General features: G+C 59.2%; 4 protein-coding genes across 18 annotated transcripts; all 4 read left to right on the top strand.

Moving 5' to 3' along the window:
* The first annotated feature begins 3,118 nt into the window (after positions 1–3,118).
* On the top strand, positions 3,119–22,302 carry GNA15 (G protein subunit alpha 15). Its single transcript, XM_059159422.1, has 7 exons — positions 3,119–3,671; positions 9,775–9,959; positions 14,091–14,245; positions 14,839–14,967; positions 17,247–17,376; positions 18,443–18,596; positions 21,407–22,302. Exons 1-7 carry the CDS (start codon positions 3,527–3,529, stop codon positions 21,631–21,633), a joined length of 1,125 nt encoding a protein of 374 aa, XP_059015405.1. The 5' UTR covers positions 3,119–3,526; the 3' UTR covers positions 21,634–22,302.
* Positions 22,303–30,324: 8,022 nt separating this feature from the next.
* On the top strand, positions 30,325–34,038 carry S1PR4 (sphingosine-1-phosphate receptor 4). Its single transcript, XM_059159426.1, has one exon. It carries the CDS (start codon positions 31,009–31,011, stop codon positions 32,164–32,166), a length of 1,158 nt encoding a protein of 385 aa, XP_059015409.1. The 5' UTR covers positions 30,325–31,008; the 3' UTR covers positions 32,167–34,038.
* A 2,477-nt stretch (positions 34,039–36,515) lies between these two features.
* On the top strand, positions 36,516–53,123 carry NCLN (nicalin). 2 transcript variants are annotated; one of them, XM_059159425.1, is made up of 15 exons: positions 36,516–36,794; positions 40,930–41,120; positions 41,906–42,050; positions 42,797–42,891; positions 45,413–45,493; positions 47,249–47,352; positions 47,711–47,799; positions 47,885–48,024; positions 48,175–48,353; positions 49,655–49,742; positions 49,825–49,863; positions 49,944–50,104; positions 51,120–51,173; positions 51,259–51,337; positions 51,514–53,123. In XM_059159425.1, exons 1-15 carry the CDS (start codon positions 36,611–36,613, stop codon positions 51,571–51,573), a joined length of 1,689 nt encoding a protein of 562 aa, XP_059015408.1. In that variant the 5' UTR covers positions 36,516–36,610; the 3' UTR covers positions 51,574–53,123. The 2 variants fall into 2 exon arrangements, with proteins under 2 accessions (XP_059015408.1, XP_059015406.1); XM_059159423.1 differs by having other exon boundaries at positions 36,517–36,794; positions 49,941–50,104.
* Positions 53,124–63,508: 10,385 nt separating this feature from the next.
* On the top strand, positions 63,509–111,677 carry CELF5 (CUGBP Elav-like family member 5). 14 transcript variants are annotated; one of them, XR_009350546.1, is made up of 13 exons: positions 90,596–90,922; positions 93,535–93,586; positions 95,502–95,630; positions 97,986–98,065; positions 99,800–99,946; positions 100,574–100,715; positions 100,811–100,957; positions 102,428–102,490; positions 103,068–103,151; positions 105,998–106,141; positions 108,312–108,479; positions 109,213–109,254; positions 109,761–111,677. XR_009350546.1 is itself a non-coding variant. In XM_059159436.1 (12 exons), exons 1-12 carry the CDS (start codon positions 63,553–63,555, stop codon positions 108,437–108,439), a joined length of 1,455 nt encoding a protein of 484 aa, XP_059015419.1. In that variant the 5' UTR covers positions 63,510–63,552; the 3' UTR covers positions 108,440–111,677. The 14 variants fall into 14 exon arrangements, 12 of the variants coding, with proteins under 12 accessions (XP_059015422.1, XP_059015419.1, XP_059015418.1 ...); XM_059159436.1 differs by lacking the exon at positions 90,596–90,922 and adding exons at positions 63,510–63,811; positions 83,291–83,373 and having other exon boundaries at positions 93,535–93,583; positions 108,312–111,677; XM_059159435.1 differs by lacking the exon at positions 90,596–90,922 and adding exons at positions 63,511–63,811; positions 83,291–83,373 and having other exon boundaries at positions 108,312–111,677.
* The last annotated feature ends 26,142 nt before the right edge of the window (positions 111,678–137,819 follow it).

Consider the following 137,819-nt stretch of genomic DNA (forward strand, 5'->3'; position numbering starts at 1 on the left):
GACTGCCTTCAGCTTAGGTCAGGATTCCAGGGTCCTGGGGTCCAGTCCCGCCCTGGGCTCCTGCACTGGGAACCTGCTTTTCCCTCTCCTCCCTGCTCAGGCTCTCCCTCTCCCTCTCTCTCAAATAAATAAAATATTAAAAATCAATTAATCAATTAATTGATTAAATTCATGTGTAAAATGGTAAAACTCCCAGAAGAAAAGAACAGAGAACATCTTCATGGCCTTGGGTTTGGGGAAGAGTTCTCAGAAAAAACACCAAAAGCATGATCCACAGAGTTTAAAAAATGGGTACCTTGAACAGCATAGACATTGAAAATTTTGCTCCACTAAAGACAGGGTTAAGGGGATGAAAAGCCCCCGCCCCCGCAGACCGGGAGGAAATATTTGCCGACGGCCTACCCAATAAAGGACTTGTATCCAGACCCTACAAAAACTCTCCAGACACAGTCGTAAGACAACAACGCACAAAAGAATCAGTACATGACACGACTAGATCCTTCCCCGAGGAGGATGCACGGATGGGGCCTGCACACCGTTAACTGGTCGGGTAGATGAACTCCCCAAGGAGACGCCGTCGCGCATGTCTTAGAAGCGCGAGAATGAAACATGCGCGCCCCACCGCGTGTCGAAGAGGACGCCGAGCAACCAGGGGTGTCCTCCTTCCCGGCGGGCCACGCGCAGTGGTGCGGCGGCTTTGGGAAGCCCTGAGCGGTGCGGGGCAGACCCTGGACCCCCAAATCCCACCTCGAGGGATTTATCCTGGAGAAAGGAGCACAGTGTTGGTCGTAGCCGTCTTCATCATTCCGCACGGGAGACATTGCGCCGTCTTCTGCGCGTAAACCTCGCTGGGGGGTGCCCCACGCCCCGCTTGCAGGAGCGAGGGGTCCTAGGCACTTGGAATCTCAAACGCTAAGGGAGAGAAACCAACCTGAAGAGCTACCTAAGACTAGGCTTGCCTGGATACGACAGCCTGAAAAATATTTTAAACATCATGGCCACGAAGATCAGTGGTTTCTGGGGGCTGGGGCCCAGGGTGAGGGTCCCGCGACCCAGGAGGGGGTACCCGGAGGGAGATTTTCAGGGGCTGGAACCACATTCTGGCCACTGTGCAGGTGATAATTCCCATACTCTGACCTTAGTCGATACTCCTAGGACGGCACACCCAAGAAAGTGAAGACGGTGCCACGTCGATTTTAGAAATGAAGGACAAGAGAAATCTTATTACCAAAAAGTCTTCCTTGGCCACAGAGCGCCGTGGGGGCCGTTGGGCAGAAGGAAGGAACATCCGGGCACCCTCCCTGAGCTGATGACAGCCTTCACCTTCTCCTGGGTGCCAATCACGTGGCTGTCGGTTTCCCAACAGTTTATTAGATGGTACATTCATGTTTTATGCATTGTGAGTGTCTGCGTGCGTCTTAAAAACATGTACACAATTCCCGAATGAACCAGAAAGTGACAGACACCCTGAACGGCGGCCTGCGTGGGGGGAAGGAAGCAGCTCGCCTGTGTTAAGGGACCGGAAGGGAGATTCTTTTCAAGCTGGAGAGAGTCACAGAGACCAGAGACCAGAGACCACAGAGACCCTGGCCGGCAGAGGGGCTGGGGGGGTTGGAGGAGTTGGGTCGTTTCCTCTGAAGCCCCTAGGAGCCACGGAGGATGGTAAGCCAAGGCCCCACAGCCTGGTCCTGTTGTGACATGTGGGGGACTGGTGTCCCTTTGGGAAACACTCAGTGGGGGGCCAGGGGGCCCTCCGTGTCCTGCACCTGGCATTTGCCTCCGCTCCTGCTCCCAGGTCCGTGACTCAGCCCGGCCTCCCAGTTTTGCCAAGCTGGTTCTTTCTGTTCCGTGGCCCTCCCAGCGCTGCCTGGCTCAGACTTATTTCTGCTTTTCTTCATCTGCCACAAGACTGGGAAATCAGTTGCTCAGGCCTCCTGCCTCAGGGAGCACCTCTCCTCACAGCCATCCGGTTGTGGGCGGGAGGGCGGGTGAGCAGGGCAGCGCCTAGCACCCCGGTGACCCATTGGGGGCCCCTATCGAACTTCCCATCTGCCATTCGTTATGAATCAACAGCAGAGAAAACCGCATGATCTCGCCGGCCGGGCGGGGGGGGAAGGGCTGTCGGCGGCTGCTGTGTGATCCAGGCGCTTGGCTCACCCTCTCTGAGCCTTGCTGCCGCCATCTGAGAGGTGTCCAGAGGCTCCCGATATCTCCGGGGGCAGGGGTTTTCACGAACTTTCTAGAGCTTTCTAGAACTTCTCGAAGGGGATTCTGCACCCAAAGATTTCTGGGATTGGAGACAACCCAAGACCTCCCCTTTTGCTGTGAGTGTCCGTCCAGGAAGCAGCTGTGCACTCCCCCTCCACCTGTGTCACTGTCCTGCTTCTAGTGGCCCCGTGACCTTGTTGGGAGAATCCCTGCATGGCTTAGACTCCCAAGGCCCCCCTGTGCCCAGGCTGCCTGTCCAGCTCCTTCTCCTAGTGCCGCGGGTCATCCGGTCAAGGTGACCTTCCTTGACCCCCTATTTAACGCCCCCAGCCCCAGCACCCCAACATCCCCTACCCCCCGCCTGCTCTGCTTTATTTCTTGTTCAGAGACTAGCACCGTCCGACAGGCTAGAATATGTCTGAGAACTGGGTTGGGTTTCGTCTGGGTCTCTATCTAGAATGTTAGGCGGGGAGGCCGCAGATTTTGTCCTTTTGTTCCCTGTCGTGCATACAAGGTGCATACAACGGTGCCTGGCACACAGTCGGTGCTCACTAAATGTCCTCAGGAAGAAGGAAGGGCCCCTCCCCAGGGCTGCTTGGTCAGCGTCTAGAGCCTGGGGCCTCACCAGCTCCCAGGCCCGGGTGTCCTTCCGCCGCTGCCGCGGGGGCTGCCCCCGCAGGTCACTTCCTGACCCCGGGCCCCAGTTCACTTATCCGCACACGGCGGGTAACGGGAGCCCCCGCACATGGGAGCCCCCAGCCTTGACCGCTTTTCAGAAAAGATCGTTATTGGCGTTCTGATGATCTCTCCTAATTGGCTCGGAGGAGGGGAAGAAGGGGTGGGCCTGGGGCCAGCCTGGAGGCGGTGTCAGAGGCCCGGGAGGATGGAGTCCACGCCTCCTCCAGAATGAGGAAGGAGGACCCAGCGGGCGCTGCGGGAGGCAGACTGCGGTCCCGGTCCCGTCCGTCCCTCGCAGGCAGCCCGCCCTCCCCGGGGGCACCCACCCTCAACCAGTTTGGCAGGGCCGGGCAGGCAGTTCTGGAGATGGGCGGGGAGCCCTGAGCCTCCACACCTTCCCGGGCTCCACCTCCTGCCCCCACCCGCCTGTGCCCGGCACTCAGGCCTCGCCGCTCAGGGCGCCCGGTGCCCAAGGCCGGGACGTCAGGGGTCTCTAGGGGTGACCCCCCCCCCAGAAGAGTGCGGGCCCCCCCCACCCCCCACGGGCCACTGCCAAGAGCCCTCTCCAGGGCCGGCTGGGCGGGGCGCCCTCCCCCGGGGGCCGGGGCCATGCGGCCTCGTGCCCGCTGAGACCCCCGCCATGGCCCGCTCGCTGACCTGGCGCTGCTGCCCGTGGTGCCTGACGGAGGATGAGAAGGCGGCCGCCCGCATCGACCAGGAGATCAACAGGATCCTCCTGGAGCAGAAGAAACGGGACCGTGGGGAGCTGAAGCTCTTGCTGCTGGGTGAGCAGGGCGGGGCCCGGGACCGGGACTCGGATCGGGACTGGGACGGGAACACGGTGCCGACCAGACCGCCCCCCACCAGGCCGGGAGCGTCTGGGAGCCCGTTTCGGGGCGAGGAGACAGAGGCACAGAGACATCCGGGTCCGGCCACCTCGAGGGGCAGGTGCTGCAGTGGAGGTGGCCCCCGGGGCAGCAGGCCCAGCCCGCCCGACCGGCTCCGGCTGCGGCGGCCTCGGGGGTGGGGGTGGGGGGAGCCATGAGCTCCGCGCTGCAGCCCGCCCAGGCCCTCCCGGCTGCGGCTCCACAGGCCCTCCCGCCCTCTCCCCGGCCGCGGGCCTGCCCCACGGAGGGCTTGACCATCTGCGGAGTGCCCTGGGCCCAGCATTGCCAGGGGCTGTGACTGACGGACGGATGGACGGATGGACGGATGGACTCATTCATTCGTTCATTCGTTCATTCAAGAGACAGTGAGTGACTCTTGGGGCACAGCAGCCACGGGCAGGGGCAAGGTCCCAGCCGCCGTGGACCTCATCTCTTGCCACGAGGGAGACCGAGGTTGGCCCAGACACCAACAAACAGAGAAAATAATTTCCGGCAGCAAGAAGAGTGAGGAGGAGGAGAAATCAGGGTAGAAGGGAGGAGCGACCGGGCTGGCGGGTTGGAAGGGAGGCCCGGGAGAGCTCGAGGTCTCGTCCAGCTCACGGGTCCACCCCCACAGGCCTGACCCTGCGCGGGACATCCTGAGCCCTAGCAGGGACGGGAGGGGGGTGGGCTGGGCAGGTGTGGGGTGTCCCGGAGTCAGGGGGGCTGGCCGGCCGGCCCTGGGCCAGGAGGCTGGCCATCTGTGCCGGGGCCTCGCTCTGGCCTGGCTCAGTGGGCGGGGCCCGGAGCGGTGGAGCCATGGGACCCCGGGACGGCACCTGCACAGGCCCTTCTCAGTCTAGGCTTATACGTAGTTCTGGTAAGAGACAATTTAGTTTTCCTAGGCAGCTGGCCGTCCAGGTCCAGCCTCCGGCCCCGTGGCCTCGCGGACCCCGGCTCCTGCCTCTCCCTCCTGTAACCCGCAGGCGGCCACTGGGGTTCTTTGCTTTTCTTCATGGACTATTTTGTTTTCCTTCAACGTTGGTAAAATCGCCAATGAGGCTGTCTGAGCCTGGAAGCTTTTAATTAGGAATTTAATTGCTTTAATAGCTGTCTCGGATTTCTTCAGCCCGGGTAGGCTGTTCCAGTAATGGTAGGTGTCGTACGTGATGTGTGATTGATTACCTTTTAATAATAATATGATTAGGGCTAGCTAGGCTATTTCTTCTCCAGTGAGTTTTGGTTGTCGGTGCCTTTCAAAGCCCTTGCCCGTTTCTTCGAAGCTGTCGAGGTTACGGGCGTCCAGTCGTCCACCAAACCCGTCATGATCCCTTCCAGGCCGCGAGCCTTCGGGGCGGTGCCCTCTCTTGGGTCCTGTCTGCCTGCTTCCCTCCGTCCGTCAGGCTCGGGCTTATCGGCGTCGGTGAGCTTGTCCTTGCACACCTGAAGTTCACATACCCGAACCGGAGGGCCTTTGCACGTGCTGTTCTTCTAGAAGCAGAACACCTCTGCACGGCTGGTGCACTCACTCCAGGCAGCATGGCCCATGTGTCGCCTCCTCCGGGAAGTCTTCCCGGACTCACCCGCTACAAAGGCCCCCCACCCTACTCTTTCCTCCACTCGATCCACGTGATCTTTCTTCCCAGCCCTCGCTCACTGACCCTCTCTTAGACTGGTTCACTGTTTTCCATGGTCTGTCTCGCCAGGGACACAGCAAACAGCACGAAGGTAGGACCGTGTCTCTCTCGTTCCTTCCCCGGCCCCCAGCTTCCGGCCCAGGAGCACGGTGACCCCGACAGAGAGCGGATGCCCAGAGCAAACTTTATAAATGAATAAGGGGATGGGTGAGTCCTGTGTCAGGGCGATGTTCCCCGGAGCTGTGCCAGACCTGGGGAGGAGAGGTCCCCGGCCCCACACAGCTCAGACCGCTGCCCAGCCAGCCCCACTCAGGAAGCCCCTTCTGCTGGACTCAGGTGGGGGAGGGGAGGTTGTCCGCGTCCCATACGCGATTGGTGACCCAAAACAGGAATTGAATCCAAAAGTTCTTTTTTCCTGGAGGTGGTTGATCTTTTTGAGGAAGCAGGCTGAGGGGCCAGGAGCCTGTCCCTGACAGGGAGCCATTGGCGTGTTGGGGAGTGAGGCACATCAGAGCGAACGAAGCCATCGGAGGAGCTGGCTCTGTCCGCAGCGCCGGAGGTAGATAGGATGGGGAAACTGAGGCTCAGAGAGGTGACGCGGTGAGCCCAAGGTCACGCAGCCTGGATCAGAACCTAGAATTCTGGGTCCAAAGCCCATGCACTCGACCTCCCTGCGAACGTGCCCCCTGGAGAGAAAAGCCCTGATTCCTCAGTGACGGATGGGGAAACTGAGGCCCAGGGAGGTGACAGGATCGGTCTGGGATTGGCAGCCAGCCCCAGCCCGAGTTGGACATGGACGCTGAGCCGCCGGCCCTCCAGCTGCCCAGACCTGACTCCCCGAGCCCCCGAGGCCCCGTTTCCTGGAGCTGCCGCCCCCTAGGGAAGGAGCCGCACGGGTGTCTCGTGATGACCAGGGTTGGCACAGCTCTTCCCGGTGTCTGCGAGGTTCCACTTCCTCATCCGTCCCCAGAAGGAAGCAGCCACTTCCCTTCTGGCCTGCCAGGTGGGCAGAGCTGTCCCTGCGCCCCCCCACCCCCCGCCCCACCAGGGGCTTTCCCGAAGCCGCCCGGGAGCCTGGGGCTGAGCAGTCCCCGCACCCTTCGTGGCTTCAGGACGGTCCTGGGCTGCAAAGAGAGGTTTCCACCCGCTGGAGTTTTCCGCCTGTGACCCATTCATGAGTCACAGGGTCTGGGGTGCCGGTGGCGACCAGGATTTTTTTTTTTTCCCTTTAACAAACCAGAGGAGAAGAGAGAAACATCAAGTTAGCTGTTGCTTTGTGAGGCCTGGGATTGCTCTCCGCACTCCTGGGGGAGACCGAGACCCCCCAAGCCGGATGACATCACCTGATACTCGGACGAGGTCGTCTGATTCTCGGATGACATCATCTAGATGATGTCGTCTGATACTCGGGTGACACCTCACCTGGCTGGCGGGCCGCATCCCGTTTTGTTGGTTTAAGAGCTGTGAGGGCTTGAGTCTGCTGCTGGCTGTGTGGCCCTAGGAAAATCACCTCCCCTCTCTGACCCTTGGGCGTCTTCTGTAGATGGCAAGCCAGTGAGGTCGAGAGAGGACTGACCGAGGACGGGCACAGGTGGCTTTGGCCCCGGCCCGGGTGGACGCTCGCCGTGATTATCGTGATGGGAACTTCCCGGTGTCTCACTTAAAACCCAGGGGCTCTGGGCTCAGATGGAGTGAGGTTTGCGTCCCAGCTCGGCCACCATCGGCTGCATGGCTCACAGCAGGCCCGTGAGCCCACCTGGGACTCAGTTTCCCCACACGAACAGTGAGCCAAGAGCCGTCCTCCGGTCAGGGGAGGCTCTGGTGCGGCGGTGCGTGCTGGGCTCAGGGCTGCGCTACTCGCACGCTGCCCCGCAGGATCACTGGCTGAGCTGGACGCCTCCCTTCGTAGAACCCAAGACTCCCCGTGATCTCAGACCCGTGTGGCTCCGCGCTGCACAGTTTCAGCCCGTGGACCCGTGGCGTGGGCTGTTCGGGTGCTCGGGGCGGGGTGGGGGGAATGCCTTATTTTGGAATAATTTTACAGGTACAGGAAAATGGCAAAGGTAGGGCAGAGAGTTTCTGTCGACTCCTAAACAGCTTCCCCTCGCGCTCGCATAGTGGAGAGGGCAGCACGCTTGTCACGGCCGAGAACGTCACTGGTTTTCCGACGGGGCCATTTTCCTGCTCCGCCGCCGCCTCCAGCACCTCACGCTGCACGGAAGCTTCCCAGCCCCTTCGCTTTGCAATTTGAGACACGTTCAAACCTCGCGGAAAAGGGGCGCCCGATTCTTCTGCATATGTTGGCCTTTTACCGTATGGCCTCGGTCCCCCCCTCTCTGTGCACACACTCTTGTGTGTATAGTCGTCCTTTAGATGATGCGTTATTATATCTACAATTTGTTTTATTATGTGTTCGCGTTTTTAATAATACGTACTCATGTCTCCCCCGGAACTGCTTGCAAGTAAGTTGCAGGCCTGACGGCTTTTTACCCCTAAATACTTGACGGGCTTGGGTCCCCCCGCCAAGCAGGGAGGACCAGGAGCAGGTGACGGCGGAGGCAGGCACCAGCCCGGCCCGCACACCTGACTCACAGCGCGGCTCTCCCCTTTCCCTGCTGGTGTCCCTCGGGGCAAGAGAAAAGCTGGTCTTTCTCTTGGACCTCGAATCCCGTGGACTTAACAGATACCGGTTTCTCCCGGCCCACCCTTGTTGCCCTCAGATATGTGGGGGTACAGAGCTTCTGGGGGGCTGATGCAAGGCAAAACCTCCCCCACACACACACCTCTCTCTGCTCCCTCTGCTCCGTTTCCTCTTTCTGGGCTCCAACCAGACCACCCCTTCCTTTTCTGCTGCTTCCTGTTCCTCCTTCCAGTCCGCCATCCTGTCCCTGGAAGGACCCACCGCCAGGGTCCCCCAGGAGCTGGGCAGGGCAGGAAGGTGTTGGCGGGACCTCCTGGTACCACGTGCCCTGCCTGGCTGTCACACTCACTGCACAAAAGAGGAAACAGAGGCACACTGGGAGCGAGGGTCCAGAGCTCGGACAGCGGCGGGGTTGAGCCTTGGGTGTCTGACTTTCCCAGCCCAGGCTGTCGGAGATCCTAGTGACGCTGTCGCAAGCCCAGGGCCGGCTTCCTGGGTGTGGGACCAGGGTGGGCCCACAGCGCTCTGGGCTCAGAAGGGCCTCATCTCGCACTTGGCCTGTGAGTCGTGCAGTCGGCCCTGCAAGGACCCTCTGATCCCTGAGCAAGGTCTTGTTGAGTCTGTCCTCCGAGGAGCTCTCAGAGGTGCCCTTCTCTCCACCTGGGTCCAGCCTGCCCTTGCCCGCCACAGTCTGTCCCTGCTACCTGGGTCAGGTGTTCCACACCCCACCACCCTCCAGGGCTCCCACCTCCTGGGGTCAAAGTCCCAAGTCCTCTCCTGGTCCCCAGGCCCTGCACCACCAGTCCCCTGCCCTCCCTGCCCTCCCCCTCTCCCTCTTTCTCCCTCCCCCATTCTGCCCCAGCCAAATGGCCTCTTCTCTGTTCCTCCAAACTACCAGGCCTGATTCTGCCCCGGGGCCTTTGCACGGGCTGCGCCCTCTGCATGATGTGCCTTTTCCTCCACATTTTGGCACAAGAGCAAGCTTCCCAGACTTCAGATCTCAATTCTACAAATTACCTCCTCTGAGAGGCCTTCTCTGACATTCAGCTAGAGTCATCTAAACGCGATTTATTCTATTCTATTTCCTTCATTAAAGTTTCTGCCCCCAGAATTACAGCAAATAGTAATGATAGTGATTCCTACTGTAGTCAGGGCTACGACTGCTGCTAACAGTGAACCCTAGCTGACCTAGCTTGCACTGTCTAGGCATCATGTAAGCCAGGGCTCCACGAATTTTCGTGTACAAGCAGACAGTAAATATTCTCAGTCCCAGGGGCCGGACTTCCCACCTACCTGTATCGAGGACACAGCCATAGATTGTTTGTATGCACACAGGCACAACTGTGTGCCAATAAAACTTTATTTGTGGACACTGACCCACGAATTTCACATCATTTCTGTATGTGACAAAATAGACTTTTTCAAAAAATTTCCTTCCCATCATTTAAAAATTTAAAAACTATAACCGTAAAAAGCGTCCGAGGTTTCAAAGCCGGCCACGCAGAAACAGACGGCCCGCAGGATAGTTTGCTGCCCCTCCCCCCCCGCCGGGAGCCCCTCACAGTGAACTCCTTTCCTGGGAGCTGGCAGGCAGGGTCTGTCACAAACCCCGTCTTACAGCGGGGGAGCCTGAGGCCCGGAAGATGAAGGCCATGGCCCCAGGATTGGGGCCGTGAAGGCATGGGGGGGTGGGCGGGGAGGGCTGCGGGAGCCCCAGGGCTGAGCTGCCCGTCTGCCTCCCCAGGGCCCGGCGAGAGCGGGAAGAGCACGTTCATCAAGCAGATGCGGATCATCCACGGGGCGGGCTACTCGGAGGATGACCGCAAGGGCTTCCGGCCCCTCGTCTACCAGAACATCTTCGTCTCCATGCGGGCCATGATCGAGGCCATGGACCGGCTGCAGATCCCTTTCAGCAGGCCTGAGAGCAGCGTGAGCATCCTGGGGCCTCCCCTCCTGGGTTTCAAGCTGGCGGGGGTGGAGGGGGGGCTCTGGACCTCAGGATGGGACCACGTCCCTAGAGACTCCCAAACCCAGGCTGTATCCACTAGGACCCCCAGGGCAGGAGTGCACCCTCAGACCCCAAAGTCCAGGACCGTGTCCCCTCAGACTCCTCAGGTCAGGATTGTGTCCCCTCAGGCCCCCACAGGTCAGCACGTGGGGCATGGCCGAGTCCTTTGGGCCCCCAGATCATGTTAGGTTCATCCAGCACTTTCCTGGGGGTCTTCCGTGCATCCCAGGCGACTTGGCAGCGGCTCCCCTCTCCTGCCTCCCCCGTGGACCCCCGGCTCGGTCATCTCTGGCCCCCGCGACGGCCAGGGCGGGAGTCCTGAACCAGGCCCTATTTCACCAGGGGAATGTTGGACTGAGTCCTGCCTGTCCTGCTGCGGGAGGGCCGCTGCGCACGCACATGTCACATCCCTTTCTCGTTAAATTTTATTCAGTGACGCTCCCCACAAGCTCTGCCCTTGCAACCGATCTCCACGTGCAGCAGGCAGGGCTGGTGACGGCAGATCCCTGGGACATAGTCACTTTGCCTGACTACAACTTCGTGCCCCTTGGACGGCAGCTCCCCAAATCCCCCCTCCGCGGCCCTATTCTGCTCTCTGCATCCATGGGGGTCGCCTTTTCTAGACGCCTCATGTGAGTGGGGCCCTGCAATGTTTGTCCTTTTGTGACCAACTTATTTCCCTTAACGTGATGCCCCCACATTCATTCAACCAGTTACCTAACGCAGAATCCCCTTCTTTTGTAAGGCCATATAATATTCTGATGTGTGTGTGTGTGTGCGCGCGCATGCTCATGTGCATGTGAGTGTGTGTGCGTGTGCATGTGTGTGGGTGCGTGCACCACGTTTCCGTTATCCATTCACCTGCTGGTGGACACTTAGGTCGTTTCTACACCTTGGCTGCTGGGAATGGGGCTACAGGAAACACGGGGTGTGCTCATATCTTTCCAAGATCCTGATTTGAATTCTTTTGGTCAAACACTCGGAAGTGGAATTGCGGGATCCCAGGGTAGTTCTATTTTGATTTTTTGGAGGAACCTCCGTGCTGTTTTCCACAGCGGCTCCACCAGTCTGCATTTCCCCCAGTGGGGCACAAGGGCTCCAGCTTCTCCACATCCACACCGGCACCTGTCCTCTGTTTGCTTTTTATAATAGCCATCCCGACAGGTGTGACATGACCTCACCTTTCTCGAACCGAAAAGCTTCTGATTTTGAAGTTGAGCTGGTCCAAGGACTTCGGGAGACCAAATGGGGCTGGTAGCACCTTCCTCACAGGGCTGGTAAAAGAATGTGGTCTATTAAAAGAGATGAAAGCTCTCAAAATGTGCCTGGAATGTAGTAGGGCACAGTAAGCAGGAAACCCCTTCCAGCGGGGAGCTGTGGTCCCCATCTCCTAGATGCAAAACAGGAGGCTCAAGGAGGAGAGACACTTGGCTAAATTTTCACAGTCCACAAGTGGAAGACCAAAGATAAGCACCTGCTATCCACCCCACCACCTTTGGTTACACTGCTTTGCTTTACAGAATAATGTTTTTATTGAGATATAACACACGTGCCAGAGAAGCCCGATGGTGAGCTCAGTGAATCATCACAAACCAAGACATGTGTGTAACCACTGCCTGGGACGAGAAGGAGAAGCGAGGCCCCTTCCCAACATCACTACCCAACCCCCCTCCCAGGGCTAACCACTATCCCGTCTTCCATCAGCATCTCACCTATTTTTGAACTTCTCCTACATGGAGTTAGATGGAAGGTTCTGCCATGTCTGGCTTTTGGCACTGCACAGTGCAGTGCGTCTGTAATTCCTCCATCGTTGGTGGTATACTTGTGGTTTTTTCCTTTCCACCATATATATTTTAAGAAAACCTGTGCATTTCTGTTGGGTATCTGCATAGAAGTCGATGTGGATCAGAAAGTGGATTAGATCAGGAAGAGACACCAAACTGTCTCCAAGCAGGACTGTGTGAAGAGTTCTGCTTGTCCCAAATCCGAGCCAACACCTGATGCTGTCCCCTCGTTGTAGCCATTCTGGTGCGTTCTTGGTCATCTTTGATTGTGGTTCTGATTCACATTTCCCTGGTTAATAAGGCAGTTGCACACCATTTCATATGTGTGTTGGACATTTGGATATTCCATTTTTGTGAAGTACCTGTTCAAAACTTTTGCCCGTTTTTGTTTTTAGTTCTGCCGATTTTTTCTTTCTCTCTTTCTTTCTTTCTTTCTTTCTTTCTTTCAGTATCAGTTTTTTTCTTACTGATTTGTAGCATATTCTTTGTATGTTCTGGATATGAGAACTTTGTTATGTATTTTGCAAATATTTTCTCCCCATCCGTTCCTTGCATTTTCATGGTGTCTGGATGAATAGCTCTTAATTTGAATGAAGCGTGTCAGTCTTCTGGTTAATAATGTGTTGTTCGTGGGGGAGGGAGGTTGGAGCCAGGTTGAGATGTTTTTCCACTCCAAGGTCATGATAAAACTCTCTATTGCTATCTTTCAAGGGAGCTTTGTTGTTTCATATGTAGATTTACATTCCTGGAATTGATTTTTGAGTAGGGTGTGAGGCAGGGATTATGTTGCTTTTCTTTCACCCCCCCTTGCCTTGCTTCCCCTGGGACAGATATTCAATCATGCTAATACCTCTTATGCTTTCCCCACTGTACCACAGCCTCATCTTTGTGATGAATCAGGTGTTCAAATGTGCCTGGACCCACTAATGCTCACTGTTCTGTTCCATTGGTCATTTTATCTATCTTTGAGTGACTATCACTTCATGTTAATAATTGTAGCTTCCTAATATCTAGGTTTCGAGCGTGCTAGTGTAAATCCTGCCACTTTGTTCTTCTCCAGAATTGTGTGGGCTACTCCAGGCCCTTTTGCATTTCTACATAAAGTTTATAATTACCTTTTCAATTTTTACAAACACACACACACACCCCTTCATACCTTTCTGGGGTTTTAGCAGAACTGCATGGAATCTGTAGATTAATCTGTGGAGAACTAGAAGCTTAAAAAAATGTTGAGTCTTTCAATCCATGAACATGGCACAGCCCTCCGATTATTTAGCTCTCTTAAATTTTTCTTAGCCATGTTTTCTACATTTCAGTGTAGAGGGCTTTCACATCTGTTGTTAGATTTATTCCTCAGTATTTGATATCTTTCAGAACTAACTAACATGTAAATGAGATTTACATTTTTTAAAATTTCCACTGGTTCATGGTTAATATACAGCCACCCGTTTGATTTTTGTTTATTGATCTCACATTCAGGAACCTTGCTAAGTTAACTTGTTTATTCTGACAGCTCATCTCTAGGCTGTTTGGGATTTTCTACCTATAGTCATGTTACCTGTGAATAACCACAGCATAACATATTCCTTCCCAAACCTGACACCTTTCCTTTTTTTCCCCCTGTTGTATAGCACTGGCAATACAACAATATGGTGTTAATTAGAGATCGTGGAAGTGTTAGTTACATTCCCAGTCCGGAGGAACACACATTCACATGCACGTGCCCAGAAGCACAACCACACACATGCGGATTCATAGGCATCTACAAGCCCACATGCACACACACCCACGTGTGTGCACAAACCAGCGCACACACCCGCACATGCACAGGCCAACACAGGAAGTCTGAGAGGCACGGACGCCCTCCTGCTAGAAAGAAAGGAGGAGAGATGGAGTGGAGGTTGCTGGGAGGAAGAAGGGGAAACATGCAGGGCTGCTGGGCAGGCGGCTCAGGCTGCACGTGCCTCCATCTCCCCGAGAGACCTGGCCACAGGGCTTCATTGCACTACCTGGTCTGTAGTGGGGGGTCCCGTAGCAACTTGCCCCCTAGGCATCCAAGAACCAGAACTGATGTCCCCACTGTGTTGTCTGCTGTCTCTCTGCCCTCTGTCTGCGGACACACAGGTGCAGAGCGGAGCAGAGGGGTGGAGCAAGACTGCAGTGTGGGTGTGGGAGGGCTCCCTACCAGAGAGAGGCAGTGACTCGCAGGGATGTGTGTGGCTCTACCCTGCCAGGCTGTCCTGAAGTTCCCTGTGCTTCCCTCCCCAGCACTATGCCAGTGTGGTCATGAGCCAGGACCCCTACAAGGTGACCACTTTCGAGAAGCACTACGCCGTGGCCATACAGTGGCTGTGGAGGGACGCCGGCATCCGGGCCTGCTACGAGCGCCGCCGAGAGTTCCACCTGCTTGATTCAGCTGTGTAGTGAGTGTGGGGGCCTGCAGGCTGCAGGTGTGGGGTGCAGGGCACAGCTGAGATGCAGCCAGGGATGAGCTCCTCCCGGGGATCGCTCTTGGACAGTCAGGGTCCAGGCTGGTGGGCTCTGGCTGTGGGACATGCTGTGGGGTGGGCTGGCTATGGACAGTCTTCCTCCAGAGTGATGTCATTCAGGGGGACACTGACCAGCCGTGACATCATTCCTGGGGTGACACTGCTCATCATCACACAGTGACACTGTCCTGAGTACAATGTTGGGCATCTAGGGTGATTTGACAGTTGAGACTTTTCTTGGGACAGATTCACTGGGTGACAGCTCCCCGAAGGTGACTTCCCCCTCCCCCCGCCAAGTGAGACTGTTCTTGAGTTCATACTGTCCTTGAGATCATGCTGCTTTCCAGCTTGAGGGTAAAACTGCTTCTTCCCGATGCTCCTCCAGGTCAGGGTGATGCTCTGGGCCACCTGCAGAGCCAGAGATCCTGGCCCCTCCCTGAGCAGGGGCCTCACTGGGCTTTGGGTGGGGGGGTCTGAGAAACAAACTAAGGCTGCAAGACTGGGCCTCAGGGCTCCTCCCTCCACAGCTACCTGTCCCACCTGGAGCGCATCACTGAGGAGGGCTACATCCCCACAGCCCAGGACGTGCTCCGAAGCCGCATGCCTACCACTGGCATCAATGAGTACTGCTTCTCCGTGCAGAAGACCAACCTGCGGTGAGCTCACAGCCCAGAGCTGGGGAAAGTTTCCTATGGGAGGGCAGAGGAACTGGGGCCCTGAAGGATGAAGAGGAGTTTCCTGGTCCCAGTCCTCAAGGGCTTTCCAGGCTGAAGGGGGCAGAGCCAGATCTAGACACCCTCAGCCCCCTTACAGCCAGGTCTGAGGCTGGAAGACCCCAGAGTGGGGCAACCAGAGCTCTCGGAGGGCAGGTTTTCCTAAGGAGAGGACATTGGTATTAGGGCATTGAAGGATGAGTAGGAGATCATTAGGATAAATCTTGAAGGGCCGCTGGCTAGGGGGAGCAGCGACTTTGTGGTCAGTGACATTCCAGAGGGATTGATTCAGGGCTGGGGGAGCTCAGAGGGTGATCCTCTTGGGGGGTGAGAATGGAGGTCGGGAGACTCAGGAGGGGGCAGGACCATGATCCAAGCAGGAAGGGCTGGTAAGGGCAGGCGCAGCGGGCATGGGATGGTATTGAAGGGGTGGTGCAAAAATCGTTTTGCACGTGGAAGGGGCAGGACTAGATGAGGAGAAGAATCTGAAAATCAAGGTGATGGGGTCAACGTTGGGCCATGGTGGTGGCAGCAGCATGGAGGTGTTTGATTAGACCGTGAAGTCATTTGGGGCACCAGGGTCTGAGGAGTCTGGTGCATCTGGCACGTGGCTGGACACACACAGGCCTTAGCTGGAAGGTGGAGGTGTACGTAGCCAGTGCAACAGGGGCTTATCCAGGCAGAATGATGGCCAGTGTCAAAGACTAAGGCAAGGTGAGGAAGAGTACACTGAGAGAAGTGACTTCTGGGATTGATGACCTCGGCAAGCTCGGTGTCTGTGGGCTCTTGGCGGGGAGCTGTGGAGGGTGCAGAGCGAGGGCCGGACACAGGGGTTGTGTTCACTTCCCCCATGTTGACTCCCACGCTTCCCCGGATGGACCCCTCAAACATGCTCTTCTGGCCTTTTCATAGTCCTTACCAGGATGGTTCATCATTTTCCGTTTGCTGTCGGCTTCCTCCCCTGATGGAGAGCCGCACAAGGCCAGGGGAGGAGCTTGGTTCTCCTGCTTTGCTAGTGGTGATCAGCTCGAGATTAGAGTGGAAGTTGGTGAATGTGGGAGGATGAGTGGACGGATGGAATGAACGAGTGGACGGACGGGTGCGTGTCTGCGCGTGCAGGTGTGCCGAGGTGGGTGCCTGGGTGGAGGAATGGGCGGATGGGCGGATGCGTGCGTGCGTGGGTGCGCGGGTGATGGAAGGATGGATGGGTGCGCGGGTGATGGAGGATAGACGGTGGGTGGTTGGATAGACGCACGGACGGGTGGGGGGGTGAGCATGTGGGTGGAAGAATTGGTCAAAGTTTAGGAATGAAAATAGAGGTTGGGGAAGCTCACAGGAGAGCCCGCGCCGAGGTGCTGATTTTCAGGGGGGAAGCCTTGAGTGTGTTCTTAGGCCAAGGACAGAGCTAACCCGTGGAGTGAGGGCTCAGAGGAAGCTGAGACTGTGAGACGGGAGACTGGCAATGGCATCCCTCACACCTGTCAGTCCCCAGAGCCCTGCTCTCAGCCAGTGCACCCCCCGTTCTGCTCTGAGGTTTCAGGGAGTCCCAAGAGGGCCAAGAGGGTTTGGTTTGGACTCAGGGATCACGAGCCACAGGCACCAGCCCGGTTTTCCATACAAAGGGGCAAGTCCCTTCTTGCTCTGGGGCGTCTGGCATTTCCTGTTGGCTGCCTGGGTAACAGTCCCGTCCCGGGAAAATGACGCAAGCCTTGTTATCAGTGACCCACATTTCTTAGAGGAGAGAAGAGGAAGATGGGAGGGCTCAGGCTTTTGTTGCGGTGTGTGGAGGTGGAGTCTGGGCCCTTGCCCTGGGCCACACACAGACAGGGCGATGTTGGCCCCGACAGAACAGTGCACACACCGTCACAGATGGGGAAACTGAGTCCTGGACTATTCTGCAGTTGGTTCCAGGTCACCTGCCAGACCCCGGATGTGTCTGGCCTGCTGTCTTCTGCCACGGGGTGGAAATCAGGCATCCCAGAACAGAAGCTCAGCAAAGTCTCCCCTCCCATGCCTCAGTTTCTCCATGTGTAAATGACCCAAGAGTAACACCTGCCCCACGGGGCTGAAATGCACTCACACAGCAGAGGCATTGGCCCGGAGCCTGGCCCTGATTCCTGCTGTTATTAAATATGGATCTTGACACACCCCAGATGTGCCTGGGGTCCAGGGTGCCATGGCAGGGGGTCCTGATGAGGTCTGATGGGGGTGATCCTTGGCAGGATCGTGGACGTCGGGGGCCAGAAGTCAGAACGCAAGAAGTGGATCCACTGCTTCGAGAACGTGATCGCCCTCATCTACCTGGCCTCGCTGAGTGAATACGACCAGTGTCTGGAGGAGAACAACCAGGAGGTGAGGGCCACCGCGGGTGCAGGGTGCGCTGCCTCCTGCTGGCCCGGGATGTGGAGCTGAGCAAAACACCCCACCGCCACTCTTCTGTGGTCAGAACATTGAGTCTAAGACACAGATCCATAAACACCCTGGACTCACTCTCTCTCTCTCTCTCTCTCTCTCTCATCCCGAGACATGGCCCCAGGAAGCACAATGCAGCTGGCCTGGGAAAATGGGTCATGCCCCAGGGAGAGCGTCCTGCTTTTATTCAGAAAGGCTGGGCATTGCTCCTTTGTGAACCCTTCTCCTCATTAGGACCTGGCTCGCTTCAGACATTTGCGCTTTTAGGGGTTGGTTAAAGTTTCACACACCCAGTCTGGGGAATCCAAGGGTCGATGCTAAAATTTTAACTGTCAGACCAAATGCAACAGAATAAATTTGAGGTCATTCTGCCACAGAGCTTGGTTGAATGCAGCACACACCACCCCCACCCCTGCCATGTCCTGGTTTGCTGTGGCTGCCGTGACAAAGTGTGACAGCCTGAGGGCTGGAGCCACAGAGAGACATCTCCTCTCCCAGGGCTGGAGGCCACAAACCCCAGATGGGCATGTCAGCTGATTCTTCCGAGCCCATGAGGGAGACTCTGTCCCCAGCTCTCCCTACTTCTGGGGGTTGCTGGCTGTCCTTGGTGTCCCTTGGCCTGGAGATACGACACCCCATCTCTGCCTCTGTGGTCACATGGTCTTAGCCCCATGTATCTCTGTCCAAATGTCCCCTCTTTATAAGGACCTCTGCCATGGGAGGTGACAATCTACTGTGACTTGTTCTCAACTAATTACATCTTAGAAAACCCCTATTTCCAAATAAGGTTCCATTCTGAAGTTCTAGAGGGAAATGAACTTGGTGGGGACACTAGTCAAGCCAGTAGAGGCACACAAAAGCATGGGCACAGCCCCTCTGACCCACGCAGGAGCTGGGGAGCCCCAAGTTCTTGGACGTTAGGCTGACAGCCCCACCTCCACATGGGGGGGGGTCGGTGGTCCAAGCTGGCCACTGGAGTAATGACTTACCTGTTCCCCCGACCCAGAACCGAATGAAGGAGAGCCTGGCCCTGTTCGGCACCATCCTGGAACTGCCCTGGTTCAAAAGCACATCTGTCATCCTCTTCCTCAACAAAACTGACATCCTCGAGGAGAAGATCCCCACCTCCCACCTGGCCACCTACTTCCCCAGTTTCCGGGGTGAGTGGTTCTAGAACTTTCTATACCCTTCATCTCCCGAAAGCAGCTCCCAAGACAAATGCTGGTTCAGACTCTACCTCGGCTAGAGTCAGTGGAGTTTCATATGCGATGGGACAGACCTGAGGTCCAGACCCAAGTCCTGAGTCTCAGTGCCCCCCTCTGCAGGATGGGGAGAAAGTGACAGCTGCCACCATTCTTGATGCGGTGCCTTCAAACAGGGGCCTCTAAGGAGGCGGGTGTCATAGATCTCTTGTGTGTGGGTCTGCCGTAGAGTTCATTGTCATAAGCCACACCTGGAAGGCGCCAACAACTATTTCCAGAATCAGCCTAGATCTTGGAGACTTCTTTTTTTAATCTTTCGTAGGCATCTTATCTCTATCTAAGATAGCAGATGCAAAAAGAAACCAGTGCCTGGCCTTTGGACAAGTCCTTCCAAGGCACGGGGCTCAGTTTTCATTGATACGGCAACCGTCTTACACGCGGTACCCGTAGCAACGGTCGTGTCTTGGCGAGGGCGCGTGAATCAGGACTATAACCCTACCCTGGGCAGGAACAGGTTATATTCTAAAGAGAGGGCAAGTGGGGTTTGGATGCGTCCCAGGAAGGGGTGAATGGGCTCGAACTCTCCTTGGAGGGCCACTGTGGAGGGGCTTGAGCGACAAACTGAGCGACAAACGCCCGCTAAATTAGGGGCTTAACATAGCCCTTTGGCTTCACTCAAGTTTTTGCGCTGCAGGAACTTGGGAAGGGGTGAGGCGGGTGAGCACATCCTTGATGCGCGTGGCATCAGCTGAGGTGGCCGCGAGTGAGATCCCCCCCCCCTCCGACTTCCAACACTGTATGTCTGACCCCTCTACGCCCTCTTCCTCCTGCCTCCCCGTCCTTCCCCCTCCTGCTCTCTCTTTCTCCCCCCTCTCTCCCTCTACATGCCTCCCTGGCCCCATCTGGTGTCTCCTAATCCAGGTCCTTTCATGAACCTTGGGCTTGCTCACAGCATGACTGTTTTGGGGTGACCCGACTCCAGCCTCAGGGGGTTGGCAGGGGGGAGCCTCACAAGTCCCAGATGGTAAGAGATGCCTCACTCTATTGGTCAACCAAGTCACTGGGGCCAGATCATACTCAAAAGGAGCCAAAGAGACTCCCTTCTCGATGGCCAGATGGCACCCACGTACAGGGAGGGGAGTGATGGCCGCGATCCTGGAGACAAGCTGGCTTCATTTTCTGGGGCCAAAAACCAGGTGGCAGGAAACCACCGAAGTGTATCCCCCTCAGGTAATGAGGCCGGAAGTGCGAAATCAAGACGTCAGCAGGACTGGTTCCTTCTGGAGGCTCTGAGGGGACATCTGAGCTAGGCATCTCCCCTAGCTTCTGGTGTTGCCTGCAATCCTTGGGGTTCCTTGACTTATAGACACAGCATTCCCATTGGCCTCAGCCATCACACGGCCATGTGTGTGTGTGTTTCCTCTTTTAATATGGACTGCAGTCATGGGCTACCAGGCCCACCCTAATCCAGTATGACGCCATTGTGGGCTAACTAATGACAACTGAAGACTGTATTTCCAAATAAGGTCATGCTCTGAGGTTCTGGGTGGACAGGGATTTGGGGGAATGCTAGTCACCCCAATACACAGGCAACCATGGCAGATGCCGCTATAAACTTGGTGACATCACCATGGGTGTGACCTTTGGCCTTGTCAGGTCTCAGAGCCCACGGGAGCTCCTCTCAGCCAATCAGACCAATCAGCCAATCAGATTTGGGGGCCTGGGAGGCAGATGTCAGCTTATTCCAGCATGGCAGACATGGCCAGGAGAGTTTGGGGATGCGGAGAAAGTGGAGAGTTTTGAAGGATTATTTCCTTCACATCAAAGGAAACCTTCATGACTCACCTTTTTCTCCCAGCCATAGGCTGGAGAACTCTTTGCCAACTTCTGGCGCTCAGTCCTTCCCTCTTCTGTACTAAATAACATCTGTGATTATAACAACAGCTCACGCATCAAACCCCATTGGAAGCACCTAGTGCAGCAGAATTCCTTCTTCTCACCACGTAGAGGTGGGGAAACCGAGGCACAAGGAGGTGCAAACACTTGCCAAAAGCCACACAGCCGGGAAGTGGCAGAGGCAAGATTCGAACCCAGGCAGTCTGGATCAGGAGCCAGCAGACTTACCCGCTGGGGATCCTAACTTTCTGGAAGAGTGCCAACAACTTTCTCATTATTGAGTAGAGAGCCCTCTACAGGGCTGCATTGAATCCTCACAACTCTGGGCGGCTGGGGACGGTTGGGATCCCCATTTTACAAGTGAGGGAACGGAGGCTTGCAGCAGTTGCGGGGACGACCGAATAAGGCAACCCAACTAGGAAGTAGCAGAGCCAGGCCGTGGGCTCTGGCTTGAGACAAAGACGCAGACAGACACAGAGAGGCTGAGCATGTCAGCGGCCTCCCCAGGGTGGCCATCCCTCCCCTTCTCCTGGCCTCGGTTTACCCATCTGCCCCGCTCAGAGAGACCTTTGTCCGCAGCTCCAGGTTCCCAGCCCCTCAGTTGCAAACCCAGACACGTGAGCTTCTTTCTTTAACAGGGTTCTGCCCAAAGTCCCAGAGCCCAGTTTTATTGGATCATCCCAGGTCATGTGTCACACCGGAATCCATTCTTGAAGCTCCCATTGGCTGGACCCGATGGTCATGTGACCCTGTATAAAGACCAAAGATGGCGCCCGCCTGCCCCGTCCTTGCCGGCCCTGCCGCCCTGATGAGGGACAGTCCGGCCCGCCCCGCGGACCGCGAGCCCTGACTGGCCGCTCCTCTCCCCGCAGGCCCGAAGCAGGACGCGGAGGCAGCCAAGAGGTTCATCCTGGACATGTACACCGGCATGTACGCGGGCTGCGTGGACGGCGCGGACGGGAGCAGGAGGGGGCCGCGCTCCCGGCGCCTCTTCAGCCACTACACGTGCGCCACGGACACGCAGAACATCCGCAAGGTCTTCAAGGACGTGCGGGACTCGGTCCTGGCCCGCTACCTGGACGAGATCAACCTGCTGTGACCCCGCGCCGCTGCCCCCGGGCTCGCCCCGCGCGTGGCGGGCGGGACCTGCGGGCGGCCCGGGGCTCGCGGAGCCCGGATGCGCCCGTCGCTCAGCCCCGGGTGCGGGCGGCGAGTGGGTCGCGGGTCCGAAGGCCGGTCGCCGCCTGCTCCTTTCGCGGCCCTCCCCAGGCCCTCCCTGGCCTCCGTTTACCTCCCGGGAGAGGGAGCGCACGGGCCGCCTGGGACGGCAGGGCGGAGGCAGAGTGAGGGGGCCCTGCCCTGGGCTGGGTCTCCCCGGGGCGGAGGCCGGGGACCCCACGGAGGCGACGCGCCAGCCCGGTGTTGGGGGCGTCGGCGGGGGGCGGGGCGGGGGGCGACTTCGGTCCCAGGGACGGACTCTGGCGCCCCCTGGCGGACGGGAGGCGGCGCCTGCCAGCCTGAGTCCGGAGAGCGCGGGGACTTCCCTGTCCCCGGCGGGAAGAGAGACCCCGAAAACGCCGTCCCTTCCAGAGTCTGTGCCTCCAAGCGTGTCTCGCCCTGTTTACAGACCAGGGAGGCCGAGGCCCACGCGCTTCCCCCACTTCCCAGGCTGGGGGCCCGGCGCTGCGTCTCACGACCTTTCTCTATTTATTCCCCCCCCACCCCCCAGCGGGGCCCCTGCGAGACATTAAAAACAGGACAGGCCGGACACCTGTGATTTCTTGGGGGCGTCCTGGGTCTCACTGCGCGGCCCCTTCTCAGGGCGCCTGTCCCAGGTGGGGTAGCCGCGTGGAGAAGGTGGGGACAAGTTGCCGGGGTCCATCCACCCGTGCAGGGCACGTCCTTGGTGCGGGACCCACGCGCTTGGAGCGTGGAGGTGGCGTCGCATCTGTCCCCGGCCTGGGGCGGCAGGGCGGGTGCGATGGGGGCTGGCATTCGAGCCCAGCCGCGTCGCTGCTCACCCCGAATTCCAGGAGCCGCCATCCACCTCTGATGAAGGTGGAGATGCGGACGGAGATGCTCCCACTTCCCGCAGACCACGGTGCCCCAGAGGCCTCAGCCCACCTCTGTTGTCAGCTGGGAGACCCACACAGAGACATGCAGTCGTTTAACCGAGGCTCCCGCCTGTGGTTTGGTGACGTCAAGATACTGATTCTTTGCACGCCTTTTTTTTTTTTTTTTAACTTTCATTTATTTATTTTTTTAAAAGACATTAGGTATTTATTTGACAGAGATCACAAGTAGGCAGAGAGGCAGGCAGGGAGCGGAGTGGGGGGGAAGCAGGCTCCCTGCTGAGCAGAGAGCCTGGGCTCTGATTCGGGGCTCAGTCCCAGGACCCTGAGACCATGACCTGAACCAAAGGCAGAGGCTTAACCCACTGAGTCACCCAGGCACCTCTTTTTTTTTATTTTTAAAAATATATACTATTTTTCAGAATAGTCCTATTTACAGAAAAAAATGTGAAACTAGAAGAGTCACCCCGTGAAATGACGCGTTTCCCTATTACAAACATCCGACCTTCACACGCACCTTTTCTTGATCATCCATGACCCGACATCGACACGCCATGAACTGAAGTCCCCCGATATTCAGATTTCCTCAGTTTCCCCCTCGTGTCCTTTTCCTGTCCCAGGACCCCCGCCGGGACACCACGCAACCTGAGGCCATCACGCCTCCTGAGGCACCTCTGGGCCATGACGGTTTCTCAGACTTGCCTCGTTTGTGAGTTTTAGAGAAATTCCTGGCTTTTGCCCCGAGATTCATGAATCGGGGAGCAGCCAGTCTAGCGGGTAGACCAAAGCTCCCGACTTCCTCTGTTTTTGCTGATCCTGGGCGTTCTGAAGCACGCTGGTCTGGGACTGCATTTGTTCCCCCAGCTTCTAGAACAAAGTAAACTGGGTCTGTCAGCTCTGGAGAGCAGAAGTAAAATGTGTGGCTGGGAGGGCCCCTCCCTGTGTCCACATTCTCGTCCCTTATAGGGTCACCAGTCATACTGAATGGGCGCCCACCCCAATGACCTCATCTTAACTTGATGACGTCTGCAAAGACCCTGTTTCCACAGAAGATCACATCCCCACATCCCGGGGATTAGGACGTGACCATATCTCCTGGACAGTCCCTTGGTGAATCCTGGCATTCTCCTCACGATTGGGCTCAGGTTACGGGTTTTAGGACCACCGAAGCAGAAGGCCATTTCTGCTGCATCATCAGCCTGCCACCTCTGTGGACCTCGGCCACCTGGCCGAGGAGTCATCCAACTCTTTTGAAAACCTTTCATTTTAAATCATGGAAAATATCAAACCTACAAAAGCAGGGGGGAGAGTCAGGGCTGCATGTGGGCGTTTGTGGGCTCAACACATGTTGGTAGAAAAGACCAATGAAATCCAGACTGGGCTCATTACGTATTCATGATTGCTGTATTAAGAAATTAAAAACATTTGCACAGATCCCTAAAGGGGAAGTTGGCCCCGAAGCCAGGACGGAGACCCAGCCCTTCTAGGCCAGTACTGACCCCTCCCTGGATCCACGATGACAGGGTCCCTCGTCACTGATGGGCTCAAGTCACAGACGTTTGCTCACAACCCAAGCCCGCACGTGTCACTAGCTGCTGTAACTCTCTTCCTCGGGAAGAAGCCCCAACCTTTTCTTCTTGGTCATTTATCTGCTGAAGAACCCAGGCCATTTGTCCCATAGAACTTCCCAGCCTCCGGACAGGGCAAGGGGCAGCCGCAGTGTCAACAGATATGTTCCTCCTTCCCCGTAACCCCTGCGAACTCACCTGTTTGGAATCGGGACTCCCGGGGGGCCTGTGAGCCTCCACGCTGAACCTCTGCTTGGTTCTCTCCACGCTGGTCCCTGCGTCTCTGCCCCTCTCCAGGAGACACACAATGGAACATCCAGCTCATTCTCTCTGTCTTCTGTGTTTAAATTGATCCCTGGGTTTAGGGGGCATCAGTCTGATTCATCGAGCCTTTCTCCTGATGGTCTTAGCAGCCATTGGGGAACGTTCCTCAAGAGGCATCATTTGGGACTGCAAAAATGGTGATATCCTAATGCTTTCCTTTTCTTTGCATCTTTTGCCTGGAACTGTTCTATTAAAACACACACACACACACTTGAATGGATTGAAAGCAGGGTCTTGAAGAGCTACTTGCACACCCACGTTGCACACCAAGAGGTTGGAGCAACTTGAGTGTCTACCTGGGGAGGAAGGATAAACACCGCACAGTCCGTCCCCACGCGGGAAAACGGTCCAGCCTCAGAAAGGAAGGGACCTGGACTCCTGCCGTGATGCGGAGAGACTCCAAGGACATGGGGCTCAGCGAGGGCAGCCAGACCCAGAAGGACCCGTCCTGTAGGACCCCACTCCCGGGAGGGCCCCATAGGAGTCCCCTCCGCACAGACAGAGAGGAGAGGGTGGGAGCTGGGGCAGGGGTGGGGAGTCCGTGCTTTGTGGGGACAGAGTCTCCGTGTGGGGGGATGGAAAGTTCTGGAGACGGAGGGTTGGGGTGTTGACAGTGCTTCACGCCGCGGAGCCGTGCACTCTAAGACGGTTACGACAGTTATGACGGTGACTGTCCTGCTCTATGACAGCAGGTGGGCCCCTCAGTCCTTCTGACATGCCCCCGCCAGACTTAAGAGGTCATGTTCTAGCCCAGAGGCATGCTGTAGGCTCACCCTGCCCTGGCCCCGGACCCCGCCATTTCTCCAAGGAGCCCTGCTTCTTGGGAGGTGATATTTAGGGACCACAGTCTGATCACAAAGCTAGGAAGGAAGTTGCAAAACTATTACAATGAACTTCCGTATGCCCCTCATCTAGGTCGGGGATGGACAAACCACCTGCGCCAAGCCTGTTTTTTGCAAATAAAGTGTTAGCGGCACAGCACCAATTCGTTTACATACTGTCCTCGGCAGCTTCCGCTATGACAGCAGAGTTGAGTAATTGTGGCAGAGACAGTCTGGCCCACAGAGCACAAAATATTTACTATTTATCCCTTTGCGGAAAGAAAATCTAGATCCCAGAGCTGGATCCACCCGGGGTTCACCTTTTGCTTTGTCTCTGCCTGTAAGCATGATCTAAAAGCAAACACTGTGCTCGACAGACAACTTCTCCTCCTTTTTCTCCATTTTTCTAAGTGATCTGAGAGTGCGTTGGAGACATCACCAACCTTCACCGGGAAACACCGTGCATTTCCATGAACAAACACCTTCTGTTATGTAAGCAAAGGGCGATGGTCAAGTTCAGGCAATCTCGCGTGTATATAAATTCGAGCCCGAGTGAAAATCCCATCAGTCGTCCTGACACCGTGTTTTCCGGCACCTGCCCCCCCACGCTCGAGTCCCGTCCAGGTTCACTCCCGCACTTAACTCCGGGCCCCGCAGCGGCTGGGGGAGGGGCGAGGGGCCTCCTTCTGTCCCAGACTTGACACGCAGCCCTGCTCCTTTGTCTTTCTGGACTTTCCTCGACCTTGACCTTTGGAAGGGTGCAGGCCACTTATTCTGCGGGATGTGCCTCAGGGTGGGTCTGGGGGCTGATTTCCTGGGTCAGGTGGGGGATACACACTTCCGGTGGGAACATCCCAGCAGCAACCCCCCCCCCCTTTCCCGCCCAGGATGCCCATTTATCACACTCCTAGTGATGTAAACACCATCTTCGCTGGGCTTCCACAAAAAGACAGTTTCCTCTTTCTAACTCAAAAGTGATCTGTAGGGGGCGCCTGAGTGGTTTAGTGGGTGAAGGGACTGACTCTTGATCTCAGGGTCGTGGGTTCAAGCCCTGTGTTGGGTTCCACATTGGGCACAAAGCCTACTTTAAAAAAAAATTAAATATTGGGGCGCCTGGGTGGCTCAGTCGTTAAGCGTCTGCCTTCAGCTCGGGTCATGATCTCAGGGTCCTGGTATCGAGCCCGGCATCGGCTCCCTGCTCGGCGGGAAGCCTGCTTCTCCCTCTCCCACTCCCCCTGCTTGTGTTCCCTCTCTCGCTGTGTCTCTCTCTGTCAAATAAATAGATAAAATCTTTTTTAAAAATTAAGAATAGGGACACCTGGGTGGCTCAGTGGGTCAAAGCCTCTGCCTTCGGCTCAGGTCATGATCTCAGGGTCCTGGGATCGAGCCCCGCATCGGGCTCTCTGCTCAGCGGGGAGCCTGCCTCCCCCTCTCTCTCTGCCTGCCTCTCGCCTACTTGTGATTTCCTTCTGTCAAATAAATAAATAAAATCTTTTAAAAAATTAAAATTAAAATTAAAAATTAAAAAAAAAAAAATAAAAGGAACCCATTGGAAGACACTTTGAGATTATCCAAAGACCATGCTCCCCAACCAACTTCTACCCGATATCTTAACCCCTGGCACTGACCATTGCCTGGGCCCGTCACTCTGTCCCGGCCACAAAATGATGACCGTTGGGTTATTGGGGGTTGCCTCGGAGTGCGATTGCTGGGTCATACAGAAAGAATATTCTTTTTTTTGCCCCCTAATTTGTTTTATTGTGGTAAAATGCACTTTACATAAAATGCACCATTTTAAGCATTTTCAGTCAGTGGCAGTAAACACGTCCATAATGTCATACACCATCCCCCTCCCGCCCCACTCCAGGGCTGTTTTCATCTTGTAAACCTGACCTCTGTCCCCATCAAACACCAATGATTCCCCCCTGCCCCCCTGCGGCGCGCAACCGCCACTTCCCGTCTCTCCAATGTTACGGTCACTCAGTATTGATGCCCACACGGCTCCAGGCTTAGCCAGCAGCTGCCCCGCCAGGCTGGCTCCTGTGTCTCTGACCAGTCCCTGTCCGTCTCAGGGCACTTCCTGACTCTCTGGCACACCAAGATGTTCCAGGCCCATCAGGCCCCCTGCCTGCCCCGGTCCTGGAATCATCCATTTCTCCCAGGAGCCCCAAAGGTGGTGTTTAGAACCTGAGATCTGGGTGCAGGAGAGCTATGCCTGTTGTTCCTGGCTTGTCTCAGCAGACAGAGTGATGCAACAGATTTTTGTTTCAATCATGGGCCCACGCTGACGATACTTTCCATGGGGTCGAGTGATGTGCGCTCCCATTCCGTATTTATATCATGTTTCCTGCCCAGCGTGGACCCGGATTTTTTTTTAAAAGATTTTATTTATTTATTTGACAGAGATCACAAGTAGGCAGACAGGCAGGCAGAGAGAGAGGGGGAAGCAGGCTCCCTGCTGAGCAGAGAGCCCGATGCGGGGCTCGATCCCAGGACCCTGGGATCATGACCCGAGCAGAAGGCAGAGGCTTAACCCACTGAGCCACCCAGGCGCCGCCAATGGACCCGGTTCTTAGTAAGATCCGTACACTTGCTATTTTGCTCGTCCCATAATACACACGAGAGTTTCAGAATCACTACACCTCTACCCCTCCTGAAAACAAACCGACAACACAAAGTTCATATTTCTTTTTCTGTAGTTCCTTTTGTCTTTAGAACAAGTGCGTGTCCAAAGTCGCATGGGCTCCTTCTCCTCTATTTCTGTGTGGTCCTGGTTTTCATCGGAAATACAGTTCGGTTCCTCTGTTTTCGGTTTATGACCCGTTCTCGAGCTTTCCTCCCCGCACCTTGTGGATTTGATTTTATTGTAGAATACAGAGAGCAAAAACGGAGGTTGAAAATCAGGCGAGCAGGAACGTCCGGAGGCTGTCATCCCCTCTCCACTCCATCTACTACCCCCAGAGGGAACTGAGCTCATTGCTGCCCGGTTTATCTTTCCTGGGTTTCTCTCGAGAAAACAAGCAGCTGTGTATATATTTTTCCCCCTTGTTTCACAGAAAACAACACTTAACAATACGACGTGGAGGGGGATCCGATCCACTCTTTTTCGTGGCTGTGTGGTAGTCCACGCTGTGGCGCGCGTGGCTGGTCGGTGTCTTCCCCTGTTTGCGGACGCTCGGGCTGCTTCTGATATTTTGCATTTACAAACAACAACGACTAACCTTTTGGAGGCATACTTATGCATGGTCAGAGCTGTCCCGGGGCAGGTTTCTAGTAGGGGGATTTCTCTTCTGTAGCGTATGGTAATCGTGAGGTTAAATAAGGTAAAATGCGCACAGGGCCTTCCGCCAGGCAGCAGGTAACTCGTGGCATCATTGCTGGATGACTTGGCCTTGCTAGTCGCACTTTGTTCTCTCATTACATCTACTTTAGTCCTGAATTTGCTCTGAGCCTAGAGTCAGGGATGCAGCTGGAGTGGGGGTTGAGGCTCAGTTAGAACCAGGGCTCAGCCTGGGCTCAGGGGTCAGTCCAGGGCCAGGTCTCAGTCAGGGTCAGGGGTCAGAGTTGTGGCTGGTCTATAGTCACACACTCAGCCAAGGTCAAGGTTCAGCCAGGAATCAGGGCTCAGTCTAGGATCAGAGCTCAGCCTGGGCTCAGGGCTCAGTCAGTGATCAGGGCTCAGTCTGGGATCAGGTGTCAGTCTGGGGTCAGGGGTCAGTCCAGGATCAGGATTCAGCCTGGACTCAGGGCTCAGTCAGTGATCAGGGCTCAGTCTGGGATCAGGGCTCAGTCAGGGATCAGGGTTCAGTCTGGGATCAGGGTTCAGTCAGGGATCAGGGCTCAGTCTGGGATCAGGACTCAGTCTGGGATCAGGGTTCAGTCAGGGATCAGGTGTCAGTCTGGGGTCAGGGGTCAGTCCAGGATCAGGATTCAGCCTGGACTCAGGGCTCAGTCAGTGATCAGGGCTCAGTCTGGGATCAGGTGTCAGTCTGGGGTCAGGGGTCAGTCCAGGATCAAGATTCAGCCTGGACTCAGGGCTCAGTCAGTGATCAGGGCTCAGTCTGGGATCAGGGCTCAGTCAGGGATCAGGGTTCAGTTTGGGATCAGAGTTCAGTCAGGGATCAGGGCTCAGTCTGGGATCAGGACTCAGTCTGGGATCAGGGTTCAGTCAGGGATCAGGTGTCAGTCTGGGGTCAGGGGTCAGTCCAGGATCAGGATTCAGCCTGGACTCAGGGCTCAGTCAGTGATCAGGGCTCAGTCAGGGATCAGGGCTCAGTCAGGGATCAGGGCTCAGTCAGGGATCAGGGCTCAGTCTGGGATCAGGACTCAGTCAGGGATCAGGGCTCAGTCTGGGATCAGGTACCATTTCAGGGTCCAGGCTCAGCCTCAGAACACACTGTGTCCCTCTTCGAATGTGCTGACTTGGGTGGTTCCTTGTGAAGTTGAGACCAAGGCACAGTTCTCAGCCCTGCCGGGTGGTACCTGAGAGAGACGTGGCTGCTTGTCCCCCTGCCGCAGCCTCACAGCCCCACTGCCTGGGTAGCCCTTGTCCACACAGCCTCGTCTTCAGGTCCCTGCTTCTGCCTGGGCACCTCCAGTAACAAGACGCGATGGCTTCTGCCAGGCAGCACCTGTGTCGGTGGTTCCCTGCAACTGTGCTGTTCCCAGGGCTGACCAGTGAGCAAAGGGAGGGCCGCTGCTTGGCAGCCACAGGCAGCTGGGCTGCCCTCAGCCCTGCCCCTGATGGGGATCCTGGAGCCCCTCATTGGACCCCTGTGCCTCCCCCACACAGACTCCTGAGCATGGGCTCTACTCTCACCCCTCCCCCACCGGGCACCCCTCCCCCCCAGCTCCAGTCCTCAGCATCCCCAGATAGGCATGGGGGGAGTGAGTTCCCATTTTTTCTATGAGCCCCTCCCCCTCCAGAGGTGAGGGGTTGTCTTGAGCGGGGGGGTGGGGGGGTGGGGGGGTGTGCTATCTTGGGGGAGGGTTGTCCACAGCAGCTCTGCTCTAGCAGAACCAGCTCAGAGGCAGGGCAGGCCACCCCAGTAAAGAGGGTCCCAGCCGAGACCTACGTGGGTCCCTGTGCAGGTGTTTGCCTCCCGCTGGAGACCGCTGGTGCCAAGTCTCCAGGCCTCAGCCTCCTCTTCTGCGCACAGACACGCAGCTGGTCCGTCCTGGGAATGAAACGGGAGGCACCTATGCTTCCAATGAGGTATCTGGGGGTGCTCGCGTGTGTGCCGTCACTTAACACACTTATTAAGCACCTACTGTGTGCCAGGCAGGCTTGGAGCCGTCCAGGAGAGCAGCTGGGGCCTGGAGAGGGTGGCTTGTGGGGGCGAGGGAGCTGCCCAGCCCAGGGAACGGTGGCGAGCGCCCTGGGGAGGGGCGACCCATTTCCCATCCCCACTGGTGCCCCCACCCCTCCCTGGGCTTTCTAGGACCACAAGGAGGCAGAGACACGGTTCCTTGGTGGGAGCCGGGTGGAGCCCGGGTGGGAGCCACCAACCGTTGGGATGCCCCTCCCTGTCCACGGCCTCACCCCAGCCTGGGGGGTACCTTGAACATAACAGGAAATTCGAAACAACAGGAAACCAAGGCCGGGCAGGCAGCAGGCGGTGGCGGGCGGCTCCACCCTGCCCCGGGCCCCAGCCACCCCGGGGGCCTCAGTCTGCCCCAAGGGACCGCCATGAACAGCACGGGGTCCCCGCCAGGGGCCCCCGAGTCCTGCCAGCAGCTGGCGGCCAGCGGGCACAGCCGGCTCATCGTCCTGCACTACAACCACTCGGGCCGGCTGGCCGGGCGGGGGGGCCCCGAGGAGGCGAGCCTGGGGGTCCTGCGGGGGGTCTTCGTGGCCGTGAGCTGCCTGGTGGTGCTGGAGAACCTCATGGTGCTGGTGGCCATCGCGACGCACATGCGCTCGCGGCGCTGGGTCTACTACTGCCTGGTCAACATCACGCTCAGCGACCTGCTGGCCGGCGTCGCCTACCTGGCCAACGTGCTGCTGTCGGGCGCGCGCACCTTCCACCTGCGCCCGGCGCACTGGTTCCTGCGCGAGGGGCTGCTCTTCACGGCGCTGGCCGCGTCCACCTTCAGCCTCCTGTTCACGGCGGCCGAGCGCTTCGCCACCATGGTGCGGCCGGTGGCCGAGCGCGGGGCCAGCAAGCGCGGCCGCGTGTACGGCCTCATCGGGCTGTGCTGGCTGCTGGCCGGCCTGCTGGGGCTGCTGCCGCTGCTGGGCTGGAACTGCGTGTGCGCCTTCGCGCGCTGCTCCAGCCTCCTGCCGCTCTACTCCAAGGCCTACATCCTCTTCTGCGTGGGCGTCTTCGCCTGCATCCTGGCGGCCGTCACCGCGCTCTACGGGGCCATCTTCCGCGTGGTGCGCGCCAACGGCCAGAAGGCGCCGCGCTCGCCGGCCCGCCGCAAGGCCCGCCGGCTGCTCAAGACGGTGCTCATGATCCTGGTGGCCTTCGTGCTGTGCTGGGGCCCGCTCTTCGGCCTGCTGCTGGCCGACGTGTTCAGCTCCACCGACTGGGCGCAGCAGTACCTGCGCGGCATGGACTGGATCCTGGCGCTGGCCGTGCTCAACTCGGCCGTGAACCCGATCATCTACTCCTTCCGCAGCAGGGAGGTGTGCCAGGCCGTGCTGGCCTTCCTCTGCTGCGGCTGCCTCCGGCTGGGCCTGCGGGGGCCCCAGGACTGCCTGGCCCAGGTGGGCGAGGCCCACTCCGCAGCCTCCACCACGGACAGCTCGCTCAGGCCCCGCGACAGCTTTCGGGGCTCACGGTCGCTCAGCTTCCGGATGCGAGAGCCCCTGACTAGCATCTCCAGCGTGCGGAGCGTCTGAGGTGGAGCGTGGGGGGCTCCCCGGGGGAGGCAGGACAAAGGGCCCCCAGCTGGCGATGGGTCCAGAGGCTCCACGGTCCCCCTCACAGCGCCTGGGCCCACGGAGGTCTCCCTGGAGGTCTCCCTGGAGGAGGCGGCTGCTCGTGGGAACGGGGAGGGGTCTGGAGTGGGGGGGAGTGGGTTTGCGATGAATGCCCCCTCCCCCCACCCCAGCTCTCTTGTGATTCTGGGGAGTCTCAGTCCCTGCCCAGCCTCGGGGGTGGTGGAGCTGGACAGCCTGGCAACACGGAAGTTCAAAAACGGTTTGTCCCAGCTTCCTTCTTATTCACCTGTGGGCTTCGGGGGCGACGGTGTGGGGCCGTGGGTCGGCTGGACACGTGCAAGCACGGGGACCCGTGGCTGGGGGCTGTGGGTCTGTGGGGACTGGGGTTGTGGTTGTGCGGGGCAGCGGCAGGGTGTGGGTGAGTGTGTGTCCAAGAGAGACAGAGACAGAGAGACAGAGAAGGAGGGAGGTGGGCACAGAGTGGGGTGCGGCTGTGTGTGCGCACGTGTGTGAGAGCGGCTGGGGGCTGCCAGGTGGGTCCCCGCCCCTCTCGCCCACTTCCCCTTCCCCTCCCCCTCTGCTCATCTGGGGCCCCTGCAGCCTCTTCCCCATCTCTGGCCTCTGCCCTATCAGGGGCCCCATCTGGGGGTGACAGAGTCGCAGCCGCCTGGCCCCCTGGCCTCAGGGGATCTTGCCGCTCCTCTCCTGTTCCCTTTAGCACTAACTGCCTCGATCTCCCCTCCTGTGAAATGGGCAGATCGGGGATGGACCCCGTAGCCCAAGGCTGTGGGCACACACTCAGCGCTCGCCGGGGCACATGGCATCCTGCATGTCCGACCCACTTCTGACGATGGTAGAGGCTGTCCCCCTCGGAAGCCCCGGAGGCTGCGGTGTGCTTGACAAGAGGCCGGTGCGACTGTCGAGGTGAACTTTGAGTTTTGGTCACGCTTAAATGGCCCGTGGCACTCGTGGTGACCATACCGGACGGCACGGGGATGCGCCTGTGCGCACGGCCGCGTCTCCTGCTGGAAAGCTCGCTCTCCCTCCCTCCTTCCAGGCAAGCCAGTGCCTGTAAGTCTTGCCCGGGCTCGGGGGGCAGCACCTGGCCCGCCACTTAGGCACAGAGCCACTCTTCTCTGAGCCTGGGCTTCTCTGCGTGACGAGGGGATGCGGCGGCCCGGAGCTGCTCACCATGCTAGCCGGTCCCGCAGCCACCAGCCACGTGTGGCTGCTCACGACTCCGGAAAATGAAATGAAATACAAAACACTCACCTTCTTGGTGCATTGGTCGGCTGGAGGTGCCACATCTCAGAGCCACAGAACAGGTGGCTGGACAGAAAAGAGTCCTCTCGCGGTCCTGGAGGCTGGACGTCTGAAACCGAGGTGCCTGCGGGGCTGGTGCACCTGAAGCTCCGAGGCAGAGCCTGTGCCCCCCACTGTCCTGGATTCTGCGAGCGTCTTTGGAGGCTCGTGGCCCCGGGAAGTGACATCCCAATTGCCGCCTTCATGCCTTCATGTGGTGCCCTCCCTGGGTATCTGTGCCCGCATGCCTCCGTTCTAGAGGGATGCCAGGCCTACCCTAAGGAACTCCTTTTTAGCTTGATCACCTCGTAAAGACCCTGCCTCCAAACCCCGTCCCACGCGGAGGATTTCAACATGTAAACTCTGAGGGGACACGGTCCGGCCCATAATGTTTAGTGACCGGGGGCTTGCGACCACTGTCTCGGCTAGTGTAGACGCGGGGCATGTCCCTCATCCGAGAAGTTTGGATAAAGCTCCAAGCACGTGTCCAGGTACACAATAAATTGGGATATTTTTATGTTTTCCTGATTCCTGTCATCATGTTTATCCGTGACAGCGCCAGGCAGGGCAGGGACTCAGTGGAATCGGGGGTCAGTAGAGCCTGGGCCACCCTGAAGCGATCAGCCTGTGCTCTGGGCCTGTGTGCGCGGGCCCGGATGCCCCCCCGCTCTCACAGGCTCTCTTCTGAGTGAGCTGGACCATGGGCCGGGCCCGCCCAGCTGGGGGCCTTTGCACTTGCTTTCTGGTCCCCACCATAGCGCCCTTGCCTGGCATGTCCCCACCCTCAGTCCTAACTTGCCTGCCCCCCCCCCCCGCCCTTCCTTCGGGTCTGGGCTTTGGCATCACCTCCTCCAGGAAGTCTTCCCTGATCTTCTCCTCCTGAGGTTTCTCCTTGGCTCGCACAGCTGCCTGCGCATCCCGCGCTGATGGCCGCCGTGCTCACTTCTGGCCACTCCTCCCCCTCTTCCCCTGGACTAGATGCTCCACGAGGATGGACACCGTGGCAGTTTCTGGGTCACGACTGCGGCCAGAGCTCTGGGAGAACTGGACCCCACAGCATGCCTCCCTACAAGCCTTAGAAATGTCTTCCTCTCCTTCCACTCCCCTGCCCCCCTCCCTGACAGCAGCACAACGGTCCCCAGAATCCTGACTCCTGCTGGTGGGATGGCTCCCATCGCTTCGGTGTTAACTCGTTTCCTCCTCTGTAATGCGCTAGGAGGAAGATACCGCCATTAACTCCATTTTACAGATGGAGAGACTGAGGACCAGGGAGATTAGGTAACTGACCCAAGGTCACACAGCAAGGAAGGGGCAGCACTGGGATTCAAGGTGGCCACGGCAGGCTGGTGACTTCTTCATCCCTGCCTGTTAGGGATTCGTTGAATCTCTCCGCTCTCCAGACAGAAGAACTTGGACTCCGGGGAGGAGGAAGCACATGCAGCTCTAGGGCCTGCACCCTGTGAGCTGACCCAGGTCAGGCTCCTTTCTCGGGCTGTCTCCGGGTGAGCGTGTGCAGACCTTGTGCGCTCATAGCCCGGCCTGGAAGAACCAGTGCGCGGGCAGAAGGAACAGGTGTGAAGAGAACACGGGCCAGAATGAGTTCTGGTCCTCCCCCTACCCCTCACCTCCCCAGCGGCCAGGCCACCCCGACTCCCCGGGGCCCAGGAGCTCCCTGGGCAAGACAGGACTCGGAGGGGTGGGCTCGCTCATTCACTGAACCACCGTCTGCCTGGCTCTCCTCCGTGCAGCGGTTGTGCCTGTCCGCAGCTTGCTACCTGCTCCCACAAAGGTCGCACTCTGCTGGGGGTGACTAGCAGCCAGAGGTCATTTCAGTAAGGGGTTACGGAGGGTGTGGGATTATTTGTCATCCTATGCACCAGCCGGGAAACGGAGCTCTGAGAGGTGCAGCCATCTGCCCAAGGTCACACAGCCGGGGAGGGGGGAGGCACAGGGACCTGAATCCAAAATGCTGCGAACCGGCGCCACCTCGCACTTGGGACCTTAGGGAGGCGGCCGTATTGGAAGCTGGACGTCAGCTCACCGGGGTTTTCGCGTTCTGCACGCCCTGGCCTCAGTCTTCCCATCGGGAGGAGGGGGTGCGTTACTGACGCTCCTTCCGACCCCTGGGCAGAACACAGCGGGTTCTCGGGTTGCCAGATTCGAAAATAGAAGTTTGGGGCCTCCAGTTAAATGTGCAATTCTGATGAGCAGCGAAATTTATTTCCTACTATGCCTACGCCCCAAATGCGAGCGAGCCTTAGGTATACACGGGTAGGAGGAAGCCGATCACCAACCCCTTCCCCAACGCCACGCGCCAGACTACAAGTCCCATAACCCCCCGCGCCATCCCTTTAGGAAACGTCTATCATGATTTCTTTATTCTTCTTTCATTCATTCTTCCAAAAACGCTACAACCCACTCACTGCGTGCCAGGCCTCGCACTGGGTTCTGGGGGTACACGAACGCAGGAAGCCGACAAAAGTCTTTGTCCTCGTGGAGTTCAGCATCTACGTTCCTTGGGAGTTTTAAGGGATTTCTGACTTCGGCCAGGAAGACTACAGCTCCCAGGAGCCCCTGCGCCGCGTCACCGGACTACAATTCCCAGGAGACTGCGCGCCCCAGGCTGGGCCCCACTCGGCTCTCATTCCTACTTCCCTCCGGGTCGCAAGGTTACGTCCTGCCTCCACCTCTCGCCCCCCCTCCCGGCCTCCCCTGCCACAAAGACAGCTTTTGAGAAAGTCCCACTCCAAAGAGTTGCCTTAAAGTCTCCGTATTTTTCTGACTCGCGTGTTACGTGAAACTTCATCCTCAGGTTTAGCCATACGGTCCTTCACAGCGTCCTCCACAGGGAAGGAACCCCGCGGGCCTACCACTCCCAAGAGGCACCGCGCGCGCCCGGAGGACTACGACTCCCGGGAGGCAGCGCGGCGGGCGGGGCTGCCCGGGGCGGTGCCCGCAGGACCCCGGAGCAGGCGCGGGCTGCCCGGCGCGGCGCCCGCAGGACCCCGGCGGCTACCCATGCTGAGGTGAGTCCGCGGGAGCCGCCGCCGCCGCCGTCCCGTGCCCGCCGCCGCCCCGCGCGGCCCCGCCGCAGGCCAGGATGCTGGAGGAAGCGGGCGAGGTGCTGGAGAACATGCTGAAGGCGTCGTGCCTGCCGCTCGGCTTCATCGTCTTCCTGCCCGCCGTGCTGCTGCTCGTGGCGCCGCCGCTGCCCGCGGCCGACGCGGCGCACGAGTTCACCGTCTACCGCATGCAGCAGTACGACCTGCAGGGCCAGCCCTACGGTGCGTGCGGCCGGCCCCCGCGGGCCCCGGGACGCGCCGCGCCCGCCGGCCCGGCTGCAGCCCCGCCGAGCCCCGCCGACTCACCTGCGTGCCCGCGCCCCGCCACGCGCCCGGCTCTCGGCGCCCCCGGCGCTGCCCCGCGGCCCCCGCGCCGGACAGGGCGGCGCGCCCCGGATCCCCGCGCTCCGACCCCCCGGCCACGCTCCCGCTCTGCTCCGGGCCTCGTCCCCTCTGTCTGATGCGCAGCCGGGCCGGAGGCGCACTGCCCAGGCCCCCTTCCCACGCGCCACCGGCGTCCGTCCTCGCCGGGTCGTGCCCCCGAGCCCCGAGCTCCCCCTCGGCGAGCCCGGCTGGAGGCCAGCCTCCTCGCTTAGTTCCTGCCAGGCGGAGGCAGCCGGTGGGCAGGTCCCGCCAGCCCTGACCGTCCTCGGCCCCCGGGCGCACCCCGGGGCCGTCAGTGCGGGTGTTGCGCGGCCGGGGGCTCAGAGCTCTGATCGCTCACCGGGCCTGGCTCCCGCCGAGGCCCACCTTTCCAGGCTCCCTGCCCTCCGGGCCCAGCTCACGAGCCAGGCACCCGTGGCCCATTTTAGTCCCTGTGTCTGTGGGCTCTTGGGGGTCCTGGGACCCTGCGTGTGGACCTTTCCTTCGGTGCACACCCACCCCCTGGTCTCGGCCTCGGGTCCCCGCGTGCTCCCTCTCCCCGGGAGTCCTGGATCGTCTCTGGCCCTTCTGTCTTCTCCCTCAGCCCCCCCCCTCCCCACCCCCGGGCCTGGATCCAGCACGAATGTCCCCTCCAGTCCCGTCTGCCGTCCAGGTCCTGATCCCAGCCCCTGCGCCTGGGTTCTGAACGCCCGTAGCTGTATCTGGTGTTGGCGGACCTGCCGGCCTCCGGCTTTTCCAGCTTGCGGCCTCAGGTCCCTGCGAGAAGGGAGTCCCCTCCCCGGTCCCCGGTGTCCGCTCCGAGCCCATCTGCTCTTGGACGGCGCCCTCCTGTTAGAACATCTCACGCTCAGCCTGAGCCCTGTGGACCCCCAGCCAAGTCCTTGGGGAGCCCCCGTCCCTGGAGGCAGGTCCGGACCTCCCCTCACGTCCCTCCTCACCCCAAAGGCCGTGGCTGTTGAGAGCAGTGGTTGTCAACCCCGTGGTCGGTCATCGGGTGACGACTTCGTGGTTGTCACAAGTTGGGGGGTGGGTCCTGGCGTTGAGTGGGTGGGAGCCGGGGATGCCACAGCACCCAGGATGCCCCCCACAGTGACCCACCGGGCCCTGCGTGCCCACAGCGCCACGGGGCCGACCATGGGTGAGTGATGCCCTGGAACCTGAGGACGCAGGCTCTGGAGGAGTGGGAGGGAGGACCAGGAGCCCCCGATGTCGTGGGCCCGTTTTCACGGGGTGTTTCCCGTTCTCCTGGGTGAGGGTCTTTACCAGCGGCGTCTGGTGGAACTTTCTGGGGTGGTGGATGTGTGCTAATGCGGGAGCTGAAGTTTCGAGTGCTGGGTGGCTGCGACGAGCTGAAGTCGCCCGGTGTGGCCAGTGGCTGCCGTCCTGGTCTAGACCTTTGTGGGTTTCCCGGAGGAATCTCCCCAAGGCCCAGGTCCCAGGACTCGAGATAACCCATTTCTCGGGATCTGAGCTGGTTTCCGTACTGCTTTCTCTTCCTTGTCCTCCCTTCCCTGGGTCCATTGTCCCCAACCCTGGGGTGCCCTCCCATTCCTTTGCTGTGACTTGACATGTTCGCCTGCGCGCCCCGGTCCCTTGCTCCGAGCGAGAAGCCCCGGGGCAGCCTGTCTCACGCGCTGCGTCTGTGAAGACCTTGGGCTCTGGGGGCGCGCACAGGGCCTGGGGGCGGAGGCCCACCTGCCCCAGCCAAGGGCTGCCGATGGCCCGGCTCTCCACGTGCAGCTCACACCTCCCGGCCCCCGGCCAGGCACAGCAGGCACGTTCACCTGGGGAGAAGCCGAGGGGGTGCCGTTGCCCATGGGGGAGGTGGGTGGTTGGAGGCGGGGCCCCTAGTGGGGCTCAGGGGAGCCCTGGCCTCTCCCGGACGGCGTTGTCCCCGAGAGCAACTCTGCTGGGTCATCGTGATTGCGGGCTCCCTTCTCAGTGCCTGCAGGCTCCCCACCCCCTGGTGTAACCCCTGCTCTGGGTCTCTCTTCTTTCCTAACTTCCTGTTCACTCCTCTTGAGAAATGCAGGCCGACTGGCTGCTGGGAAGGAGAGGGTGTGCTCTGTGCCACGGGGTGAGCGGGGCCGAGGGTAATCCACGGGTGCAAGGCCGTGGGGCGTGACCTCAGCGCTCCCGCCTCCGCCCTCCAGACTCTGGCCCTCCCGGGTGCCCGGGCTGCACAGAGCGGCAGCTCCTCGCGGTCTCACTGGATCCCCTGGGCTAACGCAGGGCCCCCCAGCACCTGCGTCCGCCTCGTCCCCCCGTTGTTGTGAATAAAGCTTTGCTGGCACGTGGCCTCTCCCACTGGCTGGCCTGCGTCTCAGGCCGTTGAGACCAAGCCCGTGTGGGGTGAGAGCAAGGTGGTCCTCGGCGGAGCAGCGCGCCACCCCTGCTCAGGTCTGGTCCTGTGGAGAGAAGGGGGACTTCTGTCCGGGTGCCTGGTGCCCTGCCCTGTGGCGTCTGCCCAGCCTGCCTCTTCCTGTCCGGACGGGGCGCGGGCTGCAGCTTCCCAGCAGCACGAGAGGGTCTCGGCCCTGAGGGACCCACGTCCACCCAGCTCTGCCCCCACCCCTTGCCTCTCCCTGGCTTCCTCCCTCTGGACAGCAGAGGCGGCACTCCGGCCCTGCAGGGGCACCCGGCGGAGGACGCACACAGTAGGCCCTGCGGGTGGCCCTCCCTGTCCACCCCCCTGCACCCCCTACCCCCTACCCCCCCCCCCCCCCCCCCCCCCCCCCCCCGCTGATCGGGAGCGCTTCTGGGAGCGGCCGGACAGGTGGGGCCGGGGGAGCTGGCTTCCCAGCATTCCAGGAGCTTCAAGGACGGCCTGAAGGTCTGCCGCACTCTCCCTGCTCAGCCCTCCGGGGCTCTCACGGCCACGGCCTCAGAGAAGAGGCCCCTGGAGGGCTGGGAGGGGAGAGGCGGGGACCACCCCCTCCAGCCCTGGGACCCGTGGCCCACCCTTGCTCCCCCGCTCCTGAGATGGCCTGCCCCTCCCCCTGCCCAGCCTGCCTGGCACCTTCCTGGAAAGCAGAGGCGGGGACCTGAGGGGGCCCCTGGTGACCTTGTGTAGGTCCTCATCTGTGTGGATGGGCGATGCCTCCCCCTACAGCCTTGACCTCCAGGACCGCCGGCCCGAGCTCCTCTCAGGGAGTGGGACCGCTTCTCTGCGTCTTTCTTTTGAGGGCTTGTTGTCCGCATCCCAAACCGCAGACCCCATGGCAGGGGGCGGGGGGGGGGGGCCGTGTCTGCCCCACGGGCCTCGTGGTTCGCTTGTTTTGTGCGTCCCGGGTCGGCCTGCAGCTTTTGAGGCATTTGGAGTTGTGGCTTACCTTTTCCATTTGGGTGACCGGATGTCAGAGCTGGGATTTCTGGCAGCTGAGCGCCGGGACCCTGGGAGCTGGCTGGGCCCCCTTTCCCAGCAGCGACCGGGGACAGATGGCCCTGAGGGTCAGCCACGTGCCAGCGCCGGTGGGAAGCGATCGATGGCGCGGCTCCTCCGTCGCGCGTCTGACGTCCGCACTGGGGTGCCCTGTGTCGGGGGGAGGTCCCCACTGGCCTTCAGGAAGTCTGCACCGCCCTGGTTCTGAGTCCCCACTTCTCTTCGGGTGGGGGCGGGGTCCGGTTCCCCAGGAACTCGGGCTGGAGCTCTGTTCCTGATTTTCTGGAGCTTTCTTCAGCCGTGGGGATGTGGAGCAGGGGCTCCCGCCCGGGGTGATACTATCCCAGGGGACCCTGGGTGACGTCTGGGGACATCTGTGGTAGTCGCGCCGGGGAGAGCTGCCGGCGGGACCAAGCACGTGGGGGATGCTGCCCGGACCCCCACAGTGCCCGGGGAGGGGGTCGCGACTCACCGGGGTTGGAGTGGACCCTGCACCGCTAGGCAGTGAGGGGCTGGCCGTGGTGGACGTGGTGGTCTTCGGCTGGGGGTCCCGGTGCCCCACTGAGGGAGGCCCTCCCTGCCCTCCCGCAGGCACACGGAACGCGGTGCTCAACACGGAGGCCCGCACCATCGACGCAGACGTGCTGAGCCGCCGCTGCGTGCTCATGCGGCTGCTGGACTTCTCCTATGGGCGGTACCAGAAGGCCCTGCGGCAGTCGGCGGGCGCCGTGGTCATCATCCTGCCGCGTGCCATGGCCGCCGTGCCGCAGGACGTCATCCGGGTGAGTGTCCGCCCCGCCTGCGGCTGGAGGAAGGGTGCTGGGCTGGGGGTGGGTGGAGGCCCTGGGCGCGGCCCTGCACCTCCTCTGCCCTTCAGGAGGCGGCATGGGGCCGGCTCGCCTCTGGTCATCACCCCCTCCCGTCCAGACGGATCCTGTCCCCGAGGGTCACTGGCCGTGTCTGGGCCCATCTGTGCACACAGGGGTTGGGGAGCTCCTGGCATCCCGTGGGTGGGGCTGGGGGCGCTGCTCAGTTCCCCCAGCACCCAGGACACCACACAGAGTGACCTGCCCGATGGCCACAGTGCCCGGGGCAGAGGGTATCCTAACAGGACCCGAGAGTCAGCTCGGATGAAGATGCTGTGGCCGACGAGCAGGTGGCGGGTGGTGGAGGGGCCTTCATGCTCACCGATGTCCTTTTCGGTGCCGGGCACCGTGTGCCCATCGCTGGTGGGGGTCCATGCCATCAGACCAGGGTGCCGGCGTCTGTCATCTGCCCACAGCGACAGGTGTGACAGGCGGTGGGGCTGGGAGCAGCCCACAGGGACACCAGATCTGACCCCGACCTGGCTGGGCCCTCGCCCGATCTCCCGACCTGCTTGTTCCCTGATGGGTCCTGCCCGTGGCGGTGGGCGTGCCGCCTCACCCGTCCCTCCTGTCCTGTTTTCCAGCACAATCCTGGCCCTGTTGGCCAACTGCGGAGGAGGTGTGCCCGCACCCTGGGGACAGGCCCCTGGGCAGCCTCTTGCCCAGCCTCGGAGCCCCCTAAACGGGTATCTCTTCCACAGCAATTCATGGAGACCGAGCCGGAGATGCTGGCCATGGAGACCGTGGTTCCCGTCTACTTCGCTGTGGAGGACGAGGCCTTGCTGTCCATCTACGAGCAGACGCAGGCCGCGTCCGCCGCCCAGGGCTCTGCCTCCGCCGCCGAAGGTAGGCCCGGGCTGCAGGAGCGGGCGGGCTGTGGCCACGCCAGGACGCTTCTGGGGTCCCCTCTCCCGGCGAGCACGTGGCGCGGTGCCCAGCCATGCGGGTCAGCGGGACCCTGGCCCGCCACGCCCCTGTCTCAGGGCTGCAGCCGAGACTGTGCAGTTTCCGGCCCCCAGTCCCCCACCGCTGCTGATTCCATGCAAACAGCAGCTTGAGAAATGCTCCTTTGAAGGGAGGGCTGTCCCCACCGGCCTCTGGCTTGTCGAACCTGTGGGCGTCCGGTGGGTTTTGTTTGTTCTACCTGCTGAGGACAGGGCGTCCCCGTCATGCTGGAGCCCGTTGGGACAGCCGTGTCCTCGGGGAGAGGAGGACACAGGTTTCTTCTGCTCCGGGGACCCGGGACGTCCAGGAGCTTGGCGCAGGGGCGGGTGGCTGTGGGGAATGCGCTAGCAGAAGCAGTCGAAGAAACGCCCCAGAGCGGCTGGCGGCACAGGAGGGCCGCGCTCAGAGTCCCCCCTGCCGGCCAGCCTGGGGCTGCGCGGTGGGCTCAGCAGCTCTGGGGCCCGATGCCAGGCCCTTCCCCGGGCGCGGTCTCAAGTTGTGCCCCAGGTCACGGGGTCGGTTCTGCATACAGCGGGGCTTAGACCGGACCCCTACCATCTGAGGCGTGGGGGCCGCGGGGGCCGCGGGGAGGCCGGCTCGGGCCCCGGAAGCCCCAGCGCGGGCTGACCTCCCCCACCTGTCCTCAGTGCTGCTCCACACCGCCACGGCCAACGGCTTCCAGATGGTCACTAGCGGGGTGCAGAGCAAGGCCGTGAGCGACTGGCTCATCACCAGTGTGGAGGTGAGTGCCGGCCCTGCCTGCCACACGGAGACCTGGGGAGGGGGCACCGGGCTCCCTGAGTCGACCCCCACGCCTCCCCCCGGGGGGAGCCTCTGATCGGGACATTGGCCCAGTCTCCCACCAGCCCCGCCGCACATCAGGCCTCCTCGTCCTGCCTCAGGGGCCTTTGCGCCGGTGGTCCGTGCCTTGCAGAGAGGTCTCCCTCGCACGGGGGCTGCCCCTTCTCGTCATGTTACAGCGTCCCCAGTGTTGCATTCCTAGGAACTTTCTGGGGCCGCACACCCCCTGTTGTTCAGAGCTCTAGGTGGGGAAGTAGCGGGTTCAAGCCCCAAGCCAGACGTGAAGGAGTCGAGCCTGTCCTCACGCCCGGTGGTGGTGTAACAAGTGTCGAGGGCACAGGTGTCCCCGACTCTGCTGCTCTCTGTCCCCCATGCACCTGGGGAGGGGGGCGGACAGCAGGCCGGCGGTGGGGTGCGCCCTGGGCGGGGGAGGGCGAGGAGCGGAACACCGTGGGGTGGGCAGTGTCTGCTCCGAGCTGTCCTCGCGTCTGTCATGTCCGCACACCGGTGAGAGGGTCTCCCCGGCCATGGAGGCGCAGGGCTAGGGGGCGAGGGACAAGTACTCGGTGGCAGCCCGCCAGCCTGCTCGTGCCCGTGTGCCCGAGTCTGGAGCGGGGGCGGCCTGCCCTGTGGGAGCCCTCCAGGCAAGGCCTTTGTACACGCCTGGGGCTGGAGCCCTGTGCTGGACCTGCTGTGGCTTCACTTTCTCGAGTGATGGTCCCACCTGACGCGTCGGGAAGCCGCGTGTCGTCTGTTTCTTTCCCGTCAGCCCGAGTGCCAGAGGCGCTGAGACCGCACATCGCGGCCTCTGTCGTGTCCTTGGAGCCTAACCAGGGTTCTGGAGCACAGGGACCCTCCGCGAGCCCGCGTCAGGGAGTGTGCAGGACCCCGGCCCGGTGGCTCACGCCTGATGGTGCTGGCTGCTCTGCTCCCACCTAGTGTCGGCGCAGGTGGGACTTGGGCAGACCCAGGCTCACGGCCTCCCTGTCCAGGACTGAGTCCGCCTCTCCGTGAGCACCTTCTGAGCTGCCCCGTGTGCCAGCAGCGGCAGCGGGCAAGGTGCCCCTCCTTCCGTGAAGGCCTCACTGGCAGGTGCGGAGGTCTGAGGGCAGCAAACGGGCACTTAGACACAGTGGAGAAGGGCTCTGGCAGGACAGTAGGTGCCGTCTGCTAGCAGCCCCGTCCCCTAGTGGCCCCATCTGGCATGTGCAGGGGCCCTCGGGGACGTCCAGGTTGCAGGCCTATGGCAGCGAGGACCATGCCCTGCCCAGGGTTTCCTGGGCTGCCCTGCAAAGACCGGGTGCAGAGGAGGGCGGGCGGGTCGGTGCAGCTGGTCGGGCCCATCCAGGATGTGGGGAGGCCACCGCAGCGTCTATGCCATCAGTGAACCTAGGAGGAATCCTTCTCTTCCCACTGTGTGAGGGACTGTGGCGGTCTGGGCAGGGAAGGCCCCAGGGACCAGAGGCCTCGTAGTCAGGCTCCCGAAGGTCGGGTCGGGCCAAGCCACAGCTGGCCTGTTCAGCTGGAGTCAGTAGCAGCTGGAGCTGGCCTGGCTCCAGGGGACCCTGCTCGCCACGAGAGGGTCTGCGCCAGCTGCCAGCCTGGCTGCCTTGGCGTTTACTTCTGGAAAGCCCTGCACCGCCCTGGCCTCCGGGTCCCTGATGTTGGCGCGCGGGTGGGGGTGCTGGGCCGGCCCCTGCTCCTCTGCGCCACGTCGGGCCACGTCTGGCCACCCGGCCAGCCCTAGCCTCGGCCCATCTGTTGGGAAAGGGGCCCCGAGCCCCTAGAGGCAGAGGTGTGGCCCCGGTCTCGCGCGTCCACAGTCTCGTGCTAGGATCCGCAGCCAGCATGTGGCCCCGGGTCTCCGGCGGCAGCGGGGAGGCTCGCACCTTCCCTCCGACACGGCCAAGGCCTTCGCAGAGCTCGCCCTCCGATGGGAGGCAGGAAGATGGCCTCAGCTGTGCGCTGGCACAGACCCCTGGGCCGTGCTGTGGGACCCCCTCTCTGTGCCCCGCGAGTAGCTCTCAGACGGGGGGGAGGCGTGGAGGCCGAGGCATTGCTGATGGGGGGTCGTTTTCGCTTGTCCCACACATGACTTTAGTGAGGGCCAGTCCCTATGTGAAGAGACTCCAGCTGGGCCATGGGCGCCGGGACCTGGACTGTGGCCACGTCCTGTCCTGGCAGCTGGCCTCACCTGCAGAGCTCTCCTGCCAGCACCCTCGGGGGCCTGGGGCTCCGTCCTGAAGGATGGGCTGGGCTCCGGGTGGGGCAGCAGGCCATGGCCCTCTAGACCATTTCTGCAAATAAAGTTTTATGGACACGTGGGCACAGCCATTCGTTCACGTATCGTCCATGACAGTCCGCAAAGTCGGGAGCACTGCCCTACCTGTGAGCGTGGCCCGGGCTGCTTCTGGCCTCCGGGGCCCCGGCCGGCAGCCCCTTCACAGACTGTGTCTCCACAGGGGCGGCTGACTGGGCTGGGCGGAGAAGACCTTCCGACCATCGTCATCGTGGCCCACTACGATGCCTTCGGAGTGGCCCCTGTACGTACGCGTGCGCTCGCCCTCCCCGTGCTGCTCTGGCCGACCCTCGGAGGGCCCTGGGACCGGGTGTTCTCCTGAAGCAGAAACAGGCTAATCTGAGGCAGCTCCCGTGGCCAGAGTCCCACGGCAGATAGGAGGCCGGGCCGCGGATTGAGGCCAGGTGTCCCTGTCCATCCCCAGGCCCAGGTGCGGGGATGTACCGGGAGGACCCCAGGGCCCAGCAGATGGTTGTCCCCACGGCCCTTGTTTGTACGGACAGAGGACAGAGGACAGGAAGCAAAATGAGCTCACCTTGGGTGTGGGGGGAGCGGGGGGGGGACACAGGCCGGAGCTCCCAGAGCTCTCCCGGGGTGTCCCACCGGACACGCTTAGCTCCCCCCAAACGAGACAGCGCCGTGCGTGTGTGGTTATGGTCTCCAGGGGCTGGCAGAGTCCCAGCGCCGGGTTCTCTGCAGGGTCGGTCTCGCGGCCCGTCAGCCCGACGTGGGGAAGGGGCAGGTGCTCAGCCCGAACCTCGCGTCTGCACAGACGGTCCAGGGACCCAAGCCCCCTGGCAGCGAGGCTGGCCGGAGCCCGCAGTCCGGTCCAGACGCCGCGGAGGGCCAGCCTCGCGAACCCGCCTCCTCCGGGCCCTGCCACGTCGAGGTCAGGGCTCACACCAGAGCGTGAACGGTGTCTGCTCTTCCTCAGGGAGGTCTTGTTTCGGAAGGAAAACCACCCTCAGGCCAATAGCGGCCTGAGGTCCTGACCAGGGGACCCACAGTGTGGCTGTCCCAAGCGCTACCCCGCCTGGGAGGCCAGGGCCTCAGCGGTCCGTGCAGAAGCCTCAGCCTGGTCCTCTCCTGTCCGCCCGACCCGCAGCCCTTCGAGATGATTCGTCCCAATCTCTACCTCCTACCACAGAGGTTTTGTTTTTTTTTTTTAAAGATTTTATTTATTTATTTGACAGACACAGATCACAAGCAGGCAGAGAGAGGCAGGCAGAGAAAGAGGGGGAAGCAGGCTCCCCGCTGAGCAGAGAGCCCGATGCGGGGCTCGATCCCAGGACCCGGAGATCATGACCTGAGCCGAAGGCAGAGGCTTAACCCACCGAGCCACCCAGGCGCCCTGTAACATCTAAATTGTTCCTTTAAACCGCGTAGTTTAGTGGGACACTCAGATTTGTGCAACCATGGTCACTGACTTCCCGAAGGTTCCGTCTCCCCTGCACGAAGCCCTGTCCCCATCAGAAGTCACACTGTATCCACGGTCCCCTTCCCGTCCCTGGAGGAGCCTGGTCAGGGCATGTCATGCGTGGCCTCCTGTCTGGACCCCCCGTGCACGACCCTGAATTTTAATACATCGATGTGTGATATGTCGGCGTGTGGACCCTGACCTTGGGAGGGTTCCAAAGTCCCCTTACCACGTGGTTGGGCACGTTTGGATCGTAGGAGCTGGATGGGTCGGGGTCTGTCCCAGTGGAGGGAACCCGCTCCGAACCCCTCGCGGTGATATGGGAGTGCTGCGCTCCTGGGGCAGGTGCTGACTCCAGACAGAGGCAGCCCCCCTGGGCTCCAGGGCCCCGGGGCAGAGTGCTGGGGAGTGAGCAGGAGAGCTGGAAGGGCCTGGGCCCTGGGGGCTCAGCCCTGCAGACACGGGGTGCCGGGAGCCGTCTGGTGGCTAGGCGGGGCTGTCCAGGCCCGCTCTGGCTGCTGCGATGGGGACCGCAAGGTGCCGGGCGAGACCTGGGGCTCATCACTGGCCTGTCTCCCACAGTGGCTGTCACATGGTGCGGACTCGAACGGGAGTGGCATCTCTGTGCTGCTGGAGCTCGCCCGCCTCTTCTCCAGGCTCTACACCTACAAGCGCACGCATGCAGCGTACGGACGGCGGGAGGGGCTGCCGGGAGGGCGGGCTGCTGCCTGTCGGGGTCAGGCACCCCGGAGTAACAGGGTCCGGTCTGCTCCCAGGACCTCCCCCATGGGCCTGGAGCTGAGCCCTGCCCAGATCCTGTCCTGCAGGCCCACAGGGTCCTGTCTGGGGGCATCTGTGGTTGCCACCCTGGGGGTGCTCCTGGCTCCGAGGGAGTGGGGGGCAGGGGTGCGGCCCCACCATGCTGGGACGGGGAGACCCTGCTCTGGGGGCTGGTCGGGATTCAGTACCGGCAGGGGGACCGCCTGCTCGCCGGGGTCCTGGTCCCTCTCCTTCACCGCCGACCCCCTGCTGCCCCCACGCCAGGTACAACCTTCTCTTCTTTGCTTCTGGAGGGGGCAAGTTCAACTACCAGGGCACGAAGCGGTGGCTGGAGGACAACCTGGACCACACAGGTGAGCGGCCCTGGGGGAGCTGGGGGGGAAGGGGTGTCGGGGTCCTTGCTCCCCGCCCGTCCCGACCATCGCTGCCGCCCTGCAGACTCCAGTCTGCTCCAGGACAACGTGGCCTTCGTGCTGTGCCTGGACACCGTGGGCCGCGGAGACCGGCTGCACCTGCACGTGTCCAAGCCGCCGCGGGAGGGGACGCTGCAGCACGCCTTCCTGCGCGAGCTGGAGGCGGTAGGTGCCTTCCCGCCGCAGCTTGGCCCGGGGCCGCGGTGGGGCCCAGGGCTCGGACGCTCCCGGCTATCAGGGCCCTGTGAGCATCCGAGAGCCGAGCCGGGGCGGGACCGCGGGGCCGAGCGCCAGCCTGACCGCCCCCGCACGCAGGTGGCTGCCCACCAGTTCCCGGAGGTCCGGTTCTCCATGGTGCACAAGAAGATCAACCTGGCGGAGGACATCCTGGCCTGGGAGCACGAGCGCTTCGCCATCCGCCGGCTGCCTGCCTTCACCCTGTCCCACCTGGAGAGCCACCGCGACGGCCAGCGCAGCAGCATCATGGACGTGAGGTGAGCGCGGCCCCAGGGCCTCCCCTCTGTCTGCCACCACGGGGGGTCTCTGCGGGGCCGCGGCGTGGAACGTGGGTGGTGGGGAGGGCGGCGGGCCTGAGCCCAGTGACGGGGGAGCTGGCGTCGGGTGACTGAGCCCCCCCCTTACTAGGGACGGGCACGTGGGAGAGGTTTGGGGTCTTCTGGCCCCCACACGTGATATCCAGACCCCACCTGTGACCCTCAGATGCCGAGCACTGCGGTCTGCCCTGTGGCTCAGAGCCTGTGGCTCCTGCCCCTGGGCCTTCGCACGGCCACGCGGAGGCCTGGAGAGGTGCCCCGTCTCCTCACACCTCCTCGGAGTCCTCCCCACCTCTCCTTCCTCGGGTTAGCTCTCGTCAAGATGCCGGGCTCCTCTGGCTTCTGCCAGTGGAGGATTTCATTTCCTGTCCGTGTCTCCCAGTGGTGTGTCAGCGCTCCGCAGGGCCAGGGTTTATGGTGGCCGTGGGGCTGGGTCTGGGCCGGTCTGGCCATGTGCACTCTCTGGCTCCCCTTGGGCCTGGCCCAGCTGCTGGCATGTGTCTGCTGCAGGGTGAGCAGCTGGGCCTGGAGGAGGTGCTGCCTGGCTCCAGGCGAGGCCCAGAGAGAGAGCAGCTGTGGGCAGGGCTGTGGACCGTTCCTGGGGCATCAGGGCGGCTTCCTGGAGGAGGTGATGCTGGAGCTGAGGGGCATGGGCCGGAGAAGGGGGCTCCAGGGTGGAGGGAGTGAGAGCCGAGGAGAGCGCTCCCCCGGCTCCCCCCCGGCGGCCCAGCCCCCCTCACATGCTCCCGGCAGCAACCAGTGGCCGGCTCTGTTCTGCACCCAAGCCCCTTTTCCGGGTCTGCGTGTCGCCAGATATACTGGGTGTCCCCTGGCCTGTGGTCCCCCAGTCTTTGCTCCCGTGGTCACAGATGGTCTCCACCTTTCGCATGAGAACATCTGCTGTCCCATGTGGAGCTGTGCTCCGGCACTCACCACGTCCACGGACGCCTGGCTTCCAAATCAGGCCCCGTTCCTGGGTTCTGGGTCGGGGTGACCGTGGGTAGTGCCGTTCGCCCCCTTGGCATCACCTCAGCCCTGCCTGCGACCACAGCGGACGGAGGTCCCCCAGCCACCCCCACATCCGCAGCGAGGAAGCAGGCCCAGGGCCGCGGTCCTTCCGGCAGATGCGTGGCCGCGGCCCGTCTCCTGTTGTCGTTGGAGACACGGCTGTGCTCTGCCGGTGAGCTTGGCGGCCGCGGGTTCCAGATGCCCACGCGCGTTTTTCCCACCCCTGTGCTAAGGTCCCGGGTCGACTCCAAGACGCTGACCCGCAACACCAGGCTCATCGCGGAGGCCCTGACCCGCGTCATCTACAACCTGACGGAGAAGGTGAGGCGCCCCCCGCGCCCCCCGGCTCTGGCGCCCCCCAGCCCGTGGGTCGGACTCAGGGCCGCCCCTTCTCTCTCCACAGGGGACCCCCCCAGACATGCCGGTCTTCACGGAGCAGATGGTAACAGCGGGGCCGGGCGGGGCGGGGCGGCAGGGGCGGCAGGGGGTGGTGCCCGTGACCTCGGCCCCCCCCCGCAGCAGATCCAGCAGGAGCAGCTGGACTCGGTGATGGACTGGCTCACCAACCAGCCGCGGGCCGCGCAGCTCGTGGACAAGGACGGCACATTCCTCAGCACGCTCGAGCACTACCTGAGCCGCTACCTGAAGGAGGTCAAGCCGCACCACATCAAGGCCGACAAGCGGTGAGTCCGCCGCTGCCCTGGCCAGCACCCTGTGGCTGCGCGGCCGGCCCCCCAAGGGGCAAGGTCGAGCTGGTGAAAGCAGAGGACGAAGAGTAAAATGGGAAGTACAGGGATCCAGTTAAACGGGAGTTCCACGGAAATGAGTGTGTTCTTAGTGTAAGTATATCTCATGTAGCATTTGGGATATACTTACGCCAGGAGCCAGTTGTCTTTGATCTGAAATCCGCACATAACCAACGTCCTGCATTTCATCGGGCAGCCCTAAACCACCCGCTCTCTGGTCCTTCTGTGCCCGGGTCCTCCATCTGGCCTATGCCCCTCCCACCACGGGCCGAGCCAGCGCCGCAGGGCCTCGTGGTAGGGCAGGAACCTGCAGGTGTGCACAGGTGGGAGATAGCCCACACTGCTTGGGGCACCTCGTTGGCCCTCTGCCTTCTCCCTACTCGTGGTGTGCCTGGGAGTCCGGACTCTCGGACAGAAGAAGAAACTGAGGTTCAGAGTGGACCCCCAGCTGTGGAGCCAGGGTCTCTCAATACCCAGACGCCGACCATCTCCCCTCGGTAGTAACGTTCTGTGGACCACTAGACTCACACAATGACACTAGTCCTTTTTTTAAAAGATTTTATTTGTCTCGAGAGGAGAGTGTACATGCACACGGTGGGGGAGGGGCAAGGCAGAGGGAGAGAGAATCTCAAGCAGACGCCACACTGAGCACAAAGCCCGATGGAGGGGTCGATCTCGCAACCCTGAGATCGTGACCTGAGCAGAAACCAAGAGTCAGACACCCAACTGACTGAGCCACCCCAGCGACCCCTCTTCCATTTTTAACGAGTACCATTTGACACCCAAAAAAAACAACAGGGAGTAGAGGCCAGTCCTTGCCCTAGGAGGGTCCGCATAGCCTCGTGCGTGCGCACAGATGGGCACACGCGCGGCCTCCCACTCCTGAGCTGGTGGGACATCTGGGGGCTGCGGCGGGCCACGGCGCAGCCGGGTGAGCACGCTGTCTCCACAGGGACCCCGAGTTCGTCTTCTATGACCAGCTGAAGCAGGTGATGAACGCCTACCGGTGAGTGGTGCCCCCGGTCACGGCCCAGGGCGCGTGGTCCAGCAGCAGACCCTCCCCCGACTCTCTGGTGCCCCGCTTCCCCCAGGGTCAAGCCCGCCATCTTCGACCTGCTCCTGGCCGTCTGCATCGGCGCCTACCTCGGGATGGCCTACACGGCGGTCCAGGTGAGCACTGCTGAGTAGAGGCTCGGGTGGGAGGCGGGGCCCCTGCGGGGGTCAACCAGGCCAGGCAAGTCCTCGGCCCTAACCCTGCCCAGAAGTAGACGACCCCCCGGTGGCACTGGGGCCTTCCTCGCGGTGGCGGGGCCCCGGCCTCACAGGAGCCTCCCCGCTGCCCCCAGCACTTCGACCTCCTGTACAAAACAGTTCAGAGACTGCTCGTGAAGGCCAAGACGCAGTGACGTGGCCCCTCGCCGGCGCCGAGCCCCTGCCTGCCGCCCCTCCCCGCTCCCGGCCGGCAGGAGGGCAGGGCTGCACCCCGGGCTCCACAGCCGAGGCCCTGAATTACAGAGCTTTTCTGTGTTGCTCTTGAGGACCTGGGGGTTCTTTCTCTTTTTTGTCCTCGAACTCCCTCAGAGGAGCTTTTGTTGGAGGGCCCGGGCCCTGGCCTTGGACTTGGGGGCAAGTATGCGGATGAGCTCCCGGCCCCGCTGCCCCCGATCAGGGCTCGCTGGCTGCGGGATGGCCGAGGAGATGCCCCCGCACGTCCTCCACGTCCCTCCTCGTGGCCGTGATGCTGAGCGGGAACCGCAGGCTGCGGGGCAGGGGGCCGCCTTCGCAGGCCCCGCCCTGCCCCTGCTCTGGTGACGCGGGTGCTCGTCCTGTCTGAAGAAGGACCCCCAGGTTCCGGCCCGTCCCTCAGAAGCATCGCGTTCCGCCACACTGGCCCGGGCCGGGGGCAGCCGCCTCAGGGTGTGGCCTTGGAACGTGGCTCCCTTGAGCCCCAGTGGACGCTGGTGCCCTGAAGACCCGCGGCCTCCGGGTCCGGCTCCCGCGCCGTTCGCCTTCTTGTGTGCTTCTCGCCGCCTGCTGCCCCCGCCCCGCAGGGCCCCGGGGATCTGGGGCCTGTCCCCCAGGAACCTGGGTACCTTTGGAGCCCCTGGGGCAGGAGGCGGCCCTGGAGGAGAGAGAAGGCCCCTCCCCCTCTGCCCCTTACCTCGGGCTCGCTGGGCCTCCACCGCCTCATTCACAGAAAGGAGGGTGTGTTCTGGGCCCCCAGGAGGGTGTCCAGGCTTGGGGTCAAGGGAGAGCCTGTGCCGGAGAAGGTGCAGCTGCGGGCCCCACAGGGCTGCCCTTCCCGGGGCCTGGGACCTGGGGAGGAAGGTCCAGGCGTGAACCCCACAAGTCAGGCTCCTTGGAAGGGAAGGGGTGCGGAGGGGCCGTCGAGCGCTGCTGAGACTGATCTCAGGGAGACCCAGGCGAACGGATTCATTAGCAATATAATCAATTAGGTGTTCTGTGCCGGGGGGTTCAGGGTGAGGGAGAAGGGGGTTGGGCCCCTGCCTGAGCCTCCAGGGAGGCCTTCTCGGAGGCTATGGAGGAGCAGCGGACTAGGTTCCCCCGTGCGTCCCCAGCCAGCCCTCAGAAGCCAGCTCACTGCGGGGGACAGGCTCCTGGGGGCTGCGTCTCCGCCTCCATCCTGAGCCTCCTGCCTTCGGCAAGCCCCGTCCTCTCTGGTAGGGCTGCGTCCAGGCCCCCCAGGCCAGGGGAGCGGCCGGCACGGGAGCCACAGCCTTTCCTGCCTGTGTCGCTTTCTCTGCCCTGCTGGGTGGCCTGTCTTCCTCCAGACTGTTTACTGAGTGCCCAGCCAGCCCGGCCACCTCTGGGGGGCAGGACTGGTGTAGGCTCGTCGCCCCCCCGTGCGGGCTGCCGGCGAGTGGGTGTCCTTCGGCTCCGGCTGGGTGTGAGACGCACTTGGACGATCAGAAAATAAAGCCATATCGAACGATGAGCCTCGCGTGTCCTGTCCGGGGCTGGCATTCAGGGTCTGGCAGTTCCTACCCCCTCCGGCCCCCCCGGCCGCCAGGTGGGGTTGCAGACCAGCTAGTCGTCCCCTGACCACGCCAGGCCACAGGCGGTGCTGCTCCCGGTGCGGGAGGCCAGAAGTCGGGGGGGTCACGAGTGGGGCAGGCCTGCTTCCTTCCGAGGCCGTGGGGCTTCTTGGCGCACTCGGCTCCCGCCTCCGCCTCCACGCTCTGCGAGGCAGCCTCTCTCTGTCTCGCTGGTAGGGACCCCCGCATGGTGTCGGGCCCACCTGCGGGCGGCACCGGGTCCTCTCCACTCACCGCACCTGCAGACCCTCCTTCCTGGTCAGGTCACGCACTGATGTTCCAGCGGAGATGGCCTTGGGGGAACGCTTTCCACCCAGGACGGGGTCAGCAGGCTGTGCAAAGGCCCGCCCCAGCCGCAAACCAGGCTCCAGGGAGGTCGTGGCCAGGGCGCGGTCACTCAAGGTTGGTGGAGGGGGTGTCCGGGGCCTGGCGCTCTGCTCCAGGCCTGGGAGCCCCCACTGCCTGCCCGCTTCACGGGGAGGACCCCCATCTGGGGCTTACCCCTCTCGGGGTCAACCTGATCTGTCAGTCCTCTGGCAGTGACCATGTGTCCAGCTCTGTGACACTCAGGACAAGGAAAGGTCTGTCCTCGGTGCTTACGTTCTGGGTGCGGGGGAGGACAGACCACGCGTAGTCTCGGGGTTTGCTGGGGTTTCCGGGGGGGCGGTGGGGAGACCCTGGAGGTGAGCTGTGCGACGCTCCCCCTGCGGGGTGCTCACGGGCGCCCTCCGGTGGCCATCGCGGGGAGGACGCCAGTGACCTCGCTGCAGGCTGAGGGCCGGGCTGGCCGCTGGGGCTGGGGGAGGTGGGCAGCCTCTGCATTCCCAGAGCGCGCTGGGTGACCAAGGTGCGCGGGCTGGGGGCCTGGGGCGGGGCGGCTTGGGTCCCCTGCCCCCGGGGTCACAGCCACCTCTACTCAGGCCATCTCCCTTCTGACCCCCTGGACTGGAAGGCAGTGTTGGCCCCCTGCGTCGAACTCCCCAAGGGAAAACCAGCCAAGACCTGCTCGTGTTAACATACACAGAGGTTTCCTTTTTACCCAGAAAGTTCCCCTGACTGACTGATGCCAGGAAAACAAGCCACCCGTGACCCCGGCTGGGCTTTTTCCGTCCGGCTGCTCAGCGCCGGTGGGTGTGCGGGATCTCATCTGGAGAGCAGGGCTCCCGCGTGGTTCTGGGTACGGCTGAGCCTTAGCACCGGCTGTCGAGAGCCAGAGTCCGCCTTCGCCCTGGCACGAGCCGTCGGTCGGCCCGTGCGTGACCTGCCGGGCCCCGGAAGCAGCTAGAGAGCGTTACCAACCCGGTCAGGAGGAGGAAACTGTCCCCAGGCCGTCCTGTAAAAGGTCCAGGACAGGCGGCCCCACGCCGTCCAAACCCACGTTTGGACCGAGACGGCGTTTTGCAGGCGAGGCGGGCGTGTGGCGAGAGGCCTGCGTGTGGGGGTGTCGTGTCCTGCGAGCACACGTGGTCCCGCCAGCACCCCGGGGCGGGGACGGCCCAGTCGCGCTCGAGCAGTCGTCGCCTCGTTGCCCTTGGCCTCGCCTGCCCCATGCCGGGGGCCATGCTGGGCCTGGGGATACGCGGGGGCCCCGCTGTCCACTGGAGAAGACGGGGAACAAGTGAAAACAGATGGGGTGTGGACAGTGAGACTCCTGCAGGGGGCTTTTGAGTGAAATTGGAATGACAGGGATTAAGCCATGTGGAAATGAGGGATAGCGGGTCTAGGCATCGGGCATAGCCTGTGCAAAGGCCCCGGGGCAGGACTGTGCCTCGTGGGTGTCACTGGAGCCAAGTGAGCCATGGCGGGAGAGGGAGTCGGGGAGAGGGGAGGGCCGCGCAGAGGCTGGCGGGAACTGGTAGGACTTTTGCCGCTCACCCAGTGTGATGGGGCACCGTGGGGAGGAGGTAGGCCAAGGGGAGGAGCCCTGTGGCCTGACCTGCATTTGGAAAGGTCAGTGGCTCCCGGACGGTTAGGAAGATGAGGGCCGGTGAGCTTCAACTTCAATGTCATCAGCCCTGGGCAGCGGCAGCAAATGACTTGGGCCAAGGTGTGCTCCAGCAAGGGCCCCGTGGCCTCCATGAGGACCCCAAGGGGGTGGCTTTGACCTCTCCCCGGGGGTCTGTGTTTTAAGGCGATAAAGTGAGCTTCCTTCCAAACCCCTCTGTCTCTCCCCAGAGACACTGTTCTCCATCTCTGTCTTTTCTGTTCCTCCCCCCCCCCATACTCTCCAGTGTGGGGCTTGAACTCATGACCTTAAGATCAAGACCTGAGCTGAGATCAAGAATCGGACACCGAACCGACTGAGCCCCCCAGGTGGCCCTTTTTTATTCTTTAAAAACACTTTTAGGGGTGTCTGGCTGGCTCAGCTGGCGGGGTGTGGGTCTCTTGATCTCAAGGTTGTGAGCTTGAGGCCCATGTTGTGGGTCGAGAGGACTTAACGTGTTTTTAAAAAATAAAAATTTAGGGGCGCCTGGGTGGCTCAGTGGGTTAAAACCTCTGCCTTCGGCTCAGGTCATGATCCCAGGGTCCTGGGATCGAGCCCCGCATCAGGCTCTCTGCTCTGCAGGGAGCCTGCTTCCCCCTCTCTCTCTGCCTGCCTCTCTGCCTGCTTGTGATCTCTGTCTGTCAAATACATAAATCAAGTATTTTTTAAAATTTAAAAAAATAAAATAAAATAAAAATTTAAAAGACCGTTTTTACATACATCCTTAGGAACACACGGACCGTATTCAGGACTGTTCTGTGTACGGTTTAAACATTTTGCATAAACATCAAACTGTCCTTGGTTCGTATTAACTTGGCTTTTATAGTTTTCCTTATATACACCACCCTTTCCGCCACCAGATGGTATTCTGTCCCCCAGAAGGTGCCTGGAGTTACGCACCCAATTTCCTGCTGATGGACACACAGCTTCCCCAACTTCCGCCACACAGTCCTTCACAGGGGCCTTTCGGAGCACCGGGAGGGCCCCGGACCTGGTCCAGCCTGCTGCTTGTGGTTCTAAATAAAGTTTTATTGGCACGTGGCCCGCCCACCTGGTCATGTCTCCCCTGCAGCTGCTGGTGAGCTGAGCAGTAGGGACCCTGTGCCCTGCCAAACCCAAAATGTTTGCCACCCAGCTCTTTCCAGGAACAGCCTGTGATCCCCCATCTGCGCTCTGGTTTTCCTCTCTTTCATTGTGGAGGGACCGGCCACTGCCAGAGAGCAGAGTGGACGTCTGGTCCTTTGGCAAGAACACACACTCCTGGCTTCCGAGAGCCGCTCTGACCCCTCCAGGAGGGCTGGCAGGGGTCGCTCAAGGACGCGTGGCTCCAGGGGGCGCAGAAATGTCTCCACCGGTGGCCCAGGACACAAGGGGCATCCTGCGTCCACGCCTGGCACCTGCCCCCAGACCGGAGACCTCCGGGAGGAGCAGGGAGAGGGGCTCAAACCAGATGGGCTCTCGAGGGACAGAAGGGGACGCCGCCCGGGGCTTTAAGAAAAAACCCTGTTTCCTAACTTGTTCTTTGGCCATAATTTCAGATTCAGGAAGCGTTCCAGGAATGCCACGAAGAACTCTTTACTCTCTCCGTGTGCTCTGCGAACGCGAGCGCGTCACGTCTGTGTCATCACTTTTTCCCTTTCCGTGTCTGTCCCCACCGGGCTCACTCCTAAGTTTCTCCCGGGGCATTTCCTAAACTGCAGGGCGCCCTCCCTCCTCACAGAGCACTGGCCCCGCTCAAGAAGTGGACACAGATTAATGACAGACAAGCGTTGGTCGTTGTCCCCAACAGCGTCCTCCGTGGGAAAGAACATTCCAGATCACGTCTGCACTCTGGGTCCTGTCTCTACCCTGGAATGCTCCCCCGTCTTTGTGTCTTATGATCGGGACCCTTTTTGGGGTCCTGGTCAGGTGTCTGTACAATGGCCACAGGCTGAGTGTCCCGGTGTGCCCACACGATCGGGGTCAGCTTCTGTGTCGGGGGTCACAGCCCAGATGCCGTGTCATTCCCAGGGCATGAACCCCGACGGCGGGGATGATGTGGCATCTGGGGTTTCCCCACCGGGGAGTAACCGTTGTCCCCTTTGTGGCCAGGCAATGGCGGGGGGGGGTGTGCCCCTCCAAGGACCCAGCTGCTGGGGATGCCCGCCCGAAACCGAGATGCTCTGATGGCCGACAAGCCGGGGCGCTTCTCCCTCCGTCCCTCCTACGTTTACCTGCTGGATTAAATGCCCACTTGTGTTTCCAGTTTACAGAGGACAAAAGAGAAATTCAAGCCCGGGAAGTGTCTTGCCCTGAGGTCGAACGGCAAATGGGAGACAGAGCTGGCTTTTAGGTTAAATTCAAAACAAAACGGCGTCATAAAGACCGAATCACTGACCGTAAAATTCACCCATGTCAAGGGTACATCGCAGTGGTGTGTAGTATACTCACAGAGTCGTGCCTCCCTCAGCCCTAATTCCAGAATCTTCCATCACCCCAAGGGACGCCCTGCCCCCACCCCCACCCCCCAGCAGCCGCAGGTTCCCCTTCTGTGTCGGATTTGCCGTCGCGGACACTTGCAGGCTCAGGATCCTACGGCTCCGAGCCCGCGTGGTTCCGATGACCAGTCCACGAACACACTGGGGCAGGCTCATTCAGAAAAGAGAATTTATTATCCATCTTCCTCATTCTGACTTGGAAAAAAAAAACAACAAACCCAACATCGATGACTCCCAGGTTCAGCCTGGCGCGCGCCCGGCCCCATAAAGGGCTCCTCTTGCTCACACTCAGATTCCCAGCGGGAGAATTCAGCGGCCCGGTGGGGCAAGTGGCCACCCCCGGACCCAGGGTCTGTGGCCCACTGTGGGGGGGGGGGGGTTGGGGGTGTGGAGGGGGCGGGACCGAAGGGCACTGGGGTCCAACGGGACGAGGTGAGGCTGCCCATCACCCGGCCGTGCCCCTGCCTGCGGACGGGCCATTTCCCCACCAGCAGAAAGCCGGGATGTTGGCAGCAGGGGACGGGGGACGGGGCTGGGCAGGTACCCAGAAAGGACAAGGAACCATGTCTCATTCCTCCTCCTGGGGCTCAGCCCTCTTCATGCCCACATGCGGTGAAAAGTCCAGTCGGGAACCGCGCAGACATCGCCCCAGGCCTGAGGCCCCTCCCCGGAGGCTCGTTGGGAATGCAGAGTCCCAGGCCTCGGCAGGCGCGGGCTCCACACTGCCGGCAGGATGCGCAGATGGGCACATGGACATTCTCTGCGCGTCGCCTGCTGGCCCCGGCGCTGCCCGGGGAGGGGGCCGCGTGGTGAGGACGCAGCTGGGCGACTCCGTGGGAACGGCAGCCCCGGAGCTTGGACGAGGGTCTCGCGTTCCGAACGCCGCCCGGCCCACCTGCTCGACTGCAGCTTCGTGAGACTCGGAAGAGAGCCCAGGGGCTCGCTGTGCTCCAGGGACTGGCCCAGGGAAGCCGTGAGACCGTGAACGTGTTTCCGGCCACTGAGTCTGCCGTAGGCGGTCACGCGGCCCTGGCCAGCTGATGCAAGACGAGCAGGTGTCCCCCTCACGCCTGGCATCGGGGTTTTCCTGTGGGCTTTGCTCTCCGCCCCTTAGAAAGCTACTGCGGCACCTTCCAGCCCCCTCTTGACGTGTCCTTACGGTTTGCAAAGTGCACGCTGCTGGGTGCTCGAGGGACAGGTCCCCAATCAGACATGGGGGAGTTCTCAGGGTCCACGCAGGGGCCGGGGGCAGTGCTCAGGGCCACCTCCTGCATGTTTGGGGACGAGGAGATTTTTTTTTTTTAAGATTTTATTTTTTTATTTATTTGTCAGAGAGAGAGAGAGAGAGAGCGCACAAGTAGGCAGAGGCAGAGAGGGAAGCAGGCTCCCCGCTGAGCCGCTGAAGTCAGGAGAAAGTCTCTCGGGAGCCAGGGGGTCTTTCGCGCCTCTGATGCCTGCCGGTTGCCATTCTGAACCGGGAGTGAGAGCGTCCGCGTCCTGTTTAAACCCACGGATGAGTATAGTTTTCTAATATCTCATAGATCTGATCAACCTCATTCCCTTTTAAGGCAGCAACGTAGTTTTGCCTTTAAGATGAATTTGGTAAAGCTTTAATTATTTGTCGGAAGAGAGAGCGAGCACAAGCAGGGGGAGGGGCAGAGGGAGAAGCAGGCTCCCCGCTGCACAGGGAGCCGGCTGCGGGGCTCGAACCCAGCACCCTGAGATCATGGCCTGAGCCGAAGGCAGAGGCTTCACCCGCTGAGTCCCCCAGGCGCCCCAGCCTTTAAGATCAATTTATGTAAGTTTGCTTTGTTTTGTTTTGTATTTAAAGAGCTGGTGAGGGGGCGCCTGGGTGGCTCAGTGGGTTAAGCCGCTGCCTTCGGCTCGGGTCATGATCTCAGGGTCCTGGGATCGAGTCCCGCGTCGGGCTCTCTGCTCAGCAGGGAGCCTGCTTCCTCCTCTCTCTCTCTGCCTGCCTCTCTGCCTACTTGTGATCTCTCTCTGTCAAATAAATAAATAAAATCTTTAAAAAAAAAAAAAAAAAAAAAGAGCTGGTGAGGGCCACTGGGTGGCTCATTCGGTTGGGCTGTCCAGTGCTTGGTTTCGATTCAGATCACGATCTCCGGGTCGTGAGATCGTGCCGGGCATCAGGCTCCACACTCTGCGGGGCGTCTGCTTGAGATGCTCTCCCTACCTCCCCCTGCCCTCCCCGTGCTCACTCCTCCGCTCGCTCTCTAAACAAACAAACAAATAGAATCTTCTAAAAAAGCTGATTGCAGGGACTTGAACAGATACCCACGCTCCCAGCAGCCCAGGCGTCCACAATCTGTCCATCCTCGTGGTGGAAGAGACACCGGCCGCGGCGTGGATGGGCCCTGAAGACCCATGAGCCGAGTGATTTGCTGGGAGCACCCCCCCCCCCGCCCCCTGCAGCAGGCTGTGCTCACATCCTCTGCTTCCCCAGTGATGTCCCAGCCGGCGGGACCCCTGCCGTGATGCCGATGGCGACCACGTTCCGCCTGCACTGGCTGGAAGCAAGTCAGAGAAGTGGCCGTGGGGACTGCAGATGCACCGGCTGCTCTTCCCGCCCTGCCCTGGGCTGAGCTGCGTCCACCCGGGGAAGGGGATGAACTTCGGGGGCGAGCGTGGCTCGGAAGGTGGGTGGCTGAGTTTAAGCTCCCCAGGGCTGTCCGGGAGCTGGACTGGGCTCTCTCCAGCCCCTTCCCTCCCCACGCCGGTTCATTGTGGGTAGAAGCAAGAGGAAAATGCATCTTTAGCTCACAGGGTGCCTGCTGGGTTTAATTTTTGTCCTTTTCACCAACTCTCCTGGCACATCAGAGGCCCACAGGGCTTCGGGCGCCGTGCTCTGGTCTCCATGGAGACGGAACCTGTCTCCAGCCCTGCTCCACCAGCCGGTCCTGGGGCTGAGCCGAGAACCAGGGGCTGGGCAGGGCCGAGGGGTGGCATGCGGTAGGAGGAGACCCCTGCCTCACCGCCACCCCACCCCACCCCACCCCACCTCTGCCTCTCAGCCAACCCCGATGTCCTGCCCCGTCCGTGACGTCCTGCTTCTGTCTGCGGTTGAACAGGGGCTACTGGCGATGATCATGAAAACAGCGGTTCCCTGAGTGCTAAGAATGTCCCAGGCACTACACGAAGCCTCACCAGTTAGCTCACGGGATCCATGCAGGGACAGCCCCCTGTTCACTCCTTGGTGTCACTTGGCAGATAAGGAAAGCAAGGCTTAGCCACCCTTAGGGTGAGGGAGACGGTGTGGGATCGTGGGAAGCGGGTGGGCTCCAGAGTCAGCCGGCTGTGCTCAAATTCCAGCCCTCTCTGTGTGACTGGACCTTTCCGAGCCTCAGTTTCCCCCTCTGCAGAGCGGGTATAGGAACAGTACCCCCCTCCTACGTTTGGTTGCTCTGAGGATTGTGCTGGAGGGACCAGGGTGAGCTCACGTGGGGAGAAAGCTTAAGCGTGGGGGCGGGGGGGGGCTCCAAAAAACCCAGTCATCAAGATAAAGATTATTTTAATGCAATTTTAAAAAGTCTACACGGATGACCAGCAAATCCATAATTGAACAAAATGTCAACCCCTTAAATAGAACCAGTGATCCCGAGTTTCCGTTTTGGCTCACCTTGGCATTGTGACGGGTCCTGTTTTTGTTTTAAAACAGAATTTTTAATTTAAAATAAAAATAAAACTGGGGCACCTGGGTGGCTCAGTGGGTTAAGCCGCTGCCTTCAGCTCGGGTCATGATCCCAGGGTCCTGGGATCGAGCCCCGCATCGGGCTCTCTGCTTGGCGGGGAGCCTGCTTCCTCCTCTGTCTCTCTGCCTGCCTCTCTGTCTGCTTGTGATCTCTCTCAGCCAAATAAATAAAATCTTTTAAAAAATAAAATAAAATAAAAATAAAACAAATTAAAAATTAAAACCAGGACCAGTAACAGTGCCATGCTGAGCAATGGGAAAACTCAGTAATACTAATTCTGTGTTTATTTAGAATTATGGTATCCTGGGGGCGCCTGGGTGGCTCAGTGGGTTAAAACCTCTGCCTTCGGCTCAGGTCATGATCCCAGGGTCCTGGGATCGAGCCCCGCATCGGGCTCTCTGCTCAGCGGGGAGCCTGCTTCCCCCTCTCTCTCTCTGCCTGCCTCTCTGCCTACTTGTGATCTCTATCAAATAAATAAATAAAATCTTTTAAAAAATTATGGTATCCTGTTCATTGTAATTTTTTGCATTTTGATCTTTTAAATAGCCCATTAAGTGCTTTTTATTTATTTTTTTAGAAAGGCTTTTAAAAAAGATTTATGTATTCACTCTAGAGAGAGAGAGAGCTCGCAAGTGGGGGGGGGCAGAGGGAGAGAGAAGTTCAAGCAGGGTACAGAGCCTGACGTGGGTCTCTATCCTAGAACCCTAAGATCATGACCTGAGCCGAGACCAAGAGTCAGATGCTTAACCAACTGAGCCACCCAGGATCCCTTGCATTAAGTGTTTTTTAAAGATTTTTTTTTTTAAGTAATCTCTACCCCCAACATGGGACTTGAACTCGTGATCCCAAGATCAAGTATCCCACGCTTCACCAACCAAACACGTCTGTAAGCGTCTGTTTATTTGCACCCACCCAGGGGGTTGTGTGGATTGGATGAGTCCCTACGCGTTGGGCACCTAGCATAAAGCCTGACACCTGGAAAGAGCTATATGGTTAATTAGTAAATAAGTATGTAGCACATTAGAATTAAGTTAAAAGGGTATGCATGCCATGGAGGAAAAAGCAAGCCAGAGAAAGGAGATGATGATGGCTGAGTGATTTTAGATAAGACGGACAGGGAAAGTGGTGAGGATCCAACGAGTGAGCCCGCCGTGCACCATGCCATGGGAGATGGCATTCCAGGAAAATGGCACAGCCCATGCAAAGGCCCTGGGGCAGAACGTACATGGTGTGCTGGAGGAAGAGAGGAGACCCGTGGGACTGGGGCAGAGTAAGCGAGGGGAAGAGAGGGAGGTAGGAGAGCAGGGAGTGGAGGGGTCAGTCCCTACAGGGGCTTTGGGGAGGTTTCGGGCTCTAATTTGGGGACATCTTTGGAGAGTTTTAAGGTAGGATAACGTGATAGTCTCCGAGCGGTTGGACCCGATGGGTCAACATCCTTTGATATATTTTGAGTGGTTCGTGCACATAGCCAGTGTGAGAAAAACCATTAGTTCTGGTTGCTGTTGGTGGGGACACAGGGTTGCAGTCTCTTCGTTGGTTTGTTTTCTGTTTTTGTGTTGAGTGTGTGTCTGTGCGCGCACGGGTTTTGCCGCCGAAACCCCGGGCGAGGATGGCTGTTTCTACCCAGTGAGTTATAAACCTGAAGGTGCTGAGCACCGTGCCCGGCGCACGGTGTGCGCAGAGGCTTCCTTCTGGGTTTTGTCGCTGGTGCTGTCAGGACCTCCTGTACCGCTACAGGCTCAGAAGGGCCAAGGGCGGCCCGGTCAAGGCCAGGCGGGCACCCTGGAGAGCTGCGCGCCACGCGGAGTGGTTTTTCCTGTGCTGGGCGGCGGGAGGAGCGGCGCCCTGGAAGCCAGTCCGCCCTGCCCTCGGTGTCCCCGCCCGCGCGGGGCGCCCGGCACGCGGGGGGCGGGGGGCGGGGGGCGCCGCCGCGGCGAGGCGCGCTCCGGCCGCCAGGGGCCGCTGCGGAGCCGCCCTTTTGTGGTCCTGATGCTGGAGCGAGCGGGCGCGCGGAGGAGGGAGGAGGGCGCGGGGACCGGGCGGGAGGGAGGCGGGAGGCGGCGTCCGTCGCTCCAGCTGCGAGTCCGCCCGCCGCCCGCCGCCGCCGCCGCCGCCGCCGCCGGCTCGGTCCCGCGCCCGCCGCCCGCCTGCGCCCGCCATGGCCCGCCTGACGGAGAGCGAGGCGCGCCGGCAGCAGCAGCAGCTCCTGCAGACGCGGCCCTCGCCCGTGGGCAGCAGCGGGCCCGAGCCCCCCGGGGGGCAGCCCGACGGCATGAAGGACCTGGACGCCATCAAGCTCTTCGTGGGCCAGATCCCGCGCAACCTGGACGAGAAGGACCTCAAGCCGCTCTTCGAGCAGTTCGGCCGCATCTACGAGCTCACGGTGCTCAAAGACCCCTACACGGGCATGCACAAAGGTGGGCGCCCCGGCCCCCTCCCGCCCCTCCCCTCCCTCCCCCTCCCCTCCGTCGGCCTCCCCACCCCACCTTCCGGCATCTTCTCTCCCCCAGCCCTCCCCTCCTCACCTCCTCCCTCTGCTCGCCTCTGCCACGGCATCATCCCCCCCCCTTTTCCACCCACCCCTCCTCCCCGCTCTGGGGGTGCAGCTGACAGATCCGAGCTGGCCCCCTCCCCTCCTCCGCCCCCTCTCGCTCCCTCCCCACCTTCCGGCATCCTCTCTCTCCCGCTCCCTCTCTCTTTCCTTTTCTCTCCTCTCCATCTCCCTCTACCTCCCGTCCTCCCCCCCCCCCCAGCATCCTTCTCTGTCTCTCTCTCTCTCTCTCTGCCTCTCCCTCCCATTCCCCCTGGACCCCCACCCCTTCCTCCCTCCCTCACCCACTCTTTCCTGCCCCTTTGCTGGGGTTGCTGCCTGAACATCGCCCCCCCTCCCCGCCCCCCCCCACCCCATTCATTGGGCCTCCCCAGGCCCCGTCGGGAAAGTTTGCACCTCTGGACTCCATTGCTTTGGTCATTTTCACAAAGCCAGGCCAGTGGGGCAGGTCCGGCCAGCCGCAGGGAACACGGATGCCCAGGACCCCGGGCTAATCGGTAACTACAAAGAAAGCGGGGTGGGGGTATCAGGGAGCTGAGCGAGGCGGGGGTGGTGGCGCGCGGCGCCAGCCTCCCCAGCCTTGGGTGGTTAAAACGCTGTGCTGTGCCCTCGCCTGCCCACCCTCTCTGTTTGGATCAGTGCCCCCCTCCGTTTCTCTGCCCTCCCCCTCCCTGCCTCCACCTTTGGCTCAAGTTAAAACTGGCCTAGCCTGTGAGCAATGTGTTGAGGTCTGAGGCCAAAGACGATGAGCCTGGACCGTCCATCTGGCAGAGCCCAGATCCCAGGGTGGACGGGGAGGCGTGGGGAGGCGTGGGCGACCTGGGAGCCCAGTGGGGGAGGCAGGAGGGGTGGGGAGGCTGCCCACCTCCTTCCCACCTGACTCTCTCTCCGATGGGGTGCTAGGGGGAGGGGCCGGGGACTGGGGCCCCAGCCCTGGGCTCCAATCATGGGCCCGCTGTCTGAATTACGGTAGCTTTGACGGCTCTCTTTGGCGACTGAGGGTGGGGACGGTGTAGGCTTTGTGCTGCACACCCTCGACAAGACCCTGGAGGTGCCTTGGGGATGGACCAGGACCCATGACCTATTTCCGACCCTGCTTGTCTCCGTCCTGCTCTCTGTCGCAGGCATGGGAAGCGTGAATGCGTGTTTGTTGGATGGATGGATGGATGGATGGATGGACAGGGCAGGCCATGGGGAGAGTCTGGGGGGATGGAGCGAGGGCCTGACACTGTAGCTAGACCCTCCAGCTGGTACCTTAGGGGAGAAAAGAGTCCCCTCCCATCCCCCACCTTTTTTCAAATCCAACCATCACCAAAAAAAAAAAAAAAAAAAAAAAAAAAAAAAAAAAAGAAAGAAAGAAAGAAAAAAAGAAAGCAAAGAAAAGAAAAGAAAAAAAAATCGGGCTTGGAAAATCCAATTCTTCTATGTGAACTAGCAGGGTGGGGGTTTCCATTCATCCATGAGTCACGCTCAGGGGTCCCCGGCTGCCTGCGTGAGGGCTCTTTCCTCAAGCCCCTACCCTGAGTATGCCTGGAGGGCCCATTTCTAGAAAGATTCTGATGGAGGCTGGAGGGGGTGTCCGCACGGCCCCCGAATGTTGGGCTGAAAGGCTGTCGGTGAGCTCTGGATCCAGGAAGCCTCCAGAGGGCTGGAGACGGCCACGCGGGGTGGTCCTTCCTTTCTTTCCCCTTGCCTCATTTTTTAAGTCTCCCCTGGTGCCCCCCCCCTGCCCCCTGGCCAGGAAGAAAAGAGCGACGGTGGCCGGAGCCTCGGCTTCCCCCACTGTCACAGAGCAAGGCCCCTTGAATGTGCGGTTATGTTTTTCTGACTGGAAATTCTTGGATTAGGGACACCTCAGGGGCCTTCTCAGGTGGGGGAAAATTAGGCAACAGTGTGTCACCTGACAGACACCTGCCTGTCACCCTCCACGTCCCAGGGGTCCTGGATGGAGGGCCTGTGGCTAGGGCAGGGGACCTGTCCTCACATCCACGCCCGCGGGTCAAGGATGAATCTCTTTCCTGATCCCACCTGTGCTGGGCCTGGCTGGGCCTCGCCTGTGGGAAGGGGCTGGGGCCGGGGGCAAGCTGGAGGCGAGGGGGTCTCGAGGACCCACAGCGTTTGGGGCTCTGCTGTGGGACCTGTGGCCCGTGGCTGCCCCTCTCTGGGTCTCAGCCAAAGGGAGGTGGACTGATGAATGGGAAATGGGGGTGATCTGGTTTCGTTCCTGGGGAACCAACAGGGCACAGGACACCTGCTGTCGGTGCTGAGAGTAGTGGGGTGGGGGGTGTGGTCCTGGCAGGGGGCGAAGGGAGGGGAATCCCCCTGCCCCGCCCCCCAGAGCCTTCTGGGCTCCTGAATGCTAGGGGATCCCATGACGAGGGGCAGCAGGGGCGCGGGAGGGCCAGAGAGGGTGAAGTGGGTCCCCGTGCCCCCGCTCCCCATGCAGCAAGGGCCACCCAGCGTCGTCCTCGTCACCCTCGTTCTAAGGGTCATCTCATCCGTAACTGTCATACCCGGGCCGGTTCAGCACCCGCGGAAGGGGTCACCCCTGAGGTGGGCTGTGAGCATCAGCGCCTTTCACTTGGAAGGGAAACTGAGGCTCGGAGGGGCCGGGAGCTGGGTCCCCTGCTGTCCGCCCCCCCCCCGCCCCCGTCTCCCTCCAGCCCAGGGACTACAAGAGTCTGTCTGTGTGATGGAGGGGTGACAGGTTCCCCCAAGCCAAGTCAGGGCCCTCCAAGATGGTGTTGGGGAGGGAAGGGGCTGTGGCCTCAGGGACGGTGTGCTGGGTCCCCTGCTGAGACCAAGGGATGCTCCAGCCCGGCCAGCCCCGGGCTCTGGGAATGTGGCCGCGTAGGGGGTCGGGGGAGGACGGGAAGGATACAGTCCTCGGGAGGGCAGGCCCTTGGGCGCTGGCTTGTTTTGTTTTTAAGGGAGAAAGGAATGGAGAGAGACGGAAAAACAGAGATTCAGAGACGGAAAAACAGAGATTCAGAGACAGAAGGAGAGACAGAGAGAGACTCAGAGCAGAGGGAGAGAAGGAGACCCAGAGGCTGAGAGGAGCAGGGGCAGGGGAGGACTCCCCCCCCCCCCAGCCAGGGAGAGGCAGGGGGAGGCAGGGAGAAGGGGCAGCGTGGAGGGAGCCAGGCCTCTTCTCCACTCAGACCTGTGCCTCACCAAGAGCTCAGGCCAGGAGCGGGGTGGGTGGGTGGGTGGGGGTCTCCCACGGGCCAGTGTCCCCATGTCCCCCCACCAGGTCCCAGCCAGGGGACGGCGCCCTCAGAGGGGGCTCACGGAGGTGCCTGGTGTGGCCACGCGGTCCCTCTCTCCCGAGGGGGGCCAAGCATCAGTGCCTGCCCTGGCCCCAGCCCGCCATAGGGGCTCGGCCGCCTCCGGGCCCCCCATTTATGGTAATCGTGTATGCATTTGCATTTTAATGACAATATTTGTCTTAAAGCGGAGGTTGGGAGAGGGGGGCCGCTGCAGGTGGGGGGGCCGGGTGGAGGCCTGTGGTTTCCATGGGAGCACCCGCTGCTGGGCTGGCAGCAGGAGGGGCGGCTGGAGCACGCCGAGCTCTGAGGCGTGAGAGCCCAGCCCCGGGAGACGGAGACGGAGGGCTGCCTGGCGGGGGTGCCGAGGGAGGAGATGGCGAGGTGAGAGCGGCGCATGGGGGACGCTGGGGGCCCGGGTCCGAGCTAGGCACGCCCCGCCTCTGTGCCTCAGTTTCCCCAGCCGCACATCCTTCCCTGATTTAACAGGCTTTTAGGAGGCCCTGGGGGCCTTCCAAGCTGTGACTGTGGCATCACTTCTGCCCTCATTCAGGCGGAGAGCCTTGACTGAGCGCCTACTGTGTGCCGCGTTTGTGGGGACGTGGGAATCTGGGGGAACCGGAATGGGTCTGGGATTCACGATGGAGTGAATGAGACCCACGTCTCCATCGACCCATATAACCAACATTTACTGAGCACCAGGCCCCGTTCTAGACCCAGGATATGATGTCGAACAACACAGACAGAAATGTCCCCCAAGACCTGACCTGCCTTCAGATCCCAGCCTGGCAGGAGGACACAGTGAGGACCGAGGAGGTCAAAGGCATTGCTGTTAGGGCTGTGATGGTGGAAACACGCGCCTCCAGGGAGAACCCAGAGGAGCCCTGGTTCCTGCAGGTGTGGAGACCAGGAGGGCTTCCTGGAGGAGGTGGTCAGTGTGAAAGAGCCGTTCCAAGCTTGGCATCGAGATGAGTCTGGTTTCCGTGCATCTTACCAGCAGACCATGTTGCCCCTACAGGAACGCGAGAGCCGTGGGGCTTCCCACCTCAGAGGGCGGGGATGGTGAGGACCAGAATGGTAGGCAGTTAAGGCTTTTGGCACCGGGCTGGGTTCATCATGTGACTGAGCTGACACCTGTAGGGTGAGAAGGATCTGTTGAAGGGGACAGGTGTTCCTGGCACAGAGAACAGCATGTGCAAAGGCCCAGAAGCAGTGTTAACTCTGGAAACTTCTGGTGGGGGAGGGGCCGAGGTTTTGCCCTGGCGGGGAACGCAGGAAGGGGTCCTCGGAGTCCCAGCTTCCCCTTCTGACATGGGACTTACCTGGCAGGGCTCTTCTGAGAGGCTCTGGCCTTGGGGGTGGGCCCAGGAGCTGTGTCTGGCAAGGGCTCATGTCTCTCTCTCTCACTCCTGACCCTGGCAGATGAGAACGTGGCCGCCAGGGACGCTCAGGAAGGCCGCGCGCACTCAGGAGCCCGTTCATTCATTCATTCATTCATTCATTCATTCATTTGTTGGTTCATGCAGCTGACACTTCCTGAAAACCTCCGGGGCCTCGTCTCGTCCTCGGTGAGGCAGGGTGAAGGCCCGCAGGCCCCAGGACAGAGCTGGCCGTGAGCGTCAGAGCCGATGGTCAGGGCCGGGGCAGAGACAGGGAGGCGGTGCGGGGGGAACGGGACAGGCAATCGGGGGCTCTGCTGTGGGCTTTAGGGTCTTTGAAAGACGAATAGGAGTTGGTGCGGTGGGGAAACATCTCATTTGTTCATTCACAGAAGCGCTTACTGTGTCCCGGGCCCAGCGATGCGCGTGAGACACACAGAGAGTGCGCTGGGCAGGCGTCCCTGCGTTCGGGCCTGCGGGCAGAGGCAGCCGGGTTTACCGAGGCCGGGGCGCGTGGAGCACAGAAAGCATTAGGTGAGGCCTGGGAGTAGCAAGGGCCCAGACGGAGGGCACTGGGGAGCCACAGACAAACGTAGAGCAGGGGAGGAAGTCGGACTTGTGTGGAAAGGGCGCTTCGTGTGTCTTTACCTGCCAGAGCCAGAGCCGGCCTCTTCCTGGCCTCACACACAGCCTCGTTCAGGATACGCGCTGACTTCCCGCGCACCTGGATGAAAAGAGAGGAAGCTTCCCCATGGGGCGTGGGGTGGGCCCGCACAGTGGGGGAAGAGGAGTGCCGAGAAGCAGACTCGGGTCCTCAGAAAAAGCTGAGGGTCGCGTGAGGCACGGGGCTCGGAGAGCAGTAGCACTCAGCCCCAAGTCACACAGCAATGTATCGCGGCATCGCCACCTCCCGGACCGAGGCCTGACCCCCTCTGGCAGAGGAGGAAAGGCGGCAGGGACAGAGGTGTGACTGCGGAGAGGAAGACTCAGGGTAAAGGTCGTCGAGGGAGGCTGGTGGTCCTTGGGCCAAAGGCGACCGGTGCCAGAGGAAGGGGCTACTAGGTTTGGAAGACACTGACCCGGCAACGTCCTGTTGGCCTGGGGTCCTGGGCGCCGTCACTGATACATACGCTCTAGGAGGGCAAGGACTGTGTCTTATTCGCCGTTTGGAAGTGAGCATGCGGATGGGTGAGGGCGCGGGGGCGTGAGAGGATGGGCCGGTGGGGAGCGGGCGGCCCGGGCGGCCAGGCGGCTGCGATCCGGATAGACGGACGGGCCAGCGGGTGGACCGGCCCCGGCGTGGGTGGACCGGAGCGTGGATGGGGGGCAGTGTGCTGGCGGGTGCATGAGCAGATCGGTAGGTGAACGGACAGGTGGGTGAGTGGAAGCCGGAATGGACAGATGGATGGGCGTGTGGGCGGATGGACAGATGGACGGACGGATGGATGGATGGATGGACAGATGATGGACAGACGGACGGACAGATAGATGGATGGACAGATGGATGGGCGTGTGGGCGGATGGACGGATGGACGGACTGATGGATGGATGGACGGACAGATGATGGACGGACGGGTGGATGCGTGTGTGGACGATGGATACCCGATACCCACCTTCCTCCTCACATGATGTGGGGGGGGAACGACCCGTCAGGTCTGCAGTCGGACGGGCTTGGTTTCTGTTCCTGCCTCTGCTTTGTTGCTTCTGTGGGGTCTTAGACAAGCCACCTCACCTTTTGTGAGCCGCAGCTTCCTTGTTTGTAAAAGAGAAGGAATGTTGACAGCTGTCTTCCAGACTAGGTTGTAGAGACCCGAGCTTGCCTGTATCATGTGATTAGTATAATGACTCTGAGTAATGTCCTTCGCATTGTAGGGGTCCTCCACACAGGGCCAGGCGGTCGTATGGTCAACGATCGTCTGTCAAGTCTCTGTTGTGCGTCAGGCACTGCACTGGGCTCTGGGGATGCAAAGCAATCCCAGGCAGAGGAGGGACTGATAACAAATGCGGAAGCCAATCAGTGAGGTTCAGATTGGACTGCGCTGCCACGAAGGCCATCAAGTAGGATGTGTGTTGGAGGGGACAGCGAACTTTGCCTCTCTTGCCTCTCATCTGAATGACAGATGAGGAAGCTGTGGTTCTGAAGCCAAGGGAAAGGCATTCCAGGACCAGAAACAGCACATGCAAAGGCCCTGAGGTCAGAATGAGTATGCCCTGTCAGGAGGAGAAGCGAGAAGGCCCATGTGGCTGGAGCAGAGCCTGAGGGGAGGGAGGGAGGAGGGGGCAGGGCCAGTTGCACTGGGAGGGACCGTGGGCCTGTGGACGCTCGGATGGTGGGTTTTACCCTGAGTGAGGTGGGAGCCCTTGAAGGCGGTGAGCAGGGAAAAGATGGGGCCCCTTAGGGAGCTCAGAATCTGCATTTTCCAGATGGGGTAGCTAAGGCACAGAGGGTCTTGGCGAGCAGAGAGAGCTTTCCACCAGCCTTGTCGTGTTGCCCCAGCCCCGCTGAGGGCCTCCTGAGGGTGGTGGACTGCCCGGTGGCGCGGTCAGGGTAAGCGTGGGAAAGCTGGGAGACTGCGTCCTTGTCGCTCTGCGCGGGGGAAGGAGCGGGTGAGGGACCCCCATGGCAGCTGGGGGGGGGGCCCAGAGCAGCCTCACCAAAGGGGGAGATGGAGGCCCAGGGAGGGGAGGAGACCGCCCCGAGGCCACGCACGGTCGCACGGTCAGGGCTGCGGGCTCCTCTCTTCACCCCCGACCTCCCCGCTCTGTGTCCGCGGGGCGCCCACGGCTCCGGGAGTTGGACAGACGCCTGCGCGGGCCCTAAGGGGTGGTGGTGTGTGCGGGGGGCGGGCGGAGCGGACGAGCTGGGGTTGAAGGTGCTGCGGGAACGCGTGCCAGCCGCCCAAGGAGGCACCAGCCCGCCCCCCGGGACAGCTGTCCGAAAACAGAGCAGACAGGGGTGACCGCCAGGGTGTGGAGAGACCAGAGCCCTCACGCACGGCTGGGGACACGCGCTGGGGCGGTGCTGGGGAAGACGGTCTGGCAGTTCCTCAAAACACGGACACCCGCTGCCGTAGGAGCCGACAGCTCGCACAGACCCAGAAGGACTGAAGGTCTCCGAGAGCTGTTTGCCACGGGTGTTCCCAGCACAGCTCACGGCGGCCAAACGTGCAGAACAGCCCGTGTCCGCCGATGGACGAACCGATACACGTGGTGCGGTCGTCCCCACGCGGGAACACGGTCAGCCTTAGGAAGGGGGAGACCCTCACCCCTGCCATGACGCGGAGGGACCCCGAGGACATGGGACTCAAGGAAAGGAACCAGACCCAGAAGGACCCGTCCCGCAGGACCCCACTCCCAGGAGGGCCCCAGAGGAGTCCCGTCCACACAGACAGAGAGGAGGGGCGGGTGGGGGCCGGGGCTGGGGCAGGGGTGGTGTGTCCGTGCTTTGTGGGGACAGAGTCTCCGTGGGAGGAGATGGAAGGTTCTGGAGCTGGAGGGTGGGGGTGGTCGCAGGACCAGGGGAGTGTGCGCTTAGACATGGTTAAGACGGTGAAGTTATGCTGTGTGTATTCTACAGTGATGTGGGGAGAGCAGGGCTGTGGGGGAGGGGCTGGGATTCCAGGGTTGGGCACCTGAGGCCTGGAGGCTGCGTGTCTGGGGAGTTACAAGTGGATCCGGGGGGGGGAAGTTCTGCAGAGGCCGGCAATCTTGGCTTTGACCTGAAGGTCCCGGGGAGACATAGTTAAAGGGTCAAATCATCAGCTCTTGGTGGGGGAGGTGAGGAAGAGGAAGGAATCTAGCAAAGTGGTTCTCACCTGAGCCAGGGGTGCCCCCGGGGGACACTGGGTGATGCTCGGGACGTCTGTGGTTGTCACAACTGGTGGTGCTCCCGGCCTCCAGTGGGTGGGGACCAGGGATGCTGCTCAGCGCCCCCACAGTGTCAGGGATGGCCCTGCTCCAGAGTGACCCGAATCCTCTCTGCAGCCCCCAAGACCCTGCATGGCCTGCCCTGCCCCTCCCTGCCCTCCCCGCCTCCCTCTCTCCCACTCTGCTCCAGACACACAGGCCTCCTTGCCTTTTGTCCAACGCACCAAGCCAGTCCTGCCCCAGGGCCTTTGCATGAGCCATTCCTGTCACCGGGATGCTGTCCTCCCAAAGCTCTGCAGGGCTCCTCTGTCTCTTCCTCTAGGTCGGGGCTCAGAGGTCACCTCCTCGACGAAGCCTCCTCCCCCCAGATACTCGCATCCGCCTTCCTCTCGCCCTTCAACCCTCCCCTTCTGGGGGCCGCCTCCCTGCAGACGTGATTTATAAGCACAGCCACCGTCCCCACTCCAAGCCCTGCCTCCCTGCCTTCCTCTTTCCCCTGTGAAAATGGAGACTTCTGACATAACGCAGATCATAGGTTTTGCTTCTTACGTGATTTTGTCTTTCTCCACCCCACCCCCACCCCGAGAGTCCATTAGGGGACTTTTTTTGCAAACTCCATTAGGACAGAGGTTTTTTGCCTTTTGTGTTCACCGCTATGTCCCCCGGGCCTAGAACTGTGCCTGGAACATAGCAGGTGGGAAAATGGATGGCTGGCGGATGGATGGACGGACAGGTGGGGGGGGTGTACAGACGGAGGGCCCCGTGGCGGAGCAGTGGGGACAGTCTGTGAGAGAAATCCAGACGGCTGCGGGCAGGAGGCTGGGGGTGCGTGTCCTGTCGAGGCCTGGAAAGCCCCACTGTGTAAGTCTGGGGCACAGGAGGAATCAGCAGTGGCAGCTAAGGAGTCCAGGCAGGGAGCGGGGAGGTGCCCCCTGAGCTGGTGCACTGGCCGGAGGGGTCCAGGAGCCTGAGCCCATGAGTTTGTACTGAGGGGAGGGGGAGGGGTGCGGGAGGGAGCTTGTCAGCCCCGCTCCTCAGCAAGTGGGGACAGCCCAGGGCTGAGAGGATGGAGGGGAGCAGAGAGGTCATCCAGGGGCAGGTGGCTGGTGGCAGGCGGCCCCACAGCACAGGGGAGTGTCTTCTGTAGATCTTAGTGGAGCCTCAGAGAAGTGACCCAAGAGCACACGGCGGAAAGCAGCCCTGGGCCAGGCTAGATCACAGAGCCAAGGTTAAAGACCAAGAACATGGGGCACCTGGGGGGCAGGGGCTTGGGGGCCCAAGGGATTTGGGAGGAGGGTTCACACAACTAGCTGTGGTCGCGTCCTTGCTGGCGAGGGAAGCAGGAGATGCTGGTGATCAGCAGCGAGCTAGGGAGTCTCCGCCGTCTGTTTCCGCTGTACAGCTGGTGCATAATAGGTGCTCAGGAAATGTGGAATAAGTCCGTGCCACGCATGTTAAGAAAGGGGAGGGATGAAAGCAATCAAATGTCCCTGCCCTCAAAGAGGTGCCTTGATATCAGCAGGTCAGCTTGAAAATGCAAGCATTCAGCCAACAAGTGTCCATTGAGCACCTACTGTGTGCCGGGTGATATCTAAGTACCCCCCCACCAGCCCCCGAATCAAACGTGTAAAAACCTACAAAAGGCCTCTGTGAGTACCTCTTTTTGGTAACCGAAGGAAACCTGAAGGGGATTTTTGTTTTTATGCACTGGTTTTGCAGGGAGCTGTCCCAGAGGCTATGCTCCCCTCTCCCCTACCCCGGCAGCGAACTCCGCCCCACCGGCTCCTTCCCTAGGACCACGCTGGGCATCCATGCATCAGTCTCCAGGGCTCCGAATTGTGTGAGCATCTGTGCGTTGTCTCGTCATTCTGTGCATCCATTAGCGAGATGTGTCCTGAAGTATCTGAAAAACCTAAGAGGTTATTTTTTGAGTCTGGGAATGTTCAAGAAGTTTTCCGTGTAAATTAATGGTGGTTGCTTCCTTGCTGTACGGCATTTAGGCTGTCGGGAGGTTTTGCAGGAACGCTCAACTTCTGGATAGTGAGGGACACCTGCATGCGTCGTGCAGATGGTGATGAGGAAAAATACAGCTGGGGAGGGGGCGATGGAGGGCCGTAACCTTACACAGGACGCTCAAAGGAGGCCTCACTAAGGAGCTGACATTTGAGGCAAGATCTGAAGGAAGGGAATGAACTGTGCAGAGATCTGGCAGAGTGCGTTCTGGAATAGCCCGTACAAAGGTCCTGGGGCAGGAGGGCCTGGTGTGTCGGAGGAGCAGAGGCGGTGTGTGTGTCTGGGCAGAGCGGGCTAGGGGGAGAGAGGAAGGAGGGGAGGAGAGGGAGGGGACAAAGCAGGTCATGTGGGGGCCTTAGGGACTGTATGGGGAGTACTTGGGCTTGTACCCCAGGAAGGTAGGAACCCTGGAGGGCGGTGGGCCGAGGAGGTGCTCACAGGCGCCCTCTGGTGGCCCCCGGGAGGAGGGCCGGTTGTGGGGCGGAGGGCGGCAGTGGTGCCCTCAGGGAGCCGGGTGCGGAGGGCCCCCCCCCGCCCCCCCCGCCCGCAGGTCCAGGAGGGCGTGGATGGGTGCTCGATCAGCATGGAGGCCGTGAGCTGTAGCCAAATTCTGCTGAGCACACAGCATGCTGGGCCCAGGGCTGGGCCCTGGGGACACGTCGGTGGCGGCTCACCTGGTTCCCACGCTCAGCTCAGGGACTCCGAATCCAGTGGGACAGTAACTCCTGATGGGCAGTTAGAGACCCACACAGGCTGGGGAGAGCTGCAGGGGTGCCTGACCCCCACCTCTGGAAGGGACCCTGGGGCTGGGCTGCGGGGGTGGAGGAGGAAGAATGGGGACAGAGGGGTGTGCGAACCAGGACGTGGCGAGCTCCAGGGCGGTGGCTGAGAGCCCGAGCGCCGGGTGCCAGGGGACGTGGCCAGTTCCCAGACCTGCCCGGCTCCCCAAAAGTGACAGAAATCCTACACTTAGGCATGAAAATAACCACCGTGACTACTAAGAAGGGAAAAACTTTAAAAACACTTTTTGTTGAGGCCACTCAAGTAGTCCCCCTCACTCTGGGATTTTCTGAGACCTCAGAAGCCCTTTGCCTACCCCTAGGTTGGATTCAGTTCTAGGCCTAGTTTGTGACTTGCTGTGTGACCTCAGGAAGATTGCTAAGCCTCTCTGATCTGGGTTTGCTGCATCTGTAACGCGGGATAGAGACACCCACCAGTTTAGAAGGGGGGTTTCACCTGAGGCCGTGGGGTCTGACCCAGGGCTTGGCTCTGCTCTGTGGGTACTGCCTTGCTGGGCCATTTGGGGGACTTTTAGCCAGTCCTGGGGGGGCCGGTCCTTCCCCTGATGTCCCCCAAGCCCCCAGTTGGGTCTGAGGACCCAAACCAGATTCTGCATCTTTCTTCCAAACTGCTCTTCCTACTGGGTCTCCATCTCTGTGAGCCTCCTGGGGCGTCGGTCACAAATGACCACAAACTTGGCTTGAAACAGCGGACTTCTCGCCCAGTCCTTGAGGCCAGGAGTCCGAGATCAAGGGGCTGTGCTCCCTCCTGAGGCTCCGGGGGACAGCTCTTCCTGCCTCCTTCAGCTTCCAGAGGCTCCAGCTTCCCTTGGCTTGTGGCCGCGTCCCTCCATCTGTGCCTCTGTCTTCACGTGGTGTCTCCTCTCTCTGTGTCTCCTCTTGTCTCTTACAAGGACATCTGTCATCGGATCTGGGGTCCACCTTGTTATCCAGGATGGATCTCATCTCAGGATCTCTAATTACATGGACTCAGTCCCTTTTTCCAAATGAGGTCCCACGCACAGGGTCTGGGACGTATGCTGTCTTTCCTGGAGGGCCACCATACAATCTGCGGCACCCTCCCAGGGATGGCCCCGGCCTTCTGCCTTACCTCCACCCCCAGCCCCTCGCCCCCCGGAGACCCCCTCGGAGTGTCCCACCCATCTTTCCTCTCTGCCTCCAAGGCTTCCAAGGCCGCTCAGTCTTCGCCTCCCCTGACCTCTAGCCTCTGGCCTGTGCTCCAGTCGCTCCTCCAGGCTGGTCCCAGATCTTCCCAGCACACACCCCTGTGCCCTCCCCTGCCCGTTAATGAGGACATTGTCCCCAGAGTGAACAGAGATGGTGCTACAGAGAGACCATGGCCACCTTTGCCCCCCGGCCCCCGAGGCAGCATCTCGGGCTGAATAGAGGAGTGTGGGCTGGCGGGAGAGCCCTGGGCAACGGGGTCCTGCAGATCCGGCTGTTATCTTTTCATCGATGCTCTTAAGGCCACGTTTGTCTTAACGTATCCAAGGTTTTGAGTGAATTTCAGGGAAGGTGGCAGAATTGGGAGCCCCTGCCGCTCCACATGCACACCCTGGAGATCAAAGCCTCTCAGTGCAGTGGATGGGAGTGAAACCCGTGATGTCAGATGCCCCGGGCTCCAACTCCAGCTCTGCCCTTTCCTGCTGTGCGTCTTAGGCAAGGCTCCCCCCGCCCCCCCCACTACTGTGTGTAACCCGCCCTGCCGGGTTCCTGCGAGGAGGGGCGGGGGCGAGGGGGGTGCAGCCCAGCCCCAGGAGAGTGGCCACCCTGTCCTGGTGCTCTGTGAAGGAGCCATTGTCATCACTACTATATGTAGTCTTTATAAGAGGGAGAAGCTAGAGGTCGAGGAGGAACAGACTGGAGTTAGTCCTCTGGGTTTCTGATCTGGCCTCTGGCCCCATCACTGTGTTACCCTGGTGGCTGCTGTCTGAGTTTCCTTACCTGTAAAAAGGAAATAATCATAAATAAAATACCGGGTCCCCTGGGTGGCTCAGTCGGTTGAGCGTCTGACTCTTGGTTTCAGCTCAGGTAGTGATCTCAGGGTTGTGGGATCGAGCCCCGTGCCGGGCTCCATGCTCAGCAGGAAGTCTGCTTGGGATTCTCTCTCCCTCTGCCCCTCCCCCACCCCGTGCTCACTCTCTCTAAATAAATCAACCTTTAAAATAATAATAATAATAATAAACACAACAATGCAGTTCTCTTGGGCTAGTCTGAGGACTGAGGGTTGATAGCGGTGACGTGCCCCGTAGGATGTGGTGCTCCGCGGACACTGACTATTATTATCGTCATTCCAACTTTGAGTCATGAAATCCCAAAAGCTCAGATCTCAGACCAGAGAGCAGAGGATCTTAGCATGAGGAAGGTCTCTCAGGATTCTCTGGCAAAGAAGTTTCCTCTCTGGGGAGCCCCTGCTGCTTACCTCTAGAGACAGGGAGCTCCCTGCCTCCCAAGGGAGCTGTGATGACACAGATGTAGTTATTAGGAAACTTTCATACATACATACTCTTGTTCCCCAATGATTCCCCCATCTTGGTCCCTGCTCTGTCTTTGGGCCTAGACAGATCTGTGGGCATTGACAGCCCCCCACCCCAGGTCCGTCCTGGTCCAGGCTTGGAAAATGGGTGTGGGTGTGAAGGGACGGTCAGGGGCTGAGCATTCTGGGAAGGACCCCAGGGCTTGGCCAGCAGGGGCAGGGGCTACTGGACACCAAGCCTGGTCGCCTTGTCATTGGGGAGGCTGATGTGTGGGTAGAGGTGGCCAGGACTGAAACTGAGATGAGAGGGTCACCCAGTGTAGGCTTTGGTCGGGTTGTGGCTTCCCTCCAAAGGTCTCTCTGGGACTAGGATGCCGCAAACAGACCTTGAACAATTAAAATGGCGTCCATGGCCCTCGACCCAGCATTTGATCCTGGCACTATTTTAAAACTCCTTTTGGGGAGGGGTGAGTCAGGGACCTGAGATCTTCCCCTAGGCCCTGGGTAAGTTTTTTAAAAGATGCAAGCTCCAGGCAGTGTACCCCAGTGTGGAGCCTGAGTGAGCACACGCTTACCACCTGTGTGACCCTGGGCAAGTCACTTGTCCACTCTGTGCCCCAGACCCTCATCTGTAAAATAAAGACAACACTAGCAGCTAGTCTGTGGGGTTGTTATAAGGACTGAGTGAGTCATTACTGAGTACAAGTGTATTAGTATTAGAAGCCCGGGAACTTTATTAATACCAGTAAAAGTCTGTACTGGTTGGGGACGGTATTCATTGACTAGGGCTGCTGAGAAAATGTACCACAAACCAGGGGGCTTCAAAAACAGAATCATGTTTGCTCACCGTCCGGGGAGCCAGAAGTCTGAGATGAAAGTGTGGCTTGAGCTGGTTCCTTCTGAGATGGAGGGAGAACCTGGCTCCGGTGTCTCCCAGCCTCTAGTGGTTTGTTGGAAGTCCTTACTGTCCCTGGAGGTCCTTACTGTCCCTGGGCTTGTGAATACATTACCCAGATTTCTGCCTTCATAATCCCATGGGCTTCCCCCTGAATGTGTGTCTCGGTGCCCAGATGTCCTCTTTTTTTTTTTTTTTAAGATTTTATTTATTTATCAGAGAGAGAGACGGGGGAGAGAGAGCGAGCACAGGCAGACAGAATGGCAGGCAGAGGCAGAGGGAGAAGCAGGCTCCTTGCTCGGCAAGGGACTCGATCCCAGGACGCTGGGATCATGACCTGAGCCGAAAGCAGCTGCTTAACCAACTGAGCCACCCAGGCGTCCCAGATGTCCTCCTTTTTAAAGGACACAGTCCTACGGCACTGGGGCTGGTCCTCCTAACCTACGACCTCACCTTAACTCTTTACATCTGCAATGGCTCGTTTTCCAAATACGGTCCCATTCTGAGGTCCTGAGGGGTTTGGAGAGCAACAGATGAATTTGGGGGAGGGAGATCCAATTCAGCCCTAACAGAAACTGAGAATCAAGGCTGTGTTTCCCCAGAAAGTGGTGAACATCACACATTTTCCCCAATTAGAAAGGAGAAACGGAGACATGGGGAAGAGAGCGGGTCAGGAGAACAAGCGAGCGTTTCAGCACCGGGGACAGCGGCACACAGTTGCGTCTTTGCGTCTCTCTGGCTGAAAACATTCTCTGCACCCAGAGGCAGATGGCCTAGAAGGTGGCTTGGGGGTCCCGGCCTAGCCTCCCAGGACCAGCGCACTCCATGTTCTGCAAATGAGGCCTCGCAGGCAAGAATGGGCCCAAGGAGAAGGGTTTTGTCTCTATCTCACATCTCCCCGCAGTCCAATTTCTCGGCACTGCCTAATTTCTCTCCGGCCCTAGATTAGTTGTCTTAGCACCTCTCCTTTCCCTGAAGACCTTGGGGGATTAAATTCAGACAATAGACACACACACACACACACACACACAAAGAGTAGACAGACCAGCCATAGATTGGGGGAAGGTGTATGCATCAGATAGAGCCATAAAAGAATACGAAGTATTCTTGATTTACACAGCACATAAAGAATTCCTACAGTGCACCAAGGTGCCCGGCTTTGTTAATAACTATGTCAATGTATGTTACGTCTCAATGAAATACAGTGATACGCCCACTGTAATGACTAACGTTTAAAAGCGTTGGTGAAAATGAGCATTAATATTGTCAGACCCGTTGATTGGAGAATTCTTTGGTACAACCCACTTTGGAAAACTGTTCAAAGGAATCCTTTAAAGCTAAACATAAGCCTACCTTATAACCTGCAGTCCCGTTCCCAGATATGTCTTTGTGCATCAAAGCACTCGTACAAGAGTGTCCCAAAGCAGCTTTGTTCATGATAGCCTCTAACGGTGGACAGTCCGCAAGAGTACAGATGGCCAACTTGCAGTATATTCACAGGAGAAAATATTACACAGCTATGAAAAGGAATTAACCCCTGATTCCCACAGCCACCTGTTGTGGAGTAGCAGAAGCCAGGCACAAAGTGTACATACGCTCTGATTCCGTTTACGTAAGTTCGAAAGCAGGAAATACTCAGCTGCACTGAGTAGTGATCCACATGGGGCGGGAGCCATAATGAAAAGCGATGGCGTGGCTATTACGAAAGCCAGTCTAGCAGTCACCTCTAGGGGATGGAGGGGTCTGTCACGGGATGTGAGGCACTGGGGTTTCTGGTGGCTGCCGTGTTCTATTCCTTGACCTGGGAGATGGTTACATGATTTTATATTTACTTGCTACATTGTACACTTAACGTATTCTGCAATTTTGGGGGGGGTATGTTTTTAATATATCCCAGTGATGATTTTGTATTGCGGTAAAACACACATAACACTAAATTTACCATCTTAACCATTTTTTAAAGATTTATTGATTTTTAGAGAGAGAGAGAGTGGGGTGGTGTGGGGGAGGGACAGAGGGAGAGAGAGAATCTCAAGCAGACTCCCCGCTGAGCCAGGAGCCCTGTGTGGGGGGCGGCTCTGTCTCACGACCCTGAGATCATGACCTGAGCCAAGATGAGTCGAACATTTAGCTGACTGAGCCACCCAGGCGCCTCCCGCCCTCCCCCCATCCGAACTATTTTTAACTGCATACCTCAGTGGCATTAAACACACTCCCCCGTCCTGCAGCCACCCCCACCCTCTGTCTCTAGAACTTTCCATCTCCCCAGACGGACACTCTGTCCCCACGAATCATGGACTCCCCACCCCCTAACCCCAGCCCCGGGTTCCACCATCTCCTCTGTGTCTGCGTGCACAGCACTCCTCTGGGGGACCTCCTGGGAGTGGGGTCCTGCGGGATGTGTCCTTCTGGGTCTGGCTTATTACACCGAACATAACACCCTCAAGGTTCATCCACGTGGTGACACGGGTCAGAATTCCCCGCTTTTTAAGGCAGAATAATATTCCAGTGTGTGAATGGACCCCATCTTGCCATCGGTGCATGCATCGATGGACACTGCGTTGTTCTACGTCCGGCCGTTGTGAACAACGCCGCCGTGAGTGTGTGCAGTGTCTGTTCAAGATATCTCTCCGAGTCCCTGGTTTCAGTCCTTTCGGGGACAGACCCGGAAGTGGAATTGCTGGGTCCTATGGTAATTCTGTTTAACTTTTTTTGAGGAGCCGCCAAACAGCCCCACAGGGGCTGCACCATTTTACATGCTCACAACAAATGTCTTTTAAATGCTAGAAACCATCCTCTGCTAGGCCTGGTGCCCTCGTCCCCAGGGCTCCCCGGGAGCCTGTCAGGCCTGCGGCAGACCCCTCCCCAGCAACCGGCCGGCCTGTGGGCGGATCGGTGAGCTGAGCGCATCCCAGAAGGAAGGAAACGCTTTAATTAGCTCCTGTCTGGAGCGAGAATGGGCACCACAAAGCTGTTCCCAGGGCTTCTGCGCAGGGGGTCCGCGGGGGGGGCAGGCAGAGGGAGGGAGATGGGGGGCGGGGTGGACACAGGGTCCCACAGCATCCGAACGGCCAACGATGGTCTCATTCCACACGCGGTGAAAATGAGGCCCCCAGAGGTTAGAGGCAAAGCCCAGGGCTGAGGCCTGGTCCCCTGCGCCCATCCACGGGGACCTGACTCCCGCCTGCATCCCACGCACACCCCCCCGAGCCCCCCCCACCGGCCTCCAGCAAACGTCTTTCCGACACCTTTGATCTCAGCGGCCTGTCTCTGGAGACTTCTCGCTCCTGGCTTCTGTCTCTCTCCATGTCTCTCGTCTCTGCAGGCCTCACGCTTCACAACCCACCCCCCAACTCACCCCCACCCCAAGACGTCGTCCAGTCAAACACAGCCTGGCTCTGGACCACTTCACGGCTGGCCTGCCCTCCCCGCCCTCTCCTGACTGGCTCTGCGCTTGGCCACTGGGCCACACTCCCGCTAGCTCCCCTCGCCGCCCCTCGGCCCCGGCCTGCACTCAGACCACCCTCGCGGATGGCGGCTACGCAGGCCCAGAGAAGAGAGGCGCCATCCGAGGCCACGAAACAGGTCTCGGCAGAGCCGCGGTGCCCCTCATCTGCAGCTTTGGGGCGGCTGGTGCCCGGCCCACCCCCTCCCTGCGGCGGCGGCGGCTGTCCCACTGCCCCCGCCACACCTCACCCCGCCTTCCCAGTAGCTCTTCATCTAGCCTCAGCCACGATGTAATCAGCAGCTGGGGCTCGTCTCTCCCCTTCCCTATCTCACCGGTTTGGTGGGGTGGGAGACTGCACGTCTGCTGTCGGCCCCCCCAAAAAGTAGGCTGCTCTCTTTTTTATTTTTAACCTCTAGTAAAAAGAACATAAAATCCACCATCCTAACCAATTTTTCCTTCTTTTCCAATTTTTTTTTATCGTGGTGAGATACACATAACATTAAATTTATCATATTAACCATCTCTGCACAGCTCAGTGGCATTTTTTTTAGATTTTTTTTTTAAAGATTTTATTTATTTATTTATTTGAGACACAGAGTGTGAGCGGGGGTGGGGGTAGAGGGGAGAGGGAGCGGGAGAAGCAGGCACCCCGCTGAGCAGAGAGCTGATGTGAGGCTCCATCCCTGGTCCCTGAGACCATGACCTGAGCCGAAGGCAGACGCTTAACCCACTGAGCCACCCAGGCGTCCCACAGTTCGGTGGCACGAAGCACACTCACACTGTCCTGCAACACCTCCCCCCCTCCGTCTCCAGAACTTTCCATGTCCCCACACGGAGACTCTGTCCCCACGAAGCACGGACTCCCCAGCCCCGGCTCCCACACTCTCCTCTCTGTGCGACGGGACTCCTCTGGGGCCCTCCCGGGAGTGGGGTCCTGCGGGACGGGTCCTTCTGGGTCTGGCTGCTCTCGCTGAGCCCCGTGTCCTCGAGGTCCTCTGTGTTGTGGCAGGGGTCAGGGTCCCTTCTTTCCTGAGGCTGGACCGTGTTCCTGCGTGGGGACAGAAGGACAGGTTGTGTTTATCCTTCCTCCACTGAAGGACATTTGGGGTGTTTCCACCTTCTGGCCTTTGGGGTCAATGTGACTGTGAACACGGGTCTACACATCCCCTTCTCATAACACCCCCGTTTCTTTCCTTTCCAGGCTGTGCCTTTCTCACCTATTGTGCCAGGGACTCCGCCATCAAAGCTCAGACTGCCCTGCACGAACAGAAGACCTTGCCCGGGGTGAGTCCGGGGTGCTGTCTGGGAGGGGGACTGCTCTCAGCCTGGGGAAGGCTGAGGCCCTTCCTGGGATCAGCGGCGGAGCCCACTTGCCTCTGGACTCAGAAAGAGGTACAAGGTGCAGACAGACAGAAGCGATCATCAGAGAGAGCATTTACTGAGTGCCTACTGCATGCTATGCTCGGTACTCCCCACCAGAGTGGTTGTGTGGGGTCGTGAAGGTTGCACACAGCACAAGGGCACCTGGCCCTGCGCGTTAGTGTCATTGTGCTGAGACCTGAAGGATGAAGAAGCATTAGCAGGCAAATGGAGTAGCCGTGCAAAGGCCCTGAGGCAGGACTGTGCCTGGAGTGTTGGAGGAGCCGCAAGGAGGCCTGTGTGGTTAGAGCAGAGGGAGCAAGAGGGAGCAAGAGAGTAGGGGAGTGTAGGGCGGGGACCGGGCAGGTCATACAGGGCTGGCCCAGGCTCTGTCCCTGCTGGCTGTCCTTGTCAGCCCTGCCTTCCTGCGGAGGGCAGGAGGTCCCTGTCCCCGGTGAAGGGAAGGTGGTCCCCCTGAACCAACTGAGCCCAGGCAGTGCCTCAAGATGGAAATTGAAGGAACCACAGTGAGATCCATGACACCCCGTGACCTCTAGGGGTGCCCACACTTCCCTCTGGGATTCTCAGGGACTTTTCAGCATCAAAGGCTTTTGGGGGCGGCTTGGGTGGCATCTGCAGCCACAAATGCTGAGAATACGTGTGCAGTTTGGTTAGCTGGGTAATCGGGATGCACCTGCCGGCAACATGAGGTCATGGCAGGGGTCATGGCTTGATGCTGAAAGCACCGAAAATGGTCCTGGGGTTGGCCTCAGCCTCATAGTGAAGACTAAGGTGCCCCTCTTTGGGCGAGGGGGGCGTGGAGTGGAGACAAGAGGGGTAGAGTGCCATGGCGGCCACATCCGTGGACTCCTTGCTTAGTCCCCAGCAATCCTTGCTGTGTGTCCATGAGCCAGTGACTCAACCTCTCTGATCTTCGGCACTGGAAGAGTATAACAGGGGGGAGTGGAGAGAGGAAACTGTAGAGAACGCGGTCAAGGAAGTCTTCACTGAGGAGGTGACATCTGAGAATTCACAGTTCTCCCTCCCGTGGACGTGGTGCCAGCATCTCCCCACACCAAGCCGGAACTGGGGGGCAGGTTAGCACTTGGGGGGCAGGGGGGACAGTGGAGTTCTGTGGATCTTCTTAGTTATCTCCTGCTGCTGAACAATGATCCCACATCCGGCATGAGTTATCTCAGGGCTCCCGGGGCAGGAATTAGGGAGTGAGTTGGCAGCACCGTCCTGGCTCAGAGTCTCTCCTGACGTCGCCGTCGAGAGGTCAGTCGGGTCCCCCCAGGACACAAGGAGGACGCTCAGCAGGCCTGGGTCTCCAGGCGCCAGGGCCCCGGGGGCGTCGGGCACTCAGAGGAGCAAACCAGTGCTGTAGTGGGTGCTGTCCCAGGTCGGCGGCTGGCAAACAGCGGAACGGGGATCTGACCGCGGACCCTGCGCGGGCACCCAGTCCTTCTGCGTCCACTGGACCTGTGTGTGCGTGTGTGTGCGGGCGTGCGTGTGTGTGTGTGTGTGAGATCAGATTTGGGCTGGAAGCTCTGACCCTTCTGTCCAGAACAATCCCTACCCTCACGGAGATGTGCTAACAGCTCTAACATGATTTTCCTGAGGGAGTCTCTGAGACCCAAAGCCAGCCTCCCTTGCCCTGACCTGAGCCCCGGCTCCTTCCGTGTTGGGGACAAAGATGGGCTCTGGGCTCCATCAGCAGCCGGGATCGGGGGCCCCTCCAGGGCAGACGCTGGGCTGAGTCAGCACCCAGTGGTGCATCCAGCAGACACGCACAGAGCACCTGCTCTGTGTCCGGCACGGGGCCCAGCGAGAGGGCATCCAGTGATGGAGCTACAGGGAACCGAGGAGCAGGGGGACGCTCAGAGGGATTTTCAGACTCTGGATGCAGGTTCTGTTCAGACAGCGTGCTTGGGGACACGGCTCCACGCAGGGAGCAGGGCTCAGAGGGGCAGCAGGGCGATGTGGTTGCCCGGGAAGTGACTGGGGCAGGGATCGTGGAGGTAGAGGTCTGGGGTTTGCGAGGCCTTGGGAGCAAGGGTGCCTGGGCAGGAGTGAATGGGGGGCCGCACACTAGGGGGCTTAGCACGATAGAGACTTATGCTCTCTCAATTCCGGGACCCGAGGTCTGAAATCAAGGTGTCAGCAGGGCCGTGCTCCCTCCAGAGTTTCTGGGAGGGACTCTGTTCCGCGTCTCTCCAGCTTCCGGGAGCTCCTGTAATCCTTGTTCTCCAGCTCGTAGAGGCATCAGCCTCTGTCATCATGGGTCTATACCTCTCCGCTCTCCCTCTGCCTTTCTCCTATAAGGACAACTGTCCCTGGGTTTAGGGCTCACCCGAAATCCAGGATGACCCCATCTCGAGATCCATGACTTACTGACATCTGTAAGGACATCTGTTCCAAATATAGTCCCATTCACAGGTTCTGGGGCGTTAGGACTTGGACATGTTTTAGGGGGCTCCCCATTCAAGCCACAAAATGAACAGCGAGTATGAGGCAGCTGGGGGGAACATCTCGGGGAGGGGACCCAGGGGGAAGCAGGGGGCCCGGCCCACTGCCGAGGACTTGGTGACAGGCAAACAAGGCTCCTTCTTGCAGGACGGAGCGTTTGCGCCATGTCTGGATAGATGGGGAAGCTGTGGCAGATGGAGGTGGGGGCAGCGTGGGGATCGCGTGTGCCGACACTGGGAGGCTGCCAGTCACATTTTTGAGTGCAGGATCGCATGAGAGCCTCCATTGTCTCACAGAGGAGTTCACATCAGGTCACAAGGGGGTCCCAACCCCGGGGGTGGGGGTGATTCTGCGCCCCACAGGACCCTGGGCGACATCTGGGGACATTTGTGATTGTCATGACTGGGAGAGATGCCTGGTGTCCAATGGTCAGGAGAATAGGGAGCTGGTGAATGTTCTAGAGCGAATGCTAAGGGACATAGAACGCAAGCCACAAGTGGCATTCCCACTTTTCTAGGAGCAACAGCGAAAAATTAAAAAGAAACAGGTGAAGTTAATTGTCATGCTAGATTTTCTCTTAACCCAACACCTCTCCAAGATATCATCAGTGCAGCAGGCAGTCAGCGTAGTTAAGGAGCGCTCACAGCCCTTTGTCCCTCGGAGGTGGGCCCACCCCTCGGTCCATCTCAATTCAGACAGTCAGTTGTGATCAGAAATGCTCGATCTGCCTTTGCTGTTTACGTTCTATAAAACGGAGAGTTGGAGAAGCAGGTCCACACACATGCTTGCTCTAAAATACTTAAGAGATTTTCCAAGAATGGAGTCAGAAATCAGTTTTTACATGTAAGTTTATATTTACATTAATTATAATTAAACAAAAAAATTTTTTTTAATTTTATTTATTTATTTGACAGACAGAGATCACAAGTAGGCAGAGAGAGAGAGAGAAACAGGCTCCCTGTCGAGCAGAGAGCCTGATGCGGGGCTCGATCCCAACACCCTGGGATCATGACCCGAGCCGAAGGCAGAGGCTCTAACCCACTGAGCCACCCAGGCGCCCCTAAACAAAATTTAAAATTCTGTTCCTCGGTCACACAAGCCACATTTCAAGGGTTTGATGTCCACATGCGCTGGTGGCCACCATGTTGGACAGTATCCCACAAAAACGTTCGAGGCCGAGAGTTGGCAAACTTCTTCTGTAAAGGGTCAGAGAGGGACCATTTTTGGCCTCATGGGCTCTAGGCCCTCTGTGGCATCACATAAAAGAAACCACAAACAATGCAGAAATGAATAAGTGTGGCTGTGTGTCAGTAATGGAGTTGGCAGATCCCCATTCTAGGCCATTGCTGTCCGATAGAATTTTCCAGAGTGATGGAATGTTCTGTCTCTGCTGTCCAACTTGGTGGCCGCTAGGTTAGTGTGGCTACTGAGCCTTTGAAATGTGGCAAGTGTGATTCAGGAAAAACTTGAGCGGAGGGAGGGTCAGAGGGACAAGCAGACTCCCCACTGAGCAGGGAGCCAGACATGGGGCTCGATCCCAGGACCTCAGGATCATGACCTGAGCTGAAGGCAAGCACTTCATGGACTGAGCCTCCCAGGCATCCCCTCAGGAACAATTTCTAATGCTGTTTGAGTTAAATTTAAACTTAAACCGCCACATGTGGCTCGTGGCTACCACACTGGACACCTCAAATCTAGAATGTTCTAGATCAGGGGTCAGCTACTGGGTTAGACCGCGGATATCAAATGTTCTAGACTGGGGGGTCACCTACTGTATTGGTAAGTTCAGACCTAGAATGTCCTAAACTAGGAGTCAGCCACTGTCTTGGATACCACAGATGTAGAATGTTCTAGATCCTCTACCATCTTGGTGCAGACCTAGAATGTTCTAGACCCCGGAACACGATTCAGTGTCATCTTATTATGTCTAGATTGTGGGTCTCAGTTTGATACCAGCTCATGGCTGGAGAGGCGGAGGGGGAGGAATGAATTGTCAACAATACCCAGAAACCGTGCCTGCCACGTCCCCAAGCCTGTGCTGTCACCGTCCTGACCTCTATGGTAACTGACCCCCGATTTTCACATTCTCTGCACTTATGACCAGATCTCTGAAACCCTGGGCTGCTTTTCCCCACTTGCTCTTTCCCCACGGTGGACGGACCCGCAGTACACAGAGTCTTCACCGTCTGCATTTTTCTGTCACTTAGCGCGATGCTGTAGAGGGTCGGCATCCCCTGTCGTGCCGCGCCCCAGCCGCGGGCGCCTTCTCATGGCTGGCTGGCATTTCACCGCATGAAGCCGCAGCTGACTTGTCCGTCCTCCCGTTGGTGGACACCCGCGTCCTTTCCAGCTTTTGCCGTGACAGAGACCCTCGTCTGCGCTTTGTGTCTGGTGGGCACGTGCCATGCTTCCTCCGGCCGCAGCCGGGAGCTCCCACCCCGAGTACACGTGCCTTCGGCTTCTGGAGCTGACGGCTCCCTGCCTAGTGAAGGGGTCGGACTTGCGGGGGAGCCTCCTCTCCCCCCCCCCGACCCCGAGGGGACCCACAGATCTGCCATCAGCACACTCAGAGCCTCGTTCGTGGCTGGCGGCAAGAGTGCCGGGGCGGGGGGGCTGCTGAGGGGGGTCCCCCGTGCATGTCAGCCGCATCGGAGCAGGGATGTCTGAGTGCACCCCCCCCCGCCAGAAGACAGAGCAGCAGCCGCATGAGGGGAGCCCCGTGTGGGAAGAGCCCCCACCCCGGGCAGCTCACGTGCCCCCACACACCCGCACAGGGACCCTGGGGAGTTAGGGGGCCACAGTGGGGTCATGTGAGAGACCAAGGCAGCCACCATCCTTCCTGTCCCCTGCCTTCCCTCAAAGACCCATGTGCATGTGTGTGTGTTGGGGGGGACAGGGTGGCGTGCACACCTGCATCTTTTTATCTCTAAACCAGGAGGGGAGGGTGAGCTGGGGCATCTGCCGGCTCCGTGCTCCCCCCACAGTGCAGGGAACAGGCAAGCCCCCTCCACGCATGCTGCTTCTGAAGCGAGTTCCAGCTCCCATGTCTGAGTGTGACAGCGGCGTCCGTGGGGGATGTGGTTTAATCAAATCTCGGCATTCTGGAATAGGATCCTAAATTGAATAACAGAATCCCAGAATAGAACCCAGAACGGACCGCAGGCCCCTGGAATCCACGCTGGGCAGAGGACTCAGATTGCAGCAGAGGCTTTTTGTAGGGGTGTCAGACCCCAGGATGAGGTTCCTGGAGATGGCACAGGCCCGTGGGGACAGTGAGGCGGGGGGCAAGTGGCTGGTCCAGCCCTGTCTCTGAGGGGCTGTGCCGTTAGCGCGGGTACTGTCTCTTTCCTCGGGAGGGTCTTGAGGGGCAAAGGACATCCTGGATCTGGCGTCTGCCCTGCACCCCAGAAAGGGCTAAGTTTGTCTGTCTGGGGGTCTCCCCACAGACCCCTCCTGAAAACCCTTTCTATGTGCACAGGGATTTCTGAAGTGGCCCCCTTGCAAGACCCCCTCCCACATCCCATGACCTGACTCCGATGCCAAACGTCCAGGGCTCTGACCCTCCCCGGCCTCAGTTTCTTCGTCTGTGAAATGGGGTTGCAGAGGGGCTTTGAGGCTCCTGTGAGGGCACAAGGCGCGTTGCTGAGCTCGCTGTGGGAGCTTGGAAAATCCATGCTGAACGAAGGAAGGAATGAGTGAATGAAGGAACTGTCCCAGACACGCGGAGCCTGCAGGACTCGGGGCCAGTGGGGAGGAAGGCCGGGGTGCCAGCCCCAGGCCAGAAGGAGCCACAGCAGCACCTAGAGCCGGACAGCGGCGTGGTCTGTTTGGCAGGGAGGCTGGGTTAGGCGCTGGGGCTGCGGGCGAAGGGGAGGCTGCACCAGCGGCCCGGCATCACCTTGCTTTCTCCTCCTCCTAGCGGGGGCCTCTGCCACCTCCCGCCATCCCTCCCCCAGTGGCCTCGGTTTCCCCATCTGTAATAATACATAGTTCAGACATGAGGGACCCTGGTTTCTCGGTGGTGCGTGGCTTGGTTGAAGTCACCCAGCAAAGGTTGGGGGGCAGAGCAAGGACTGGATCTCATCTACCTAAAGCATGCCGACCCCAAAGACACAGATGCTCCCCCAGAGCCCCGGCCCACAGGCCCCTTGGCTGGAGGGTTGGCTGGACCCGGAGGAAACCAGGAGATTGGGCCTCTGCTTTGATTTTCTCCGTTCCCTTTCTGATTTGCCCATCTGTAGAGTAAGAAGCTTCCATCTCATGACGTTGTTCAGAGATTAAATGAGTCGGTGGAGGTAGGTATTCCTCCAACGTGAGAAACTACCCCCCCCCACCAAACTCTTACTCATACTTCAAAACCCCCTACAGACTTTCCATCTTCACTGAAGCCCAGGATAGCCTTTGGCTCTCCACTGCTCTATGCTCTCTGGTTTCCCAGGGGCTTGTCCCCACCTCTGCCTCCATCCTGACTGCTTAGGTCTGGGAGTGTCTGTATCTGCCTCTGTCTCCCCTGGTTCCAGATGAGAGGGTCCTCCTTAGGGCTGCAAAATTACTCAGCACGGGGCACACCAGGAATGTTCTTGACTAAATGAAAGGAGGAAGTGGGGGGGGGGCAGGGAAGGAATGCAGCCATGGGGAGCCAGAGAAGGTGGAGGAGGGAGGGAGGTACCAGGCAGAGACCTCGGTGGGACAGATGGAGAGAGGGAGCCGGAAGGAGGTGGGCAGAGCCAGATGGGCGGGCAGGGGCGACAGGAGGGGTGGGTGTGGGGAGACCCAGCTTCCCTCCCCCCCACTAACCGCCCCCCCCCGCGCCCCGCGCCGCACGCCTCCTCCCGGCCTCTGGCGGGCGGATCGACTGCGCCCGCCTGGACGTCGGGCTCGGGCGCTGGGAGCGAGGCGCGGGGCCGGTGCGTGCGTGCGGCGTGTGCGCGCCTGTGCGCCCAGGGCCGGCCGGGCGGGCGGGCGGCGGCACGTGGAGGCCAGCCTGGCGCGCGTCTCCAGGCCGGTGGGTAAGGCGGGCCGCGGGGTGCGGATGGCCAGGCCTCCGAGCCTCGGCTTTGGAGCGGGAGACTGGGGAGGAGGGGACTGCCCGCCTGGCTTCTCGGGACCGCACCGGGACTCTCGGCCCGAGCCCGAGCTGACCCGGGAGGGGGAAGGGGTCTCCCAGGAGGAGGCGGAAGGTCCCAGGCTCGGCAGCGGGCGGGGGAGATGGGGCGCAGGGACCCAGGCCGCGAGAATGGGGCGGGGGTGGAGGGTGCGGTGAGGGGGACAGGTTCCCTCCCCGTGGCCCCCTCCCTCGCTCCCTCCTCAGCTCATCCATCTCCAGAAGATTATATTTAAATATCTCTTTTGTGCAAGGCAGGAGCTGGGCTCGCCCCTAAGAGGCGGTTTCCATGGCAACAACAATTGCCAGCTTCCGTGTGGTGAATCAGCGTTGCCATGGCAACCCCATCCTCATCTGCCCAAGGTGCTGGGAGGAGGGAGGAGGTGAGGGCCAGCGGAGGCGGGGCGGGCGGGGAGGGGCGAACCGGAGGCCGGAGCCCAGGTGCCCCCGCTCCTCCCGGCTCCCTTCACAACCTCAGTCTGCCCCCCCCCCCCCCCCCCCCGCCCAGAAACGGGTCCCGTCTGGTTAAATAATCCCCGCTCCTGCCTCCAGCTAGCTGGGTGTGGTACCCAGGTGGAGAGGGGGTGTGTGCGTGTGCGTGTGCGTGCACACGTGGTGGGGGCAGGGAGACGTGGTTTGGTCTTTCGCAGGTGGTCTGGGTCCCTCTGAAGGTGTGGCTGGGTGGCAGGCATCGGGGACGCCCGAAGGCCTCTCTGCTTCTGGGGCTCCCAAGGCTGAGTTCAGATTGAGGCAGCCCATTAGGAGCTGGGGAACAAACACTCAGAATGGGAGGGGCGCAGGTGGGGTAGAGAAGCTGCGGGGGGCGGGGGCTCAGGGACAGAGGGCGCAGAGTGAGGGAGGGGCCTCCGATGGCGTGGGGAGGCTCCAAACTGACAGAGGGTCAAAGACAAGGGGAAGGAGATTTGGGGGTTCAGAGTCGGAGAGGGGTCTCTACTCATAGGACTGGGTAGAAAGATCCTTAAATTTTAAGTCTAGGAAGGCTTAGCGCCTTGACTCACCCACCATGACCTTGGACAAAGAGTCTGGGCCTTGATGTTGACATCTGTAAAGCCGGGTGAAAACTGAGCCTCTCTCCGGAGCTTGCTGGGTGTCTGTACAGCGTCTAGAAAGCTGACACCCCTCAAGCACCTTTTCTGAATGGCCATGGGGATGGTCTGACCTGGGAGGGGGTCTGGGGTGGGCCCTCGTTCCAACCCCAGGTCGGGCACAGACATCCCAGCCACCCTTCCATGCTGGTGTGTGCCGGACACTTCTTTCTGGTCAATTCAATTTAGCAAGCCTCTCGGATTCTCCCTACCTGGTGTGAAGAGAACTGCATGCTCTGAGAAAGCAAGATGTAGACACTTCCTGCCCTGAGGCAGAGGGAGGAAGGAACCCAGCGGGGTGGAAAGATGGCCTGCTTGGGGACATTTGAGCTGGGTTTTGAAGGATGAATAGGAGTTCACCAGGAGCCACAAGGCTTGGAGAGAGATTCTGTTCTCAAACCAGTGGAGAAGCAATGTCACGCATTTCCCACATCCCTTGAGTTTTTCTCAAATACCCATGTTAGCTCACCCCTATGGCTGGGTCAGTTTGGGGGTGGGGATTAGAGGAGGATTTCTTCCATTAAACATCATTTTCAGTGCTGAGGGGGCAGGGGGTTGGAGAACAGAAGCGTCCAGAACGAGTCCAGATTGAAAGCTGGTCCACTCAGGTATGACAGTCCTCGCACCCAGCGCTCAGAGAACGGACTGAGAGTACCTGCCCTCGTATCAGTTACTGCTGGGTGACAAACACCTCAACCATTTTATTTGTTGATTCTGCAGGTTAGTAAGCTCAGCCTGGGCTCAGCTGGGTGGCTCTTCTGCTGGTTTCCCCTGGGGTCATTCATGCAGTGGTGGACATGACTTGCCGGGATGAGCTAGGACTGGCCAGCCTCACTCCCATGCACTGTTTGGCAGTGGGGCCTCTCAGGGCATGAGGTCTGTCTTCCTGTTCTGCTTGGGCTTGTCACCTGGGCTTGTCCCAATGTCAGCTTTACAAAAGAGGAAGCTGCAAAGTCTCTTAAGGCCAGAGCCTGGAAGTCCCACCACTTCCCTTCCATGACCTTCCACGGGTCAGAGCAAGTCACATAGCCAAGTCCAGATACAGAAAGGTGGGGAAACAGGCTCCAGTTTTTGATGAGAAAAACTGCAAAGTCAAATATGCAGAGACTAGAGGTGTTGGACAACTTTGCAAAGAGCCTACTACACCTGGGAATACAAGGAGGCTTCCTACAGCAAGAAATATTGTGAACGGGTTTTGAATGTAAAGTAAGAGTTTTCCAGATAGCAATGAGCAAAGCCCCGTCGGTGGGACCATGTGTCACTTGTTTGACTGGTTTGCTGCTGGAAGTTGGTGGGATGCTGTGCCTCGGGGAGGTGGGCAGGGTGCCTGGCAGAGCTCAGGTGAAGCCCTCACCCCTGATGTCCCCACTGTCAGCCTCGACCTCCTCCTCCCCTCTCTCTCCGCAGATGGCGCGGCCAATCCAGGTGAAGCCGGCGGACAGCGAAAGCCGCGGAGGTAGTTGTCATCTCTCCGTGGCCACCAGGCTGGGGGGTGGCAGAAGAATGGGGGAAGGGGGGGACCCCTGATCAGAAGGCTGTAGCTGTCCCCTCTAGACTCACATACCTCATTGTGGTGGGAGAGGCAGAGTCTCCTGGCTAGGGTAGGCGCAGGAGAGCGGGGGAGGGGGGTGTCCCCTCTTCCAAACCACAGTGCCACAGGTCTAGGAGTGAAGGAGTTGGGGGGCAGGTGGCTAGGTCCAGCTGCTTGTCCCTAGATCTTAAAATGCCCCACTCCCCGTGGGGTGCAATACTGGAGGGTCTTCTGAGGCAGAGGGGCTAGGATCCCTGAAGGAACCCCTCAGGGGGATTTCTCTGTGTGTGTGCACGTGCGTGTTTGTGTATATGTGAGCATGCGTACCTTGGCACGCCTGTATGCAGATGTGTGTGAGCAGGGTGCATGTGCACGTGTGTTTCTGTGGCTTATGTGGTGGGGCTTCCTGCTGGCCTGTGTGCACGTGTGCACGTGTGCACGCCTGGCCTGGGCGTGGGCGTGTGTGTAGGATTGTGAGTGCCTGACTGTTCCGGGCTGGGCGTGTGGGTATGTGGGTTGGAGGCCTGGCGTCTGCGTAGGTCTGCACTGTGTTGGGGATGTGACCATAGGAGTATGCTTGGCTGTCCCCAGTGGCACCCAAGTCTAGCCATTCTTGGAGATTTTCCTACCCCCTCCCCAGTTCAGGTGGATTGGGGGCTGAGGCGGAGCATCCAGCCTTGGGGGTGGTGTGTGGGGCAGGGCGGTTAGGACTCCTGTGTATGTGTAGGAGCCTGGTACAGCCCATCTGGGCTGGGACCTGTTTTCACAGTCTCGGAGCAGGCTGCTCGTGTAGGTCAGGGATTGGGACGGGGTGTGGGGGGGTCTGCATGTCTCCGTCTCTTCTCGTCTCTCTCTCACTCTTACTAATTCCTCTTCTCCTCCTCCTCCTCCTCCTTCTGTCTGTCTTTCTGTCTCTCTCTGTCTCAACTTCTCTTTCTCCCTCTCCATACCTCTTTCTCACCCATCTTTTCTCCTTCTGTCTCTCTGGTTCTCTCTCTACTCTTTGTGTGTCTCTCTTTGTCTCTTACTCTCTGTCTCGGTCTCTGTCTCTGTGTTTCTCCCTGTCTCTCTCTCTGTCTCTGTCTCTTTCCCGGACTGTCAGTCTCTCTGCGTCTATGCCTCTCTCTTCCATCCCCATGAGTGACAGCTGCCAGAGAACAGGTTTCCATAGTAACCCAGCTCACCATCCCTGGGAGATGAAGCTGCCATGTTCCTGATTACAGGGGAGCAGCCCAGTTACCAGAGGGAGCAGGACTCTCGGGCCTCACACGGGAGAGGCTGGCCAGCCAGGCCTCCAGCCAGACCCCCACCCCCACCCCAGCAGATGGGGGCTCCAGGCTTCCCGCACCTGCTCCTGTGCGCACAGGTGCCTTCACTCATTCAACAGACATGGACTGCCTGGCCCCTGCTGAGGGGAAAGGGGCCATCAGCGCTCACCCCCACTGGGAAATCTAGATGGCAGACAGACAGACAGGGACCCAGGCCAGGCCAGGCAGTTCGTTCACTAGTACTGTGTGGGGCTCTCCGCGAGCGAGGAGAGAGCCATCTCCGCCCGGAGGGTGGGAGCCGGGAAGCGGTCGGAGGCCCTGAAGGGTTGAAGGGAGGGCGTCCAGGAGGGGGGCGCCGCGTGAGCCGAGGCTTGGAGATGAGCCGAGCATGGCACGTGGGAGGATGGAGAGGCCCAGAGCAGGGAAGCGCGCGGCTGTGTCCTCCCCCACGCAGGCAGAGCGGGGGCCAGCCGTGCTCCCCCCACGCCCTGCTGCCTCCATTCTGCCCGAGGGACCGAGGGACCGAGAAATTCCCGGAGGCCAGGACGCGGCTGAGGGGGTGTCTCCGCCCACAGGAGACCGGAAGCTGTTCGTGGGGATGCTGAACAAGCAGCAGTCGGAGGAGGACGTGCTGCGGCTGTTCCAGCCCTTTGGGGTCATCGACGAATGCACCGTGCTGCGCGGGCCTGACGGCAGCAGCAAAGGTGACCGGCCGGGGGCGGGGCTGGCCCGGGGGCGGGGCTGGGCGCGCGGGAGGAGGGGTTCGGCTCCTGGGGGAGGGGCCTGGCACGGGGCGGGGCGGGGTTGGTTCCCGGAGCGAGGCCCGGCGCTTGAGAAGGCGGGATTGCCTCCTGGGGTGGGGCCAGACCCTTGAGAAGGCGGGGTTGCCTTCCGGGGCGGGGCGGGGCACCTGGGACGGGGGTGGGGGTTCGGCTTCTGGGGGCGGGGCCGGGCCCTCGAGAAGGTGGGGTTGTTTTCTGGGGCCGCCTGGGGATGCGGGAGGGCGGGTTTGTCTCTTGAGAAAACCAGATGGGTTTCTGGGGCGGGGCAGGGCACGTGGGCGGGCGGGGTTGGCTCCTGGGGGAGGGGACTGGCACGTGGGTGGGCGGAGCTGACTCCTGGGGGTGGGGCCAGACACTTGAGAAGGTGAGGTTGGCTTCTGGGGCGGGGCGGGCCACGTGGGAGGGTGGGTTTGGCTCCTGGGCGTGGGGCCGAGCACTTTAGAAAGTGGGTTTGGGGGGCACCTGGTGGCTCAGTTGGTTGGTCGCCTGCCTTGGCTCAGGTCATGATCCCGGAGTCCTGGGATCTAGTCCCGCATCGGGCTCCCAGCTCCATGGGGAGAGTCTGCTTCTCCCTCTGACCTCCCCTCTCATGGTCTTTCTCACTCTGTCTCTCTCAAACAAATAAATAAAATATTTTTTTAAAAAAAGCAAGCAAGCAAGCAAGCAAGCGGGTTTGGCTCCTGCGGACCGGGCAGGGCCCGTGAGAGGTGGGGTTTGCTTCTGGGGCAGGGCGGGAACGGGGGGGCGGGGTTGGCTCCCGGGGCGGGGCCAGGCGCTTGAGAAGGCGGGACTAGCTTCTGGGGAGGGGCGGGGCACGTGGGGGCGGGGTTTGGCTTCCGGGGACGGGCGGGGGCGCTTGAGAAGGCGGGGTTGGCTCCAGGAGGCGTGGGCTGTGCGGGCGGAGACCGTCCTTTCCCGCCTGGTCCGGCCCGCGCGCCGCCTGTGCCCACCTAACTGTGGGACAGTTTCCCGTGGACCGTCTGTGTGATCCTGGCTGGGCATCTGGAAAAGACTTTCGTGGTCCGCAGAGACCTGTTTCCCTGTCTGCCCACGTGACTGTGCCTGCGAAGGGCATCACTCCACCTGCGTCTTTAGTCTCTGACTTTTTCTGCCTTAGTGTCTAAATGACTATTTCTGCCTAGCTCTTCGTGTGTCTGGAGGTCTTTGTCAGTCTACCTGTCCTACCTTTTGGGGTTCACCTGTCAGGCACCAACTGTTGCCTTGCCTGTCTCTGGCCCTGGAAACTTTTTATCTTCTAAGGACAGAATGTATCCCGTGGTCCCTAGTTGCTTGTCTCTCTCTCTCTCTCTTTAATTATTTTTATTTCTAAATGATTTTTAAAGTTTATTTAATCAGCTCTACACCAAATGTGGGGCTCAGACTCACGACTCCAAGATCAAGAGTAGCATACTCTACTGACTGAGCCAGCCAGGAACCCTTCTTTTCTTTTTTAATTGATATTTACATACTGTAAAATCCACCTTTTGAAAGCATACAGCTAAGTGCTTTCCAGTATGTTCAAGAAATTGTGCAACCATTGCCACTCTCTAGTTCTAGAACATTCCATTGTCCTACCCCACCCCCAGTCGGCCTGGCTCTTCCACAATATGCCCGTCTGGAACTACGTCTAGTAGCCTCTCCTATGACTCTGTGTCCGAATTTGCCTGTGTCTCATGGTCCCTGGCTGCCTTGGCTGCGTGATTTCTGATTTCTTCCTGTGTGGCCAGCCGCTGGGTCTGACCTGTCTGTTATTTATTTATTTATTTTCTGTCCCCATCTTTCCAACTCTGGTCACATGGGCCTACGTGTCTAGGTCTGAATGTATCTGTGCCTGAGTGTGCCCACAAGACTGTATCTCAGTGCCTCTGTCTGAACGTTTGTCACCTTCTCTCTGCATATCTGATTACAACTCGATCTCACCGTGTCAGCGGCTGGTAGCTGGGGGGTGTTCCCTAAGCCCGTGCCCTTCACTTGTTCCAGCGGGCAGGACCTGCCCCTCCTCCGGACTGCACACTGCCTCACAGTGCCTGTCCGGCCATGCGAGCCACCAACACCTGTGAAGCTGGTTGCTTTCTGAGCGAATGAGAGGCCACCGGGCTGACATCATACTCTGTGTGCTCTTCTTACTGCCTGATCCTTTATTGTCCAGCTGTCTGGCTGGCTGTCTGTTCTGACCGTCTGACCCGCCGCCCGGGGCTCCCAGTGCCCTAACCTGTGGCCCCTCCCCACCCAGAAAGACCCTATTACCCCTCACGCGTGCTCCTTGTCTTGGGCCAGGCTGTGCCTTTGTGAAGTTCTCCTCCCACACCGAGGCCCAGGCAGCCATCCACGCCCTGCACGGCAGCCAGACCATGCCGGTGAGTGGGGACCGCCCTGGGCCACGGAGCTGGGCGTGCGGAAGGGGGAGGGGACAGGGACAAAACCTCTCTCTACCATTCCCGCCATCCCGTAGCCACTTGCTGTTCATCAGTAAGGCACAGGCGGAGAGAGAGGCGGAGTCCCTGATGGTGGTGTGGGCACAGGTATGCAGGTGAGTGTGCGATTGTGCGTGTGGGAGTGTGCCTGGAGGTACTGCCAGTGTGTGGCTGCGTGTGTGTGTAAGAGAGGATATGTGAGTGTGTGTGGTTGTTAGTAGGTGACTTAATGTGCAGTTGAGGTGTGTGATGTGAGAATATGGATACGTGTGTGCTGCTGCACGTGTTAAGTGTGTCGAACGGGTGTGTTTGTGTGAGTGGCTTGTGCAGCGTGCATGTAGGTGTGTGCACATGTGTGTTTCTACATGTGTGTACTGAGTGCACGTGAGTGTGGGTCTGCCTGGCTGATGTGGCGGGAACGAGCGCAGCACGCTTCTGTGGGCATCTGTGAGGGCACGTATGTGAGTGTGTGTGGATGGGCGGGTGTGTGTGTGAATATGCGTGTATGTGATTGCATGTGTACACGTGTGATATGGGCCCCTGAACGCACCGTGTGAGCGCGTGTGTGCAACTCTGTGTGACGTGCATGGTGCGTGCAAATGTGTGCACACATTTCGGACTCTTCGTGTCTGAGTGAGTTTGTGTGAGTGTGTGTGCATGTGTGTATGACTGTACAAGAGGGTGTCCTGGAGGGCGGGACATGAGGGGTGTTGTGGCTTTGTGAAGGCCAGCAGGGGAACGTGGGGCGGGGCTGTGACAACAAGGATGGGGGTGGGGCGCGCAGAGCAGCAGGGGAGAGGGCGGGAGGGGCTGCAGCCCTTGGCCGAGGAGCACGGGGTTCTCGGGGTCTTGAGGAGCCATGGAAGGTTTTGACAGCGCAGGGAAGGGGCCAGGTCGGTTGGAAATGTCCCCTGGGCCAGAGCGGGGATGGGTAGGGGGCAGGCCTGCGGCGCGGAGAGGCGGGGAGAGGCGGAGGAGGACGGGCTCAGCGCTGGGAGTAGCCCCGCCCCCTGGGGGAAGGGCCAGGAGCCACAGTCGCGGTACAGAAAAGGCCGGATCTGCCACAGGGGGTACAGGCCCTAGAGAACCATCCCCCCTGTCAGCTGCACTCAAATGGGAGTGAGGAGCAGGGCAGCGTCAGAGCCTCCAGGCCTCGCACGCTGGGCACTCGGGCCTCAGTCGTAGCCCCTGGAGGCAGGATTCGGGCTCACCGGGAGGTCAGGCTTTCTCCCACGCTCGCAGCTGACCAGTGATGGGGCGCATCGGGGAGCGAGCTCTCCAGCAAAGGGGGCATGTCCCCTCTCCGGTTAGGGTCTCAACTGTCCTCAGGTGTGAGTGACAGCTCTAGGGTCCTTCACCCGGGTCCCACCAGTTGGACTCTCCATTTTTGAGAGCATGGCTGATAGTCAGGGTCCTCTGCTGGGTCCCAGACGCGGCCCCCTGGGCGGGGAGGCCCCACCTGTGCCCACAGGCAGCTGTACACGGTCAAGTGCGAGACCCAGGATGCTGATCTCTGAGCTGTTCTTGCTGTGCGGTCCGTGTCCTGCAGCTCGGCGCCCACGGGCAGGACTGGCCGCTGTGCTCCCCCAAGGGCCAGAGCTGGCGTGGTTCCACGAACCCCAAAGTCCTGGCTACCTCCCTCCTTCTTTCCCTCCTTGCTTGCCGCTGCCCCTGCAGGGTGCCTCCTCCAGCCTGGTGGTCAAGTTCGCCGACACGGACAAGGAGCGGACCCTGCGGCGCATGCAGCAGATGGTGGGGCAGCTGGGCATCCTGACGCCGTCCCTCACCCTGCCCTTTAGCCCCTACAGTGCCTACGCCCAGGCTGTGAGTGACCGCAGCGGCTGCACTTCCGTCTCCAGCAGGGCTCCCCACACCACTCGGGGGGGGGGGGGGTCCGGCTCAGTCTCTCTCTCTCCATGCATGCTCTGTTGGGGGTTCTGCCTCTCTGCTCATCTTTCTCTCTCTTCCTACTCTCTGACTCATGGTCCTATCCTGGTCATGGTTGAGTCCCCAGATCCAGGCTGATTCCTGAGCCCCCCCCACCCCAGCTGAGCCCCCAGCCATGAACTGAGGCCCGAGCTGAACCCCAACTCTGGGCTGACACGACTCCATGCTTAGGCCCTAAATCTAGGCGGGGCCTCCAAGCCAAAAGGAGCCTCTAAATCGAGGCTGACTTCACACTGAGACCCAGCCCTGGCTGAGCTCAGTGTTGGCTGATCCCCAATCCCAGACCGAGTCCAAATTCCTGACTCAGCCCTGATCCTAGACAGACCCTTGATCCCACACTGAGCCCCAATTCCCAGCTAAGCCCTGACCCCAGCCTGAGCCAAGAGAGCCAGGCTGACCCCCTCCCCTACTCAAGTCACTTGAGGACCAGGCCTCCTCCCACGAGTCATGACCTCAGGGCAGGTGCCACCCCCATTGTGCACACCGACTCCTTTCCACCCCCAGCTCATGCAGCAGCAGACAACGGTCCTGTCCACGTCGGGCAGCTACCTGAGCCCCGGCGTGGCCTTCTCACCCTGCCACATCCAGCAGATTGGCGCCGTCAGCCTTAACGGGCTGCCTGCCACGCCCATCGCCCCTGCCTCTGGTGAGAGTCCGCCAGGGGCCTAAGGATGGGTGGGCAGGGCAGGGCCAGGGCCAGGGCCAGGCTCAGGCTCCCCATGGTGCTCCTCCGTTCTGCAGGACTGCACTCACCCCCGCTGCTTGGCACCACGGCCGTGCCTGGGCTCGTGGCTCCCATCACCAATGGCTTCGCAGGGGTTGTGCCCTTCCCTGGGGGGCACCCTGCCCTAGAGACCGTGTATGCCAATGGCCTTGTGCCCTACCCAGGTAACTGGAGTGGTCCCCTGGGACCTATGGGTGGGTGGGAGGGTGGGGAGGGCGTCTCTGGGACAAGCAGGCGTTCCCATGCCATGGTCCCTGGGAACCAGAGGGACTGTCAGCTCAACAGACATGAGCTGTGGGCACAGAGAAAGAGACTATAGCAGGGTGGTTAAAACACGGGAACTTTATATCCAGACATATCTGGGGTCAAGCTTCAGTTCGGTTGTCCTGGGTGGTCTCTGTGAGTCCCTGGACCTCAGTGTCCTTACCCGGGAAATGGGTCTGATGCCATCAGTCATCTCAGGAGGTTGCACTGACGAAATTAGCATGTTGAATGCTTGGCACACTGTCTGTACCAAGAACAGCACCATCAATCTTAATTATTAACCGTCACTATTGAGGAAGATATCAGGACCCATATCCACTCCTACATCCAGCCATGCAGTATTCTCCATGCACCGAATTCGGCTGGGCCCTGCCTTTGCAGAGCCGAGGTCCCAGCTCTCCCCATTCTGTACCACAGTCCCCAGGCAAGCCTCCTCCAACACCTTGCTTGGGTGAAGTAAGTCATCTGCATATCCACCATTGAGGAGAATTTGTTTTTATTTTGAAATGACTGGAACTCACAGAGAGTTTCAGAAGTACGGAGAGGTCCTGCTCCCTCCAGCCCAGCCCGCCACCCATGCTAACAGCTTACATAACAAAGCACATTGTCAAAACCAGGAGGCTGACACTGGTACAGTACAATGACCTCGACGGGAGCTGGACACCTTATGGACACTGTACCACGTTGTGTGTGCACCCGTGCGTGTGTGTGGGGGGGGGGGTCTGTGCCATGTTATCACCGTCAGAGATTTGTGTAACCACCACCACAATGCTCCATCTCCGGGGGGTGATTCATTCATGTGACCCCTTTATGGTCACCCCCCCACACACACACACCCATCCTGTAGTAACCTCTCTCCGTTGGAGCTGAATCTTTTGGCTGAAATTTCCCCCTGATGCAGCAGCTCTAGTGGTCTGGACAACCTCTTTCCTCCCCTTACTTCCTGCCCTGAGAGCAGCCAGGAGGTCACAGCCACATGGGGGATCCGCGAGGTGTCTGATGAGTGAGGCTTGGGATGGGAGAGAGGGAAATGGATGGGGGTGGGGGGTGGTCAGGAACAGAGGCCTGAAGTCCTGGAGAATAAAGGGGAAGAGCGAGGGGGTCCGGATGGGGACAGAGAGATGGGGTTAAACCTCTCTGGAGCCCTGTTCGACTTCTACTATTTCCTATCTGAGTGGCCCTGCGCTGGTTGCTTCACCTCTCTGAACCTCAGTTTTCCTACCTGTAAAATGGGGACCATACCTATAAAACGTTTATGTAGAGATGAAGCTGGGCAGATGTTTGTTGCTCTCCTTCCGGGCGCTAAGGATCAGGGGTGGATGGAAGATCTGCCGCCCCCGTCCCACTCAGCCCTTCCGTCTACCCCGCAGCTCAGAGCCCGACGGTAGCCGAGACCCTCCATCCCGCCTTCTCCGGAGTCCAGCAGTACACAGGTACGCGGGCAGTCCGGCCCACTCTCGGGCGTGGCCCCGCCCCTCTGCCCCGCCTTTCTTCCTGTCTGGCCACGCCCCCTGGCAGCTCCCCGCTTCTGGCCCCGCCTCCCAGGGGCCGCCCTTTCGTTTGGCCTTCTCTCTTGTACCTAGCCACGCCTCCTACTTCTGACCCTGTCCTTTCCCAGGTTTTGGCCCCACCCCTCCTCGGCCCTCGCAGCGTCTGGTCCCGCCCCCCATATCCTGTCCCGAGTCCTCCAGGGCCCTGCCCTCAGCCTTGGCCCTGCCCCTCACACTCTGGTCCCACCCACTCTGATCTTGTGCGGCCTTGGCCCCTCCTTCAGGCCCGCCCTCGGCTGTGGTCACTCCCCCTCCCTCATTCCAGACGTTGGCCCCACCCCCTCGAGCCATGGCTCCGCCTCACTCTTCCCTGTGCCTTGGCCCCTCCCCTAGGCCCGCCCTCCGCCGCGGGCACGCCCCGCCTCCCTCCCAAGACCAACGTGGCCCCGCCCCCGCCCTCCCCGCGCCGCCCACCGGCCTCACACCCGCCTCCGCCCTGTCTCGCTCCCGGTCTCCGCAGCCATGTACCCCACCGCGGCCATCACGCCCATCGCGCACAGCGTCCCCCAGCCGCCGCCCCTCCTGCAGCAGCAGCAGCGAGAAGGTGAGGGGGCCGCGACCTCCCCTGGGCGCCAGCCCCGCCCTCTGACCGCCCCCTCGACCTCCAGGACCCCTGGCCTGGCCTGGCGTGGCGCGGGAACTCGGGGAACCGCGGCCAAGAGCACGGCCTGCGGGCCAGACAGACCTGGGTTCGAGTTCTGACGCGGCCCCTGGGTGCTCTGGGGGAACCTCATCACCCTCTCGGAGCCACGGCTCGCTCCTCTGGAAAGTTGGAACCATAGGACTAGCGGGCCTAGGGGTGACCCAGCCACCACCAGCCACCCTTCCCAGGACCGGACGAGCCTCTGAATTTTGGGGAAGGACGCTCATCTTGAGGTCGGGCGCGGGCGGCGGGTGGTGGTGGGATATCTCGGGTGAACTGAGGCTCCCCAGTAAAGCGGAAGGAGGAAGTTGTTAGATTCTGGGGTCGGACAGACCAGGATTCAGGTCCACCCAGTTGTGGCTGTGCATGGTAAGGAAAGCACTCACTGCCCGTGCCTCAGTTTCCTCCTCTGCAACAGGAGCGACCATCTGGGTCAAGAGGCATCACTGGGAAGGAGGCAAGGCCGTTCCTGACGCACAGTGTGGCTCAGCACCAGGAAGGCTCTTTCCCTTGTCCATCCAGCTAGTAGGGGTCAGGGGGAGGTGACCCACTGTCCCCATGGCTGGGGAGCACTGTGGATGTCCTGGCCTGCAAACTGAATTCTTTGAGGTTCTGCCCCACTTGGCCCTTGCCCTTGACCCGTGGCAGGGGGCCACTTGCCAGGAAACGAGCTGAGCTTTGGAGACGAACTCTAGGCTGAAGGGTCCCCAGCTGGGCCAACCAGCCGCTACTCTGTCCTCCGTCAGATTTTATTCCTCTGGCAGCTCAGTGGGTAAAGTCACAGACGGCAGGCATGAGGATTTGACAGTGCTGGAGCTCCAGTGCGACTTTCAGCAACCTCCCAACACCCCCTGCACCCCCTGATCCAGGGCGGGCCAGCATGGGCTTCCAAGAGGGCCCAGCTGCCTCAGGTCACTGTTCTGTGGATGGCTCGGACCTGGGTGTCTCCCTCCCTGATCCCTGCTCCAACTTCCCTCCACCAGGGCTGAGGCGGTCAGAGCCAGGGCAGTGGTGATCAGCCCTGCTGTCACTCGCCATGAGCATTTTGGAGAGTCCCCACCTCGGGGGACAATGTACAAGACTCCCGCTCGCACCATTCTAGACCTTTGTCCGCGACACGTCAAAGCAAAAGACAAGATAGAGCCCTGATAAAAAATGGTAGACAGCGTCATGCCCAGGGGCAGGTTAAAAAAATACGGTCAGGATGGCCCTTTATCCCGGCAAAGACCTCAAGCTTGCACGTGGACATGGCATTGAAGGGAAGGGTGGCGGGTGTGGCTGCTGTCACGTGCGGGGAGAGACGTGTCTGAAGTCAGAGGGGGAGTCGTAACCCCACATGGGGATGCACGTGGCTCAGACACACGTGGGGAGCCGAGGGAGTGGTCGGTGGTCCCGCTGTGTGCTGTGGGGAGTGTGTGCGCATGCGTTGTCTTCTCACGGGGTGCCCTCAGCTGGGTGCGGCTTTCCGCCTTCACCCAGTGTTTCTCGGAGATGGGATCAGGATCACGCTCTGGCGGCTGTAACGTTTGTGCCGCGGTCGAGATCACGCCGTCCACATCAGTCACGACGATCACGTTGCAACTCGCTTGCATTTTAAAAACAAGCGTTCTTGGGACTGTGGTCCTAACCAGGAAGAGAAGGGTTGGATGTCCGTGGGCAATCCCGGATCTTTATTTCCTGGGATGGAGAATACTCACTTCTGGACCGAGGGGGATTTTTGGTGGTTTGGGGGTTCGTGGTTTTGGGGGGCATGGGCGAAGGTCATCTGTTGGTTTGGGATGAGGGGCAGGTTTTGGTGACTGTTCATGGCTTCAGATAACGAAGGTTTTAAAATTTCATTGTTATTTGTAGCTGTTACGTAACCTCTCCATTGGGGATTCTTTGGGGAAGGGGATGGTTTTGAGAGTTAGCTGGGCCTTTAAGAAGTTATTCTTGGTTGGTGTAGTATATCATGTTAAAATGCCCAGGTGGGGACGTGGAGGGGGGCGGGGAGCGCTGCCTGGCCGGCTCAGTCGGTGGAGAACACAACTCTCCATCTCGGAGTTCTGAGTTGAAGCCCTACACTGGGCGTGGAGCCTACTTAAAAATAAATAAAAATGTAATAAAATCACCAGGTGGCTTGGGGACTACAGAATTTTTTTATCTTAATTGAGGGTTTTTTTATGTGTGTCATCTGAGTCTTGAAAATTATTCAAAGCTTGGAGGATTATCCACGGTTTTGAAGACTATCTCGATATTTGGGGTTTGGGACCGGGGAATGACTTGTCTTATTCTGTGATCATCGGACTTGTAAGATAGGAACATCGTATTTTAAAACCAGTTGTAGATTTACAGAATTAGTGCAGAGATATACAGAGTGTCCGCATACCGCACGTACAATGCATCCGCTGTCATAAATGGTCTGGCGTTTCCGGGTTTAGGGATTTTTTTTCCGGGGTTTCCGGTTGTCTGGAATTTGGGGACTACCCAGGGTCTGGCATTGAGGGATTTGAGTTTTGTAAATTACCTGGGGCATGAGGATAATCAGAGGTTCAGGGTACCCAAGTGTGGGATTAGAAAGGCGAGGGTAAGCACGCCCTGCCTCCCCTCCCCCGCGCCGTCTCCACGCCCTGCTTCCCGGTGTCACGGGCGCCCTCCCCCAACAGCTGGAGATGCCAGAGGTGGGCTCCGGTCCCAAGCCCCTCCCCCCGGGGGGGGTCCGCCTCCTCTCCTTGGGGGCTTTATGTCTTTCTCTCCCCTACCTGCAGGTCCCGAAGGCTGTAACCTGTTTATCTACCACCTCCCCCAGGAGTTTGGAGACACGGAGCTGACGCAGATGTTCCTGCCCTTCGGCAATATCATCTCCTCCAAGGTGTTTATGGATCGGGCCACCAACCAGAGCAAATGTTTTGGTGAGTACCTGCTTCGGGCACCCCTTCCTGCTGGCCAGCCCTGTCCCCCTGATCCGCGTGCTGCCAGGAACACGGACGTGGGAGGGCGTGGTTGGCCTGGTCAGCTAGGAGGCAGGTGTGGTCCAAGAGAAGCACATTTAGAAGTTGCAGTGAGCACTTATTAAGCACCTGCTGTGTGCCAGGCATGCTGCTGGGTGCTGGTCAGGGCAGCAAAGGAAGCCCACAAAATTCCTGCCCTCCAAAGCTTGCAGTCTTGCCGCACTGCCCCACAGAATTTTCTCCACTGGCAGAGATGTTCTTCTCGCCTCTGCTGTCTGAGCTATGAGCACCACGTGGCTGCCAGGCACCTCGAGAGGGGCAGTTCAACCGGCAGGATGTTTCTGATGGCCTGGGGGGAGCAGGGCAGGATGGGGGTGGGGGAGATGGGGTAGAGAGACAGAGATAGAGAAAGAGATAAAAGTTTTAGTTTTAAGGAATCCAGATCTAAATGACCGCCCCTGGCCAGCGACTGCGGAGTTGAAAAACACAAGCTTACAGGTAGGAGGTGGAAATAAACAAGGCAGGGCATCCGTCAGGGGGTTATGAATGGCGGGAAGAACACCATCACCATCTGCTCCTAAGGACCCAGAAGCCGGTGTGCGGGATGTAATGTTTCAGCTGAGACCCAAACGTTGAGATTTCCCAGCCCCAGGATGTCTGGGGTACAGGGTTCCGGGGCAGAGGGAGCGACACGTGCAAAGGTCCTGGGGCAGAGCTGTGCCTGGTGTGTTGGAGGGCCAGCCAGGAGGCCCTGTGGCTGGAGCAGAGAGAGGGGGAAGGTGGGAGGAGGAAGGCCAGGGAGGGGCCGGGGCGGTCCTACAGGGCCTTGGCCTCCAAGTTCACACAGCAGCAAAGAGGCAGAACCCAGATCGGAACCAGTCCGTTTGACTCTGAAGTGTGGACTCGTAATCTCACTCTGTTGTATTGCAAAGGCCAAGTCTTGCCTATTTAGCCAGGGCGTTCCGTATATACTCAGCATCCAACCATGAAAGGGAAGAGCGGCCCCATTTTACCCCGGGGAGGAAGGAGAGGCACAGGGCGGTCAAACAGCGCACCCGAGGCCACCTGGATCAGGGTCCTCTGCCAGTGCCCAGGCCCCTCGTCAGCATCCCACTTGCGGGACGAAGAAGGCGGCGTGTGGGGGAAAACCCACTCAATCCCTCTCAACAGTGAGGAGTCCTGTGCCTTCCCTGAGCCTCGGTTTCCTGATCAGTGTAGCGGGGGGACAGGTGTTAGGGCAGCTGGTAGACGTGAAGACCTTATGCCCCCTAGCTCCACCTTCCCCCCTGGCTCCCCAGTGGGCCTCTGCAGGACCGATCAACCCTGCCTCCACTCTCTCTCCACCTAACCCCCCACCCAGCCTCTCACCCAGAGCTCGGGGATCCCCACCTCAAATACTTGGGCATGCAGTCCCTCACCCCAAAGGGCTCCTGGCCCCTGTGGCCTCCACACCCTCCCGGGAAGCCTGCGAAGACCGAGCGGTGAGGGGCAGGAGTAGGGCAGGGTGGCCCGGGGTGGCAGGGGCTGGTGGAAGTTTGAGGAGTGGCCGAGCAGGATGTTTCTGATGGCCTGTGGGGCATGGGGCAGGGTTGCGGGGGATATGGGGGTAGAGAGACAGAGACAGAGAACGAGATAACAGGCAGAGAGAGGAAGAGGGCGAGAAGAACAGAGAGAAGTGACACCAGGACACTCACGCAGAGATAGTCTCTGATCCACAGTCAAGATCCCAGATGGACAGCAGTGTTGGGAGGGCAGAGGGTTAGCATCCAGGGCCTGGAAGGAGGCAGGCAGCCAGGATGGGGAGGGAGGGAGAATGTGGCCTTCATGGGACCCCCCCCATGGGCCTCACCTGTTCCCTCCACCTGTGGGAAGTCTCAGCAGAGCAGACCCCGGGTAAGGAAGCAAGCACCCCGTCCCCGGAGGCATGCAAGTCTAGAGGGTGTCAGAGCCAGGCGCCGGGCTGCTGTGCGTGCCCTGGCGCGCCCTCCTGCCTCCCCGGGCCCACTTGCCCCTGCGAGCGCACCCCCCCGCCCCCAGGACCCCGCGAGCCGGGCTGCCGGGGCCGCAGCACTGCAGGAAGCGGAGGACGCCCGCGTTGCCCACCATGGCGGGTCCGCCCCGGTCTCCGCAGGCTTCGTGAGCTTTGACAACCCGGCCAGCGCGCAGACCGCCATCCAGGCCATGAACGGCTTTCAGATCGGCATGAAGAGGCTCAAGGTGCAGCTGAAGCGGCCCAAAGACCCGGGACACCCCTACTGACCGCGCCCACAGCCGCCCGGAGGCTGCGGGCCTGGCCCAGGTGAGCCGCCAGGCGGCCCCACCCACCCCCACCCCCACCCCCACCCCGTTTTGGCCAAACACCCCCTCATTCTCTGAGCCCTCCCCAGCCCCCCGGGGATGCTGCTGGAGGCCATGAGGGGTCCCCAGCTTGGGTCGCTGTGGACAGAGCTAGACTAGATCACCCCCATCCCCCCTTCGGTTGGGGCTGGGACGGAAGGTGGATCTAGGGTCCGGGGGTGGTTGGGGAATCCTTCCAGAAGAAGGCTTTGAAGGATGAATAGAAGTTCACTGAGAGGCCAGGTTTGGTCTGGGGTGGGGTGGGCTGTGGGGAGGGTATTCTGTCCTGACCTGTGAGTCTCGCAGCTGGGCTGGGGTCGTAACTCTTCTCTGGTTCCTGCTCTGTGGGCTGGTGAGAAAGCGGAATGTTTGCCCTGCTCACCAGCCTGCCCCCCCCCCCGAAAAAGGTACCCCCAGACACACCCCCAAGAGTGGATTTTGCCATCAGAGAGAACAACTTTATCAACAACTAAACACCTTCTCTGGGGAAGGAACAGTGAGCCTAAGGGGCCAGTGGGGAAACGTAACTGACCGCAAGCCTTGACGAGCCTCATCCGAGGAATGGGTTCGTGGAAGTCGCCTCCCGAGACAGGGAGGATCCGCTTGGGGATGCGGTGTTTTCCCCACCAAGCCCAGGACCCGCCACCTGGAAAGCTCTTGACCATTCATTTCGGTTTTCTTTTCTCCATCACAAGCGCCGTGGTCATCAAAGCGCCGCGCCTGGGGTCTGGCGCCAAGTAGGTGCTCAGTTAGGGGCTGGGCATGCTTTTCCGACTGTCAAGTCAGCACCCCCAGATTCGCGGGTATCCGGTCACGGGATCAGGCGACTAATGCCCCCTGCACCTGAACGCTCCGGGACAGCAAGTCCTTACTGAGCACCTACTAAGCGCTAGGCGCTCTTCCCCGCGCTTGGGGCCACACCCCAGTGGTGAATGAACTGACACGGGGCGGGGCTTGGGGGGCGGAGCTGCTCCCCGTGGAGCTTCAGTGGCAGCGAGGGGGCAAGGGAGACCAGAATAAACCCAACTCTTGGCCCGGGGTTGCGGGAGGAAATGGGCTCAGCGGCCCCACGTCCCTTCCCAGGCGGTTTGTTGGCCTCCGGATCCGGAAGTGGACTCTCTGTGAAAGGACAGGGGCCCTTGGGTTCCCAGAACCCAGCCTGGCCAGGGCAGGGGGTGTAGGTGGGAGGCGGTGTCGTAGGCCCCCCATCACCCCGCCCTAACGCCCCTCCCTTCTCCGCCAGGTGAGGGGCCTTCCCACCCCAGGAGGGCTTCCCGCTTCCAACCGATCCCGGACTTTTCCGTAAATTACAACCGAGTTTGGACACCAGCCCTCCCTGTCTCTCCCGCCTCCCTTGCCCAACCCCCTTAATGTGAAACCCTACAAAGGCCACATGGCGCGGGGAGGGGGCTTTGTGATCTGCCCCCGTGCTGGGGGGAGGGGGCTTCTGAGTTGGGGGCCAGGAGGTTTCCTGCCCCCTCCTTGGTGGCTCCCCAAACTAAATCACAACTTTTCCTATATATATATATGCATATATATATAGAGCTATAGACAGTATATATATTTTTTGAGTATAGATCATGGGACCAAACTTTTCCGACTTCCTCCCATCCAAGAGATGGTGACCCTGGCCCGGTCACTCAGCAGGGACATAAGAAGGGCTGAGGATGACCGGGCCGCCCAGTGTCTCCCCATCTCCCGCTGTCATGTCAGACCAGGGCGCCGAGAAGCACTGGGAATCAGCTGCCAACGCGATACACCTCCAGGACTTTGGGCCCCTGCTGCCGACGGCTCTCGCAGGCCTTTGGGCTCAGCCAGCTCGAGTGTCCCTGGTCTTAGCTGCAGCTTCGGGACCCCCTAACCCCTCCCTCACCCCAGGGCCCTGCCTTCCCCGACGTAGGCACAAAAGAGACCCGCCCCCACCTTCTCCACCCCCCCCACCCCCGTCATAGCCTTACTCATGTGACCAATAGCCCTTAGCTTTCCGTCAGGGGCAGACAGGGGCCGGGGCGCCCCCCCGCCCCTCCTGCCCCCTCCCAAGGGCAGGCAGCCACCCTCCCTGCCTTCGGATCACCAGCCTGGAGTTCACGATCTCATGACCAAGATTGCCAAGCGCGTTGGACAAGCCAACCTGCACCGTCCCAGCACCCCGTTACCAGAAATACCTCTACAGATAATTTTTTTTTTTTTAATTTTGGTCTTTCTGAGCAGATACAAAGAAGAAAAGAGAACAAAATGGGGAAAAAAAAATCAGATGACTGGATTTTTGTTTCCTAGTCGGGGCGGGGAGGGAAGTCCTTTCGGGGCATCTCTGTATAGCTACTCAAACCGTGAAAACCCACTTTGAAGCACAGAGTCAAGTTCGTTGGACGTCATTGGGGCCTCTTGCCAAGTGAGGCGCCGAAGAACTTAATAAGCTCAAGAAAAAATTTGTAAAAAAAAAAAAAAAAGCATTCCCTTTTGTTTCTACCAAAATGTGTTGACTGACCCAGAAAAAAACAAAAACAAAAAAAAACAAAAAAGAACACATTGCAAAAAAAAAAAAAAAAAAAAGAAAAGAAAAAAAAAGTCTTAATGACCAACTTGTTTCGATATTCCAGAGTTTGATAATTGTTCCGAGACACTCTAGCGTGCCTGTGTCCCGTGCGTCTGCGTGTGCGTGCCCAGGGGCCACGAGGGGGCCTCGTGCGTGTCCCCGGCACCCGCCAAGCCCTCCGTTGGGCCTGCTTGGGAGTGCGTGTGGGTGTGCAGTGGCGTGTGTCCCTCTGGCCCATGTTTACTGGCTGTAAATACCATTTTTATACTCCACATCGAAGACCTGCGTGATTTGTACGATGTACTTTATTTCTGCTACGAGTGATTTCATGAAGTTTCAACTTGCAAACCGACTTTTGGAGACAAACCGCCACACACACACACACACACACACACACATATACATACACATACATACACATACACACACACACACAGAAAAGGAATACAAGAAAGGGACTTAGAGGGAACTTTGGGTTGACTTGGTTTGGATTTCTGGCTGGAGAGGTCCTTGTCACTGTGGCGTGTTCAGGTGAGAAGCTGCAACCATCATTTCAATGTCCAAATGCCTCTCTTTGGTCTGGAGAAACTGAAAGTTTATTTAATAAAAGTTTTACTTGCTAAAGGACCGGGTCCTCCCTTATTCACCGCCTCTCGTGGATAGAGCGTGTCTGGCCCCACTGAGTTGCCTGGGCAAGAGAACCCGGATTTCAGGTTAGCGGATGCGGGAGGAGATATTCTGGGAATATTTCAACACCGAGACTCCCTCTGAGTCGTCCAGAAGCAGAGGCGATGGGACTTGTCCTTCTCCAGGAGAGCAGGTTCCTGTGGCGCGGGGTTCACTGGCTCATCCATTCCCCAAACACCCACCCACCTCCTGTGTGCGGGTCCCCGGCGGCTCTCGGCTCTGTCCTCACGGAGGTGGCCCCCAGAGGAGAAAGACACTCTAAACGATGCATTCTCTTTAATTCGAGGTAGAATTCACGGAACATGAAATTCCCCATTACACCATTTTAAAAGGTACAATCCAGAGGCATTAAATACATTTACAAGATAGTGCAGACACCACGTGTGCTTAATTCCAGGACATTCAGACCCGCAAAAGCAACCCCGTCCCCTGAGCCGTCACCTCTGCCCCCCCCACCCCGCCCAGTCCTCACGAGCCCCTTCGTGTCCGTGGAGGAGCCTGGTCTGGACGTGTCACACGCGTGAACTCACACCCCGCGTGACCTCCTGTGTCTGGTTCCTTCCCTGCGCGTCGTGGGCTGGGGTTGCGACCCCCGCCCGGGGGCCTCACCCCTCGTTGGTGGCCCCGGGATGTGTGCGTGGGGGCATGGACCACGTTTTGTGTATGCATTCATCCATCCCCACACATTTCGGGTGTCGCTACCTTTTGGCTATTGCAAAGCGCGCCACTTTACTCAGGTGTGTTTGTGTGAGCGCCTGCCTGCGTTTTCTGGGGTGGGGCGTGGGGGCGGGGCTGCCGGGCTGCCGATGGAGCCACCGTGTTCTCTGCACCCCCACCCATGCTGCCGACACGGGACGGAGTCCCCCATTGGACCTGAAGTAGCTGAGGACCCAGCAGTGTCCTGAAGAGGTGAGGCCTGAAGGAGGTGACACTGGAGAGGTGACATGACTATGGCTGAAAAAATGACACTGCATGCAGCTCATGAGGGGGCCTTGAAGTTCTAAAAAAAAAAAAAATTAGACCTGGGGCTGGAGACACTGGCCCCCTGAGCAGGGTCTGGCTGGGCGGGGCTCTGAATGGTGGGGACGGCCACGCCAATGCTGATACCAACCACTCATCCGGGAGCCACTTAATCCCCGGTGGGCCACTGGGGCACAGCCACATCTTTTAGTCTTATCAATAACTCATCCCATTTTGCGATTCAGGAAACTGAGGCCCAGAGACAGCAAGCACCTTGCTCCAGCACCTCAAGCAGAATGAGGCCAGTTGGGGTGGGAGCTGGAAAGCTGAGTCTGAGTCCGCCTGGAAGGGTTTTCTGGATGGAAGGAACAGCCTGGCCGAAGGCTCAGAGGCTGAGATGTTGTGGAGGTTGGATGGCCTAAGACGCAGCACTGGCTGGAGAAGATGTAGGGTGTAGGCCCTACAGAGGTGTAGGGTCCTACAGAGGGCCTCTGGTGATTAAGCAACTACCAAGTGCCAGACCTTGTCCCCACTCTCCCAAGGCCCCAGGCAAGGAGGAAGGTGGGCAAAAACCCGGCCCTGCAGGAAAAAGTAGTTCCAAAGTGTGCTGAAAGTTGTAACGGCAATGAGGTTAACCAGTCTGGGACAATGAGAAGTCACAGGAGGGCTTTGAGCAGGGGACAGACATCATCAGACTGGCGTTGGAGAAGGACACCGGGGTGACCTCTGTGCTGCTTCTGGGATGCAGATCAGCACGCTGGAAGAAATATTCCTACCAAGCATTTATTAAGCACCTATGGTTTGCCATGCATTGTTTCAAGCCCGAGTCATACACGGACCGCATGTGGCTGTTGACAGTTAAATCAATCTACGAAATTATAAATTCACTTCCTTGGCCAAATGAACCCTCATTTCAGTGGCTCGAGAGCTTCACATCCACCGCTGCACAAAGTTCCTGGGGACAGCATGGGGTGGGGCAGGGGTGCGGTGCGGTGTTTTCTGCGACTCAACTCATGTAACCCACCACCACCCTCTTAGGGAGGTCCTGATGAGAGCCCCGCCCCGGTCTAGCAGTTCCTACTCCATAGGAAGGGAACTCTGGCCCTCTGGCTGGCTCTCACCTGCTTCCCTGTACTATGCAGTGGCTAAAAGTCAAATATATTAGACTGTAGTTCAAGCTATTATTTGTAATACTCCAAATGATGTTTTTTAAAAAAGATTTTATTTATTTATTTGACAGGCAGAGATCACAAGTAGGCAGAGAGGCAAGCAGAGAGAGAGGGGGAAGCAGGCTCCCCGCTGAGCAGAGAGCCCGATGTGGGGCTCAATCCCAGGACCCTGGGATCATGACCTGAGCCCAAGGCAGAGGCTCAACCCACTGAGCCACCCAGGCACGCCCAAGTGAAGCTTTTAAATGTAACTCCGAGCTGTTGAACATTTGGACTGTACACCCTTACGATACAGTAGTCCTGGCTGGGTGTCTCCATGGAGTGAACAGGAGTGTGCATGACACAGCTGAGCCCTGCTGCGATGTTGGCATTCATCCAGGGGGGCTAGACTAAGTAACATGTGGGGTGTATCAGTTAGTAATTGCTGTATAACAAATGCATCCAAATTAGTAGCTTAAAGCAACATGCATTGGTTATCTTGTGGTTTCTATGGTCAGGAATCAGACCACAGGAGCAGACGTAGTCGGGCGGTCCTGGCTCGGGGTCTCTCATGAAATTGTGGTCAGCCCATAGGTCCCCCTAGGGCTGCCTCATCTGAAGGCTGGGCCAGGGTGGGAGGTGCGTTTATGATCATAAGGATGAGGAGGACTAGAAGCGATTCCACCAGGGCGCTGAAGGAGGACCCTTTGGGGGAGTGAGGAACTGGGGGGCTAGAGGACGAACAGTTGAGCCTCACTTGCGATCTTCACAAGCTGAATATAGTCAAGCATCATTTAAGAAGTTAAAAAATCATTTTAAATACAGTTTGTAAAGATGCAGGAATGGAAAAGGCAGGTATGGGCAGCATTTGGGGAAAAGTGCCAACATTTCACAGAACTACTCCACATGGCAAAGTCCAGATCCCAGCGAGGAGCTGAGTCCCACCAACAACCACACAAGTTTGGAAGGGAGTCTTTCCCCCATCGAGCCTTCAGATGAGACCCTGCCTGGCCAAGCCCTTGAGTGCAGCCCAGGAGAGGCCCGGAAGCAGACGGAAAACCCAGCTAAGCACTCTCAGATTCCTGACCCACAGAAACTCAGATAATGAATGGTTTAAGCCACTAAGGTTAAGACTCCCAATCTTAAAGGGAACTTCGACCCAGTCCAGATCCCCACAAGAGTTTCCAAAGAACTGGGCAATCTGATTCTCAAAGTCACGCAGATGATTGAATTGTAAGGGAAGCCAGCCCAGAATTTGCCAAAACGAATGGCTGGTCATTGGGCACATTACCTGCCGGGCACGGTTCCCTAATCAGCATGCCATGGAGGCCTGCGGGTTTTATCTCCTTCCCTACTCCCCAGAGCCCAGCACAAAGAGGCTGTTGGCTGAATGTCCCAAGAGCACAATAGTTAGGTCTGGAGGTCTTCAGCCTAAGGTTTGAATCCCAGTTATGACGATTGTCCGAACAGAAGCCAGTCCCTTGGCTCAGATCTCTCAGTGTCCCCACTCTGTAAAATGAAGCTAACCGGGCACCCGGTTTTGAGGGCGGTTGTGGGGAGGACGAGTTGATATTTAGAAAGCCTGGAGTCAGACATACACAAGTGTCAAAATCGATCCCTTTAGTTTCCTTTCCAAAGGCTTCACTCCAGGACACCAGCAGGGGGCAGCAAAGACCCATGCCTCTGTTCAGGACTGGAGTCATCATCTCGAAAGGGTACAAGCATTTATTGAGCACGCACTGTATGCAGCGCACTGCTCTGGGGGCTGCGGGAGGTGGTGAAGGGACCTCCGGGCTCTCTGCTGGGATTCCAAAGCTACCCTGCCCAAATTTCTTAGCTTGTCCCTCAAAGCCATTGGGGTCAGCCCCACCTGCGGTCTGGCCCCGCTCCTTTGCAGGCTGAATGTGGTCCAGCTGCCGGACCTTGGCTCTCCCTCCCGCCCGGGATCCTAAGATGCTGGGCTGGGCCCGCGGCACACGTGATGCTCCGAGCACAGAGAACAGCGGCCAAAGCGGAGAGCGAGGGATTAGCCAGGTCCTAGGGACGAACAGGGGTCCGTTGGCTCGCTTGGCCTCAGAGCTGCAGAGGACGCCAACAGGGTGCATGGCGGGCAAACTAGGGTGACATGGGGCGCGGGCCCCGAGGACGTGGACTGGCACGCCCACCTCTGGTTCCCAGGACCTGCTGGGGGAGTCGAGGCCTGCTTGCCCTCGGCAGCCTCTCTCTCTCCAAACTTCAGTTTCCTCACCTGTAAAATGGGGCTCGTGAAGGTATATGCACCATGCAGGACTACGGGAGATTAATTAATGCACATAAAAGCCGCGGCCATTTTAATGTGATACTACTAAGACAAGACAGATCCTCCTCCCGAATCAGAAAAGCGAAAACGCAGACATCACTCCTACTGGATCCGGGCGTCGACAGGATTTATTGAGCACCTGCTGTATGCAGCACTCTGGGTAGGGACTGGAGGCCCCTAAGGAATCAAAACGCACAAAATACCGCGTGGGGGCTTCCAGCACGGCGCCCCGCCCCCAGCCCCGCCTTCTCTCCGCCCCCTCTCTTTCCTGAGCCTACCAGAGGGAGGTGGCTGTGGGTAATCTACATATTCATGAGCTCATCAGCCAATCCTCATCTGGGACTCGGGCCAGTCTTTAGAGCCTGAGTGAGTGACGCATTAAGTAATCCTTAAAGAGACAGTGACGACCTATAGAGAAGGGAGTCTGGAACTTAGAGTGACAAACACCTGCCTCTCTTTGGAGGTCTATACAATGCAGGTTGGCGTGGGCCCGGATTAGAAACCGGCTCAGACCAACAGCACGGAAGGAGCATTGCGGTCCCGGGTGAAGTCCAGGGATAGGTTTCGAGCGCTCAGTCCCTAGCAAGTACTTGACTCCAGCCGCGGGTTTGCAGCGCGCAGCTAGAACTTCAGCACCGGGGGTCGTGGACAGATCCAGGGCCCGGATGGACGGAGGGTCCTGTGCCGCTGGGGGGGCTGCGGAGCGCGTGCTGAGGACAGGATCCAGAAAGAACCCCAGGCCCTCATCCCAGGGCCTACTCTTTCTCTGCCTGGCTGCCCCCCACCAAACCCTCCAATGAGCCCAGCCCGTGATCCAAGAATCCACCTGACATCTCCAAGGGGACGGTCCTCAGGACGGAACGGTGTCCGGTCCCGAATTCCGCTCCTCCATGTCGTCCCCATCTCAGCACATGGCAGTGCCATCCTTCCAGGGGCGGGGCCCAAATACTCCATGTTATCTTTGACTTCTTCCTGGCTTGCTCTCTCCACATCTAATCTATAAGAAAGTCCTGTCACCGCTGCTTTCAAAATTCTTTCCCAAACCTGTCCACTTCTCTCCCCTTCTCTACCTCCACTTGGTCCAGCCTCCGCCACCGCCCCCCCGCCCCTGCCCGGACCAGCGAAGTCCCTTCCGCCCCAAACCCTGCTAATTCTCTTACCCGCCCCCACCCCGAAGTCTGTCCGTCCTACTGCGGCCACCAGAGGGCGCCCGTGATCACCCCCATCAGGTCCCGCCCTCCTCTGCCAAAAGCCCTCCAGGACTCCCACCTCCCTGGGATAGTAAAAGCCCAAGGCTATCCTGAGGTCCCCAAGACCCTGCAGGACCTATCCCTGTCCCCTCCCATCCTTCCTTCTCTCCCCCTCACTCTGTTTCAGCCACATGGACCTCCTCATTGTTTCTCCAACACTCTAGGCAGGTTCTGCCCCAGGACATTTGCACAGGCTGTGTCCCCTACCTGGAACGCTCTTCCTCCAGATACTCACCTGCGAATTATTCTCTCCTTCTTTTCACACACAGGGGTAGCTTTGGAGGAGCAAAGGTGGGTGAAGTTACCAGGAGGCTGACTAGTGATGTCACAGTCTCTGGAGACCCGGTGATGAAACTGGTCTTTATCTTGAAGGCAGTAAGGAACCATGGGAGGATTTTACCCAAGGGAGAGCTGAGTCAAGCACATCGGTGTTTTCAGGTCTTTCCCTGGCTGCTGTGTGGTAAACACAGTGCAAGAGGAGCTAAGTTAAAAGAGGAGGCTCACGCTGGCTTCCAGGCAAACTATGATGTAGCTTATAATTCCTTATAATAATAATGAGGTCAGAGCTCCCCAGAGTTCCCCTCATCAGAATTTGTCACCTTTGTCATTTGAATATGAATATATAACGGCGCCTGGGTGGCAAAGTCGGTTGGGCCTCTGATTCTTGCTTTCAGCTCAGGTAGTGGTCTCATGGTCATGGGACCCAGCCCTGCGTAGGGCTGACTGCTCAGCTGGGAGCATGAGGATTCTCTCCCTCTGTCCCTCCCCCCACTTCTGTGCCCATGCACACCCTCTCTCAAATAAATAAATTTTTTAAAAATATAAATTTATTTATTTATTTTAATTATATATGTACTAACATTTAATTATATATTTAGATAACTGATTACATATTAATGTTTAGTTTATATGTTAATATACATATTGATTGAATATTCATTTCCCCCAGCATACTGTGAGCACCCCGAGGGCAGGACTGGGGCCTGCCTTGGTCTTGCTATGCTCCCCAGGGCTCGGAACAGGATCTAGCATCACAGCACGTGCTCAGCAGAAGTCCTATAGATCAGTGAATGAATGGCTCATGCCCAGAGCCCTGGCCGGGAGGCATCCGACACCGCATTGGCTCTTCTAGCAAAGCTGCAAAGAAAACATCATCGGACCCATTTTACAGATGGGGGAATTAAGACTCAAGGAAGGGAAGGGTTTTGCGGGCAGACACAAACAAGTCTTCTGGTGGTCATGGAAGGTCTCATTCCACAGAAGGTGGCATTTGGGTGGGGCCTGGAAGGATGAGGGTCGAGGGCCAGAACAAGGGCCCTGGCCCATGACAGGAAGACATGAGCGAGAGTTAAGCCATGCGGTTGTGAGGGATGAAATCAGCTGGCAACCCGAGGGGAAGATCCTATGGGGCCAAGAGTCAGGGATGGGGTCCTGAGCTGAGGCGCCTGCATGGCTCCGTGGGCTAAAGCCTCTGCATTTGACTCAGGTCATGATCCTGGGGTCCTGGGATCGACCCCCCCCCATCGCATGGGGCTCTCTGTTCAGTGGGGAGCCTGCTTCCCCGCCCCCCAACTCTCTGCCTGCCTCTCTGCCTACTTGTGATCTCTGTCTGTCAAATAAATAAATAAAATCTTTAAAAAAAAAGAAAAAAAGAAGTCTGTCCTGCACAGAGAAGAGCGCTGTGGGCAGCTGACTTCACAGATACACACCTTGGGTCCTTCCAGCCCTTGAGTGCCAAAGCCACGAGAGTACGGCAAAGGTGATGGTCACGCCCATGGTTAGGTCACTTTCTTCCCTCTTGTGTTTTTTCCTCCAATTGTGGTAAAATGAATGTAACATAAAATTTATCATTGAAACCATTTTTAGGCATACAGCTTAATGGCACTAAGCAGTCATACAAGCTATCATATAAGCATTTAATGCTGTAATTTTTCACCCAAGTCCTGTTTTAGTGGCATCTCATAAACTTTAATATATTGTTTTTTCTTTTTCATTGAATTAAAAGTATTTTCTTATGTTTTATGCTTTCCTCTTTGATCTGGGTTATTAAGAAGTTGGTTGTTTAATTTCCAAATATTTAGAAATTCTTTTCACATGTCTCTTTGATATTCATACAGAGTTTAATTTTGTTATGGTCGGAGAACATAATGTGGGTGACTTGAATTCTCTTAAATTTATTAAGGTTCATTTCACAGCCTATGGTCTCTCACAGGGGATATGGTCCCGCTATGAGAGAGACACATGAATATAAATAAGCATGTAAAAGAGTATGGTCTCTCATGGGGAATGTTCCATGTGAACTTGGAAAGGATGCATACTCTGTTGTTGGATGGTGTGTTCCGTACGTGTCATTTCAAGCTGGTGGACAGTGTTATCTAGCTCTTCTGGAGGCTTGCAGACCTCCTGTCTCCTTTTCCTTATCAATTTCTAAGGGAGCAGTGTGGAGGTCTCCAAGTATAATTGTAGACTTGCCAATTTCTCCTTTAAGCTCTGTTTTTATTTCTTACATTTTAACTGCCCATTCTTAGATGGTTTGCTGATTGTAGGTGCTTAGATGCACACACTTTCTGGATCAGCCCACAGAGCCCATCACTGGCATATCCACCTTGCCCCAGTGTCTGTTTTATCTGCTTTTAATGTATCCACGCCAGCATATTTGAATTTCATGTTCTCTTGTACATTTCCCCCATCCTTTAACTTCATCTGTCTTTTTATTTAAAGTGGGTGTCTTGCTAATCATGAAATTTTTTTCAGCATTTGTTCGCTGAAAACTCTTCCTTTTGCCTTCATTTTTCAAGTGATACTTTTATTGGGTATAAAATTCGGAGTTGGCAGTCTTTTCCCGTCCTCAAGATTGCCCTCCATTGCCTTCTTGCCTGCCCACGCTCAGATGAGAGGCCTGTGGTGAATCTTACTGCTGGTCCTCTGTACGTGATGCGTCTCTTTGTCCTCATACCCCTTCAAAATGTTTCTCTGTATCTTTAATTTTATGCGTTTTGAATATGACATATCTGAGTATGTGTTGGGGGAATCTTTATCGTGTTTGCTATTTTCTAAACTTTGGAATCTGTGATTTAATGTCTTTAATTTCTGAAAATTATTGGCCATTCTCCCTTAAGATATTCTTCTGCCTCTTTTTCTTCTTCTGGGATTCTGAAGATGTGTACTAGGTCTTTTGGTCCTGTCCCACAGCTCTGGGATGCTCTTAACCCATCTGTAAAACCTCTTTAATATTTGGTTATCTTTTTAACAAAGAGAGCAACCTTTAGGGTCAGGGCCAGGGTCAGGGTTAGGGCTAGATTGCAGTATCTGGTGCATTTATCTTCACTGCTAACCTTGACTCATGGCAGCCCGAGTGGTGAGCTATACTTTTCTATTTAAATACATCTCAGTCTTTTTACTTAAACAGTGTGATCGAAAGAAAAAATGTCTGGTGATACACGCACAAAATGGAGAGGGTGAGTCACCGAAGGCTGAATGGGGCCTCCCTAATCTAGCCTGCTCATTTGGCATCTGGGGAAACTGAGGCACGGAGTGGGCAAAGATTTGGGGATCTGAGCCCTCTGCCCTTGGTATTAGAGGACAGGAAGTGGGGGGACTCACGGGGTTCCAGGCCCTGGCCTAGCTCAGCTGTGGCTGAGGCTTTGGGCTGGTTCTCAGGGGTCTCAGTCTCCCTAAGTGAACACTGTAGCTGACCAGCCAGGCCCCGGGGGGCTGGGAGTGTGGGGTGTGTGACCCAGCAGCCTCCTGCCTGGCCCATCAGATGGGGCGTGGCTGGTCTCCTGGTCTTTCTTGGTCTGTCCTTGTGTTAATGTTTTTCTCTGTTCAGTTTGTCTCTCCGCCGTCTCTGTCTCTCCCCGTCCCCCACCACCTCTCCCTCTGTCTCTTTGTCTCTGTGTCTCTCTCTCTCCCTCCCTTCTTGTTTGAAGATTGCCTCCCACATCTGCCTTCCACCAAGGCCCGGGCTCTGACCCGCCGTCTGAATGCCTTACTCCAACCGCACATCTGTGGGGTAATTGTCTCCTACGACCACAAGGTACTGAGGCAAATTATAGTTACGGGCGGGGGCCTCCATGTGGGCGAACCGCGTCCGCTGGGCTGGGCTGCGCCGGCCTCCGCTGGGTGAGGCGGCTGAGGCCGAGGGGTGGCCTCACTCAGCCCCCGTGAGCGGGTGCCCGGCTCCTTGCCCCTCCCCACCCCACTTGCCGGACCTGGATCTCTTGCGGATCTCTTGCGGCAAGATGAAAATGCCTTTTGTGAAAGTCAGCAGGAAATGCCATTGTTTGCAAAACCCTGGCCCCATATTTATTCATTCACTCACCCATTCAACAGAAATATTACTGAGCGTCCATTCTGTGCCAGGCAAGGTTCCAGGAGGTTCCAGACACCCAGGGCCAAAGCAGTGAAGAAGACGGTGGAAAGTCTGCTGCTCGCCTGGAGCTGACCCTCCGCAGGCGGACCCTCCACGGGGGATGCAGACAGGAAATAAATAATCGTGATAAAGAGCCAACAAAGCCGGGAGGGCAGTCATTTTAAACACGGGGGTCAGAGGGAGCCTCCCTTTGGAGGGGACGTCGGTGCGGAGACCTCAAGGAGATGAGAGAAATGGGGGGGGATACCCGGCCCTCCCACATCTCAGGGGTGAGTTCTACCTGCCACGTGTCCCTAGGCTCCTGACTGGACTTCTCTGAGCCTCAGTTTCCCCTCTGTAAAAGAGGAACAATCAAAGTACTGCCCCCCCCCCATGGCTCTTGGACAGGTGATCGCACACCTGGCGCATCATGAGTGGTCAGTAACAGCCCCGTGTGGGGTGATGCGGGAGTCCCCGTGAGTCCTGTCCTCCACGGGCCCCCCAGCGGGACACAGATATTCTCAATCCTGTGCGCTCAGAGCGGGAGCCTGGGCCTGGGAAAGTGTGGATCACATGGGTGTCTTCTGGTGGAGGAAAGTGTGGCTGATGATCCAAGCCCCTTGGGGTGGGAGTTAAGTGTCTGACCCAGACAGTGGACAGGGCGAGCTCTCTCTCTCTCTCTCTCTCACTGACTCTCACTCTCTCTCTTTCCATCTCTGTCTCTCCCTTTGTCTCTGTATCTCTGTCTCTCTTTGTCTCTCCCTGACTCTCTGTCACCCTTAGAGGGAAGAGCGGAATGTTGGGCTGGGTTTTGAAGGATGTGTAAGAGTGCCCAGGTGATAAAAGAATGAAGGGTGTGCCAGGCAGAGGGAATGCAGGGAAGCCAGGGCCTTAACTGGGGGACACTGGGAACCATGGAGGGCTGCAGGCAGGTGAGAGTAGTCAGAGCCCCATTTAAGGAAGAGTGGTCCTGGTCTTTGGGGGACAGAGCGGAGAGGGTGGGCCTGGGCAGCCATGTTCCCCCTGTGCTGCCCTGCGTGTCCACCACTGGGGGCTCAGCAGATCTTGCCTCCTCTGCCCGCTCCTATTTGTCCAACTGCAAGGTCACATGAAAACCCAAAGCCACCTGCTTTCCAGCCAGACCCCCTCCCAGCCATTTCAGAGCCCGTGGGCAGCCCTCACCTGGCAGTCCTTCCTGCCACCTACCTTCCGTTCCCCCTACCACCAGTGCAAGGCCAGGACATTTGACCCACACAGAGCCGGGGACCTTCTCATTGAGATTGGGCATACACATGGCGCTCCATAAATGCACAGCAATGATTCGAGGATGACCTGGAGAGAATCTCCCTGGGTTGCGTCTTCTCAGAGGTTGAGAGAAGGAAGGGAAAATGGGAAATAAAATGTCAGCAACAGCCCCTCCTCTGGGCTCCGGGATTTTGTCTCCGCCCCCCGCCCCCATCCTCAGTGAATCTCTGCCCTTTTCCAGACCGGGAGCCTGGAGCCCAGAGAGGGGCAGCCACTCATCTGCGAGCCCCACAGCCAGAGCTCAGCACCCATCTCCTCCTCCCCAGATCCAGGGCCCCGGAGTCCTGCCCTCTTCCCACACTTCCAGCCTCTCAAACCTTCCCGAGGGCCGGCCCACTGCCTCAGGCCTGGGGCCTGTTCTCAGGGCGACTGGGATGGGGAGGGGGTGGGTGGGCCTAGGGCTGCAGGACCCCAGCGCCCTCTGGCCCCAGGTGCCCCTCCCCGATGGAGGATGGAGCGGATGGGGAGGCAGAGAGGCGGGGGGCCGCCCGGACAAGCCACACTCCTTCCGGGGGTGGGCGGGGGGACATTCCCAATCACAGCCTCATTCACAAATCCACGCTCGGCTGGTCGCTGCCGCACGCGCGCGCACACACACACGCGCGCGGCCTGCGACGGCCTCCTGGGGCTGTGGGTGGCCCCTCGGCGGGGATGGCCCGGCGTGTCTCAGATTAGCGCCTCCGCACCCCTCCCGCCCTGCCCGGCGCTCCCCGCAGCGCGCGCTCCCCAGCTGAGCCCCGGGACCCCCTTCGACGCCCCCCGGGAGGGCCCTGCGGGGGGCCATGGGAGCCCGTTGCCCAGACCCGCACGCCCGGCGGCCGGCCCGGCCCGCGCTGCGCTCCGAGTGAGGCGCCCCGGCCGCCCGCGCCCCTGGCCGAGCATGGAGGTGCCCGGGCCCCCCGTGTCCAGCAAGCCAGGAGAGACCTCGGTCAAATGGCAGCTCTGCTACGACGTGACGGCCAAGATGTGGTGGATGGTGAGTGGGGCGGCCGGCGGGCGGGGGCGGCCGGGGACCCGGCGCTGGCGCTCCGACCTCTCGGACTCGGGGACCCCTGGGCACCGGCGCCGGAGGGCCAGGCAGAGCTGCGGCTGTGCCATCCTTCCCCGGCCGTTTGCAAGATGGGGAGCGGTGGTCACGAGGGGGGAAACTGAGGCCAGACGCCGGAGAGGACAGCACTCCCGGGACTTCCACCTGGAAGCCTGTCCGGGGCTGCACAGCTGGCGCCGGTGGCGTGGCCCTGGAGGGCACCGCGGGCCGTGTCCTCTTGGCAGGTCGGCAGGCCGGAGACCTTGCGGTGGCCCGGCCTTGACTCCTGTTGCCCCGGGGGCCTGTGGCAGCCAGTTCCGAGCCCAGGGAGGGCTGGGGAAGGCGTGGGTGGCGGGGCAGATGAGCTGGCTGGCCAGGGCTCTGCTCCTTTCTGTTCCCCCTGACCCCAGGGAGGGAGTGGACACCCTGCAGCATCCACCCTTAAAACTGAGCACCCTTCCAGAAGCTTCCAGGGAGTGTGGCCAAGTTCCCCCAGCTAGGATCCCGCAGATGGGGCAGGGTGGGCGGCGGAGGCTCCTGCTGGAAGGGTCTGACGCTCTTGGAGCCAGCATGAGCACACTAGAGGCCAACACGCCATTGTCTGCCTCACTGGGACCTGTCCCTGGGTCCCTCCGGGGCTGGCTCATGTCCCATAGTCAGACCCTGAGCACTTCTCTCAACAGTTGTAGATCCTACAGACCTGGGTTTGGACCTGGGCGTGCTCTGTGACCTTGGGTCAGTGGCTTACCCTCTCTGGCCCTCAGGTTGCCCACTGGAAAAATGGTTTGGGGCCTGAAGGTCTGCGGCTGTTCTGCCAGAGCTCTGCTGATCCCTGAGGAGGTCGGACTGGGGGTGCGGTGAAGGGGGATGACACCCCATGACCTACCACGACCCCCCATACCTGCCACCTCTCGGGTTCATCTGACTTGGTTGGGTTGGGGGCAGTGGGATTTGTTTCCTCATGTCAGTGTCGCCATCTTGGGATCCACAGGGACAGATTTTCCCCGCGTTGCTGCGGAGGGTCATATGCTGCTTTCCTGTTTCATCCCTCATTTTCAGCCAACATTTACTGAACACCTACTGTGTCTCCAGCCCTGCTCACCGGCCGGGGACACGGCAGTGAGTCAGGCCAAGATCCCTGTCCTCTCTGGGCTGATGTTCCAGTAGGGGAGACAAAATGAAAACATCAGGGCATGAAGTAAGGCGACCATGAGTGTGGAGAGGGTTGTAAGGGTCTGGAGGCTTTGAAGAAGACTGGGCAACCTAGGAGGGCTTCACTGAGGAAGTGATATCTGAGCTGAGCGCTGAGGAGGTCTGAATGAGACAGAAGTCATTCGAAGAGAAGGGGGAATGGCGTTCCAGGCAGCAGGAACAGCCCGTGCAAAGGCCCTGGGGCAGCACCGGGCCTGGCCTGTTGGAGGAACAGCAAGGAGGCCCATGTGGCTGGAGCAGCATGAATGAGGGGGAGAGAAAGGGGAGGGGGAGGGCAGGTTGTGCCGGACCTTGGGGACTGTGCAGAGGGCTTGGGCTTCCACCCCAGGTAGCTGGGTGCCCTAGAGGACTGTGGGCGGAGGAGGCCTGTTTTACATTTTTTAGCGCTCCCTTGGGCTTCTGTGGGGAGAAGGAATCGTCTGAGGCTGACGTGGCAGCCAGAGACCACGGGGAGCCTAGGGCGGCAATCAGGCCGGTGATGATGGGGGCCTGGGGTGGGAGGAAGAATGGCGGGACCTTGACAATTAACTTAAAAACGCAGATAATGGAGTCCCATGACCAGTGAAGGGCAGACCCGGGTCGAAGGGGAGGAGGCGTGTGTCTCGATGTCAGAGGGGAGGATGGCGAGTCGCCATCGCCCACCTCCAGCGGCAGGGGAAAGTCACACAGAACTGGCAGCACGAGACACATTTCTGTGCAAGCTTGAGGTCTTATCAATAGAGGTAGGAGCCCCAGTACAGCGGAGGTTTGGATCCAGGTGTCACACTGGGGCATATCCTGAAGAGGAGGAAGCAAGGGAAAGACAGAGCATCTGGGCTTCAGCCTAAAACCCAAGAAACTGGGCAAATTCTGTCAGATTCGCCATGTTCTCCCAAACCTTCCTCTGGACCCAGCCATAAGCGGTGTCATTTGGGATCCCTCAAACGAGCTCAGCCTGAGCCCCACCCATGAGCGGCCCCCAAACACAAGAGCTGGGACAGCCAGACCCCAGACAGGTCTGAGATCCGCAGGCCGGGCCGCCCTTGGGCACAGGAAGTCAAGGAGGGCCGGCGGGAGGGTCCGTGTGGCCCGGAGGGCAGAGCTTGACCTCTGCAGGCCTCAGCTCCACTGCGGTAAAGACTTTCTTCTACCCCGGTGAAAGGTAATGAGGCATCCAAGACGGGAGGCAACCAAGCTTCGACTGGTGGGAATTCCACTCTCAGATGGTTCCGAAGAGGTCCCTTTATGCTCAGAACATCAGAGATCCCAACATGGCTGAGGGCTCCAGGCAACATTTAACATATGGGACCAGAAGGAAGGCAGAGGGATTCCAGCCTTGGCCCCCAAGTCCCAGGGAGCCTCAGTGTCTCCGTCGCCAGAGAAGGCCCAGCGCTTGGGCTCCAGAGATGCTCAGGGCCCTAGGAAATGTTGTCGTTTTAACTTCTGGTGCAATCAGAGAGAAACAGTACACACGGTAACAATAACTATAAGGTCATGGCCCGGCCTGGGTGTGTAACAATCATGTTTAATACTTTGATTTTTATGGAGGAGTCAGGAGTGTGTCAGGCCCTCCGAGGTCCCCGTGCAGCCGCGTTCACCGCGTCTTGGTTCCTCTGGTCCAAGAACAAAGCTCGCCACCTCCCTGCCTCCGTGTCCTCCTCTGCACGGCAGGGCGGGCCGCGAAGAATGGAGCCTCCTCCCGACGGCATTCTGCAGGAAATCCGGTCAGCTGACGGCCCGGGAGGTGTCTTGCAAACTGTGAAGGGCTGTGCCCAGGGCACGGGTGGTACTCAAGTAGCTACAGCAGGAGAGACTGTGGTCGGAGTCCAGGAAGACTTCCGTGGCCTCGCTGCCTCTTCAGTGAGTGTGCGCTCCCGCCGCCGGCCACCGAGCACCAGGACCCCCCCAGCCCCGCCTTTCCGGGGCTCTCAGTCCAGCCCAGGAAACAGTAAGAGAGAAAAGGAATAAATGCATGAGACTTTCAACTGGGGAGGAGGGCTACAGGACTTGGGAAGAGGGTCACAGAAGCCGGGTGGGCAGGGCAGGCCTCTCTGAGGAGGCAGCATTACAGTCTGAGTGATGGAGAGCACAGCACGTGCAAAGGCCCTGGGGCAGGACCGAGTCTGGTGCGTGGGGGGTGGTGGTGAGGAGGTCCGTGTGCTAGAGCAGAGTGAAGAGGGAGGGCAAGGAGGGGTCGGGGTAGGTCTCGCAGGCCTTGTGGGTCGGGTGGGGTGGAGGGGGAGGCTGGGCTTTACTCAAAGGGTACTAGGGAGCCCTGGGAGGGCTCTGAGCAGAGGAGGGCCTCCCCCATCTGCCTGTCTGTGAGTGCTGCCTGCCATCTCCCCCCGCCGTGTGCCCGGCGCTGGGGTGGGGGGTCGGGGGGGGGGTGCACAGTCTCCCCAGTCCCCAGCCTGTGCCCGCCCGGCCGCCGCCCACTCTGCCCACATCTGAGGCGCCGAGGAGCCGGACAGTCTGCTGCAAACCACGGAATGTTTCCCGGAGCGCCCGGGCCGGGAATGTCGGCAGCGGGGAGGAAAGGGCGGGGAGCCCCGGAGAAGAGAGTCGGGGAGACACAGCAGGCGGGGGTTGGGGCGGACCCCAGCATCGCCGGACACCGATGGTGGAGCTGTCATCCGTGTCTGGGTACCACGGTGCCCCCCCCCCCCGCTTTATGGATGGGGAAACTGAGGCACAGAGCCATGAAGGGACGCGTCCACATTGCTGAGAAGAGGCAGTGCTGGGATTCGAACCCAGACCACCTGGCCGGAGCTAGGGTTCCATGGCTGGCCCCGAGGGAAGGGGTCAGGACAGCCTTGCTCAGTGAATGAATGAGCCGACTGTGTGGGCGAATGAGGCAGCAAACTCCACCCGGCCAGGCCCCCAGTTCAGCCGGACACGAACCTGAAACCGGGTGGCGGCCATCAGCCCCCACCCGCGAGCTCCCAGCACTTCTCCAGCTTCTAGAAGTCCTTCCTCGGATGCCACCTGGACTCCCCTTCCTCCTTGCTTCTTCAGGGCAGACAAGCGCAGCTTCAGACTCTCCCCCGGGGGCCCCCGCGCCTGCCCCTTGGGGAAGCGGATAGACCTGGGGCACCGCTCATTCTAGAAGTCATCAGAGAAGGGAAAGCCGCAGCCCAGAGAGGGTCGGCACCCTCCCCAAGGTCACAGAGCAGCCCGCCCATAAACTCGCAGCCCTGAACAGAGGCAGCAAGACAGCAGCCAGTCGGCGCCCACGGCCGGCGGAGCCCCCCACCTGCCATCTTGTTCAGTCCTCCGGCTAAGCCTAGGAAGAAGGAACGGCTGTGATCACCATCTTACGGGTGGGGAAACCGAGGCCCAGAACCGTACAGTCACTGTATGGGGTCGAGGAAAGTGACCAGGGCGTGTGGTGGTTCAGAGCAAGCAGAGAGGTCAGCGTCTGGCTCTGCCTTTCGGGAATGGGTGTTCTTCTGGGAGGCTGGGCTGCCTTGCCCGGGGGTTTGTGCCTTACCCCCGCCCCACGCTACCTGCTTGTGAGCCGCGACGCGGTGCTTTCGGCCCCCTTTGCGCTTGGTGGCCTCACCGCCTCCAAAGGGAATTCCCTGAGGGGCACAGGGAGGCACCTGGTCCTTCGATAGAAACTCAGGGAGGAGGGGAGAGGCCCCTGGTCAGGGGGTCCCTGTTAAAGGCGGTACTTGAGCCAGGCCTAGCAGGATGCTAAGACTTTGACCACAAAGAGATGGCAGGCAGGGCGTTTCTGGCAGAAGGACCCTCTCAGACAAAGGTGTGGTGGTGGGAGTGTGTCGGGCACCGTAGGGAGAGGGTGAGGTAGGGGCGGGAGGTGAGAGCGGTGTGGATTCTGAATGCTGAGTTGTAGAGCAGGGGCTTTCTTTCCAGGGCACTAGGGAGCCATGGCAGGTGTCTGAGCAGGGAGCAACACGGCCGGATCTAAGGCAGGGGTAGGATTTGAAATGGGGACCACGGAAGCCATGATCTGGATAGGAGAAAGGAAGACCCGAGCCAAAGTCGGGGCCACGGAATGGACAAGGGAGAGATCCCCCGGCTGGAGGGACCCCAGGCGGGAGAATGCACAGAACCTGGGACCTAACAGTCCATGGAGAGCGACAGGGAGGGAAGAGGCCAGGCCAATGCTCAGATTCCTGCCCCAGAGATGGGGGACAACGGTGGAGCCGACCATGAGACGGGGCGCTAGAGGAGAAGCGGTTTGAGGAGGTCGAGGGACCCTGGGGGACCCTCGGGGCTGGGAGAATGCGGAGTAAGGTGTGCAGAAGCCTCCTGGGGCTTCAAGTAGTGCCTGGTCCATCCTTTGTGATCAATAATTGCTTGGCAGAGGCATGGAGGAAAGGAGGAGTGAGCCCAGGGAGGACGGACGGACGGACGGACGGGGGGATAGACAGAGGGCCGGCTGGCCGGCTGGCCGGGCGGCTGGAAGCTCCAGACAAGTGGTTGTCCTAAGCGAAGGGCGAAGGGTCAGCACAGCCCTAGGAAGCCCCCAGTTTAGGCAGGAGTAGGGAGACTCAGGGTCCCAGAACAGCTGCCCCCCCCCCCCAGATGTCTCTGAGTGAGGCTCTCCCATTCAAGCCCTTTGCTCTGCCCTCACTCCCTGTAATCGGCTCTGGGATTTGATGTTCCCGTCCACACACACACACACACACACACACACACACGCACGGCTCAGCTCTGGGGGGCCCACCGCAGGCAAATCAGTGGAAAATTAAAATAGTGCCTGTGCGCCGGTGATCGGCGGCCTCAGCTGGGCCACTTAATGAGCCCTTTCTGGGGATTGTTACCAGCTGGAGGTGGCTGGGGGAGGGGGTCAGAGCCAAGCCACCCAATCTGAAAGGGAGAGGGAAGGGTGGTCTCTGGAAAGAGACTGGGGAGGGGGAAAGAGCCATATGGTGGTTGTAGTTGAGGGCCGGGTGGGGAGAGGGTCAGGGGAAAACCTGTCCCTGGGCTCAAGGGATGGACTCCGCTGGGTCCCCGCCTCCCCGCAGGCCCTCTTCCCGGATCTTGGCCAGGCAGTACCTCCTGCTGACCGGCTCTTTCTCCCCCGTTTTGTCTGGGTAACTCCAGCTCATCTTTTAGGTCTCAGGTTCATGTCGCCACCTCCAGGAAGCCCTCCTAGACTAGGTGCACTCCTCCAGTTGGTTTACTCCATGATGTTATCTTTTGGATATGCAAGGGTTAAGAGCAAGGACTCTGCTTTGTCACTGGTCTGCTGGGTGTCCTTGGGCAAGCCACTTCCCTCTCCGTGCCACACTCTCCTCACCTGGAAGCCAGGATAATAATAATCCCTTCTTCATAAGGCTGTCGAGAGGATTAAGCGAACTATTAAAAGCCTGCTGGCGTGTGCCGAGCATTTATTATGTGCCGGGTAACAGACGGCGTCCGGTCCCCAAACCCTAGCAATCCCATTTTAGGGGTGGGGTCACTGAGGCCCCATACCATGACCGTTGGCCGGGACCAACACAATCTCTTCTACTCTGGGCACCCCGCTGCCCCTCCCTTCCACCTCCTGCTGCCGCGCTGTCCCCACAGTCCTGCCTCCCCACAGCGGCCACCAGAGGGCGTCGGTGAGCCCCTGCGTCAGGAACGGGCCTCTGCCCATAGCCCTCCAGGGCTCCCGCCTCATTCTGGGTAAAAGCCCAAGTCTTCCCTGAGGCCCCAAGGACCTGCACGACCCACCCCGCCCCCTCCCTGCCCTCCTGTCTTCCCGGTCATGCCTCAGCCACTCTGCTCCAGCCACACGGGCCACCTGACTATTCCTCCAACAGTCCAGTCAGGACCTGCCCCTGGGCCTTTGCACAGGCTGTGCCCTCTGTTCCAGTTCCCGTTGTCCAAGTTGGTTTTGTCTCTTTCCTCTGTCGTTCTGTCTCTGACCCCGCTCCCATCATTCTCACGATCGCAATAAGCACACTTTGAGATTATACTCTGTGTAATTCGGTATCGCTCACTTGACTTCCGCCGTGGTCCTCTCTGGGTCCCCAGCGTTCAGCACTGGGCGTGGCACGTGGCAGATGCTGAATAGATGTTTATTGGGTAAATGAACAAAGGAATGAATGAATATCACACAAGCAACATGGGACAAAACGGTTGCTTGAGCTCCGGTCTCGCAGCGCGGCACCTCCGTTTCCCCCTGCCCTGGCTGACTTAAGGCTTATTTTTAAATAGGACGTCATGGATTCCGCTCTGGTTATTTTAACTTTCTGTTTTTAAGAATTGGTTATATATGGAGCAAGGCAGATCCAAGGAGCAGAAATAGACCCCAACACATTTGGGGGCTTTTCCATTTGGTGGAGAAATGACAGATTCTCCAAATTTTTAAGGAAAGAAAAAACCTCATATGTTTTATTTTGGAAGAATTTTGGATTGAGAGAAAAGTTGCAAAGGTAGCATGGAGAGGTCCCATGTACCCTTCACCTGACTCCCTTAATGCAAACATCTTTCTTAATGGTATGCTTTCGTTTCTTATCTGATACTGAATTATGAGGGGTTTTGCTCTGGTTTTCCTGGCTCTGCTATTGGAGCTGTTTCACAGGGCTCCTGTGGGTAGGACGACATTTTAGCCACTGTTGTGTGTGTGGGGGGGGGGGGGACATAAATTGTTTCCCTATACCTTATCACTCACAATATGCATCACAAATGGGTCAAAGAGTTGGCTATTTAAACATTAAAACATAAGAGGCACCTGGGTGGTTCAGTTTTTAAGCCTCTGCCTTCCGCTCTGGTCATGATCTCAGGGTCCTGGGATCGAGCCCTACATGGGCTCCGTAATCAATGGGAAGCCTGCTTCCCTCACTCCCACTCCTTCTGCTTGTGGTCCCTCTCTCATTGACTCTCTGAAATACGTAAATAAAAATCTTCTTTAAAAAATTTTTTTAATTAAAACATAAAATGCTAGGAGAAAATATGGGAGAAATGGTTTATGGAATCAGAGTGTGAAGGCCTTTCTAAGCAAGAAGAAAGCCCCAGAGACCATAAAACAAAGATTTAAGTTTCATTACATAACATTTAAAATTTTACGCACGGCAACAAGTCCAAAAAACAAAGAAACGTGAGAGAGATATCTGAAACATACTTGCCAAGGATTATTTACCAGACCACAAATATGTAAAGAGCATCTACAAATCAGTAAGATAAGATTAACTGGGAAAAAAAAAAAAACCGGGAAGGACATGAACAGACCATCACAGAAAAGACAACAGATAAAAATGGACAAAAGAGGAAAAGATATTTAACTTTATTCATAGGAAAAGACATTCACATTAAAACAACAAAGGGATATCTAGCATTCTGATTGAGAAGAGTGAACGTCTTCTTGTACACTGGTTGTATGGGCTCAGGGCGCTGATTCTCAACCAGGACTGATTGCAAGCCCAGGGGATACTCAGCAATGTCTGGAGACATTTTTTTTTTTTTAAAGATTTTATTTATTTATTTGACAGAGAGAGATCACAAGTAGGCAGAGAGGCAGGCAGAGAGAGAGAGAGGAGGAGGAAGCAGACTCCCTGCTGAGCAGAGAGCCCGATGCGGGACTCGATCCCAGGACCCTGAGATCATGACCTGAGCCGAAGGCAGCGGCTTAACCCACTGAGCCACCCAGGCGCCCAGGAGACATTTTTTATTGTTATAACTCAGGGGAGGAGACCATTGGCATCTAGTAGGGGGAGGTTAGGGATGTTTCTTGATACGCTGCAGTGCACAGAGGGCCTCCCCCTCCACAAAGAATGATCCAGCCCAAAGGATCAATCAGAAAGCAAGCTCTTTTGTGTACCATGTGTGAGGACATACGCCTTTTAGAGGTAACTTGGTAACATCTGCCAAAATGTTCAGGGCAAACACCTTTGAACACCATTTCCACGTCTTGTAATACATCTTAAATATCTGCAAATCTGTGTAGGCGAGGGTAGTCCTCCCAGTCTCGTTTATAGTGCCAAGAAACGGGAATTAACAAGAACAAGTCTCAGGGGGACTAACTTAGAGAAACTGGGTATGGCCGGTCCTCAGAACATTAAGAATAGAATGACTATATGACCCAGCCATTTCACTTCTGGGTCTTTATCCCCCAAAATCAAGGGAAGGGGCTTGAAGAGACGTGTACACCCCTGCTCACAGCAGCTTTGCTTACCACCTCCAAAAGTTGGAAGGAAGGCAAGCGTCCACTGATGGATAAATGGATAAAGAAAATGTGGCTCATCCATTCAATGGGATCAGCCATAGAAGGAAAGGGACCCTGACCCCTGCCACACGCAGAGGGACCCCAAGGACGCAGGGCTCAGTGAGAGGAGCCAGACCCAGAAGGACCCGTCCCGCAGGACCCCACTCCCAGGAGGGCCCCAGAGGAGTCCCGTCCACACAGACAGAGAGGAGAGGGTGGGAGCGGGGACTGGGGCAGGGGGTGGAGAGTCCGTGCTTCACGGGGACAGAGTCTCCTTGGGGGGAGATGGAAGGTTCTGGAAAAGGATGGTGGGAATTGTTGCACGACGGTGTGAGTGACGCCCCTGAGCTGTGCACTTAAAAATGGTTAATAGGGTAAATTACAGATAATGCCTATTTAACCACAATCTTGAAAAACCGCCGAGCATCCTGCAATGGCCCACGGCAGCTTCCAACGAGGTCCAGCTCCGGCTGTTCTGGCGCAACCAAGACAAGCAAGGAAGGCCGCAGTGCTCGCCGTCCCCACGAGAGGGCAGCCCAGGACCGGGAGACCCGCCTTCCCGCTCGGCTCGGCCCCTTGCAGTTTGGGTGGTTTTCCTTCTCTTGCTCCTCCCTGTTTGTTGTTTGCTGTACGTGTGTCTCTCCGTCCGCTTTCCCCTTTTCCCCATTTTGATCCTTCAGTCCGTTACCTTCCCTGCGCACACAGATGTCTCCAGTGTCCAGTGTGTCTTTTCTACTTCTACGTGTCCTTGAAAAATGCATCTTGTTGTTGTGGGTTACACGGAGACGGAGACGTAATGTGCGTCGGAAAGGGCTACGTAAGTGAGTGGGTGTGGCCATGCGCCAATAAAACTTTATTTATAAAAGCCAGGGGTGGGCCGTGTATGGGCCAGGGTTCTGCAGAGAAACCCGACCGGCAGGGTGGGTGCGTGCGTGCGTGTCTCCTGTGGATGGGTAGAAACGGACATGGAGATATGGACATAAAGAGATAAAGATATTTATTTTAAGAAGTTGTCTCATGGGCTGCAGCAGCTGGAGAGTCCAAAATTTGTGGGACAGGCAAGCATGCTGTACATTCAGGTAAGAATGAATGTTGTGGTCTCCAGTCCGAAACGTGTAGGGCCGGCTGGGAAGCTGGGAACTCAGGCAGGCTTTCTGTTACGGTCTGTGCGGCTGAACTCCTTTCCGGAGTCGGCGCTTAAGTTCTGCAACTGATTGGGCGAGGCCCACCCTCATCGCCGCCATCTGGCTCCCTTACTTAAAGTCAGCTCACTATAAATCAGGGATCACATCTACAAAACAGGTGTGCAGCTAGACAGGCGTTTGCCAGAACCCAGGCAGGAGTGGGAGGGGTTCATCTTGTGAGGGGCGTCAGAAAGGATCTGCCTCCATCCTCTCTGCTCGGCTTGCCCCCCTTCGAGGTCCCCCGTTCTGTTGTGTTCCCCTTGTGTGTACATCTCTGTCCACATTTCCCACTGATGAAGACACCGGGCCTGTTGGACTGGGGGTCCCTCCAGCGACCATGCTGTTAGCTTGCTTACCTCTGGGAAAACCCTGTCTCCTTTAGGGTTCCAAAATACGAGTGTTTTGGGGGGGGCTGGGTTCCCAGTGGTGAAGCTGCGGTGAACGTTCGTGCGCGCCCGGCCAGCTCACTCCCCGTGCTGTCCGGAGCACCTGTCGCGGGACGGGAATCCTTCTCTTTATTGTCAAATGCACACACATGTCGCAAGTTCTACTTAAGAAACCCCTTCTGGTTCCCAAGCCATGAAGCTCTGCCCCTCCAGTTCCTCCTAGGAACTTTCCCGCATAAGTCCTTAACCCAGGTGGCCCCCGCTTAGGGGGACATCTGTCAGGCGGCCAGACTCCCATACTCTGCAGTTGACAGATGGAGAAACCGAGGCTTGGGGAGGGAGAGTGCTGCCAGAGTCATGCTGGTGGAGCGGGAGGGGTGAGGCAGCCTGGAAGCCGGGACAGGGCTGAGGGATTTCATCGGTTTGACGTCTCACCATTAATCTAAAGCAGGAGCTGCAAACTGTGTAGGGGGCTAGACAGTCAGTTTTTTCGGCTTCGTGCGCTGGACAGTGTACATTGGGACCACTCAGCTCTGCCTTGCAACACAAAAGCAGCCACAGATGACACGAAATGAGTGTGTATGGCCGTGTACCAATAAAACTTTATTAGTGAAATAAATGTTTATCGAGCTCCTACTGGGTACCAAGCCCTGTTCCAGGCACTGGAGATCCAACAGTGACCAAGACAGATGTGCACAGACATGTAAACAGATAGGATAACATCAGACAAGCAGCCAGCGGGGAGAAGGGAGGGAGGGCAGGAGAGAATGTTCCTGAAAGATGAGAAGAGGGTGGCATTGGGGAAGGTGTTCCAGGCAGAGGACACAGCCTGTGCAAAGGCCCTGGGGCAGGACCAGGCTGGGTATGTTGGAAGAGCAGCCAGGAGGCCCATGTGTCTGGAGCAGAGTGAGCTACAGGGAGACAGATGAGGACAGGAGGGCAGGGGCCCTTGTGGGTCCCTGAAAAAAAGACTTGATTCTATCTGAAGGGCAATGAGGAGCCACTGAGAATGTAAGAGGCACTTTAGGGATGGGAGGGGGTGTGGGGCAGGATTGAAATCAAGGAGACCAGGGAGGCCCATGGTTGCACCTCTGGGCTCCCCTGTAAAGCGGAACTCAGGGCACCCACCCACTCACACAGCGAAGCAGGAACCCCCGGGACGTCCTTGGGCGCAGGTGTCCGCCGGATGCAGCCAAGCTCTGAGCTGAGCTGGAGGCGAGATGTGCCCGTGTGCCTGCCGGCGGCTTGCCCTGGGCCCGCGCAGATGCCAAGGGGAATCCGGCCACTGCCCCTTGGAGGAAATAGGGTTTGGGGCAGGAGCCTTTCCCGCCTACTGCTCTCCCTGCTGTCTGGTTCCATGTGGGCCGCGGGGAGGGCCCCAGAAGCTGCCACACCCTCCCACCCCAGGCTGCCGTGACTATCCTATCAGGGTCTGGAGACGGTGGCCGAGGTGGGACCACATGGACTGCGGGGTGGAGTGCTGGAGAGAGAGGGGCAGCCCATGGGACCATCGGGAGGGGACCATCAGGGAGCCTCTCCCGTCCCCTCCCCGCCTCCAGGGATGCCAGACACCTGCTGGGGAGCAGCCCCGGCCAGGCTCCGAGTCAGGGCCGCAGGACTTCTGGTCGCTTCCCGGCCCAGTCCGGCTCCGGGGACTGGCAGAGGGGAGGCGGTGACCTTTCTCCCAGATCCCTGAGCTGAGTAACGGTGACTGGAAAAGTAGCTGCGCCCGCCGAGCGGCTGCTGTGTGCCCTCGGGAAGTGGGATGCACGGCCTTGGCCCCCAGCCCGGCCGCTGGAGGCGGGGGCTGTGGGACTGGGCTGAGCATCTCCTCCATTGCCTCCAATGCACCCACATGCCCCGTGTCCTGCGGCAGGGGGGCCGTGTGGCAACAGCCCCCCTCACCTGGGCTGGGCCAGGCCTGGTGGGAGGGCGCAGAGCAGCCCCGGGCACCCCCGGCTGCCCCGTGGCCCCACAGGTGCACCTGTGTCCTGGAGCAGGAAGTAAGCGACGGGGCCAGGAGCCTGGACATCGAGAGGCTCTGGGGTTAAACTTGAGCTTGAGCTGGGGGCCTCCCCACTTCCTGAGGCTTGGTTCTCTCCTCTGGGAAAGGGGAGCTGTGAGACCACCCCCGCCACCTCCCTGGGAGACTCTGGGACAGTCGGTGTGGCCTGTGGCACTAAGTGGCCAACACACACACACCAGCGTTTCAGCCACCCGCTCCCCAGACACGGGCAGGGCCCTCTAGGGGAGCAGGTCCTGTTCTGGACCCTGAAGGCACCTGCCTTCGTGGAGGTGACATTCGGGGTGGGGGGGAGGGACGAGTGCAAAATGTCCAGGAGCGCGGAGCACAGCCAGGAACGGTCTTGCGTTGTTCTGGTCTTGATGGCCGCCCCCGATACCCTCTCAATGCATCCCCGTGCCCACAGCCTTCCAAGGCACGCGATTATTTAGCGTTGACTGTATGCCGTGCTTTGGACGCGTCATCCCTCGAACCCATTTCCCGGAGGACAAAGCGAGGTCTGTGCAAGGGCCGTCTCTAGCTGGGCAGGCCGGGCGGGAGCGGATCAGCCAGTGCAAGCCTCCGGGGCCCCACCCCCTCCCAGGCGGAGCCAGCACCCTCCCAGCTGCGCCCCGCCCTCCACCCGGAGCTTCCCCGAGCCAGGGCCAAGGTGGGCGGTGGTGGGCAGGGCCAGAGCCCCGGGCGCCAGCCACCCACCCCCAGGACTGCTGGGGAACGCCAGCGCCTGATCCTGCCTCAAGAGGACACATCGTACTAGAGATCAAGTAAACCGGCCTCTCACTTTGTTTGTTTAATTC

This window comes from Mustela lutreola, chromosome 2, assembly GCF_030435805.1.
Source record: "Mustela lutreola isolate mMusLut2 chromosome 2, mMusLut2.pri, whole genome shotgun sequence".
Classification (NCBI taxonomy): domain Eukaryota; kingdom Metazoa; phylum Chordata; class Mammalia; order Carnivora; family Mustelidae; genus Mustela; species Mustela lutreola.

Bases quoted from the DNA above. Each gene is read 5' to 3' on its own strand.
- CELF5 (XM_059159435.1), top strand. From the start codon at position 63,553: ATGGCCCGCCTGACGGAGAGCGAGGCGCGCCGGCAGCAGCAGCAGCTC. The intron at 98,066-99,799 runs GTGAGTGGGGAC...CTGCCCCTGCAG, and splicing joins ACGGCAGCCAGACCATGCCG to GGTGCCTCCTCCAGCCTGGT. The intron at 103,152-105,997 runs GTGAGGGGGCCG...CCCTACCTGCAG, and splicing joins GCAGCAGCAGCAGCGAGAAG to GTCCCGAAGGCTGTAACCTG.
- S1PR4 (XM_059159426.1), top strand. From the start codon at position 31,009: ATGAACAGCACGGGGTCCCCGCCAGGGGCCCCCGAGTCCTGCCAGCAG.
- NCLN (XM_059159423.1), top strand. From the start codon at position 36,611: ATGCTGGAGGAAGCGGGCGAGGTGCTGGAGAACATGCTGAAGGCGTCG. The intron at 42,051-42,796 runs GTAGGCCCGGGC...ACCTGTCCTCAG, and splicing joins CTCTGCCTCCGCCGCCGAAG to TGCTGCTCCACACCGCCACG. The intron at 48,354-49,654 runs GTGAGCGCGGCC...CCCTGTGCTAAG, and splicing joins AGCAGCATCATGGACGTGAG to GTCCCGGGTCGACTCCAAGA.
- GNA15 (XM_059159422.1), top strand. From the start codon at position 3,527: ATGGCCCGCTCGCTGACCTGGCGCTGCTGCCCGTGGTGCCTGACGGAG. The intron at 14,968-17,246 runs GTGAGCTCACAG...GATCCTTGGCAG, and splicing joins GTGCAGAAGACCAACCTGCG to GATCGTGGACGTCGGGGGCC. The intron at 17,377-18,442 runs GTGAGGGCCACC...CCCCCGACCCAG, and splicing joins TGGAGGAGAACAACCAGGAG to AACCGAATGAAGGAGAGCCT.